The sequence below is a fragment of the Arachis ipaensis genome, chromosome B3 (genome assembly GCF_059453495.1).
Source record: "Arachis ipaensis isolate K30076 ecotype BB chromosome B3, ASM5945349v1, whole genome shotgun sequence".
Taxonomy (NCBI): Eukaryota; Viridiplantae; Streptophyta; class Magnoliopsida; order Fabales; family Fabaceae; genus Arachis; species Arachis ipaensis.
Window position 1 is genome coordinate 61753887 of NC_142438.1, and position 144179 is coordinate 61898065.

The 144179-nt window shown below is 36.9% G+C and overlaps 2 protein-coding genes, 2 non-coding genes and 1 pseudogene across 5 annotated transcripts in view; 1 reads left to right on the forward strand and 4 right to left on the reverse strand.

The window, feature by feature from the left end:
* The window catches only part of CCC1 (cation-chloride co-transporter 1), a 23666-nt gene extending 5549 nt beyond the window's left edge, over positions 1–18117 (reverse strand). The window contains exons 1-10 of one of the 2 annotated variants that reach the window (XM_088506785.1): positions 17689–18117; positions 11608–11779; positions 11010–11162; positions 10673–10751; positions 7473–7564; positions 6364–6478; positions 5700–5800; positions 5495–5556; positions 3324–3548; positions 1654–1768 (exon numbers count right to left, since the gene is read on the reverse strand). In XM_088506785.1, the coding sequence (XP_088362911.1) occupies positions 1654–1768; positions 3324–3548; positions 5495–5556; positions 5700–5800; positions 6364–6478; positions 7473–7564; positions 10673–10751; positions 11010–11162; positions 11608–11771 (1106 nt within the window). In that variant the 5' untranslated portion in view covers positions 11772–11779; positions 17689–18117. Of the gene's footprint in view, positions 1–1653; positions 1769–3323; positions 3549–5494; positions 5557–5699; positions 5801–6363; positions 6479–7472; positions 7565–10672; positions 10752–11009; positions 11163–11607; positions 11780–11991; positions 12254–17688 lie in introns of those variants that run through there. The other variant, XM_016333727.3, reaches the window with a different exon arrangement.
* Positions 18118–35930: 17813 nt separating this feature from the next.
* On the reverse strand, positions 35931–89630 carry LOC148570845 (uncharacterized; annotated as a pseudogene).
* On the forward strand, positions 37608–37715 carry LOC148570846 (small nucleolar RNA R71). The gene has a single exon (XR_015907961.1). It is a non-coding gene; the product is annotated as a small nucleolar RNA R71 (small nucleolar RNA).
* Positions 89631–112023: 22393 nt separating the features above from the next.
* LOC107634469 (large ribosomal subunit protein bL34c) lies at positions 112024–113580 on the reverse strand. The gene is made up of 2 exons (XM_016337955.3): positions 113303–113580; positions 112024–112417 (listed from the first exon to the last, which is right to left on the reverse strand). Exons 1-2 carry the CDS (start codon positions 113496–113498, stop codon positions 112170–112172), a joined length of 444 nt encoding a protein of 147 aa, XP_016193441.1. The 5' UTR covers positions 113499–113580; the 3' UTR covers positions 112024–112169.
* Positions 113581–121903: 8323 nt separating this feature from the next.
* On the reverse strand, positions 121904–122011 carry LOC148570847 (small nucleolar RNA R71). Its single transcript, XR_015907863.1, has one exon. It is a non-coding gene; the product is annotated as a small nucleolar RNA R71 (small nucleolar RNA).
* Between the last annotated feature and the right edge of the window lie 22168 nt (positions 122012–144179).

Below are 144179 nucleotides of genomic sequence, written 5' to 3' on the forward strand. Positions count from 1 at the left end.
CCTTTGTTTAACCCTATTCACCTATCTAAATCTAAATCTTCTGTCAAAGTCATTTTTTTGGGACCGTTGTTCCTAATTGAATAAACATTAATAACATTGTTTGACCCCATTCTGTTTAATGTTCAATTTAGATTCCACATCATTGGGTTGCCTTCATTTGCAGTTCCCTACTGCAAGATCTATATAGATCAAGCTTTCTGGTAGATTCGGTAAATTGTGGAATTGCCCTGTGAACGAGTAGTTTCTTTTCACTAAATTCAGATATTTTGGTCCAAGTAATGCAATATCCTGCTGCAGACGTCAATTTTTGCAGTGCATTTTTTGGAAGGGAAAGAACCCACTAGCTGAAAAGCACTAACAGAGAACTCCTTACTTCCAACCTCATCGAGAATCTTTAGGCCTCAAGCAAATCAAATTAATTAAATGAAATTAAAACCATTCTCCTGTCTAATTTAAAAATCCTGCATCATTAAGTTAATATATCAGCCAACGAAGAACAGCAGACACAGGAGTGTCGATATACCATTTAGTGTAATACTTCAGTTGATTCAGCCGTAAGATATGAAGATTAAGTATAATGAATCCATACTATTGCTACTAAGGACTTGTTAGGCACTGCATGCTTGTCAAGTCAAATTTTTATTTATTCTTTTAAATGGATTTTGGTTGAGTATTTTGTTTTTTAAATTCGAAAGATAACAAATAAAAGAAGATACGAAGATGCAACGATAATGTAAAGTCTGTGGAGGAAAGAAAAATAACTACTAAAAGCAGTTATACATGGTATAAGGGTAAAAGTAGTAAAAAATTTGGAGACCAAAATCAATTACTTTTTGGTATCCTCATTATATATATTGTATAATTGTATATAAAAGATATAGATATAGAGACATTTCCTAAAATGTATTGTAGAGTATTGCCTAATAATAGAGTAAGCTAAAGAGAGGTTTTAGAAGTGTCTAGAAAAGTCTAGAGAAGTCAGAATCAGTTAGATTCAGTTAGTGCAGGAAGATCAGAACCTGCTAGAATATGTTAGAATAAATAACTAACTAAAGTGTAAGCTCTCTGTATCCTCACTGTATATAAGGCCATGAGCTTAGGGCCCATTTGGGAAGCTTCAAAAGTTACTTTTTTGAGCTTTTGACTTATGAAAAGTAGTAGTATTAATATCTAGTGCAATTTTCAAAACCAAATTATAGCTTTCTAAGAAGTTATTTAAGTGCTTATGGAAAAGTTAAAAAAAATTACTTCTCTCATAATAAAAAGCTTTTAATCACATTTCTTTTAAAATAAACACTTTTAGAACTGAAAAACCAAACACAAAATAACTTATTTATAAACTACTTTTAATATAAGCATTTATTGTTGAAGCTATTTTTTCAAAAAGAGCTTAATTAAGCTGTTTACCCAAATTGGGCCTTAGTGTTATTACACATAAAGACATAACACTCATTCTCATTTTCTTTCCCGATCTCTTTTCTCTTCTCCTCTTACACTCTTTTCATTCTCTCAACTTCTTCAAACTTTATCACCTAAAATTAAAGCATTTTGCCCCCACATCATTCATTGACAGATTTAAGATGCATGCATAATCATTGTAAGTTATATTGGTAAAATAGGGCAAATGAATGTAAACGAATGAGAAAGACCTACTTGAAATTCCAGCTTACATGGCCATCAGTTTCTGGGATTCCAGCATCATTAGTTTTTTGATAATCTGAACTCCAATTATCTTTAATTGTCTCCCAACTCAAACCAGTAAATCCCTCTGAATCAAACATGGATAAAGGGGGAAAAAATATGTGAACAAAAAACATTTGTAAATACACATTTATAAGCAAAAAATGTCTTTCCTATTTTTTAAAAAAAATAAATAAAAAAGCCCTCAACACTCATCATCAAGGGATTACAAGCAATGTGGGTTCTATAAGTTGATAAGTAAATTCAGTATTGAATGCAAAAGAAAAATGAAGAAAAAAAAGAACCCTATTGACTCTTATTTCCCTACTTCCCTATTATTTAATTGATTTTTCACTCTCACTCCTTCAAGAAAAGGAGAGAAGCATAGTTGATTAGTTGGTTTCCTTGATTTTCTTTATGTGCTACAAAGCTTTTGACAATGTAGCATGACTTGTCACGTCAGAACCTTTGGGGTACCAGATTCTTCAAATAACCACAAGTGAAGACAGAACACTTTAATCTCTCATTCAGGAATAAGAACCAATTCTGAAAAGAAAGATCCTAATTTTTAAACCAAATATCAAGGTTGAGAATCTATTAGCAATTTCTATATTATAAATGAGGACAATGTCAATGTCTGTCACTTTACTAAACAGTTCACGACCCTTTTGTTATGACATTTTAACATGTTTATTAGGGCCTTGCCACTGATTATGATTCACTTTTTGTCAAAAAAAAAATAAAAGAACAAACAAACATTGTTGTGGTATGTGTTACAGCAGCACAATTCTAGACATGAACCATTTCTATTTTATCCCATGCAACTTTGCCAGTCAATTCAAAAACTACTAAAGTCTAGATTGTCTTCAAAGCCTACTGTTGACATGAACAATTTCTATTCTTTTTCTATGCAACTTTGCCAGTCACTTAAAAGACTACTAATGTCTATATTCAAGACCATCCTAAAATGGAAGCCTCGACTTGATTACAGCTATTCCACAGTAACAATTTATAAATACTCAGAATGGCATTAAAATCAAAATTTCAGTCATGTTTTATAGATAAGATGAAATACAAGTCAAATAATGTTAAAATTTAGTTGCATAATATTATATCAAAAAATTTAGTAACAAATGTAACCTAGAACAAATATTTCCAGATCCAGTCGGAAAAGTTACAAATCTTTATGCATGAGTTGATATTCTGGAATATTTGGTTATGGTCTTGTCAGATAATGGTTCTCCTTAAATTGATAAATCAGAATTCAAATAATTCATTGCATTTTATCCTTTTGATAACAGTTAAAGAGACAGAAGTTTTACCCCATTGATAAACTAAAAGAAGTTTTCATTAGAGTTAGGCTACTTCTACAACACTCTGTTATTGAAAGTACTATATATGATGTTCCAAGATCCTTAATCTCTCACTCCAACCCAAAAAAGAACATGTTCATTAAGAAACAAAAGAAACAGAAAGAGAAAATCCCATAAGTGCAACTTGCTTCTGAAAATCAACCAAGTGTTACTGGTTCAGAAAATGCCTAGGGAAAATGTGTACATGTGTGCATGAGCATTGGATGGAACTAAAACATGGATCCTTTAATAAAAATGACAAACTGGATGACTTAGAAAAAAAGAACAAACCTGAAGGTTTATCCTTCTTAGCCACAAACATTCCCAAGAATATGCAGATGACTGAGAATAAAACAGGAACGAGAAATGCAGGTGCAACCCGATTTATCATCTTTACTCCTCCAAATACAATAAAGCATAAAAGAATGGTCACAACAATCCCATAAATTTGCAGATCATGAGAACTTGGAGCTTCTATTGGTGTCACTGCAGTACCATTAACATGGCTGACAGTCTCTGCACTTGCAACACAAATAAAGTAATCATCGAATAATCAATTGCTTGCTTCAAACATAATTAAGTTTTACTCATAATACCATTGAAGTAGAAAATATATATATATATATATATATAGAGAGAGAGAGAGAGAGAGTGCAACATGATGATAATATAAAGAATAACAACATTAAAGTGTTTCAGTTGATTCAAAACTATCATAGTAACTCTACTTCCCCTCATCACTATGATGCAATCAATTTTAAAGAGTATAATGTAAACCCAAAACAAATTACAATTAACAATAACATAGCTAGGGGTGGCAAACGGGCCAAAACCGCCGGGCCGGCTTGAATAACTCGCCAAAAAAGGCGAGCTGGGCTAGAAATTTGAGACCACTATAATAAAAGAAGCCCGGCTAACCCACACCGCCTAATGCAGGTTTTGAAATGTTTGTTCGTTTTACTAAGTTATAATTTGGACTATGTTTGATTGATTAGAAATTTGGACAATGTTTAATTATATGTTTTGGACAATATTTGCTTTGTTTTGGACAACGTTAGGTTTCATTATTTTGTTTTAAAAAACTTGGTTGATGATTATGTTTATTAAATATTTAGAATTATAAAGACTTTAGTATTTGTGAATTTAGAATTTTTTTTATACCTTTAGAAATTATAAGTTTATTGAAATGTTTGAAAAAATTATGTATTTCTTTATAATATTCAATGATTTGATAATTAAAAAAAAAAAAAAAAGAGAATTGCTGGGCTTAGCTAGCCAATCCGCCGTTAGGTGGGCAGGGTAGAAATTGGGATCGTCTTAATGGGCGGGGCGGGCTAGCCCGCCTACCACTCCTAAACATAGCCTTATCCTACTAGATGGGATTGGCTATAAAGATCAGACGATACCATTGTACCCTATCATGGATCATGTCTATGCTCAAATATCTTTTTAATATGTTCTTCTAGTTCTTTTCTGTGTGTCCTACTACCCCTAACCACTGGGCTATCTCCCATCTATTCACCCTCCAACCTAAATGATCTTCTAGCCTTCTCTAGACATGTACATACCACCTAAGGCAGTTCATCATCCTTTCATGATAGGTACTAATCCAACTTTCTCCCTCAAATCTTCATCATTTTACTATGGCAACTCATCCATCAAAGCATCCTCATTTTTGACACCAAGTTTGCGTTCATTTTTGACACCAAGTTTGCGTTCTTGTTGACTTTTTACCAACCAACATTCCCTCTCATATAACATAGTTGGTTTAATAGCTATGCAATAACATTTATCCAGATTTAAAGGCACTTTTTTTTGTCACATATAAATCATGAAGCATTCCTCCAACCATCTTGAATCTTCTAGATGGCTTTTATGCAATTCTATATTTATTAGAATAGTTGTTCTGTATAATTTTCTTTCTTCAACAACCTACTCTATAATTGTTCTATCTTATTTTGGAAAAAGAAAAATTCTCCAAATATACTGATAGGATCTAGCAGAAATTAGGGATTTTATTGATGAACTAGGGATTGTATATCACAATCCCTTATGGAAGTACACTGTTGGATCTAACCAACTCTGGAGAGAATTTCCCTCTCCTGAACTAACAAACTGACAGAATTTTCTAACTAACTAAAAACTAACTAACCCCTAGTATTTATAGGCAGCAGCTAGGCCTAGCACTACTGCTCCTAAACCTGCTAAACTAGCTTAAAAGAGCCAACAAACAGCCATCCAGCAACAATTAGGAATTAAGCAGTGAAAAATCAGCCCATCAACTCTAAACCTGTTTCTATGATATACTATTAACCATTTAAAATTGTTGAAGTATGTTTTATATCTGTAATATTGTTCCCTTTTTAATAAATTAAAAATGATACAGGAGCAAGGTGAACATAAAAATAAATGATACAAATGACAACAATTAAAAAAAAACGAAAAAAGGAAAAAGGTATTACCTCTAAAAATCCCAGCTTTAGGAACTGCTTTCAAAAATGTTTCCACAGCTCCCAATACGTAGCTAGAACCATAAACAGACAGAACTTCAGAATTCATTACATGATACACGATAAATGAGACTACATTTTGGCAATGTGATCTATCATCAACTAGTCCAATCTCTCTGAAAATTCAGAGAGAGAAAAGTCCATATTATGCACTTACAGTGCTCCAGCAACAGCATTCCCAAGGAAGAAACATATACCAATGCTAACTCCAACTTCTGGACCAAGGGCACGACCTATTAGATAGTATGGCCCCCCTCCCTACAGAAGATCAAACACGAGAGAAAGACTGAAATGAACAACGCAAAATACTTAAAGCTAAGCTAAAGCAGAGAACAATGAAAAAAAAATACTATAAAAATCTCAATGATCATATAAGGATATTTATTGATTACCCTTTACCTTCACAACTTTAAACTCCAGACTTGTACTTACCTTCCCAGAATACACAACCATAGCCCTATTGTAGGTACTAACTGATTGAATGAGATCTTATTCTAATCCCAGCCTAGGCTCAATAGTGTTGTAGAGGATTTGTGCACCAAACTTTATGCGGTGTACCTATGACTATGAGGCCCTCATACATGAAACATGATACTCAACCATTGCTAAAATCAAATATACGCCCCCTTCCCCCTACAACACAGGCACAAAACTTGGGCAACACAGGATCAGCAGTCTCCATTTTTAGAATTGACAACCCAAGCATAAAAGTTGTGGTATAATCATTAAAGACAGCATGCTGTCTTTAAATGCTAACCAAATATTTTCAAAAGAAGGCAATAGTCATACCAAAGAAATAGTAGTTCAACTATTATAATTACCTTCATAGCACCATTAGTCGCAATGGCACTCAATGATATTGATGTAAGAAAAGTACACAAGCCACACAAAGCAACAAGCAGAAATGACTCTCCTATGCCAGCCATTCCAACAATCCTACAATAATAATGATTATGGTTAAAATAATCCAAAGTACCATTAGTTTAACCATGGCAAATCCATCTAATTCAGTCATATGCAAAATAGTTAAAGAAAAACTACAACAAATATTACAAAAGTGAAAATACTGCATTGGCCTATTTGGTATCGGCTCAAAACAGTTTGCAGGAAAGTGAGGAAAATTCAGAGAGAGAGAGAGAGAGAGAGAGAGAGAGAGAGAGAGTTGGCTATTTCACTAAGACAGAGAAGAATAGCACAAGATAGAGGATCAGAGTTTCTCTATATAAGAGCAAAAAACAACCTAAAGAGTTATTTATAATCTCTCCACATCTCTGAGAGGGAAGGTCCTCTATAAAGGTCATAAGCTTTGCACACCGTAGATGCTAGACTTCTAGTCTTATCTCACAAAACCAACAAGAAACCTAGTCAACAGGAACTCATTTATGGTTCTAGGCAACACCCAGCATTTATCTAAGGTTGTAGGCCACAGCCAACGTTTATCTAAGGTTGTAGTAAACAATCTCACTGTAGACATGATACATGATAGGGCACAATGGCGTCATTTGATCCATGTAGCTAACCCCACCTAGTGGGATAAGGGCATAAGGCTTTGTTGTTGTTGTTGTTGTAGGACACACTCAGCTACTTCACTTAATTTAGACATGTTTGACAGAAAATATAAAACCATGAATGCCTTTGAGAAAACTCATGACATTTGGTTGCTATAATCAAATCTCACAAATGATTTGACATTCAACCATAAATTATTCTCAGAAGTGGGCATAGTGATTGATAATTTGCTTGAAACTGGTGAAAATACTAAGTTGTAAGTTGCAACCTAATGAATCAGAGTTACTGTTTATATACAGAAGCCAAGTTTTAATATTTTCATGAGACTCTCATCATACCATGATATTCAAATATTAAATTCGAAAAACAAAAAAAAAAAAATCAATAACTGAGGAAAGATTTAAAGACATATGCAAGTTACCAAGAGAAACGAATGTAGTAGATGATGCCCAAAATGCTTTGTATGCATGGAATGAATACACCCATCATTGTACCCAGCTTGGGAGCAGCAGGCTGCAAATAAATGATCATGGCCAAAAAAATAAAAGGAAATAAGTCCAAAATTAATAAACCCAATGATCACATGAAATGTCAAACTCTCACGGAGTATGAGGAATTGCAACTCCACATTAAATATGGCTTAGATTGCTTTAATTTGAACAACTCATCTCGACCTAGTAACAAACAAATAATCCAACATCGAGTGGACTATAGAAGTACATATTAGAGGAAGTACATATTTGAGGGACTGCATATCACTGTAGAGGGTGATGGAGCAAAGTCTAAGAGAAGACCTCAATATAGAGAAAAGATTTGATTTTGTGCCTGGTAGGTCTCCCATGGAAGCTATCTACTTGTTACGAATACTAATGGAGAGATAGCAAAGCAACTTGACATATTTAAATATGGTCTTCATTGACTTGGAAAACGTATATGATAGTGATGAAGATAAGTGGGGGATGATCTGTACTGCCATGACAAACAGTGACCAGGTCCTCTTCCTTCTTGGCTGCAGCCATGGAGGTCATCTCCTCCTTCGTTTCCATGTGAACAGAAACAATAAAAGTAGAAACATGGCCCTGCAATGGCAAACAGCAACCACATCTTCATAAGAAATCAATGCCACCAAAACTGCCACTGATGACGATGAGCATCAGCTAGTGAAGAAGAACAGAGTCAGACAATCTGCAGCAATGCTGCGACAACGAACCATGACCACATCCTCTTGCTTCATGGTGGCCACTACGGAGGCTGCTCCTCAGTTTCCGCATGAACAGCAGCAACACGAGTGGCAACATCAGCCTGAGACAGCAAACAGCAACCATGTCCTCTTCCTCCATGTCAATGCCCATGGAGGTCATCTCCTTCATTTTTGCGTGAACAGCAACATCATACCTTCATCCTTGTTTGTTTCCTACATCTTTTTTTTTTTTTCCTTCTCTGGATCTGCCTTTTATAATTGCTGTTTTGGGGAAAAAAAAATTGTTCCTTGTATTTGTTTAGGGTAAGGTTGGTGGGGGTGGTGCTTTGGGATGATTGGAAGAGAGAATGGGAAACAATGATGATGGAGTAGTAGTTGTGGCGAAATGGTAAATTTAACTATAGATAGAATTGTGATTTATTGCATTTTATCTTGTACCCTGCAGCCAAACATGATATAAAAATAGCGTATTTGTGTCTTTATCTTATTGTACATAAATCACTGCAAACAAAGCCTATGGGACTGCATTAAAGGTTGACTAAGCCCCTATCTTTATAATCGAGTCTTGAATTTACTTATAGAATATATACAAGACTACAACAGCAGGTGTAGCAGCAGCTTGAATGCATTTTGTCGATGATATAGTCCTAGTTAAAAAACTGACAAAAGAGATAAATGAGAAGCTTGATTTGTGGAGACAAACCTTGGAAGAATATGGTTTCTAAAGATGTCAAAGTACAACAGAGTAGATGGAATGTACCAAGCAACACATAAACACAAGCTTGGAAGTGAAAATTGGAGACATCATCATCCCACAAGTCACAAAAGTGAAGAATCTTGATTCCATTATCTAAAATGATTGGAGGGATAGTGTGAGATATAAATAATAAGATTCAAGCTAGGTTGTCAAAAACTCAAAATAAAGGAATGCTTCAAGCCTTATATGCAATAGGAAGTACCACTAAAGCTTAATGGTAAGTTTTAGCACAACAGAATGTCATATGTGACTAAATGTTGGGCAGTACAAACCAACAGAAACATAAGCTTGATGTTGGGGATGAGGATCTTGATGAATGAGGGGACACACAAGACTAGAAAGGAGCATGGATCAGAAGGAGTGTAGTTTGATAGTCAAAAGTAGTGGGAGGCCTAAAAAAACTTCGGAGGAAATTATTAAAAGAGAACATAACTTTAATTATCATGGCCATGTACACGAAATCATTCTTATGAGATAAGATAAGGAAGGAGCAATTACTCATTAATAGAGTTTTGGGAAAAGAGAGAATTCAGAGAATCGGACACGAAGTTCCACAAATGTGTAATGTTCATTATCAGTGATTTTGGCACTGATCTGTTCTTACTTACAAGGAAGGATAACATGCTGTGAAGCCAGTCCAAAGGGAAGAATAGTCCTTTCAATCTTAAGTTAGTTATGAGTTATGACTGCCGTTACTACCTTATAGCTGCCTTATTCTAGCTGGCTATGCTTATAACTAACTCTTCTCTAGATTTCACTGTCACTTAGCTAACTCACTATTACTCATGAACCATGATCATGAAAAAAAATTCACAATAGTATTGTCACATTATCATCAATATTTATTTTTCTTATCTAATATCTTGAAATGCCTAGAGAAAACGAGTTATTCAGAAATCTAAGTTATTCTTGTTATGACATTTTTTTTTAACTTGGTCAATGTATTATTTCGGTAAATTCAAACCATGAATGCAATGAGCACACATCATATATAAATCAGTGCTAGAATCTGTAATTTAGTGTAGTTAGGATAGTATAGAATCGATTATGATTCATAGTTACTTGTGAATATCTTCTAATTATAAGCATTCATTGCACACACAGTCTGATATAAACAAGACTCCATGTTCTAGTTCAGACACACGTAATTCAGGCATTTTTTCTCTTCTTTCTTCTATCTCAACATGGTATCTAGAGACAAAAGAGAAAGGTATCATCACTAAATCATGTCTTCAGGAAGATCTTGTGTCTTTTTGTGAATTTTTTTGGAAAGCGTGCTGTCCTTTCAATTTCTTCCTCAACCTGTCACCAACTCTCATCATCCTTCTGACAGCCTGAAAACTGCCACCAGCCACCATTTTACTGCAGCTGCAGTTGGCCGCCTTAGCCAGTTCCCATCACCACTTGCACAATTATGTAATTTATGATATTAACAAGTTATGATATGATCGTTAAATTGTAATATCTTGTAGTTATGTACATTCATCACATTCAGTCTATGTAAAGAAGACTTAGTTGTGTAACTTAGATAGACAGAATTCACGCAGTCTTTCTCTTCTCTCTTCTACCTCAACAATCCATAACTACATTTGTCATTGCTGCTAGAAGAGGCAAATATAGAAGGATACAATTCAAAGGAAGTAAACTTGAGAATTAGCAATACCTTTGGCTCCCCTACAGTGATAGAAATATCTTCGCCTTCTCTAGGACTAGATGGTTGCACAGCTTGCTCACTAGTCATGCTGAGAAAAGACAGAAATGGAAAATTTATTTACGTCAGAATGACCAAACAAAGCTTAAACAAACTATCAAATTCTGCAATCAACATTGATCAAAAGAACCTTCCCCTTTAAGAAACAATTTAGAAGCGTTAGACCAAACTGGAGTTTGAGTACAAAACAGAGAATAACAAAACAGTAGCATGTAAATTTAAAAACAGCATTCTACTTCTAAAGAGGAATATTAGTAATTAGTTCACAGTAACCGGTGAATCTCCATACCTTTTAAGACCAAGTATATTGACAAGGGAATCAAAACCAAACAGTTCAAGCTTTGATTCTTGATGGGATCCATTAGGCTGTGGCTGACTAGGAGAGTTGTTCCCTTCTTTAGCATTAGAAGCCTCAGTAGCACCATTACCCACGTTTATTTTTCTGACAAATAAAAAAGCCACTTTCAGGCCAAACAAAACGACTTCAATCAAGAAATAGAACAGGAACCTAACAAGTATAGTATGCATGGCAATCCTCCTAATCAAAATCCCACTCACATGTCATGTAAATTACAAGTTACAACTCAAGCCATTCTGAGTGGAACTTTTAATTAAGAATCTTGAATCAATAATTAGAAGGATATACTAAAGCTCATCAATTGACTACTATAAGCCACCGGACGAACTCATCCAATGTCATTCTTAAGTATCACAGGATCAACCCAACATGCAGCACTAAAAATTTCTCTCACTCATTCAGCACTTCTCCAACGGATACTCTAATCCTAATTTTCAATAACCAAATGAAAAGTTACTACAGTCGCAAGCCATATACAGTATTTTTTTTTAAGACAAAAAAAAAAAAAAGAACATGGATGCGGTGGTACCTGAGATTAGGAGGAGGTTGATCCCGAAACGGTTGAGAAGAAGAAGCAGCGGAAGAGGATCCAGGATCCATTGAAGACATCTCAAGCACCGCACGATCGCTGTCCAACACAGGCCGATACTTGCGACCACTGCCACCGCCACCGTCAAGGTCCACATCCTCCATTTTCCGATCTAACAAAAACCACAGATCCAAAAAATATAGTGAATCGGAGAAATCCGAAATCCAGGGAGAGAGAGAGAGAGAATGCAGCGAGAAAATTGAGATCCAAGATTTATTATTGATTTATTAATTATTATGCGCTATGTATATATAATACATAAATATAACACATATAAGGTGTTATGTGTATGATAATGACGATGACGGTGGTATGCATACGTACTGAGTTAAGAGAGATGAAGAAGCGTCTTTGACTGGGAATGAAGAAGAAGAAGAAGAAGAAGAAGAAGTAGAAGAGAGATGAGAACACAAGAACGCGGGGACTTAAAAACGATGAGGGGGAGCAATGGCAAAATAACAATGCCGGATTTGATAAGAATGCGGCTTCATTTCTCTTTCTCGTTTTCTTTTTTCTTGCGATGGATGTATTATTAATTGTCAAATGCAGTCATTTTTTAACCAGTCGGATTCAATTCAACGTGGGTGTTTTTTCTCGTCTTTGGGTTCGTTTTTCGTTTTATACTATTTCTCCAAGTTATTTTAAATACTTATTAAATATCCAATTCGTCTGTACATTTTAACGAACAACAATAATCACTAACCCTTTAATACTCAATTTAATTTCTGAACTTACCTCAATTTAATTTTTAAAATTTTAATTATTTTTATTTAATTTTCAAACATTACAGACATAATTTATATTAATCTTAAAACAATTTTTAACACACAAACTTTAAATATTAACATAGATAATTAAACATCCAAATACCACAAGTAAAACAATATCATTTTAGTTCGACACTCAAATAATCTAAAACGACGTTATATCACTTGTTTTAGAAAGAAAATTTTCAATAAACACCACTTATAATATTATTTTTAGATTATTTGAATGACAAAATCAAAACAACAGTATTTTTCAAAATTCAACGTGGTATCTAACTGTTCATGTCAACCGTTTCTTTAATATTTGTATTGAAAATTGTACCAAAAACTAAAGTAAATTACAATTATAAAATTTGAGAGGGATTAAATAGAGGCAATTAAAACTTTAAAGATTAAATTAAGACTCGCGTATAAGTTTAGAAACTAAATTGAATATCATCTCATCTCTAACAAAAAAAATAAGGAAAAGTATAAGGAGACAATATCCTTATTGTACAATACATACAATGGGGTTTTAATTGAAATTAAAATTAAATTATGGGTAATTAATTAATTTTGATTTCCTTCTAATTTGAAATTTGAAACAAATTACGATTACTGTCAGTGATCAGAACAACAAACTCCCTCCCTCAAGACGGCGTGACCTCCATTCTCTCGATTAATCTGAGAATCTCGCCGCTTCAGCCCTCCGTCCGACACCACTGCCATCACCACCGGCGACCACCGTCGCTTGCCCCCTCTCTCTTCCCTCTCTTCTCTTTTTCTTCCCTCTTTCTCCATTTCTCCTCAATCCCCTGTACGCTACCCCTGGTCTCTGTGCAAAGCCCAGCAGCGGCTGAGCTCTATGCCGCTGCAACACCGCCTCTGCTACCCCTCTCTTTTCATTCTTCCCCTTTCACCAACGCAGGTTCCATGCTTCCTCCTGCCCGTATTCTTTCGTTTATTTATTTTAACTAATTTTTAATTCTGCTTTTAGTGGTTAGATTAGGCTTAGATTAATGGATTGATACTTTTTGAATTCCAAAATGTTTGATGGCTGATTTTTCTGGATTGATTGCTGCTTAAGTTGAGTTTAAAATCCCTGTTTACATATTGTGCACACCATATGCTCGATGAAATGCCTGAGTGAAATTTTTTGTTTAATTCTTATGTTTGGCCAGCATTTGTCTTAAATTTTGTTATCTTTAGGCATTATAATTCAGAATTGTGTAATGTTATGCTATTTTTAATGATGTTTAGATTGAGTTTTGACATGGCACTTGATTATTAGTTTTGTTTAAACACCAAATTGGTTTAAAATTTTAAATTTGGTCATTTGATTAGTGTAATTTAAGAAGTGCATATCATGTTTAGTTAAGTGAATTGAATGAAACTACCTATTCACGGATGTTTTAAACATTCCACATGGTTGCCATTAGATTATTTTAAATTCCTATCCTTATGCTTCCATGCCATGCATGCACAAACAAATTTGATCACAACTCACTTCACAGATGGAAAAATATGCTCTAAGTGGAGATGCTGTTCATTTTGGATGCTCACTAAATGTATTTTTTGTTTTTGCATTCTTTTTTATTTTTTCACGCTATATAATATTGTTAGAAAATATATGTACATTTATGCATAACATACAATATAGTACTCAAAGGCCCCAAAATTTCAATTAGCAAGTCCACAATATATACAACACTGATTACTACTATAAGAAAAATAAATTAATTAATAAACAAATAAGAAGAAGAAGAAATAAGAGAGGATTGGCAAGGAAAGCATTGAAGAAACGAAAATGGAGAATGGGAGTGTATCATTCACATCCAAGAAGAAATAATGAGCTTTTTGACTTTTCAAAGCATAGAAATGGACTTGGTTTTAGATTGTGAAGGTGCGATTCAGTTGTGGCAGGTCCATGCATGCTCTATATGAATACTTAATATAAGCCTAACTAATTAGATGAGATTTTTTATGAGTACACTTTTCATTGTTATTATTTCTTGTAAGTTATGTATAGTAATAAATTTTTAATGATTTTTTTGGAAAAAGTATTAATAAAATATTTTTAGTTGAAATTTGTTTAATAGTACTGTATCTAATTAGTTTGTGTATGTTTGATTGTAAGTCATAGAATGTACGGATATTATTAGAAGTCATGACACAGATCTTGTTGATGAGGTTTGGTCTCTAGTATATTGCTGTTTTTTCGTGAACCGCATATATATTTGAATCAACCATTAATCCTCATGTTCATCGAATGATGTCTGTTTTGAAATGATATGAAATACCAAGAGTTGGAATGCGGTTTGAGCATTTGAAGCTGGCTAAGGATATTTATGCAACATATGCAAAGAAAGTCGGTTTCGATTCAATAGCGTAGTAGATGGTTATTTCTATTGGTACCCAAATGGTTATTTTGTAATAGCCTTGATGTGGTGTGTATAATTAGTTACAATTATGTTAAACTGGATATTCGATTTAATAGTATAGCGGATGTTTATTTCTATTGTTACCCAGATGATTATTTTGAATTATTTGGGTGTAATGTGTGTGATTCGTTAAAAGTATTATAAACTGGATGTTTGGTTTAATAGAAAAGCGAATGGTTATTTCTTTTGTTACCCAAATGGTTATTTCAAATAATCAGGGTGTAGTGTGTGTGATCAGTTGCAAGTATTTTAATATGGATGTTCGATTCAATAGGATAGCGGATGGTTATTTTTACTGGTACCCAGATGGTTATTCGTAATAGTTTTGGTGTAGAGTATGTGGTTAGTTACAAGTAATAAAGGCTGGATGTTTGATTCTATAGGCTAACAGATGGTTATCTCTATTATCACCCAAATGATTATTTAGAAGTCTTGGTAGTGTGTAAATAGTAACAAACAGTAGAAGGACTAAGGTCTTAAGACTAAGGTCCAATTTGAAAAAGGTAATTTGTGAAAAAGGTATTTGTGGTCTTAAGACTAAGGTCTAATTTGGGTTAACAACTTAAATAAGCTCTTTTGGAAAAAGAGCTTAAAGTAGAAGGACTTTTATTAATAGCAACTTATAAATAAGTTATTTTATGTTTTTTTTAGTTATAAAAATATTTATTTTAAAGTTGTAGTGTTTGGATAAATAACTGAAAAAATACAATTTTTTTACACAATAGAATGGATATTAAAATTCTAATTCACAATAATCTTGATGGCAATGCAAAAGAAATTATTGTATAGTTAGTATTTGTTGTTTTATTGTGCATGTAGGTGAAAATAAAAAATAAATATAAAATGTGTGTCAATGTATATTTTGTTGCTGTTTTTTAATTTTTAGTATTTTGGAGCTATATGGCACGAGAATATAACACTGATGTATTAAGGCAACCAAGAAAATATTGGCCTCAAAGATTCTAGTCTTTTTCTTATATCTGCTATGCTACGGAAGATATATCAAAATCAAACCTCAGAATTTTCCTTTTGTAACTATCTATAATTAAGATAAAAAAAACTAATTCATGAAGACATAGCAGCAAATACGAAATCCACCTGTCTAACCATAAACTTAAGTAATGATCCAAATAAATATGGGCATTGTCTATCAGATACACCAACCATCCAATACTCTACTAAAGCGACCATCCAAATTGCTTACAAATATTACTAACAAACCAATAGGAGGAGCACAGCCGTCAATTACAGCCACACCAATCATTAATGTAAACTACTTTCACACAATCCATCAACTTGGCAGCTCCACAAATCAATTTTTTCTTTCACAAAAGGGCATGCGAATAACATGAAAAAAGAAGCCTGTAACTTGTAGCCAAAAACGTTAATTATATCATAATTTTATAATTTAGTTGATATAACATTAATTGTTGGAACGAGAAGGCATCATAATAAAATACTGGTGTATTGAGGCAGAAAACAAATTATTAGCATTGAAGAAGCTAGCTTTTTCCTATTTTGTGATCTGCTTCGGAAGATTTATCAACATCAAACTTCCCAATATCCCTATTGTAACCATCTATAATCAAGATAAAAATCTAATTCAGGAAAACAGATCATCAACTACGAAGACCAACTGACCAACCACATACTCAAGTAACAATCCAAATAAAGAAGCGTAATTTCCATCAGATACAACAATCAACCAATAACTAACTTACTAAAGCAACCATCCAAAATGCTAACAAAATTTATTAACAAAGCAAGACGGGCAGCAAAGACGTCAATCACAACCACACCAACCATCCGTGTGAACTACTTTCGCAAAATGCAACAGCTTTGCAGACCCATAAATTAGTTTCATCCTCCACAAAAGACCATGCCAAAAATAAATCACAAATTATCTATCCAGTGAAGGTGTAATCCGTTTTGATTATCTAGAACGAAAATATTTACTGAACAAACACAACCGCAGAAAATACTAAAAAAATAAATAAAAACCACACAATATATGTCTTTGTAGGAGCCTTCAAAGTAATAACATGAAAACAACATTCACGGTCATTGAAACAAATTCTCCCAGTTTTCCTTGACTTACATTATCTATCAAAACCAATGACCCAATTAAATACTGATCTAACTATCCAAATAAATGTGACCAATATCTATGATTAAGACAAACCATTGCATCACATAATAAACAAGAGTGTTTACAAAGGATAAAATGCAAAAAAACACATATAAGGTTTCCTTTCACTTCTGATCACTAGATTCAGTGATGCACCATTCCACTTTTCTAATAAATTTGAACAAATATGAAAAAATACATGCTTTAACCTGAATATATTTGTAGTTTGAATTACACACCAATAACAAAAAGGTTCAGGTAATTCTTTGGCTAAAGTAACAACGGCAATATAGCAAAGACCGGAAATTGTTGTGAATCCAAAATTCAAACTAGAGTAACAGCTTGTAAGACTAACCATCCAATAGCCTACAAAAATAAACATCCTATAAATATCAACCAAATTTCAACATTTGTCAACTACTTTACGTCAAATTGTATGCAGAGGTCCGCACGGGAAAAAAATTGAAAATTTAGCTGCTATATATACAACATTACCAAACTTTTTCAACCATTCCCGCGCTAAAGTTAGATCACCATGAATTGCAACGATCTCAACCAACATCATACTACATATGCTGCAAGATACTAAAATTAAACCTAATGATTTCTCAGTGCGTATAATCACTCATATCAGAAGCAAAATCTGTCCATAGTACAACATGCAACAGAAATTACGATTCAATCAATGAACAAGTTACCCACTTACCTCGGATGTTAGTTTACTGCCGGCGATGATGTTCGTGGTGGTCCCGGTGGATGGTCAAGGAGCAGGCAGCTAATCTTCCACGGTCAGATGCTCGGCTGCCACCAGTGCGATGGATTCTGCTGGATACAGCCGCTTTCGCGCGACGAGATGTGCAACGGAGGAGTGCGTGGCTGGGCTGCAAATCGGGTCGCCGGCGTAGCGCGCAGGGGCTAAGCTCCAATGACGTGGAGGTGTGCAATGGCAACAGGGTGAGGGACTTGAGGGGAGCGATCAAGGACGCTTGCGAGGATGGGTCGCTTTCCGAGGTTGCAGCTTCTGACGCACGTGGTTCTCCGTCGATAGGCGTCTCTGCAGCGACTTGGAGGGTTTTGGATAGGGGAGACAGCGTGGGAACCAACAGGATTGGGTAATTGGGGTAAAATTTGAAATAGGATTAATTTGGTGGTGAGGTAAATTAAACAGCAATTAGGAATTAGAGTTATTTGGCGTTTAATTACTCTTTTAATGAAAATTGGACCCAATAAACAGCCCATTGTAGCTATTGTATACATATCCCATTATTTTCCTAGTGGGACTCAAAAAATAAATGATAACCAATTGAAATGTTCTTTCGTAAATATAAAAAAAAAGATTATTTGAGTATTTATTCTATTTTTCTATTTTCTTTACTTTCCCTTTTTTTTGTTGTTTTTTATTAATTTGTGAATATCACACCGAGTTTTTCTTTCTAAGAAAATGATTATTTCATTTTTTTTTGTGTGGATAATAGTTAGAAAAATATCTTGGAAAGAAATCAAATACTTTTAAATAAATTTTATAAAATATTCGTGAACAAATATTTTATTACTTACATAAAAAAAAATAAAAGTGATAAATCAATTTTTCCTCTTTAAATAAAAAAGCTAGACAATCAAACAAAATACACAACTAAATTTAAATTATGTATTTTATATTCATACATTATTTACTTATAGATAAACGAAAACTTATATAACTAATTTTAATGTAATATGTAACACCCTAATTTTTACCATATCATGATCGTACTAAAAGTAAGGTGTTACTAACTCATTTTTCTTATGAACTGTTTAATATTGAGCCTTTAGTTCGATGTCACGTTTCAATTTTTTAAGAAAATGCCTGAAAATTTTGTTTTTATCAATTAAAATCACATATCAAAGATTATCAAGTAATAGTAGTCACATAGTTATTACTAATAATAATGCCATACAAAAGAATTCAATATAAAACTCGAATATAATTCTTATCCCTCTGTATAAAATAAATCTTAAATAACAAAGGTGAGGGAATTCTATAAAAGCAACTCAACTCATAAATAAGTCAAATAATCACCAGCAGCTTCAAACTGAGTCTTTGAACCTGTGTCACTAAAAGGGTGGAACATTTTAGGGTGAGAACAAACCACACGTTCTCGGTAGGGAATAGGAATGCCATAAAAGTAAGAAAATAAAATGCAAATAATTACCCTTACTCAATAAAACTATTTTTATTAAATTCCTGAAAATACTTTTATTTCTACTTTAGATAAATAATTACTTTTCTTTAAATTTCTAAACTCAAAATAAATTTTAATCACAAAATTAGTCATACTAACCATCTCTCAGCCACATAATCATTTCTCAATCACAACTTTCCTTTATTTTTTGTTCTTCTTCTTTTCTTTCTTACCAAACCGAACTCAAAACATAACTTAAAGCAAAATCTCTTCTCAAAAGATTGAGTTTAAAATATTATGCTTTTCTTAATAAATTGAATTGAAAACAAAACTCTTTTCGTAATAAATCGAAATCAAATAATATTCTTAAATCAAATTTGTTTTAAATAACATTTTAAATAAAGTCTTAGTTTTATGAAAATTCGGCAGCATTTCCTCTAAAATTCAGACTATGCTACCCTTCCAAGGTCCCTACCAAATCATTTTCAATTCTCAAAAATCATTGATAAATTCAAAAAACCATATCCATTATCAAAGCATTTATAAATCTAAAAGCTAACTAGTTTCAATATCAAATTATTTTTAACTCTCCATTTATTACCAATAAATCAACCAATACTTTCTCAAACTCTTTCCAACAGTTTTAAATCCAACTCATTCCTCACTTTAGAAATATAAATCAAACCTTTCAATATAAAACCATTTTCTCGATATGTATAAATATGTAAACTTATTCTTTTCTCAACATAGAAACATTTCTCAAAATAAGTTTACAAATCGGATTTTTAAATTAAAATCACTTTTTTGTATATCTTTTTATAAAAACTTGGATAGGACCCCCTTAACATTCAAATTCACCACCCTTACGGGCTCCTTCATTCTCTCAACAATTCCCAAATCATTGCAACAGTACTTACTATTATCAAATGTAACACCCTACCACACAAAGTCTTATGCTTAAGTCATAAAACAGAGGTGGCGAGGTATTATGACCTCTAAAAATAAAATTTAGTACGTATAGTATTGCAAAGATGTTCATAACTAGGAGCCTTTGAAGAAAAAAGGGTAAATCAAAACCGTTTAAAAAAATCGAAAAGTGCAACACTCTGATCGATAACGTAAATGAAACGGATATAGGACAAGCTACATGAGAAGATACACAGAAGAGTGCCAACAATACATATATCAAGGCTAAGGACTCGGTTTGCGAAGATAACCGGTCCGAGCATAGCAGTATACATACATATATAGTAGGAAATCCCAAAACAACCTAAAAGACAAAATACAAAAAATCTGTTTCTCCAAAATAACCTCTAAGAGGAGTTAATACAAAATGCATATACAGTGGAGAATATGAATATCTAAGCAAAATACATCAACCAAAATAAAATCCCAAGATACTAAGGATCTCCACCAAAAGGAAGTCTCCAGCATGTCTCAACGAGGAGCCTCACATCCTACATCTAAAAACCACAAAATCCGCATGGGTGAGAACCGGAGGTTCTCAGCATGATAACAGTACCCAAATATCTAACATGTAATGTCCTGGAAAAGCCGAAGGCAATCCTAGAACTTCCAGAGTATAAATAAAGTGCATAAACATGCTAAACCATAAAAAATGTAAATAGGCAACTAACTTAAGGATCTTCAGGCTAACTAAGTATCCCCTTTCCAAATTCTGCAAACCTCCCAACCGCCAACAGTAATAGAAATGAAAACATAAATATATCAAACAAGAAATGCACAAGTAGAAAACAGATAAGACAATTAGGCATTTAGCAAGTAATGGTGCAAGCAATTAGGCATTCCAAACAATTCACATATAATGCAGATGATGCATGCCTGTCCTAGCGGCTGATGAGTCTCATCTGTCGGTTATCAAGCCAACCCGATGTGTCCGATAGCTAACCCAGACACCGTCTCTCTGTTGCGTGGTAATACCGTTAGAGGGAGTACGTGCCCTGTCACCATTAGAGGGTATTTGTGCCTTGTCACCAATTTACCATTAGAGGGTATCTGCGCCCTGTCACCATTAGAGGGTATCTACGCCCTGTCGCCCTCACAACTAGAGAGAAAACACAAGCCCATTGGCATCTAACACTTTCCATCATGATTTATTCATTAATCCTACAGGCAAATCCCGGCACACTCGCCACATGTTCAAGCTTCCTAATTCAATCATAATCACATGCATATACATACTCATTTGTAAACAACTTTCATCTCAGCCATCCGGCTTACAAGTCACAATTTATTATCAACCATAAACCATCATCACACACAGCCATCCGGCTCATACCACATTCAGCCCTTTCGACTCAGGTCATACCCAGCCCTTTCGGCTCATCTCATACATAGTACCCCACCATCCTCCTCCACCACACATATCATCATTTTTCATCATAACTCATCATAACAGCCCCTTTCTTCATCCATAAGCTACCCTTTCCCCTAGCTTACTCTCATTCACTAGGCATTTTACATCAATTTAAGACTTAGGGGATGAAATTGGGGTTTTATAAGTATAAAACAACACCTCAGAAGGTTACAAGCTTGTTGGAAATGTGAAAGACTTAAAAACAACATTACATACTTTACCAACCAATCCAACCACTCACAATCATTTCTACCATCATTCATACATTTTTAACTCAATCCAAATTATCCAACAAACACATCAACAATTCCAAAGCCTTATCGTAGGGTCACTAGCCTACATTTTCAGAACCACATTACATTTTAAATACAGGAAACCAAAACCATATCTTGGCCGATTCCTGTTCCACCCGGAACACCTCTAATATCAACCTTCCAAGGTTTCCAAACTCTACCAACAGATTTCCAAGATTGGGGTTCCACACCAAAGCTTTCCAAAATCACCAATCAAGCTCCAAAAGACACATATATAACGCCTAAGCCACAATATGACATCAAGACACAATAACTCAATACCCAATACCTCAAATTCAACACTTTCACTAGGGTTTGAGATCTCTTACCTTATACAAGAGTCAAGGGAGCAAGAACAAGCCTTCCCTTTAAGTTAATTTGATCCTATAACACAAAGGAGCTCAAAATCTCAACATTTTTGCCCATGAAACTCGAAACTAAGGGCTGGGAATCGAAGGAGAAAACGTGGTTAGCTCAAGATTGATTATATGGGTTTTGTAGAGCTCGACACTGCGGTCGCGAGGTCACAAACGGTGCGTCAATCGGAGCTTCGAATCAAAAGATATGATCCAAGGAAGTTGGAACAAGGGTTTATGTTTCTCCCCCTTTCCCTTTCTTTGTGTTCTACGTGTGTGTGTTGATTTGGGAAGGAAGAGAGTTGAGCTCTCTTAATGAATGGGGCTTGGCTGGGCCCTTGGGCCCAACTTGGGTCCGGTTGGTCCGGTTTGGCCCGTTCGGCCCAATTTTGGGCCGATTTCTTTAAAATTGGTGTCGAAATTCTCGTTTTAAATTTCTCTACCACATTAAACCATAAAATCTTCATTTCTCACTTTCTAGAATATATTTTAATTTATGGGTTAATCAGCCATTAATTAACCGGATTTTACATTCTATCCACCTAATTGGAAATTTTGCCCACAAAATTCGTTCAACTACCTGAGAATAGGTGAGGGTAGTCTGCTCGCATTTCTGACTCAAGCTCCCAAATGTGCTTCTCAACACCGGCTTGACTCCATGCCACTTTCACTAATGAAACCTCTCTTTTGCACAACTTCTTAATACTCATGTCATCAATCCTGACCGGAGTCATCGGCAGAGTCAAATCTTTTTGACTTGTTCAGTAGTTTCAGTTATCATCTCAGGCCCCAACAGACTTTTATCCCCAGCTTCATACCAGCATAGCGGGGATTGACATTTCTTCCCATACAGAGCCTCATACTGAGCCATTCTGATGCTCGCATGGTAGCTATTATTATACACAAACTCCACTAGCGGCATATACCGATCCTAGCTCACCGGCTGGTCCAAAACACAAGCCCTCAACATATCTCCTAGGGTTTGGACCGTTCTCTCAGATTGACCATCTGTCTTAGGATAGTAAGCTGTACTTAAGCTCGAACGGGTTCCAAAAGCCTTCTAAAATGCACCCCAGAACCTTGAAGTAAAACGGGGATCTCTGTCAGAAATTATAGTCGTAGGCACACCTTGAAGTCCCACAATCTCCTTAATATACAAGCGTGCTCACTCCTCAAGAGTATAGTTCATCCGAATGGGTAGAAAGTGAGCCGACTTTGTCAGCCGGTCCACAATTACCCAGACGGTATCAAAACCAGTTCTAGTCCTCGGCTTTCCCGACACAAAATCCATCGCAGTGCTCTCCCACTTCCATTGCGGAATCTCCAAGGGTTGCAACGTCCCGGAAGGTCTTTAATGTTCAATCTTCACCTTTTGACAAGTTAAGCACTTCGAGACATACTTTACCACATCATTCTTCATACCATGCCACCAGAACATAGCCTTTAAGTCATGGTACATCTTACTACTCCCAGGGTGAATAGAAAATCCGCTTTTGTGTGCTTCCTTCAAGATATCTTGTCGCAACGTCCCAACATCTGGCACAATGATCCTACCCTTAAATCTCCATAGCCCATCTTGATCCTCTGATACTCTCCACTACTTCCCTTGTTCAATAGCTGGCAATACCTTCGGTAACATGTCATCGTTTTGATAAGCCTTCAGGAGTTCGGATTTGAAATCGCTTGAGATCTGTAATTAGCTCAAACATAGAGTCCCAGACACTTCCTGAACACCGATCTCCAAACTCTTGAATGCCCTGAATAACTTCTCTTCTCGGAGCATCATCCAAGAACCATACAGTGATTTCTGACTTAGCGCTTCTGCCACAACGTTCGCTTTTCCCGGGTGGTAATTCAACTCAAAGTCGTAGTCCTTCAGTAACTCCATCCACCTCCTCTGTCGCATATTAAGCTCTTTTTTATCAAAGAGGTATTTCAAGCTCTTGTGATCAGAGAAAACTCAGAACTTAACTCCCTAGAAATAATGCCTCCACACTTTTAGCGCAATCACAATCGCAGCGAGTTCCAGGTCATGTGTTAGGTAATTAAGTTCATGATATCTCAACTACCGTGAGGCATACGCTGCCACATTTCTGGTGCTGCATTAGCACGCACCCCAAGCTTTTAGTGAGGCATCACAATACACTTCAAGTAGTTCATTCGGTTCGGGTAGCACCAACTCAGGCGCGGTGGTCAACTTTTGCTTCAACGCTTGAAAGCTCTCTTCACACTCAAAAGTCCAAACAAACGGCGCGTCCTTGTAGGTTAACCTTGTCAATGGCAAAGCTATTCGCAAAAAGCCTTGATGAATCTCCGATAGTAGCTAGCTAAGCCCAGAAAACTCCTTATCTCGGTCGCTGAGGTCGGTCGCCCCCCCTCTATCACTGCCTCCACCTTAGAAGGATCTATTGCTACCCCGTGTTTACTCACTACATGGCCAAGAAACTTCACTTCGTCTGCGAAAATATCGTTCGCTCCATGAGTCCGCGTGAGTGGTTCCCTCCTCAACCTAGCTAATAGTCACTCGCATTTTACCAATCCTTTTAGTGCCTCACCTTCGGAGTCTCTCGCTTCCGCTGCGTCACTCTGATCACATTTTATTAAGGACCTACCTATTCATTTATGCTAGCCAAACCTTCTATTAAAATAACTTAGGGTCGTCTAAGACAGATCATAATTATTTGACCATGTGTTATGAGTGAATACCAGTCTCCAGTATTGTCTAAACTGGTAAAGAATTAAGTTATCAGTTTTCTTATTACCTCAAATCTGAGGATCGGATCCGGCAGTACCTTGGTCCCTCCTGTATGGGCAATCTCTGACCAAATGTCCTGACTTCTCTCAATTGTAACAAACCCGAACCATAACTACACGGCCTATTTGAGTGATGACGTCCATATCTCTGACAACTCAGAACATCAGAAGTAGCCCCTGTTTGTTTTCCCTTATCGTTTCCTTATAAATCCTCATTTGTCACAAAGTTATTCCGTTTTTGGGGAAAATGTTGTTGGTATCCTCTTCTCTTAAACTCTTGGCCCCTTGTTGTGACTCCTTGGTTGTGCTCCCTACGGTGGGACTCCTAACGGTCATACTCCCCCTTAGCAGCCTTCCACATACATTCTTCAGCGACACGGCTCTTGTTCACAAGTTCAGAGAAGACCCTAATCTCCATTGGTCCAACGGAGCTCAGAATGTTACTCTGAAGTCCTCCCCATACTTGATGCACTTCCACTCCTCGAAGTCTCCCAGAGCTCCTTGGCACATGCGGAAAAATCTAAATAGCTCCTCAAACTTGTCTGTATACTCAGATACAGACATAGTTCCCTGCTTCAACTGCAATAGCTCCAATTCCTTGGCTGTCCTTGCGGAATTCAGAAAGTACTTCTTGTAGAATTCCCCCTGAAAGGCATCCCAGGTGATAGGATCATCACCCTGCTGCAGGAGATGTCAGGTTCCCTACCACTAATGCGACGCTTCTCCGGTGAGCAGATAAATAGCAAACTTGACGCACTGCTCTTTCGACACCAACTGCGCTTGCAGCGCTCGCTCCATGGCCTGAAACCAGGTATCGGTTTCAGTCAGATTGGTGGTTCCCTTGAACTTTGGCAGATTAGCCTTTAGAAAGGTCGCCAATGTCATCTGACCTTGAGTCTCGTTTTCGCCATTTCCCCCATTGTGATTATTGTTCATTTGCTGCTCGAATGCCTCACCCGTGGCCTGCATAGTAGCAGCCATATTTTGCAACGTAGCCATGAAGTTCATGGGGTCATTCGGGTTAGTTTCCGGCCCATGAGTACCGACACGTCCTCTCCCATGGCCTCGATCATGTCCACGAGGCGCCATCTAGTTCCTATACACACCAAGGGTTTATCTTGAGAGAAAAAGATCTAATCCAGTAAAAATGTTCGTATCTTCTTCTTCTATGTGTTGGCGTTACTTTTGTTCAGTGGAAGTTGACGGTGACGTAGCTCCCCTTCCTCTTGAATTCGACCAATTAAAGTTCTAGGAGGCAGACACAATTTCTTACGCTTTCCTCATCAGCAGCTCGGTCAGAAAGTTTCTTCAGAGCTTTCGTTGATTTTGATTTCATGCGGAGATAGGGGGTTTGTTTTAAAAGTTAAATATTTTAATTTAAAAATGCTTAAAAAGATTATTGAATAATTGCAAATAATTTACGAGAGTCTAATATTACTAATTGATGTGAATTTGTTGAATTGTGGTTGTGAATGGTGTTTAATTGGTGTTGTTTGTTAAACTGAGACATGAATTGAGTTTGGATTGAGGTTGTGAATGTTGCTGGAATTTCTAGTCATGTTAATTTCTTAGTTTGATTGATGATTTAACATTTGTTTAATGTAAAATCCGGCTAATTAATGACTAATTAACCCATAAATTAAAATATATTCTAGAAAGTGAGAAATAAAGTTTTTATGGTTTAATGTGGTCTAAAAAATTTAAAATGAGAATTTCGACACCAATTTCAAACCCATAAGTACCGACACATCCTCTCCCATGATGGAGGGTGACGATTTCTCTCAAGGGTTTATCTTAGGGATGTCAATGGGGCAGGGCGGGGGCAGGGGATGCCTCCTTGCTCCCCATCCCCGCCCTCAGATTTGCTCCCCATCCCCGCCCCCATTCCCCGCCGTGGGAGAATATTACTCCCCATCCCCATTCTCCGCGGGGACCCCATTCCCCTTCTACATAATAGTTCTAACTAATTATTAATTTCCATATGAATAGAGCTGCAAGTATCTATCTTATACAAAAACTGCAAGATTTTATACAAAAAGTCTAAATGACACGATGGTGACTTCTTTCGAAATAACACAATGGGGGGACGCAACGATGAGCCAAGGACAAAACAGTGGACGAAGTGGAAGACGCGACAACAGAGAGGAGAATGAACACGACGGCAAAGTTACGAAAAGGAACGCTGCAAATAGAAATTACAACACGGTAAGATGATGGCACGGTGAGTGTGACGATGCGATGAGAAGGGTGACGGGGGGGTGGCTGCAGAGAGGTTGGATAAAGTATGGACAAAGATCTCTGAATTGAAGAAGGGTTATGCAAATAAAGATTAGAAGTTTTGGGTTTCTATATATATGTCTGTGTGAGAAATGACTAAAAAACATATATGAGAAATAAACTATTAAGGATAATTCAGGAAATTCATAAATTTCGGGAAATAGCGGGGACGGGGCGGGGATCCCCGCTCGGGTCCCCGCGCTTGCTTTGGGGGAATTTTGTCCCCCATCCCCATCCCCGCGGAAAAAATTCCCCACAATCGGATCCCCATTCGGGACAGTCCCCGCAGGAATCCCCGCGTCTCGGGAAATTTTGCCATCCCTAGTTTATCTTGGCTCTCTTTTTCTTTTTCTTTCTTAGTTTCATTGAATAATACAAGAAGGAGGAAGATTTTGTGATTAATGATAGTGATCTGGTGGCAAAACTATAGCAAGGGTCATGGACTTATATGTATATACATGTTTATATGCTTACACGTTTCCATTTCTTTCTTTCTTTACTATATATATATATATCTTAGGAAAAGAATAAAAACTATAATAATAATAATAATAAATAATTTAAATTTTGCTTATCAAAATAGTTTTTAATAAATAATTTAAATTAATAAAATAAATCATAATTAAATTATACTTTAAAAATTTAAAAATTTTATTTAATTATTTTTATTAAATTTTTTAAAAATAAAATCTCAATATAATAGAATAACTCATAAATAACTAATTATTTAATTTTTAAAAATTTAGACCTTACATAATAAATGAGCTCTTCTATTTTTTTTCTTGATTTTTCTGCATTTTGTACATTTTCCTCTTTTTCCTGCACATTTTTCCTTTTTCAATCAAAATTTTTAGATTAAAATTTGTTTTTGATCAAAATTTCGGTCATTTCATGCTCATTCTATTTTCAAGAAATCAAGCAGTGAAATTACGATCTATTTTTGAAAATAATGTATGATGTGAGTTCAGATTAACTGAACCAAGACAAATTGGATTATTATTCTAAATCAAATCAAATCAACGAAGTTTGATTCTTTTTTTAATGAACATAGTTCTTTTGTAGTTAATGCTCGTGTGGTTGTTTGTATATGAGTTTAATAAGTTCTTTTTATTACGTTTTTATTTGTGTAAATCAGTGTTCATGATTTTGATGTGAATTTGAATAGAACTGAAGAATTTTGAATTGTTTTCTCAATCAATTAAGTTATGTTTTGCTTATTGAGAGTTTTGATGTTGTTTAAAATAATTTTGAATTGTTTTCTCAATCAATTAAGTTATGTTTTGCTTATTGAGAGTTTTGATGTTGTTTAAAATAATTTTGGTGGTAAAGAGATTTCTCTCATATGTTGCTTATTTTGGTGTGGGTACTTTCATATACGATTCTCTCATTGATATTTTTTGTTCTCTTTGCTATACATGTTGGTGCTAAATAGACGTAGTTCTTATGTTTTTTACTTTTATGTGGTTTCCATTTACATCCAAGTTGACAAAATTCGTTAATTATGAAGTTCAATATTTTAGTGTTACTTTGATTATATTCCAGTGTTGTTTTGTTTAACTTTCTGTTACAGTTTTTGAGTGATGTTGATGAACAGTTCATGCCAAAAATTGGGATGACTTTTAACGTCACTTGAAGAAGTTGAAAAATTCTACAAAAATTATTCTAAACTTATAAGTTCTTCTACCAAAATAAGAAACTCAAATTGGAAGGAAAATAAAAGTAAGAATTAACTCATTACATGTAACAGAGAAAGAAAATAGAAATCCAACATATCACCTACTAAGAAGACAAATCCTTTAGCTGGAGTAAATTGTTCTGCAAGAATTTGTGTACATAAAGTGAATAATACTCGAGTATGGATTATTTCAAAGATTGTTTGGACTCATTCACATCTATATTGTCCTAATCAAGCAAAGTTGTTTAAACAACGCCAAGAGCTTAACATGTATATACACTGTACAATTGAGAAAAATGATAAAACTAATATTAGACCAAATAAGGCATATCAATCATTGTTGCAGTAGCCGATGGTCATCGTGAATTATCCTTTATTGAAAAAGACGTTAGAAATAACATTATGAAGGAGGTTTATAATGTTTTTGAATAAGATGATGAAAAAAAATTGAAAATACTTATTAAAAATGAAAGAAAAAAAATTAAAACTTCTTTTTATGAACTTGAAATTGAGACACACCATTCAATTAAAAATGCATTTTAGACTTATGCAAAAAGCTGTGTTATTTTTGAGTATTTTTGCAACATCGTGTCATTTTGGCCACTTACAATACAATAAGGTAATTTGTTATGCTGATATAAAATTATTTCGGTGCTATGGAATTAGTTGTTGTGTTGTTTAGTTTGATGCGGTCTCTTTTAAATAATTATCCCCTCACAGTCATTTTTGGAGTTGTATGAAATAAATTTGGTGCTAAGTTGAATTACTTGCAGGATGAGATAGGAAATTATTAAAAATAACCCAACAATTTCATGCAATACAGCATAAGAACTTAAGATGAAATAGTGTAAAACCCCAGAATTTAAAAAGTCATTAATAAATTATTTATGATTTATTATAATTACTTGAGATTATATTTTTGAGATTTTGTATATATACCGGACAAATTCTTATTTACAATTTAGGATTTTTATAATTTAAAAATAATGAGTATTCTATATGTCTTAATTTTAATATTTTTAACCATATTTTACAAATAAAAGAAAATTGATTTATTTATCTCTAATTTTTATTAAATTAGCATTTGAATGAAAATAATTTACAAATTGTAATTGAAAGGTATTTTAAAGATGAAAATTTAATAATTAATTATTATTTTATCTTGTTTTAATTATTTTATAGAATTACACTACTAACCCTATTTTTAATAAAAATACCTAAACTAACCCACACCACCCTAAAACCCTAACACACATTGCACTTCCCTCCACCCTTTACACACGACACTCACTCACCAACACACACACGATTCTGTGAAAGAAAGAAAAAAAAAAGAAGAAAGGGAGAAACAAGAAGTGGGAGAGCTGCGGCGGGGGAGAAGAGAAGAGAGGGAGGACGGCGCCAGTGGGCATCACTGTTGTCGTGTCGTCGAGAGACCATAAGAGAAGGAGAGAGAGAGAGCGTGCTGAGTTGAGGAAACAGAGAAGTCGCGCCATTGCTGCACCACGCCTCGCTGCCACCGTCATGTCGTTATCGGACCTTGGGGGAGACCACGCCACGGAGCCGTCGCCGATGAACCATCTACGAGCGAGCAACAGAACCGCGAAGAGAGGGAGACGCACGAGGAAGAGAGATAGGGAAGAGCTTGAAAAGGATGGTGAGGAAGAGGTGATCAGCCAAGAAGTGGAGGCGTTTATACAAGAGTCCAATAGGGTGACTCCAATCCAAGAGCAATGTGAGTGGATGACAATATCCTCCATGAGCTTCATAGGTCCACATCAAATTGCTATCTTAGAAATGGATCATCAACTTAAGATCCTTCTTAGGGTGTTCAACAATGAAGAAATGGGTGTCGGTTGCCAAAGGAGATCATTGTATAAGTGGTGAAAGACTCAATTGGGATGATCACAAGGTTTAATTGGGTGCTTCAAAGGTGATTCAAAAGGTTGTTCGTCCAAGTGCAAGAGCAAGAATCAACGGGAGGATGATAGAGAAACTGAAGTATAGGATCCCGGTATAAGTTTCAATGGTCAATAATTTTGGATCCCAATGTTTTGCTTGAGGTTGCTTGAGAGCTTAGTGTACTTCGTTTGGGATCCTGGAGGATTTTTGAAGAGCAAACATGGGTGGCGACTCAAGGATGAGTGGAAGCATAAGCCACTGGTGTGCGAAATCGTGATCATTCCTTCCTTGGTAACGGCGCTAAAAACTCAATATGCACGTTCATGTTCTTAATTCTGTTTCACAACTTCGTACAACTAACCAGCAAGTGCACTGGGTCGTCCAAGTAATAAATCTTACGTGAGTAAGGGTCGATCCCACGGAGATTGTCGGCTTGAAGCAAGCTATGGTCACCTTGTAAATCTCAGTAAGGCGGATTCAAATGTATTAAGAGATTATAGTGTACTAAAAGATAATTAAAATAGGATAGAGATACTTATGTAAATCATTGGTGAGAATTTCAGATAAGCGTATAGAGATACTTTTGTTCCTCTGAACCTCTGCTATACTGCTGTCTTCATCTAATCAGTCCTACTCCTTTCTATGGCAAGCTGTATGTTAGGCATCACTGTTGTCAATGGCCACCTGTCCTCTCAGTGAAAATGGTCCAATGCGCTGTCACTGCATGGCTAATCATCTGTCGGTTCTCGATCATACTGGAATAGGATTTACTATCCTTTTGCATCTGTCACTACGCCCAGCACTCGCGAGTTTGAAGCTCGTCACAGTCATTCAATCCCTGAATCCTACTCGGAATACCACAGACAAGGTTTAGACTTTCTGGATTCTCAAGAATGGCTGTCCATGGGTTCTAACTTATACCACGAAGATACTAATAACTCGGACTCGGTCCCCTGTATTAGATATCCAAGAGATACTCATTCTAGCTTGTTTGCATGTAGAACGGAAGTGTTTGTCACGCACGCGTTCATAAGTGAGAATGATGATGAGCGTCACATAATCATCACATTCATCATGTTCTTGGGTGCAAATGAACATCTTAGAAGTGGAATAAGTTGAATTGAATAGAAAAATAGTAGTACTTTGTATTAATTTATGAGGAACAGTAAAGCTCTACACCTTAATCTATGGAGTGTAGAAACTCTACCGTGGAAAATACATAAGTGATAAGGTCCAGGCATGGCCGAATGGCCAGACTTTCCAAAAGTCTAAGATAGCATAAAACTAATCAAAGATCTGATCCGAAGATGTAAATACAATAGTAAAAAGTCTTATTTATACTAAACTAGTTACTAGGGTTTACAGAATGACTAATTGATGCAGAAATCCACTTCTGGGGCCCACGTGGTGTGTGCTTGGGCTGAGCATTGAGCTTTACACGTGTAGAGGCTTCTTTTGGAGTTGAACACCAGTTTGTAACCTGTTTCTGGCGTTTAACTCCACTTTGCAACCTGTTTCTAGCGTTTGACTCCATAATGCAGCATGGAACTAGCGTTCAACACCGGTTTACGTCATCTATCCTTAATCAAAGTATGGACTATTATATATTGCTGGAAAGCCCTGGATGTCTACTTTCCAACTCAATTGAGAGCGCGCCATTTGGAGTTTTGTAGATCCAGAAAATCCACTTTGAGTGCAGGGAGGTCAGAATCCAACAGCATCTGCAGTCCTTCTTCAACCTTTGAATCTGATTTTTGCTCAAGTCCCTCAATTTCAGCCAGAAAATACCTGAAATCACAGAAAAATACACAAACTCCTAGTAAAGTCCAGAAATGTGAATTTATCATAAAAACTAATAAAAACATCCCTAAAAGTAACTAGATCCTACTAAAAATATACTAAAAACAATGCCAAAAAGCGTATAAATTATCCGCTCATAACAACACCAAACTTAAATTGTTGCTTGTCTCCAAGCAACTGAAAATCAAATAGGATAAAAAGAAGAGAATATACTATAAATTCCAAACTATCACTGAAACTTAGCTCCAATCAGATGAGCGGGACTTGTAGCTTTTTGCCTCTTGAATAGTTTTGGCATCTCACTTTATCCATTGAAGTTTAAAATCATTGGCATCTATAGGAACTTAGAATTCAGATAGTGTTATTGATTCTCCTAGTTCACTATGTTAATTCTTGAACACAGTTACTTTATAAGTCTTGGTCGTGGCCCTAAGCAGTTTGTTTTCTAGTATTACCACCGGATACATAAATGTCACAGACACATAACTGGGTGAACCTTTTCAGATTGTGACTCAGCTTTGCTAAAGTCCCCAATTAGAGGTGTCCAGGGTTCTTAATCACACTTTTATTTTTGCTTTGGACCTTGACTTTAACCGCTCAGTCTCAAGTTTTCACTTGACACCTTCACGCCACAAGCACATGGTTAGGGACAACTTGGTTTAGCCGCTTAGGCCAGGATTTTATTCCTTTAGGCCCTCCTATCCACTGATGCTCGAAGCCTTGGATCCTTTTTTATTTACCATTGCCTTTTGGTTTTAAGGGCTACTGACTTTTTCTGCCTGCTTTTTCTTTTTTCTTTCTCTCTTTTTTTTTTTGCTATTTTTTTCTGCAAGCTTTGTATTCACTGCTTTTTCTTGCTTCAAGAATCATTTTTATGTTTTTTCAGATTATCAAATAACATGTCTCCTGTTCATCATTCTTTTAAGAGCCAACATATTTAGCATTCATAAACAACAACTTCAAAAGACATATGCACTGTTCAAGCATTCATTCAGAAAACAAAAAGTATTATCACCACATCAATATAATTAAACTAAATTCAAGGATAAATTAGAAACTCATGTACTTCTTGTTCTTTTGAATTAGAAACATTTTTCATTTAAGAGAGGTGGAAGATTCATGGAATTATTCATAGCCTTAAGACATAGTTACTAAATACTAATGATAATGAAGTAGAGACACAAAACATAGATAAACATTTAACATAAAAAAAAAACGAAAAACAGAAGAAATTTAAGAATAAGGAATGAGTCCACCTTAGTGATGGTGGCGTTTTCTTCTTGAAGAACCAATGATGTCCTTGAGCTCTTCTATGTCTCTTCCTTGTCTTTGTTGCTCCTCCCTTATTGCTCTTTGATCTTCTCTAATTTCATGGAGAATGATGGAGTGCTCTTGATGTTCCACCCTTAATTGATTCATGTTGTGACTCAAATCTTCAAGAGAAGTGTTGAGTTGTTCCCAATAGTTGTTGGGAGGAAAGTGCATCCCTTGAGGTATCTCAGGGATTTCTTGATGATGAGCTTCCTCATGCGTCTCTTGAACTCCATGAATGGGTTCTCTTGTTTGCTCCATCCTTTTCTTAGTGATGGGCTTCTCCTCCTCAATGGGGATGTCTCCTTCTATAAAAGCTCCAGCTGAGTAACATAGATGGCAAATAAGATGAGGAAAAGCTAGCCTTGCCAAGGTAGAGGGCTTTTCGGCTATTTTGTAGAATTCAAGGGAGATAACTTCATGAACTTCTACTTTCTCTCCAATCATGATGCTATGAATCATGATGGCCCGGTCTACAGTAACTTCAGACCGGTTGCTAGTGGGAATGATGGAGCGTTGGATGAACTCCAACCATCCTCTAGCTACAGGCTTGAGGTCCAGTCTTCTTAATTGAACCGGTTTGTCTTTGGAGTCTCTTTTCCATTGAGCTCCTTCCACACATATGTCCATAAGGACTTGGTCCAACCTTTGATTGAAGTTGACCCTTCTAGTGTAGGGGCATGCATCTCCTTGCATCATGGGCAAGTTGAACGCCAACCTCACATTCTCCGGACTAAAGTCTAAGTATTTCCCCCGAACCATTGTAAGGTAATTCTTTGGGTTCGGGTTCTTACTTTGATCATGGTTCCTAGTGATCCATGCATTGGCATAGAACTCTTGAACCATTAAGATTCCGACTTGTTGAATGGGGTTGGTTAGAACTTCCCAACCTCTTCTTTGAATTTCATGTCGGATCTTCGGATACTCATTTTTCTTGAGTTTGAAAGGGACCTCGGGGATCACCTTCTTCTTGGCCACAACATCATAGACATGGTCTTGATGGGCTTTGGAGATGAACCTTTCCATCTCCCATGACTCGGAGGTGGAAGCTTTTGTCTTCCCTTTCCCTTTTCTAGAGGTTTCTCCGGTCTTAAGTGCCATCAATGGTAATGGCAAAACAAAAAAGGTATGCTTCTACCACACCAAACTTAGAATATTGCTCGCCCTCGAGTAAGAGAAGAAAGAATAGATGAAGAAGATATGGAAGAAAGGGAGAGAGGGTTGTGTTTCGGCCCAAGGAGGAGAAGAGAGGGTTGTGTTGTGTGAAAAAGAAGAAGAATAGAGGGGTTTATATAGTGAAGGGAGAGGGGGTAGGTTCGGCCATATTGGGAGGGTTTGGGCGGGAAAGAGATTTTGAATTTTGAAGGTAGGTGGGGTTTATGGGGAAGGGTAGATGGATGTGAGTGGTGGAGAGATGATGGGAAAGAGAGATTGAGGTGATTGGTGAAAGGTTTTTGGGGAAGAGTGTTTATGGGATTGTGTGAAGAGATGAGAAGGTGAGTGGAGGTAGGTAGGGATCTTGTGGGGTCCACAGATCCTGAGGTGTCAAGGATTTACATCCCTACACCAATTAGACGTGTAAAACGCCTTTGCATGCAATTCTGGCGCTTAAACGCCGAAGTGATGCTTGTTCTGGGCGTTCAACGCCCATGTGCAGCATGTTTCTGGCGTTCAGCGCCAGCTCTTCCCAGGGTGTATTCCTGCCGTTTGAACGCCTGGATGTTGCTTGTTTCTGGCGTTCAACACCAGATCCATGCTCTGTTCTGGCGTTGAACGCCAGCCAGATGCTCCTTACTGGCGTTTAAACGCCAGTAAGCCCTTCCTCCAGGGTGTGATTTTTCTTCTGCTGTTTTTGATTCTGTTTTTAATTTTAGTATTTTTTTTCGTGACTCCACATGATCTTGAACCTAATAAAACATAAAAGATCAATAAAAGAAAAAATAAAATTAAATAAATAAAAATTGGGTTGCCTCCCAATAAGCGCTTCTTTAATGTCAATAGCTTGACAGTGGGCTCTCAAGGAGCCACACAGGTGATCAGGTCAATTTTGTAGACTCCCAACACCAAACTTAGAGTTTGGATGTGGGGATTTAACACCAAACTTTGAGTTTGGCTGAGGCCTCCCAACACCAAACTTAGAGTTTGATTGTGGGGGCTTTGCTTGACTCTGTACTGAGAGAAGCTTTTCATGCTTCCTCTCCATTATTACAGAAGGATAGCCTTGGGCTTTAAACACAAGGTAGTCCCCATTCAATTGAAGGACTAACTCTCTTCTATTAACATCTATCACAGCTCTTGCTGTGGCTAGGAAGGGTCTTCCAAGGATGATGCATTCATCTTCCTCCTTCCTAGTGTCTAAGATTATGAAATCAGTAGGGATGTAAAGGCCTTCAACCTTTACTAACACGTCCTCTACTAATCCATAAGCTTGTCTTACTGACTTGTCTGCCAATTGTAATGAGAATATGGCAGGCTGTACTTCAATGATCCCCAGCTTCTCCATTATAGAGAGTGGCATAAGATTTATATCTGACCCTAGGTCACACAGAGCTTTCTCAAAGGTCATGGTGCCTATGGTACAGGGTATTAAGAATTTGCCAGGATCTTGTTTCTTTTGAGGTAAAGTTTGCTGAACCTCTGTATTCAGTTCATTAATGAGCAAGGGAGGTTCACCTTCCCAAGTCCCATTACCAAACAGCTTGGCATTCAGCTTCATGATGGCTCCTAGATATTGAGCAACTTGCTCTTCGGTTACATCTTCATCCTCTTCAGAGGAAGAATAGTCTTCAGAGCTCATGAACGGCAGAAGGAGGTTTAGTGGAATCTCTATGGTCTCTATATGAGCCTCAGATTCCTTTGGGTCCTTAATAGGGAACTCCTTCTTGCTTGAGAGACGTCCCATGAGGTCATCCTCATTGGGATTCACGTCCTCTCCTTTCTCTCTAGGTTCGGCCATGTTGATTATGTTAATGGCCTTGCACTCTCTTTTTGGATTCTCTTCAGTATTGCTTGGGAGAGTACTAGGAGGGGTTTCAGTGATTTTCTTACTCAGTTGGCCCACTTGTGCCTCCAAATTTCTTATGGAGGACCTTGTTTCACTCATGAAACTTAGAGTGGCCTTGGACAGATCAGAGACTAAGTTTGCTAAATTAGAGGTATTTTGTTCAGAGTTCTCTGTCTGTTGCTGAGAAGATGATAGAAAAGGCTTGCTATTGCTGAGCCTGTTTCTTCCACCATTATTAAAGCCTTGTTGAGGCTTTTGTTGATCCTTCCATGAGAGATTTGGGTGATTTCTCCATGAGGGATTATAGGTGTTTTCATAGGGTTCACCTATGTAATTCACCTCTACTATTGCAGGATTCTCAGGATCATAAGCTTCTTCCTCAGAAGATGCCTCTTGAGTACTGTTGGATACAGCTTGCATTCTATTCAGACTCTAGGAAATCATGTTGACTTGCTGAGTCAACATTTTGTTCTGAGCCAATATGGCATTCAAAGTATCAATTTCAAGAACTCCCTTCATCTGAGGCATTCCATTATTCACGGAATTTCTCTTAGAATTATACATGAATTGATTATTTGCAACCATGTCAATAAGTTCTTGAGCTTCTGCAGGCGTTTTCTTTAGGTGAATGGATCCACCTGCAGAATGGTCCAGTGACATCTTGGAGAACTTAGACAGACCATAATAGAATATATCCAGAATGGTCCATTCTGAAAGCATGTCAGGAGGACACCTTTTGGTCATCTGCTTGTATCTTTCCCAAGCTTCATAGAGGGATTCACCATCTTTTTGCTTGAAGGTCTGAACATCCACTCTAAGCTTGCTCAGCTTTTGAGGAGGAAAGAACTTAGCCAAGAAGGCCGTGACCAGCTTATCCCAAGAGTTCAGGCTATCTTTAGGTTGTGAGTCCAACCATGTTCTAGCTCTGTCTCTTACAGCAAAAGGGAAAAGCATGAGCCTGTAGACTTCAGGATCTACTCCATTAGTCTTAACAGTCTCACAGATCTGCAGGAACTCAGTTAAAAACTGATAGGGATCTTCTGATGGAAGTCCATGGAATTTGCAGTTCTGTTGCATTAGAGCAACTAATTGAGGTTTCAGCTCAAAATTGTTTGCTCCAATGGTAGGGATTGAGATGCTTCTTCCATCAAACTTGGAAGTAGGTGTAGTATAATCACCAAGCATCCTCCTTGCATTATTGTTGTTAGGTGCGTTTGCCATCTCCTTTTCTTGTTCTAAAATTTCAATAAGGTTGTCTCTGGATTGTTGTAATTTAGCTTCTCTTAGTTTTCTCTTCAGAGTCCTTTCAGGTTCTGGATCAGCTTCAACAAGAATGCCCTTTTCCTTGTTCCTGCTCATATGAAAGAGAAGAGAACAAGAAAAGAAGAGGAATTCTCTATGTTACAGTAAAGAGGTTCCTTATTGTTAGTAGAAGAAGAAAGGGAATTAGAGTGAAGAAGAATGGATAATCCAAACACAAGGGTGAGGATAGGAGCAGAGATATGAGATGAAGAGAAGAGTTACTAAGTAATTAAATAAATAGAAGGAGATGAGAGAAAGAAGTTTTCGAAAATAATTTTTGAAAAGGAGTTGATGATTTTCGAAAATTAAAGGGGAAATAAAATTAAAATTAAAATTTAAAATAATTAATTAATTAAAAAGAATTTTTGAAAAAGAGGGAGGTATTTTCGAAAATTAGAGAGGGAAGAGTAGTTAGGTGGTTTTGAAAAAGATAAGAAGTAAACAAAAAGTCAATTAGTTAGTTGAAAAAGATTTGAAAATCAATTTTGAAAGGATAAGAAGATAAGAAGTTAGAGAAGATGTTTTAAAATCAAATTTTTGAAAACATATGATTTAAAAAGATATGATAGAAAGATATGATTAAAAAGATATAATTAAAAAGATTTAATTTTTTAAGATTAAAATTGATTACTTGACTAACAAGAAACTAAAAGATAAGATTCTAGAATTTAAAGATTGAACTTTTCTTAACAAGAAAGTAACAAACTTCAAATTTTTGAACTAATCACATTACTTGTTTGTTAAGTTTCGAAAATTTTGAAATAAAATTAAGAAAAATATTTTGAAAATAATTTTTTTGAAATTTTCGAAAATCATAAAAAAACTGAAGAAGATTTGATTTTTGAAAAAGTTTTGAAAAAGATAAGATTTTTAAAATTGAAATTTTGATTTGACTCATAAGAAACAACTAGATTTTAAAATTTTTTGAAAAAGTCAATCCAAATTTTCAAAATTTTGAGGTAAAAAAAGAAAAGATATTTTTTTTATTTTTGAATTTTTAATGATGAGAGAGAAAAACACAATTATGACCCAAAACATGAAAATTATGAATCAAAACAAGAAAAATATGCAAGAACATTTTGAATGCAAATATGAACACCAAGAACACTTTGAATGTCATGATGAACACCAAGAACTTGTTTTTGAAAAATTTTCAAGAAAAGAAAACATGCAAGACACCAAACTTAAAAATTTTTATTCTTGAGACATTAACAAATTGAAAATGCATATGAAAAACAAGAAAAGACACAAAACAATAAAACATCAAGATCAAACAAGAAGACTTACCAAGAACAACTTGAAGATCATAAAGAACACTATGAATGCATGAATTTTCGAAAAATGCATAAATTTTTAGAAAAAATGCAATTCACACTAAACTTAAAAATTGACCCAAGATTCAAACAAGAAACACAAAATAATTTTTTTATTTTTATGATTTTATATATTTTTTTTTGGATTTTTGTATATTATTTTACTTTTTTCGAAAACATATAGGAAAAAGGAAGTAATGAATTCAAAGTCCTCAATCAAGATTCCAGGAATCATACCAGGTTAGTCTAAAGCTTGATGGCCAGCCAAGATTCAACATACCATATTGAAACTTTAGAATTCATTCTTAAAAATTTAGAATGATTTTCGAAAACAAAAGGAAAATTTTTTTTGAAAGATTTTTGAAGAATTTTTGAAAATAAATCAAAAAGAAAATTACCTAATCTGAGCAACAAGATGAACCGACAGTTGTCCAAACTCGAACAATCCCCGGCAACGGCGCCAAAAACTTGGTGTGCGAAATCGTGATCATTCCTTCCTTGGTAACGGCGCTAAAAACTCAATACGCACGTTCATGTTCTTAATTCTGTTTCACAACTTCGTACAACTAACCAGCAAGTGCACTGGGTCGTCCAAGTAATAAACCTTACGTGAGTAAGGGTCGATCCCACGGAGATTGTCGGCTTGAAGCAAGCTATGGTCACCTTGTAAATCTCAATCAGGCGGATTCAAATGTATTAAGAGATTATAGTGTACTAAAAGATAATTAAAATAGGATAGAGATACTTATATAAATCATTGGTGAGAATTTCAGATAAGCGTATAGAGATGCTTTCGTTCCTCTGAACCTCTGCTTTCCTGCTGTCTTCATCCAATCAGTCCTACTCCTTTCCATGGCAAGCTGTATGTTAGGCATCACCGTTGTCAATGGCCACCTGTCCTCTCAGTGAAAATGGTCCAATGCGCTGTCACTGCATGGCTAATCATCTGTCGGTTCTCGATCATACTGAAATAGGATTTACTATCCTTTTGCGTCTGTCACTATGCCCAGCACTCGCGAGTTTGAAGCTCGTCACAGTCATTCAATCCCTGAATCCTACTCGGAATACCACAGACAAGGTTTAGACTTTCCGGATTCTCAAGAATGGCCGTCCATGGGTTCTAACTTATACCACGAAGATACTAATAACTCGGACTCGGTCCCCTGTATTAGATATCCAAGAGATACTCATTCTAGCTTGTTTGCATGTAGAACGGAAGTGTTTGTCACGCACGCGTTCATAAGTGAGAATGATGATGAGCGTCACATAATCATCACATTCATCATGTTCTTGGGTGTGAATGAACATCTTAGAAGCGGAATAAGTTGAATTGAATAGGAAAACAGTAGTACTTTGTATTAATTTATGAGGAACAGCAAAGCTCTACACCTTAATCTTTGGAGTGTAGAAACTCTACCGTGGAAAACACATAAGTGATAAGGTCCAGGCATAGCCAAATGGCCAGCCCGCCCAAAAGTCTAAGATAGCATAAAACTAATCAAAGATCTGATCCGAAGATGTAAATACAATAGTAAAAAGTCCTATTTATACTAAACTAGTACTAGGGTTTACAGAATGAGTAATTGATGCAGAAATCCACTTCTGGGGCCCACTTGGTGTGTGCTTGGGCTGAGCATTGAGCTTTACATGTGTAGAGGCTTCTCTTGGAGTTGAACGCCAGTTTGTAACCTGGTTCTGGCGTTTAACTCCACTTTGCAACCTGTTTCTGGCGTTTGACTCCAGAATGCAGCATGGAACTGGCGTTCAATGCCAGTTTATGTCATCTATCCTTAATCAAAGTATGGACTATTATATATTGCTGGAAAGCCCTGGATGTCTACTTTCCAACGCAATTAAGAGCGCACCATTTGGAGTTCTGTAGCTCCAGAAAATTCACTTTGAGTGCAGGGAGGTCAGAATCCAACAGCATCTGCAGTCCTTCTTCAACCTCTGAATCTGATTTTTGCTCAAGTCCCTCAATTTCAGCCAGAAAATACCTGAAATCACAGAAAAACACACAAACTCATAGTAAAGTCCAGAAATGTGAATTTATCATAAAAACTAATAAAAACATCCCTAAAAGTAACTAGATCCTACTAAAAATATACTAAAAACAATGCCAAAAAGCGTATAAATTATCCGCTCATCAGCCACCTTGACACAAGCTTCACTCAACAAGTCCAACTTAAGGACTTTAAACCAAAGTGCTAGGTGAGAGACACCCCACCATGGTAATATCCTTCCAACCTTTCTCATCTTTTACCCTTTGCTTATCGAATTTTGTCTCTTTGGTTAGCTTAGTTTGATTGAATTCTAGGTTTAATTTAGTTGCAGTTTGGTATGTGTTAGGTAATCTTAGTGGAATAATGTGTTTTTGGAGTTTTAAAATGTTTTGGGGCTTGAAAAAACTATTTTGGAAGTCATGTTGGTGCCTTAGAGGCATTAAATTTTTTTGCAGAAACAGGGTAGTGTGCCCACGCACACACCTGTGACCACGCACACTTTCCCCAAATTTTGACATCTGTGCGTACGCACATTCACCAGCACCCCTTCTGTTGGGAGCATTCGCACATGCTGTGCGCGCGGACCCCCAAAATTTTTACTACTGTGCATACGCACACATGATCCTTTGGCCTCTTGTAAAAAAAAAAAAGAAGAGTCTTCTGTGCATATGCACAGCCCTGTGCGTACGCACACGTCTTGACACCCTTCCTGCCAGGAGCGCTCGCACACCCTGTGCGTTTGCATTCCCTTTGTTTTTCCCTTTTGTGCGTGCGCACACTGTCTTGTGCGTACGCACAGGTCGCGTTCTGGGCGTTAATCAAGAAGGATGCCATGTGCGCCAGCAACCCCCCAAGCCAATCTTCTTCTTCTGTGTCTGCCACAACCCACCCCACCCCTTCTTTCGGTGACCCTGCCGCCGTCGGAGCCACCACCACCGCCCAACCCCCTCTCCCCCTATTTCTTCTCCTTCTTTCTTTCTTTCTTTCTTTCTTTCTTTCTTTCTTTCTTTCTTCTTCTTCTTCTTCTTCTTCTTCTTCTTCTTCTTCTTCTTCTTCTTCTTCTTCTTCTTCTTCTTCTTCTCTCTTTACTCTTCTTTATTTTGTTTATTTGCTTGTTTAATTTTCATTTTCTATATTTAATTTTGGTACTTTAGCTTAAGTTTTGCTTAATTTTTTGTTTGTTGAATTGCAATTGTTCAATTTTTTATTTATGGGTTATTGATGCTTGAATTTTTGGCTTGAAATTGGTGAATTTGTGCACCGCATACCATGTGTTTGACATAATGCCTGGATGGACTTTGAGTTTAATGCATGTGTTGTAGCTACCATGTGTGTTAGACTATATCCTTGTTTGGCATTCTAATCAAGAATGGTACACTTTTGCATGATTATAATGTTGTTTTGGATTGGAATTTCAATCATGTACTTGATCATTGTCTTGAGTTGCTAGCACCAAATTGATATAGAAATTGACAATTGTCTCTTATTTGGTGAAATTTTCAACAAGCGCATATTGAATTTAGTAAAGTGAGTTGAATCGCTTGTTCATCATGGTTTTTAAATCAATATAATCACATCACAAGGTCTTGTTTCTTGTCAATGCTTTGCATTTATTTGAGTTGACTTGACTTGATTCTCATCAAGCTTGTCATTTTTTGTAACAAGCACATTCCCATGTGATTATTTCCTTATTTTTGAGGATGAATAAGTGGTTTTCTTTTCATCATTGAATTGGTTATTGTGTGTTGTGCTAACTTTCATATTAATCTTGCGCTTCCACTCGCACAATTTCAATATCCAATATTTCCTAAATTCAATTCACTATTGTTGTAATTGCCTAAGCTTGCTTGAATCTAATTGATGCTTATTCATTGCATGCAACTTAGGCCATTTAATTGAGGAACTCATGCTTACTTTTTGATTGTGTGGTTGCCGTTTTAACCGGCTGTTGTGTGTGTTCTATCCGCGCACATAATTGGAATACACACACGACTTATTTCATTTTCATCATACCACACCACTATATAAACTTCTTCAATTAAATATTTTTTTGTTTTCTGTTGGCTCCAAGTATACTATATATTTGCTCCCTCCTTTACCTTTTTGTGCTACTTGCCCTATGGTTCTTAATTATACTTTATTCACTCTTTTCGAGGATGACTATGATGGCATGGAGCCAGTAGAGGAGGAGGACACCGAGGATGGAGATGCCAAGCCCGCATTGAACTTGGCAACTTTTCCATGCAACCCGAGACCCTGCATCCACCTGGTGAAGGTGGAGGAACTTAGAGTCATTCTCCTCGGATTGTGTTCATGCACGGAGGACCGTGCAACGCTTAAGTGTGGGGGAGGATTCACCACTTTTGGGGCGTAAATTTTCTTTTTCGAACACTTTGCACTTTATTTTTTGTTTTCCTTTATTATGTTTCTTGTAGCTATTTTCTAGTATCTTTTACTATTGCATCTTTACTTTAGTTAATATATATTGCATTTGCATCTTTTGCATGGTATATAGTTGATAGATAGAAGTTGTGATTGGATGTTGTGAATAGTATAGCACCTAGTTCAATTTTTGTCCTAATTATTCATAATGGTTTTTGCATATTGAAAATTAGGGAAAGAACTAGAAATTTTTTTAAAGTGCATCTATCACATCAAACATACATATAGAAAATAATTTTGGTAAACAACAACAAAGATTTCCAAGAATTTTTTTAGGGTGTTCTATTGAATTGATTTGGAAAATTGTTTTTTTTTTAACCTTGCTTGAATGATTTTTGCGGAACATAGAAGAGAGATAGAACAAACAACCTTGTGAGTTATTGAGCAATATTGTGTGGTTGCATATTTTAACCACTATTTTATTCTTGTGTGCTATGCTCCTTCTATGATTGTGATCTTAGATTTGCTTGATTCTTTATTTCCGATGTTTGATGTTTTGAATGCATTTAGCATGATTGAGGCCATTTTTGAGTTAAACTCACTCACCCACATAGCCGCACACATTATATCTACCAATATTAATCATCTTTGAGCTTTTTAATTCCCTTTTGTTCTAATTGTTACCACATCACCAACCTTAAGTGAAAACCCATGAATTACCTTGAATTGCATCTTTGATTAGCTTAGGTTGAGGAGTGTGTTTCATTTAAGTGTGGGAGAATTTTTGGAAGCATTGGTAGAAGAAATGAACAAAAATTGTTATTTTGGGTATTCATTGAAAAATTTGGAAAATGGGTGCACATTCATGTATCAATTTCCTGTAACCATATGCATTTGTCATAGAAAAAGAAAGAGAGATAAAAAAAATAAAATGAAAAAAAATAATAAGATGGGACAAAAGTTATCCCAAAAAAAGAGAAAAAAAATGAAATGAATGAATAAGAAATGCATATGAGAATTGAATGAAAATCAAAGCATGGATGTGTGGGAAAGAAAATGATGGGAGGTTAGGTTGCATTTTTGTGATTTGGTTGATTTAGGTTGAGTGAGATACTTGAGCTAATCAAAGATTCAATTCCTTAGTCCACTTAGCCATATTTACCCCACCTTGACCCTAACCCCATTACAACCCTCTAAAGACCTCATGATATTTTTATTCATTCATCATATGTTTGTTGATTGTTAGATGAAAAGCAAATCGTTGAAAGCATGACCAGAGGAGACTTGAGTGATTAAACCCTAAACACTGAGCGTTGAGAGTGTATACACACCTAGTGAGGGTTCGATCACTCAATTCTATGTCTCCACTTCTCTTATCATGTATTCTTGTAAGTTGCTTCATTTTGATGAGTTAAATCAATTCCTTAGATTTTGATTGCATTGAACTACTTCTTTGCTTAGCCCTATATGTTCATATACTTGCTTGGAATTTGATTGTTTGTTTCCACCAATTCAATAGTAAACTATAGTATAGATAGATATAGATAGTATATAGTATACTTGCATGCATATAGATAGTTGCATCCAATAAGTTGTCACCCTTTGATCATTTTCCTTGTTTGTGTTTAGCATGAGGACATGCTATTGTTTAAGTGTGAGAGAATTGATAAGTCCATATTTGATGATAATTTTTTCCTTGAATTGGACGGATTTCATCATATAAACTCACACTTATTCATCAAAATAGCATACTTTTCTGTTTGATCCCTAAATTGAACCAAAATTTGAAAACATGTATTTTTGTGCTTAAATTGAGGATTTTAATTCCACTTTTATTTCATTTGATGCCGTGATATGTTTGTTGAGTGATTTCAGGTGTAATAGGTAGGAATGGCTTGATAAAGGTGGAAGAGAAGCATGCAATTGGGAGAAAACATGAAGAAAACAAAGGAGAAAAGCATTTCAGAGTGTGCCCACGCACACTTTCTGTGCCAACTGATAAACCACTATTTTATGGTTTATCTTGTGCTCAATTGAGTGGTTTTTATCAAGTCTTTGCACACTTATTCATACTAATTGCATGGTTTTACACTTTCCTTCCTGATTTTGTGTTATGATTGAAAACATGCTTCTTTGGCCTTATATTTGCTAATATTAATCCTCTCTTATTAACATTCGATGCCTTGATATGTGTGTTAAGTGATTTCAGGGTTTATAGGGTAGGGATGGCTTAGAGGATGGAAAGGAAGCATGCAAAAGTGGAAGGAATACAAGAAACTGAAGGAACTGCTAAAGCTGTCCAGCCTGACCTCTTGGTACTAAATCGACCATAACTTGAGCTACAGAAATCCAAATGAGGCGGTTCTAGTTGCGTTAGAAAGCTAACATCCGGGGCTTCACAAGGATATATAATTTGCCATAGCTTCCCTGAAGATAGGCGATGCGCATGCGTGGATCACGCGCACGCATGACCTGGCAAAAATCCAATCCACGCGACGCTCACGCATGACTTTGCCGCGTGCTGGACGTATCAGAAATTGCTGGGGGGCGATTTTTGGCTATTTTTGACCCAGTTTTCGGCCCAGAAAACACATATTAGAGGCTATAAAGTGGGAGAATCAATCTATTCATTCAACAACATTCATAATTCACAATTTTAGGTTTTAGATGTAGTTTTCTAGAGAGAGAAGCTCTCTCCTCTCTCTTATGTTTTAGGGTTTAGGATTTCTCTTAGTTTTAGGATTGCTTATTCTCAATTCCAGGTTCAATGTTATTTTAATTTAGTTTCTCTTATCTACTTTTATTTATTCTAGTACTTTGGTTTATCTATTTCTCTTGGTAATTACTTATTTAGCCAAATTGGCTTATGAACTCTTCATGTTAGATTTTAATTTCTATTTAATGCAATTTGAGGTATTTCAGATTTATGATTTTAATTTAGCTTTTTATATTTTTAGCTTTAATTAATGAAAAGGCATTTTTATTCGAGTAGATTTTCTTCCCTTTTGGCTTTGGTTGAGTAATTGATGACACTTGAGTTGTCAAACTCAGCGGTTGATTGAAAATTGGAAATTGCTGATTGATTTGGATCCCTCTAAAGCTAGTCTTTCCATAGGAGTTGACTAGGACTTGAGGAATCAAGTTGATTAGTCCACTTGACTTTCCTTTATTTAGTAAGGGTTAACTAAGTGGGAGCACTAAACAATTCTCATCACACCTGATAAGGATAACTAGGATAGGATTTTCAGTTCTCATACCTTGCCAAGAGTTTTTCTAATTATTAATTTATTTTTCTTGCCATTTAAATTACTTGTTCCTTATTTCAAAAACCCAAACGATACCTTTCTATAACCAATAATGAATCATACTTCCCTGCAATTCCTTGAGAGACGACCCGAGGTTTAAATACTTCGGTTATAAATTTTTTTGGGTTTTGTTACTTGTGACAACCAAAACTTTTGTACGAAAAGATTCTCTGTTGGTTTAGAAACTATACTTACAACGTGATTATTCTTATAAACTTCTTTACTAGCAGAAACCCATTCGTCAAAATGGCGTCGTTGCCGGGGAATTGCAAACGTATGCCTTATTATTGGTTATTGTAAATATTTTCTTTTTCGTTTCTTTGTTAGTGTTTCTAGTTTTAGGAGTTTATTTTCATTAATTTTTATTAGTTTTTATTTTCTTTAGCTACTATGAATTCTCACCCCTCTGGTTTCAAGTTTGGTTCCAATGTTGTTGTAAAGAATGGAAGCTATAATGAGAACAGGCATCAAGGTTGGAAGAATCAAAGATGGGAGGAGCCACAAGGATTTGATCAACCCTCTTGGCAACAACCCCCTCCAATGCACTATAACCAACAACCATTCTATGATGCATACCAAGACAATAGTTATGGTGGACCTTTTCGTGACAACCAACCTCCACCAAATTACTATGGTCAAGAGCCATTCCGAGGTGCATACTAAGATGATAGATATGGTGGACCACCTTCTAGTTACCAACAAGCCCCATCATATGCCTATGAACCACCTCCTCAACATAGCTTTGAACCACCATACTCACAAGCCACCCACCACTATTCACTTCCATATGACCTTAAACCTTATCCACCCCAATTCCAATCCAATTACCCCCAAGAACCCCCACTTCCATATGCACCATGTCCATATCCATCGACCCAAGAATCACAGGCTCGCCTCAAGGAAACAGTGGATCAATTTCATGTAACCCTTCATCAACTGGAACAAGCGATAAATCAATTAGCTTCCTGACGTTTGGACACTCAAGGAACCCCCATGGCATCATGTGGAGAATCTAATGAAGAACGTAGCATGAAGGAGACACTAGAAACTCCGGTGGACAGTGAGCAGCATAACTTTGTATTGGAACAATTGGAGGAAGCCGTAATCGTTAAAGAGGAAGAAGTGGTCGAAGACTTAGGAGATGCGGAACGTCCATGGGAAAGCCCAGTCATAAAACCCCCTTCTAAGGAGTTTGAATTTGTTGTTGAGGAGGGTGTACAACCTCCAAGGCATATCATGGTTGAAGACTTTGAAAGGGATGATCAAGAGATGGATTCAATCATTGATGAATTCTTATCTACATTTGAATCCTTTCCCATTGGACTTGACATAGAGATTAAAGAAGAAGAAGCACAACCTCCCATGCCCTTGGTGAACAATGAAGAAGAGATCGAATTGGAAGAAAGCTACCAAGAGGAAGAGGTTGAAATTGAAGAAACTTGCAAGGAGGTGAAAGTTGTCAAGGAAGAGCTCAAGGGAATGGAGTTGGAAATCACCTTGCCAAAGTTGTTGGAGACCTTTCCCCCAAAGCCATCACCATCCATTCCTTCATTCAAGTGGGTAAATCTTTCATCTCTAAGCTTAATTAGCCCATTTGAATATGCTTTGCTTGAGACGGATGGGTAACTTAGAGCTCTTTGTGGCTATAAGAGTAAGAAGGAGATGGTTAGTGGTAAGAGTTGTCATGCAAGGTTCAATATGATGGCATGCTCCAAATTGAAGTATAAGGGGTTGGTATAATTCTCAATTGAATAGGTCTAGGAAATTGTTTGGATGTCTTCGTGAGAATTCCGACTGTTCACCACCCAAGTGGAAAAATGATGATTAACAAGAAGACGGGTGCAAAAGCAAGGTTTGGGACCCTGGAATTTATTCTGGCAATCAACACTCTTGGGGCCTTGTCACTTGCTTTAACTTGCTTGAAGGATTTATGCAACTAGTGTGGGATCCCGGAGGCTATTGGAATTACAAACACTGGTGGGGATTCCTGGATGAGTTCAAGCATAAGCCACCATGACAGGGAGCTCACGAAATGTCCAACTTAAGGACTTTAACTAAAAGTGCTAGGTGGGAGACAACCCACCATGGTATAATCGTTCCTTTTTATCCTTAATCTTATTTTATTTTATTTTTACTAGTGTTCATTCATAATTTCTGCATATAGTCTGCATTTGCATTTGCATTCTGCATATAAAAAAAAGTGGCAGGGAGTTGCGTGGGAGCAATGCAAAAAGCGTGCCAATCGCACAAGCATCACGCGTGCGTGTCATTTTGAACATTTGGCACTTCACGCGTACGCGTCAATGATGTGCACGCGTGACCTAGGAAAATCGGCATAAAGAGGTGTCAGGCCAAAAGTTGTGCTGGCCTGGTGCGGGCACTGTGCCCAAAGCACAAACCCAACCACGCGTACGCGTCGATAACGCGTGCGCGTCGATAACGCGTGTGCGTCATTTTCCACTTTTGCACTTCCACGCGTGCGCGTGCCTGACGTGCGTCATATGACATGTTGGCACATATCCCAAAACGAACAGGCGAGCGCCACGATACCCTCGCACGAGTAGCACAAGCTCGGTCACGCATACGCGTGACCGACGCCGACGCGTCGTCTCCCCATGTGCGCGACCCACACGAACGCGTGGAGTACGCGTGCGCGTCATTCACGCAACACCACCAGATCCCTGCGCCGCCGCTTATCTTATCTTTTCTTTTCTAATCCTAATTTCTTCTATCTTTTCTTCTTTCTTCTTTCTTTCTTACTTACTTCTTCTTCATCTCTTTAACTTATCATCCTTCTTCACTTTCATTCTATTTTACTTAATTTATTTGCATACTTTCATTCATTACATTTTAATTTTGTGTAGATTTTTATTTTCTTTTCTAAATTTATTATTTTTTCATTGGTGTTAAATTTTCTTATTTAACTGTTGCATCTTCTCTTGAATTATCCTAGTGCTTCATGACTTATTTTATTCTGATTGGGCACTATTATTTAAATCAATGCTAATCTTTTATGATACTTGTACTCCTCTTGCGTTGATATGAACTTATACTGTCTTTCATTACCCACACTCCTCCCCTTTGTTGCAAATTTTCCACCACTGGTATGCCATGTGCTTCTACTGTTTTCTCACTTGCATGTTGTAGCTACTATGTAATTGAGACCCGCATTATTTGGCATTAACCCACCCATACTTTATTTATTTTCTTCTCTTTATTCCTGGGTTACTTTTCTTATTTTTCCTCTTCTTTCAGGTTTGCCACCTGATGAGCGGATAATTTATACACTTTTTGGCATTGTTTTTACATAGTTTTTAGTATGATTTAATTAGTTTTTAGTATATTTTTATTAGTTTTTAAATAAAAATCATATTTCTGGAATTTACTATGAGTTTGTGTATTTTTCTGTGATTTCAGGTAATTTCTGGCTGAAATTTAGGGACCTGAGCAAAAATCTGATTCAGAGGCTGAAAAAGGACTGCAGATGCTGTTGGATTCTGACCTTCCTTCACTCGAAATGGATTTTCTGGAGCTACAGAAGTCCAAATAGCGCGCTCTCAATTGCGTTGGAAAGAAGACATCCAGGGCTTTCCATCAATATATAATAGTTCATACTTTTCTCAAAGATAAATGACGTAAACTGGCGTTCAACATCAGTTCCATGTTGTATTCTGGCGTTAAACGCCAGAAATAGGTTACAAGTTGGAGTTAAATGCCCAAAACAGGCTACAACCTGGCGTTTAACTCCAGAAACAGCCTAGGTACATGTAAAGCTCAAATCTTAGCCCCAGCACACACCAAGTGGGCCCCGGAAGTGGATTTCTGCACTATCTATCGTAGTTTACTCATTTTCTGTAAACCTAGGTTACTAGTTTAGTATTTAAACAACTTTTAGAGATTTATTATGGACCTCATGACATTTCCATGTTTTATATTGTATCTCTATGGCATGAGTCTCTAAACTCCATGATTGGGGGTGAGGAGCTCTGCTGTGTCTCGATGAATTAATGCAATTACTTCTGCTTTCTATTCAATCACGGTTGTTTCTGTTCTAAGATACCCGCTCATACTTAACCATGATGAATGTGATGATCTATGACACTCATCACCATTCTCAACCTATGAACGTGTGCCTGACAACCACTTTCGTTCTACCTTAGATTGAGAGTGTATCTCTTAGCCTCCTGGTTCATGATCAGAGTCTTCGTGATATAGGCTAGAATTATTGGCGGCCATTCCTGAGATTCGAAAAGTCTAAACCTTGTCTGTGGTATTCCAAGTAGGATCTAGGAAGGGATGATTGTAACGAGCTTCAAACTCACGAGTGCTGGGCGTAGTGACAGACGCAAAAGGATCAATGGATCCTATTCCAACATGAGTGAGAACCGACAGATTATTAGCCGTGCGGTGACAGCGCATTGCATTTGGACCATTTTCACTGAGAGGACGGATGGTAGCCATTGACAACGGTGATCCACCAACATACAGCTTGCCATGGAAGGAAACCTGCGTGCGTGAAGAAGAAGACAGTAGGAAAGCAGAGATTCAGAAGACAGAGCATCTCCAAAACCTTAATCTGTTCTCCGTTACTGCATAACAAGTACTATTTAATTTATGCATTTTACTATTCATAAATATAATCACTCTTATCATTGATTTCCTAACTAAGAATTACAAAATACCCATAGCTTGCTTCAAGTCGACAATCTCCGTGGGATCGACCCTTACTCACGTAAGGTATTACTTGGACGACCCAGTGCACTTGCTGGTTAGTGGTACGAGTTGTGAAAAGTGTGATTTACAATTCGTGCACCAAGTTTTTGGTGCCGTTGCCGGGGATTGTTCGAGTTTGGACAACTGACAGTTTATTTTGTTGCTTAGATTAGGAAAAATTTATCTTTTTAGTTTAGAGTCACTAAAATTGCGTCTTCTATTATTGTTTTTGGTTGAAATTTTTTTTAAATCCTTATTTTCTCTTTTTAAATTTTTCAAAAATTTTTATAAACTAATAATTGAGTTTTTTTGTTTGAGTTTAGTTTCATATTTTAAGTTTGGTGTCAATTGCATATTTTTACTTTCTTTTAAATTTTCAAATTTGTGTTCATTGTTCTTTCTTGATCTTCAAGTTGTTCTTGTTATTTTTCTTATTTGATCTTTAGTTTTTCCTATTCTGTGTGTTTTCTTGTGCGTTTTCAATTTATCAGTATACAAAAATTTTTTTTTACATTAAATACTTTTTTTTAAAACACTTGAAATTTATAGCTCAATTGGCTAGAGCGTTGTGCTTATGTTCTTGGTAATTGGGAATCCTCCTTTTAAAACTTTTTCAAAAATAATTTTTCTTTGCTTAAATCTCATGTCAAACTTTTAAGTTTGGTGTTCTCTTGTTATTTTTCTTATTTATTTTCGAAAACTTATTTTTAGTTTTCTAAAAGTTTTAAGTTTGGTGTTCTTTTTATGTTCTTGTGAGTCTTCAAGGTGTTCTTGAGGCTTCTTTGTGGTTTGATCTTAAAATCTTTAAGCTGATATTCTTTGGTGTTTTCCCTCCAAAACTTTCGAAAAACAAGGAGCATTAGATCTAAAAATTTTAAGTCTTGTGTCATTTTATTGTTTTTCTCTTTCCCCCATTAAATTCAAAAATATCTTTGCTCTTTATTTTAAATTGAATTTTTGAAAATTACTTTTAAAAATTCAGATTTTTATTTTAAAAATCAAATCTTTTCAAAATTCAAAATATTTTTCAAAAATAATATCCAAAGTTTTTCAAATCTTCTTAATTAAGCAATTATTTTCATTTTCAAATTTATTTTTTTTCTCTTTCTTTGTTTTCAAAATTTACATTTTAATTTCTAATTATTTTATTTTATTTTATCTTATTTTTTTATTTATCTTAATAATTTGGTTTGTTCTACTTAAACAAAATAAAAACAAAAATATATTTTCTTTGCAATTCATATCAATTCCATTTTATCCATCATGGACCTAAGTGAAAATGAATAGTCCAAAAAGACTCTGGGGTCATATGCTAATTCCACTACTGCTACATATGGGAGTAGTATCTGTATACCTCCTATCAAAGAAGACAGTTTTGAGCTAAATTCTCAGCTCATTATCATGGTGCAGCAAAACTGCCAGTATTCGGTCTTCTACAGGAAGAACCTACTGAGTTTCTGGCATAATTCTTGCAAATTGCTGACACAGTACGTGACAAGGAGGTAGATCAGGATGTATACAGGCTGTTACTGTTTCCGTTTGCTGTAAAAGATCAAGCTAAAAGGTGGTTAAACAACCACCCCACAGCAAGCATAAGAACATGGAAACAGTTATCAGACAAATTCCTGAATCAATATTTCCCTCCAAAAAGGATGACACAGCTAAGGCTGGACATCCAAGGCTTTAAACAAGAGGATGATGAATCCCTTTATAATGCCTGGGAGAGGTATAGAGGGATGCTAAGGAAATGCCCCTCTGAAATGTTTTCAGAGTGGGTGCAATTAGACATCTTCTGCTATGGGCTTACAGAAGGAGCTCAGATATCTCTAGACCACTCAGCTGGTGGATCCATACACATGAGAAAAACTATTAAAGAGGCTCAAGAGCTTATTCATATAGTAGCTAGAAATCAGCATCTGTACATAAGTAGTGGGTCCTCCGTAAAAGAAGAAGCCAAGGCAGTGTCCACTGAACTTGGTCCTCCAGAACAAGTTGCTGAACTCAATCAACAATTGTGTTTTCTAATAAAACAGCTGGCAAAATTTAAGGAGATGCTACAAGATACTAAAAATGCTAATAAAAATATGGAAGCACAATTGAATCAGACAAAACAGCAGTTATCAAAGCAGATAACAGAAGAGTGCCAGGCAGTTCAATTAAGAAGTGGAAAAACATTAAATACCTCACTTCAGAGCAGCAGAAAGTCAAGAAAAGAACAACAGACAGAAGATGAGCAAAATATTATCCAAAATCCCTCTGAGGACAGTAAGAGCCTAGAGAGGAATAACTCTGGCATTCAAATGCCAGAAAATGATGCAAAGTTGACGTTAAACGCCCAACCCACGTGCAGTTCTAGCGTTTAAACGCGAGAAACATGCAAGGAGCTGGCGTCAAACGCCCAATGAAAGCTCAGTTCTGGCGTTCAAATGCCAGTGAGGGATCAGACACACACAAGTGCTGATAGCAACCCCTCTAAAAAGGCTTTTCCAACCACCTCTGTAGGAAATAAACCTGCAGCAACTAAGGTTGAGGAATACAAAGCCAAGATGCCTTATCCTCAAAAACTCCGCCAAGAGGAGCAGGATAAGAAATTTGCCCACTTTGCAGACTATCTCAGGACTCTTGAAATAAAGATTCCGTTTGCAGAGGCACTTGAGCAAATACCCTCTTATGCCAAGTTCATGAAAGAGATCTTGAGTCATAAGAAGGATTGGAGAGAAACTGAAAGAGTTCTCCTCACTGAAGAATGCAGTGCAGTCATTCTGAAAAGCTTCCCAGAAAAGCTTAAAGATCCCGGGAGCTTTATGATACCATGCATATTAGAGGATAATTGCAAGACAGCTTTATGTGATCTTGGGGCAAGCATCAACCTAATACCTGCATCCACTATCAGAAAGCTTGGTTTAACTGAAGAAGTCAAACCAACCCGGATATGTCTCCAACTTGCTGATGGCTCCATTAAATACCCATCAGGCGTGATTGAAGACATGATTGTCAGGGTTGGGCCATTCGCCTTTCCCACTGACTTTGTAGTGCTGGAAATGGAGGAGCACAAGAGTGCTACTCTCATTCTAGGAAGACCTTTCCTAGCAAATGGACGAACTCTCATTGATGTCCAAAAGGGGGAAGTAACCCTGAGAGTCAATGAGAATGAGTTTAAGTTAAATGCTGTCAAAGCCATGCAGCATCCAGACACACCAAAAGACTGCATGAAAGTCGATCTTATTGACTCTTTGGTAGAAGAGATCAATATGGCTGAGAGTCTCGAATCAGAGCTGGAAGACATCTTTAAAGATGTTCAGCCTGATTTGGAGGATTCAGAGGAATTGAAAGAGCCTCTGAAACTTCCTCAGGAAGAGGAAAAACCTCCTAAACCCGAGCTCAAACCGTTACCACCATCCCTGAAATATGCATTTCTGGGAGAAGGTGACACTTTTCTGGTGATCATAAGCTCTACTTTAAGTCCACTGGAACAGGAAGCACTACTTTAAGTGCTACGGACACACAAGACAGCTCTTGGGTGGTCCATAAGTGATCTTAAGGGCATCAGCCCAGCAAGATGCATGCACAAGATCCTATTGGAGGACAATGCTAAGCCAGTGGTTCAACCACAGAGGCGGCTAAATCCAGCCATGAAGGAAGTGGTGCAGAAAGAGGTCACCAAGTTATTGGAGGCTGGGATTATTTATCCTATTTCTGATAGCCCCTGGGTGAGCCCTGTCCAAGTTGTTCCCAAGAAGGGAGGCATGACAGTGGTTCATAATGAAAAAAATGAACAGGTTCCTACAAGAACAGTTACTGGGTGGCGTATGTGTATTGACTATAGAAGGCTCAATACAGCCACCAGGAAGGATCACTTTCCTTTACCATTCATAGGCCAGATGCTAGAGAGACTAGCAGGTCATGAATATTACTGCTTTTTGGATGGCTATCCAGGCTACAACCAAATTGCAGTAGATCCTCAGGACCAAGAGAAAACAGCATTCACATGTCCTTCTGGAGTGTTTGCCTACAGAAGGATGCCTTTTAGTCTGTGCAATGCACCTGCAACCTTTCAGAGATGCATGCTCTCTATCTTCTCTGATATGGTAGAGAAATTCTTGGAAGTCTTCATGGATGACTTTTCAGTATTTGGAGACTCATTCAGCTCCTGCCTTAACCATTTAGCACTTGTTCTGAAAAGATGCCAAGAGACTAACATAGTTTTAAACTGAGAAAAATGTCACTTTATGGTGACTGAAGGGATTGTCCTTGGGCATAAAATTTCAAACAAGGGAATAGAGGTGGATCAAGCTAAAGTTGAAGTAATTGAAAAATTACCACCACCCGCCAATGTTAAGGCAATCAGAAGCTTTCTGGGGCATGTAGGATTCTACAGGAGGTTTATAAAGGATTTTTCAAAAATTGCAAAACCTTTGAGCAACTTGCTAGCTGCTAACACGCCATTTGTGTTTGACACAGAGTGTCTGCAGGCATTTGAAACTCTGAAAGCTAAGCTGGCCACAGCACCAGTTATTTCTGCACCAGACTGGACATTACCATTCGAACTAATGTGTGATGCCAGTGACCATGCCATTGGTGCAGTATTGGGGCAGAGGCATGACAAGCTTCTGCATGTCATTTATTATGCTAGCCGTGTTTTAAATAATGCCCAGAAAAATTACACAACCACAGAAAAAGAATTGCTTGCAGTGGTTTATGCCATTGACAAGTTTAGATCATACTTAGTAGGATCAAAAGTGATTGTGTACACTGACCATGCTGCTCTTAAATATCTACTTACAAAGCAGGATTCAAAACCCAGGCTCATAAGATGGGTGTTGCTTCTGCAAGAGTTTGATATAGAAATAAGAGACAGAAAAGGAACAAAAAACCAAGTGGCTGATCATCTGTCCCGGATAGAACCAGTAGAAGGGGCGCCCTTTCCCTCTATTGAGATCTCTGAAACCTTTCCAGATGAGCAATTGTTTACCATTCAGGAAACACCATGGTTTGCAGACATTGCAAACTATAAAGCTGCAAGATTCATACCCAAGGAGTACAGCAGGCAACAAAAGAAAAAATTAATTACTGATGCAAAGTACTACTTGTGGGATGAGCCCTATCTCTTTAAGAGATGTGCAGACGGAATAATCCGTAGGTTTGTGCCTAGAGAAGAAGCACAGAAGATCTTATGGCATTGCCATGGGTCACAATATAGAGGCCATTTCGGAGGTGAGCAAACAGCCACCAAGGTCCTCCAATGTGGCTTCTACTGGCCTATCCTCTATAAAGATTCATGAGAATTTGTACGTAACTATGACAGTTTCCAGAGAGCTGGTAATTTGCCTCATGGTTATGCCATGCCTCAACAAGGAATCTTGGAGATTGAGTTGTTTGACGTATGGGGTATTGACTTCATGGGGCCTTTTCCACCATCATACTCAAACACTTATATTCTGGTGGCAGTCGACTATGTATCCAAATGGGTAGAGGCCGTTGCCACACCCACTAATGATACTAAGACAGTGCTGAAGTTCCTCCAGAAACATATCTTCAGTAGGTTTGGTGTCCTTAGAGTACTAATCAGTGATGGGGACACTCACTTCTGCAACAAACAGCTTTACTCAGCTATGGTCTGGTATGGCATTAGCCACAAGGTGGCAACTCCATATCATCCACAGATAAATGGGCAAGCTGAAGTCTCTAATAGAGAACTAAAAAGAATCCTGGAACGGACTGTAAGTACCCGTAGAAAAGATTGGGCGAGAAGCTTGGATGATGCTCTGTGGGCTTATAGAACAGCATTCAAGACTCTTATAGGGACCTCTCTATACCAGCTTGTGTATGGTAAGGCCTGTCATCTGCCCGTGGAACTAGAGCATAAGGCTTACTGGGCAAACAGTTTCCTAAACTTTAATGCCAAATTAGCTGGAGAAAAAAGATTGCTCCAGCTGAATGAGCTAGAGGAATTCAGACTCACTGCTTTCAAAAATGCCAAGCTTTACAAGGAGAAAGCAAAAAGGTGGCATGACAGAAAGCTGTCATCTAGAGTCTTTGAACCAGGACAGAAGGTTCTGTTGTTTAACTCTAGGCTCAGGCTATTCCCCAGAAAACTGAAATCCCGGTGGAGGGGACCATATGTGATTACAAGTGTGTCACCATATGGCTATGTGGAGCTTTAAGACATTGATTCTAACAAGAAGTTCATTGTTAATGGACAGAGAATCAAGCATTATCTTGAAGGCAATATTGAGCAAGAGTGCTCAAGGATGAGGCTAGATTAAAAGCTCATCAAGGTCCAGCTAAAGATAATAAAGAAGCACTTGCTGGGAGGCAACCCAGCCATTAGCAAAACTTATTTTATTTAAATAATAATTATACGAGTTTAATATAAATAATCTTCAAGGTAAAGCATCATTTGCATAAGTTCACAGGGTTATAGAAGGATTCAGAGTACAAAACAGGAAAAAGAGCTCACTAGCAAGAAAACGCCAGTAAGAAGTACAATTGGGTGTTAAACGCCCAAAAGAAGCATCTACTGGGCGTTTAACGCCAGTAATTATACCTTTCTGGGGGTTAAATGCCAGAATGGGTACCATTCTGGGCATTTAACGCCATACTTACAGCATCCTGGGCGTTCAGAAAAATGCCCAGTGATGAAAGATTTCTGGCGTTTAACGCCAGCCAGAGGCAACAGCTGGGCATTAAACGCCCAAAAGAGGCTACAGTTGGGCGTTTAACGCCAGGATTGTGGAGGGAAGGAAGTTTTTGTTCCCAACTTGATTTTTTCCAAATTTTCATATTTTCATCCATATTTTCTTACATAAACATGTTCCCATACTTTCATTCTTCAAACTCTTTTCCAAAAATATTATAAATATCTTAATCCTAAAATTAAATCTTTCTCAATTCTTTTTCAACCTCTTCTCAAATCTTTTTCAAAACAATTCTATCTTTTTCAAATTTTTTTTCAAACTCATCAATATCTTTTTCAAATCTTCACAATATTTTTAAAAAACAAATCTATCTTTTTCAAATATCTTTCATATCTTTTCAATTTTAAATTACATCTTTTCCTATCATACTTATCTTTTCCAAATCACATTTTTTATTATATATTTTTCAAAAATTTTCGAAAACCCACCCCCTTCCCTTTAAATCCTCGTTCGGCCTCCCTCCTCTCCTCCACAATTCGAACTTGGCTCTCCCTATCTCTCTCTCCTTTCCTTTCTTTTGCTTGAGGACAAGCACACCTCTAAGTTTGGTGTGTTTATCCGTGATCACTAAGCCAATACCCACCAAGATCATGGCTCCTAAGGGAAAATAAACCACCTCAAGAGGCAAGAAAGAGAATATTCCAAAACCACTTTGGAATCAAGGGAAGTTCTTAACCAAAGAACATTCAAACCATTACTACAAAATAATGGGTCTAAGGTCAGTGATCCCGGAAGTTAAATTCGATCTGAAAGAAGACGAATATCCGGAGATCCAAGAGCAAATTCAAAACAGGAGCTGGAAAATCCTAGCTAATCCTAAGACAAAGGTGGGAAGAAACATGGTTCAGGAATTCTACTCTAATCTGTGGCAGACAGACAGGCAGAGAATAGCTGGAACCGCATTCTATGACTATCGGACTCTGGTCAGAGGGAAGATTGTTCACACCCACCCTGTCAAAATAAGAGAGATCTTCAAGCTACCTCAACTGCAAGATGACACAGACTCCTTTAATAGGAGAATGATGAGACCAAATAAGGGCTTGGACAAAATTCTAGAGGACATATGCCTCCCTGGAGCCAAATGGACAACCAACACAAAGGGTGTCCCAAACCAACTCAAGAGAGGAGATCTCAAACCAGTCGCCAGAGGCTGGCTGGACTTCATTGGGCGTTCTATACTGCCCACTAGCAACTGTTCTGAAGTCACCATCAAAAGAGCAGTGATGATTCATTGCATTATGTTGGAAAAAGAAGTGGAAGTTCATCAGCTGATTTCTTGTGAGCTTTACACAATTACAAACAAGAACTCCAAAGATGCCAAATTGGCTTATCCAAGACTAATCTCTCTGCTATGTAAAGATGCTGGAGTAAAAATAGGAGTAGATGAGTATATTTCAGTTGAGCAACCGATCACCAAAAAGTCAATGGAAGGACAAGTGCAGGACGACCCCATCAAGAGGAGAGCACAGGAGTTCCTCCCAGAAATTCCTCAATTTGAATACTGGGGGCGCCTAGAAGCATCTATCACCAAGTTGCAAGAAGCTATGGATCAACTGAAGGAAGAACAGCAAAATCAAAACAGCATGCTCTGCAAACTGCTTAGGGAACAAGAAGAGCAAGGGCGTGAACTGAAGGAACTGAAGCGCCATAAGCTATCACTTGAAGGGCCAAGCACCCCACAGACTAAAGAGGCATCTACCTCCCAAAATAAAGGTTGTTGAGTCCTAACTTTGTGATAACCTTTTATCCATTTTAAGAGTACATGAGTATTAGAATTAGAGTCATTTATCTTTATGTCTTTAATTTCCTTTCTTTTATTACTAAGTGTCTGCTCTTATGCCTATTTTATATTATTTCTATTATATAATAAATAAAGATTAGAGTCTATGCCTTAAAGTTATGAATGTCCTATGAATCCATCACCTTTCTTAAATGAAAAATGTTTTAATTACAAAAGAACAAGAAGTACATGGTTTCGAATTCATCCTTGAAATTAGTTTAATTATTTTGATGTGGTGACAATACTTTTTGTTTTCTGAATGAATGCTTGAACAGTGCATATATCTTTTGAATTTGTTGTTTATGAATGTTAAATATGTTGGCTCTTGAAAGAATGATGAAAAAGAGAAATGTTATTGACAATCTGAAAAATCATAAAATTGATTCTTGAAGCAAAAAAAAGCAGTGAATACAAAAGCTTGCACAAAAGAAAAGAAAAGAAAAATGGCGAAAAAAAGAGAGAGAAAGAAAAAGAAAAAGCAAGCAGAAAAAGAAAGCAGAAAAAGCCAATAGCCCTTAAAACCAGAAGGCAAGGGTAAAAAGGATCCAAGGCTTTGAGCATCAGTGGATAGGAGGGTCTAAAGGAATAAAATCCTGGCCTAAGCAGCTAAACCAAGTTGTCCCTAACCATGTGCTTGTGGCGTGAAGGTGTCAAGTGAAAACTTGAGACTGAGCGGTTAAAGTCGAGGTCCAAAGCAAAAACAGAGTGTGCTTAAGAACCCTAGACACCTCTAATTGGGGACTCTAGCAAAGCTGAGTCACAATCTGAAAAGGTTCACCCAATTATGTGTCTGTGGCATTTATGTATCCGGTGGTAATACTGGGAAACAAAGTGCTTAGGGCCACGGCCAAGACTCATAAAGTAGCTGTGTTCAAGAATCAACATACTGAACTAGGAGAATCAATAACAGTATCTGAATTCTGAGTTCCTATAGATGCCAATCATTCTGAACTTCAAGGGATAAAGTGAGATGCCAAAACTGTTCAGAGGCAAAAAGCTACTAGTCCCGCTCATCTGATTGGAGCTAAGTTTCATTGATATTTTGGAATTTATAGTATATTTTCTTCTTTTTATCCTATTTAATTTTCAGTTGCTTGGGGACAAGCAACAATTTAAGTTTGGTGTTGTGATGAGCGGATAATTTATACGCTTTTTGGCATTGTTTTTACATAGTTTTTAGTATGATTTAATTAGTTTTTAGTATATTTTTATTAGTTTTTAAATAAAAATCACATTTCTGGACTTTACTATGAGTTTGTGTGTTTTTCTGTGATTTCAGGTAATTTCTGGCTGAAATTTAGGGACCTGAGCAAAAATCTGATTCAGAGGCTGAAAAGGGACTGTAGATGCTGTTGGATTCTGACCTCCCTTCACTCGAAATGGATTTTCTGGAGCTACAGAAGTCCAAATGGTGCGCTCTGAATTGCGTTGAAAAGTAGACATTCAGGGCTTTCCAGCAATATATAATAGTCCATACTTTTCTCAAAGATAAACGATGTAAACTGGCATTCAACGCCAGTTCAATGTTGCATTCTGGCGTTAAACGCCAGAAACAGGTTACAAGTTGGAGTTAAACGCCCAAAACAGGCTACAACCTGGCGTTTAACTCTAGAAACAGCCTAGGCACGTGTAAAGCTCAAGTCTTAGTCCCAGCACACACCAAGTGGGCTCCGAAAGTGGATTTCTGCACTATCTATCGTAGTTTACTCATTTTCTGTAAACCTAGGTTACTAGTTTAGTATTTAAACAACTTTTAGAGATTTATTATGGACCTCATGACATTTTCACGTTTTACATTGTATCTCTATGGCATGAGTCTCTAAACTCCATGATTGGGGGTGAGGAGCTCTGCTGTGTCTCGATGAATTAATGCAATTACTTCTGTTTTCTATTCAATCACGCTTGTTTCTGTTCTAAGATACCCGCTCGTACTTAACCGTGATGAATGTGATGATCCATGACACTCATCACTATTCTCAACCTATGAACGCATGCCTGACAACCACTTCCGTTCTACCTTAGATTGAGAGTGTATCTCTTAGCCTCCTGGTTCATGATCAGAGTCTTCGTGATATAGGCTAGAATTATTGGCGGCCATTCCTGAGATCCGGAAAGTCTAAACCTTGTCTGTGGTATTCTGAGTAGGATCTGGGAAGGGATGACTGTGATGAGCTTCAAACTTACGAGTGCTAGGCGTAGTGACAGACGCAAAAGGATCAATGGATCCTATTCCAACATGAGTGAGAACCGACAGATGATTAGCCGTGCGGTGACAGCGCATTTGAACCATTTTCACTGAGAGGATGGATGGTAGCCATTGACAACGGTGATTCACCAACATACAGCTTGCCATGGAAGGAAACCTGCGTGCGTGAAGAAGAAGACAGTAGGAAAGCAGAGATTCAGAAGACAGAGCATCTCCAAAACCTCAATCTGTTCTCTGTTACTGCATAACAAGTACTATTTAATTTATGCTTTTTACTCTTCATAAATATAATCACTCTTATCATTGATTTCTTGACTAAGAATTACAAAATACCCATAGCTTGCTTCAAGCCAACAATCTCCGTGGGATCGACCCTTACTCACGTAAGGTATTACTTGGACGACCCAGTACACTTGCTGGTTAGTGGTACGAGTTGTGAAAAGTGTGATTTACAATTCGTGCACCACCACCCAAGAAGGGAGAGAAAAAGCTTCTTAATGGGGAGACAGACAAGTCTGCCACACAATTTTTGGAGAAAGAGTATCAATTGGAGCCACCGGTCCACTTGTACATCTCTGCATGCACCGAGGACGGTGCAATCTTTAAGTGTGAGGAGGTCAATATCGATCTCCGTGGGTTAGTACCTTCCTGGCTCAACACCAATGTTTAAATTTTCTTTGTAGTTAGTTATTGCATTTGCATGTTTGATTGCATGTTTGTTACATTTTGTGCATATTTTACCAACTACTTGGTTGAAGTGATATTTACTTTTTCAAGAAACTTTTTAGAGTATTTCACTAATTTGAATAAAATTTGTTGTTAAACTTGTTTGAAGAAATTTTATTTTGGAACATGGTTTAGAGTTCGAACACGCAAAATCAGTGAGATTTTGAGCCTATTTGATTGGTTGCATCTTATCAACTAATATTTTATTTTTGGTGTGTGTTGTTTTCTCTAAAATTGTGATCTTTATCTTGCTTAATTCTATATTTCCACGGTTTGATGTGTGCATGCACTTATATGATTGAGGCCTTTGTTTCACTGAGCTTACATACCCATATGGCCTTACCTTTCATTATCCCTTGCAAACCAATTTTGAGCCTATTTTACCCATTTATTCTTTACTTTAGCTCATCACTAACTCTAAGAGAAAAACAATAATGTCCTTAATTTGAATCCTTGGTTAGCTTAGACTAGTGAGAGTGTTCATGATTTAAGTATGGGGAAAAGTGGGTTTGGAAACGTTTGGTTTAAGAATTGGGTGTTGTATATTTTTATGAAAATGTGAAAGAAATGTTTAGGACATATTCATGCATTCAATAATTTAATCATATGCATTGAGAAAAATAAAAGAAAAAAATAGGCATATATATATATAAACAAAAAAAAATTTAAAGAAGAAAAAAATAAAGGAGAAAAAGAAAAGAAAAAGAGCAAATAATAAAAGGGGACAAAATGCCCCAAAGTAAATGGTGAAAGCAATGCATATGTATTGTACTCGAAATTAGGATGCATGAATATGTGGAAAACAAAGTTAATGGACAGTTAGGTTTTGTATTTTGATTACATGGATTGTCTTAAGTTAGGTGAAAAGTTTAAGTTAATTAAGGATTCAGATTTTAGTCCACTTGACCAAATACAATCCTACCTTGACCCTAACCCCATTACAACCCTTAAAAGACCTCTTGATATGTGTATTTGTGCATCAAATTTGTGTTGATTGGTAGAAGAAGAGCAAGCCTTAGAAAGCAAGATTAGTAGAGAAATTGAGAGATCAAATCTTAAACACCTGAGCGATTAAAGTGCATACACTTCCAGTGAGGGTTCGATGCTCGATTCTTTGTTCCCGACTTTCACGAGCTATTTTCTTTTGCAAGTTTACTTGTACCTTATTTTATGATTTGAATTAGTGAGATCCAGTTCATATTTCTTCTTGAAGAGCTTATTTACTTTTAACCAAGTAGGTAGAAACATTTTGCACGTAGTTGCATTCATATAGATAGGTTGCATTTCATACTTTCTACCATTCCTCTTCACTCTTATAGTTTCTCTTGAGCTTAGCATGAGGACATGCTAATGTTTAAGTGTGGGGAGGTTGATAAACCACTATTTTGTAGTTTATCTTGTGCTCAATTGAGTGGTTTTTATCAAGTCTTTGCACACTTATTCATACTAATTGCATGGTTTTACATTTTCCTTCCTGATTTTGTGCTATGATTGAAAACATGCTTCTTTGGCCTTATATTTGCTAATATTAATCATCTCTTATTACCATTTGATGCCTTGATATGTGTGTTAAGTGATTTCAGGGTTTATAGGGTAGAGATGGCTTAGAGGATGGAAAGGAAGCATGCAAAAGTGGAAGGAATACAAGAAACTGAAGGAACTGCTAAAGCTGTCCAACCTGACCTCTTGGTACTAAATCGACCATAACTTGAGCTACAGAGGTCCAAATGAGGTGGTTCCAGTTGCGTTGGAAAGCTAAAATCTGAGGCTTCACAATGATATATAACTCTCCATAGCTTCCCCGAAGATAGGTGACTCACACGCGTGGATCACGCGCACGAGTGACCTGGCAAAAATCCAATCCACGCTCACGCGTGGACGACGCTCACGCGTGACTTTGCCACATGCTGGACGTATCAGAAATCGTTAGGGGCAATTTATGGGCTGTTTTTCACCCAGTTTTCGGCCCAGAAAACACATATTAGAGGCTATAATGTGGGAGAATCAATCCATTCATTCAACAACATTCATAATTCACAATTTTAGGTTTTAGATGTAGTTTTCTAGAGAGAAAGGCTCTCTCCTCTCTCTTAGGTTTTAGGATTTAGGATTTCTCTTAGTTTTAGGATTGCTTCTTCTCAATTCCAGGTTCAATGTTCTTTTAATTTAGTTTCTCTTGTCTACTTTTATTTATTCTAGTACTTTGGTTTATCTATTTCTCTTGGTAATTACTTATTTAGCCAAATTGGCTTATGAACTCTTCATGTTAGATTTTAATTTCTATTTAATAAAATTTAAGGTATTTCAGATTTATGATTTTAATTTAGCTTTTTATATTCTTAGCTTTAATTGATGAAAAGGCATTTTTATTCGAGTAGATTTTCTTCCCTTTTGGCTTTGGTTGAGTAATTGGTGACACTTGAGTTGTCAAACTCAGCGGTTGATTGAAAATTGGAAATTGCTGATTGATTTGGATCCTTCTAAAGCTAGTCTTTCCATAGGAGTTGACTAGGACTTGAGGAATCAAATTGATTAGTCCACTTGACTTTCCTTTATTTAGTAAGGGTTAACTAAGTAGGAGCACTAAACAATTCTCATCACACCTGATAAGGATAACTAGGATGGGATTTCCAGTTCTCATACCTTGCCAAGAGTTTTTCTAATTATTAATTTATTTTTCTTACCATTTAAATTACTTGTTACTTATTTCAAAAACCCAAACGATACTTTTCCATTACCAATAATAAATCATACTTCCCTGCAATTTTTTGAGAGACGACCCGAGGTTTAAATACTTCGGTTAAAAATTTTATTGGGTTTTGTTACTTGTGACAACCAAAACTTTTGTACGAAAGGATTCTCTGTTAGTTTAGAAACTATACTTACAATGTGATTATTCTTATAAACTTCTTTACTAGCAGAAACCCGTTCGTCACCTACGCACAAGGGTCAAAATCAGCACCTGTGCCCACGCACAACGCTGTGCGTACGCACAGGTGAAAAATCAACAAGTCCCTGCGTGTGACTTCATTAAAAAGTCACGTGGTTCACGAATTTGGGGCTTTTTTGGCCTAATTTTTGGAGTTGCTGAAGCCAAATTGAGTGCTATATGAAGGAGTGAACATCACATATCAAGGGAGCTCACTTGTAGGGTAGAAAACACATTAGGAGTAGGAGTAGTATAGATTAGGAAATTCTCTCCTAGGGTTTTATTTAGGGTTTTACAAATTTTTATTATAGAATTTTATAGCAAGCTTTGATTTTGGATTTTGCTCATCTTTTGTAAGTACTCTTTAATTTCTCTTTAATTACAATACTCTTGCCTTATTTTCTTCTAGTTCAAGTTACTTGTTCATACATGCAATTTTGATTTCTCAAGCTTTTTGATTGATGCATTTAATGTTTTATGCTTTATATATGCTTGTTTGAGTTTCTATTGTTGGTTTTGTTCATAGTTTGGTTATAATTTTCCCTATCTTTTGCAATTTTACATGTTTTGTTATTATGCCCACAAGGTGTTTGTGAAAATGCCAATTATGGATCTTGAGTAGATTTTCACACCTTGGCTAGGGAAATGAGTTCCTAGGATACTAGAGTCATGATGTCCAACATTTAGTAGTGATTCGTGGGTAGTTAGTTGACTCTTGTTTCCATTGACGCTAGCTTTTTACCAATTAATTTGGTAAGAGCTAGGACTTATGGATTAAGGTCAATTATGCTTTCTTGACTTACTCCTCGATGTTAGGAGATGACGAAGCGAGATTGACTCATCATAATTATCATAGTTGTGGTTATGATGATGATAGGATTCCTTAATTCTCATTCCCAAGTCAAGGCTCTTTTATGCATTTATAGCATTTTCACTAGTTTTGACCTTACTCCCTTTTTTATTGCATTGATTTCAATTTTGATCATTTCTTAGTTTCTTTATTTTTTAGTTCTTTTAATCTTTCATTCTTTGATTTCAAAACCCCTTTTTCCCACAACCGAAAGTGTGACATTTCAATTGCATTCCGAGGGAGAATGACCCGAGGTTGAATTACTCTTGGTTATTATCATTTTGAAATTAAACTTTGATTGATGGTCAATTATCGGATTGGGACTATACTTGCAACGCCAATCTTATTTTGAGAAAATTCCTAGCCCACTTTAGGCCATCCATCGCTCATCAAATTTATTAAAGCAAGAAAGGTCTCTAGTGTTAGTTAGTTTTTGAATTACATTTACTTGTAATTTGAATTTCATTTAGCATTTAGAATAGGCTATAAATAGAGGATGAGAAAGCCTCATCAAGGGACTCCCATCTAGACTTCTCTTCTAAAACTCTACTTCCATTTCCATTTTCTAGTTTCTATTTATTTTTTACTTCTTCCACATTTTGTAAGCCATGAGTGGCTAATTCCCTTTTCATTAGGAAAAAAGCTCTATTGTAATTTGATGGATCAATTGTGACTTTATCTTCATCTTCTCTTCATCTTTCATTTGCTTCTTTAGAAAGAATCTTCGTTATTCACTTCAAGGATTTAAATGTCTTGGAAAAGAATTTGAATCTAACTTGAATTCTATGAAAACTTGGAAAATGGATCATAGGAATTGAGCTTGAAGATCTTTTTCTCAATTCTTGTGAATTTGGATTCGGGCTTGATAACGTGACATCTAATCAACCTACATCTAGATTCATGAAATTGTGTGTTTCTGAATCAGAGAACAAGTTTCATTTATTCTCATGAGTAATTGAATCAAGAAATTTGTAATTGATCAAGTCAAGAGAGATTGAATTATCAAGGAATTGAAATTCAATCACTTATGATTTACCAAGAGATCAATAATTACATGATTGAAGTTGAGATAAAAACCATTTGGTCTAGAAAAATTTAATATCTCTGAACCCCAATGATCCTTCCCTGTTACTCTCTTATTCCCTTGCTTTAATTGCTTTCAATTAATGTTCATTTACGTTGCTTCCTTTATATTCTTGCAATTTACAATTCTTGCAATTTATATTCCAATTATTTACATTATAGTAATTTAAATTTCCAGCAATTTACATTTATATTCTTTACCTTCAAGTCATTTATTGCTTCCATTTACTTATTGTTCAAGTCATTTACATATCATGTTTCTATTATCAATTGCTCATCATCAAATTGTGAATTGTCTAACTAGAATACTCAATTAACCATTGCTTGCTTAATTCCTCAATCCTCGTGGGAACGATAACCCACTCACTGTTGTATAACTTGATGTGATCCGGTGCACTTGCTGATAGTTATGTAGAGATTGTAAAATCCCGTATCAAGTTTTTGGTGACGTTGCGGGGGATTAACGGTAATTAACAAACTACCAGTTGATTGATTATCTAGATTAGACACTTTTCTTTTTTGTTATAGTAATTTACTTGCTTTAATTATTTCTTTTCTTTTTGCCACTTAACTGTTTGTGTTGTTGCCTCATTAAGAATTCCTTACTTGTGACATGACGAATTCCAGCTTCTTTGTATCCTGGATTGTGTTTGTTATAGAGTAATCAAGGAAAAATGGAGTTTCCATCACCCTTTGGGCAAGCAAATTACATGGGATACTTTTCACCACTACAAAATGATTCATGCTACTACTATGATTGTGGTTGGAAATGTCAAGAACAAGGAATGATGGTGTATGAGCAAGTAAACAATATGGGATACTTCCCAAGGTCACAACATGATTCACATTTTCATGAATGGAGCAATTATTCAAATTGTGGCTAGAAAAACAAGATCAAAGAGATTTTAATGTTCTATATTCTATCCATCAAGAGCCATTATCACTTGATCGTGCAATAGACAAACTACAACAAACACTGAATACATTCATACAAAATTGTCCAACCTCACCTCCTGATTATTCATATCAGAATCCTTCACCATTTAAGCTTGCCATACCACAAAACTCCTTTCAAAACCCACAAAATTTATTTCACTACCCACAAAACTCCTTCCATACCCCTCAAAACAACTTCACCACAACACATTCATATTCAGAAAATCATTCCAACCATTCATCTTTTGAGCTAACCTTAGAACAAATTTGTCAAGCTATCATTTCATTTACTCAAGAAGTCAAGAGTTTCATTCAAAAGTCCAGAGCAAATAGAAAAGAACAAGAAGCCTCAATAAGGAACTTAGAAGTGCAAGAGCACGACAAAGAGGTCCCTGTACCAAGCAAAATTCTAATGAAAAAGGAGTTTGTGGAGGCATACAAGCCTAAGATTTCATATCCTCAGAGGCTACAAGAGGTGGTAGAGGAATATGCAAAGTCCTTTCCAAGAGAAGCCATGCAAAATCCTATAAAATAAAGGAAGGAAATCAACCAAGGGAGTCCACAGTCCAATGAATCAGAGAATTGCATGGTGGTTGATTTAATTGAACCATCAATCTAAAAAATTCTTGATGAAGGAGACACTCCAACCATTACATAATACCAAAATCCTGAAACAGAGGAGGTGAAGGCAATCAAAGAAAGTACTCAAAGAAGGATTGTGACCAATAAACAAAAGACAATATCCATGAAAAAGAGAAAGTCAACAAAAAGCAATCCAACCCCTACCCCAACAAGTAAGTTGAATCAATCTAATAACAATAAAAGAAAGCTTGTTAGGAGAAAATCAAATCTAGAGGCATCGATTTTCTCCTCTTCTCCCTTGAAGTCATTTCTCTTAACCAACTGGAAGAAGAGGAAGAAAATTTAAGAACCAACATGTCAAGCTAATGACATTTAAAGAGTGCTTATTGGGAGGCAACCTAATGTTGGGTAACAAATTTCTTACTTCACTTAGTTTTAACTTTCAAATAATTAGTATGTGATTGCATAGGAAAAGTTTGGTGTTGCCATGCAACAAATTGAGCTTGAACTTTTACTGGGGTACTAAGCATCATTCTAAGATGAAAGTGTCAAACCAAGTTTGAAGTTGGCACACAATTTCCATGCAATGTACCATGCATGACCACTTATTCATGCAATCACATTCTATGTTTGTTTTAGTTCCTTTATTTAGTCTTTAATTTATCTTGCTTTAGTTGAATAAAAACATGCATTATTCCCATTACTTTTTGAAGACATTCATAATTGATCACAAATTCCATCACCACTGTTTTAGTTGTTGTTTGGAGACAAATAAAAATTTCCAAGTTTGGTGTTAGAGAGGAAGATAATGACAAAATTGGTAACAACAATGATGATAGAGTGATCCTCAAGGTGGTTAAGTTCCTTTTTCTCTAATTTGCTTCATATACTTTCAATTGCATGCATGATTGTCTTTCATTTCTATTGTATACATATGTGATCTTCTTTCTTAGATAAGCATAGTAGGAGTCTAGTTGTGAATTACAACATGTTACTTTTACATCATAATTACCATATTAAAATTTGTTAGTCAAAGCAAGTAAGTATAATGATCATAAACAAACAAGGTTAATTAAAGAAGAAGCTAGTATGAGCATATGAGTATTGGAAGGCTAGCATAACTATCTAGCTCAACACAATTGAATTTAATTGTTTGAGGTTTTCATCTAGAACACTTTATGAAATCTTTGAAATTTTGAGAACCTTGAAGAAGTAAAAGTAATCAATTAATGATAAAGTAAGAAAAAGGGAAAGAATGAGAAAGCTGAAGGCTCTGAGTACCAATGTCAAGTACTTGTGGTGTTTATCTATCAAGTAAAAATCTTGAAAATAAAACACTTAGAGTCAAGGCTAGGATTAAGTGCAAAGCATTTCTTCAAATCTCAAGGCTCTGACCATCAATGATTAGAGAAAAAGGAAAGAAAAGAAACAAGAACAAAACACAAAGAATCCTCTAGTCATATGCTTGTGGTGCTTATATATCAAGTGGTAATACTTGAAATTAAAACACTTAGAGTCAAAGCTAAATTCATGGTGGGAAGCATCTAATAAGAGAAGCTAAGAAAGGAAGAGATAATGATGAGCGGATAATTTATACGCTTTTTGGCATTATTTTTAGTATGTTTTTAGTATATTTTAGTTAGTTTTTATTATGTTTTTATTAGTTTTTAAATAAAAATTACTTTTCTGGACTTTACTATGAGTTTGTGTACTTTTCTGTGATTCCAGATATTTTCTGGCTGAAATTGAGGGACCTGAGCAAAAATTTGATTCAGAGGCTGAAAAAGGACTGCAGATGCTGTTGGATTCTGACCTCCCTGCACTCGAAGTAGATTTTTTGGAGCTATAGAAGCCCAATTGGCACGCTCTCAATTGAGTTGGAAAGTAGACATCCTGGGCTTTCCAGAAATATATAATAGTCCATACTTTGCCCGAGATTTGATGGCCCAAACAGGCGTTCCAAGTCAGCTCAAGAATTCTGGCGTTTAACTCCAGAACTGGCACAAAAGCTGGAGTTAAACGCCCAAACTGGCACAAAAGCTGGCGTTTAACTCCAAGAAAAGTCTCTACATATGAAAGCTTCAAAGCTCAGCCTAAGCACACACCAAGTGGGCCCCGAAAGTGGATTTTTACACTAAACACCCTAGCTTACTCATTTTGTGTAACCCTAGGTCACCAATTTACTATAAAAACTATTTTTAGCAATTCATCTTGTACCTCATGACACTTTACACATTTCATATTGTATTCTCTACCGCATGAGTCTCTAAACCCCATTGTTGGGGGTGAGGAGCTCTGCTGTTCTTCATGAATTAATGCAATTACTACTGTTTTCCATTCTATCATGCTTGCTTCTATTCTAAGATATTCATTTGCACTTCAACCTGATAAATGTGATGATCCGTGACACTCATCATCATTCTCACCTATGAACGCGTGCCTGACAACCACCTCTATTCTACCTTAGATTGAATGCATATCTCTTAGCCTCATGATTCAGATCAGAGTCTGCGTGGTATAAGCTAGAATTATTGGCGGCCATTCCTGAGATCCGGAATGTCTAAACCTTGTCTGTGGTATTCTGAGTAGGATCTGGGAAGGGATGACTGTGACGAGCTTCAAACTCGCGAGTGTTGGACATAATGAGAGACGCAAAAGGATCAATGGATCCTATTCCGACATGATTGAGAACCGACAGATGATTAGCCGTGCGGTGACAGCGCATTTGGAACGTTTTCACTGAGAGGACGGGAGGTAGCCTTTGACAACGGTGATGCTCAACATAACGCTTTCCATGGAAGGAGCCTTACGTGCATGAAGAAGAAGATAGTAGGAAAGCAGAGATTCAGAAGACAAAGCATCTCCAAAGCCTCAACCTGTTCTTCATTACTGCATAACAAGTATTTATTTCATGTTCTTTTACTTTTTACAATTAAATATGAGAATTATTGATATCCTGACTAAGAGTTACAAGATAAACGTAGCTTGCTTCAAGCCGACAATCTCCGTGGGATCGACCCTTACTCACGTAAGGTATTACTTGGACGACCCAGTGCACTTGCTGGTTAGTTGTGCGGAGTTGTGTGATTGTAATTTCGTGTATCAAGTTTTTGGCGCCGTTACCGGGGATTGTTCGAGTTTGGACAACTGACGATTTATCTTGTTGCTTAGATTAGGAATAATTTATTTTTGTTAGTTTAGAGTCTTTTATTTGAGTTTAGTTTCATATTTTAAGTTTGGTGTCAATTGCATGCTTTTATTTCCTTTTAATTTTTCGAATTTGCTTGTTCCTAGTCCTTTCTTGATCTTTAAAAATTCTAAGTTTGGTATCTTCTTTGTGTTTTCCTTTAAATTCTCGAAAATTTGTGTTTTATTTTCTAAAAATTTTAAGTTTGGTGTCCCTTGTGCTTTTATTTATTTAAAAATTTTTCAAAAATTTGTTCTTGGTGTTCATCTTGATCTTCAAAGTGTTCTTGGTGTTCATCTTGACATTCAAAGTTTTCTTGTTTGTTCTCTGTGTTTTGATCTAAAATTTCTAAGTTTAGTGTCGTTTTGTTGTTTTCTCTTTCCGCATTAAAATTCAAAAATCAAAAAATATCTTCTCCTTATTTTATTCATAAATTTTGAAATTTTGCATTAAATTAGTCAAAGATTTTCAAAATCATATCTTTTTTTTAGTCAAGTCAAAATTTTAATTTCAAAAATTGATCTTTTCAAATCTTTTCAAAAATCAAATCTTTTTAATTTCTTCAATCATATCTTTTCAATCATATCTTTTTTTAAATTGCAATCATATCTTCTCAATCATAGCTTTTTTTTTAAATAATTTTCAATCATATCTTTTTGATTGCTAATTTCCAAAATCTTTTTAATCAATTAATTAATTTAGTTTTCAAATTGCTTTTATTTTCTTCTAATTTTCGAAAGTTCTATTTTATCTTCCATTTATTTTGTTTTATTTTTTTGGTTATTTAAAAAAAACAAAAATATATTTTATTTACAATCCACATCATCTCCCTTTCTCCATCATGGACCTAAGTGGAAATGAGCAGTCCAGAAGGACTCTGGAGTCATATGCTAACCCCATTACAGCTACATATGGGAGTAGCATCTGTATACCTCCCATCAAAGAAAACAGTTTTGAGCTAAATCCTCAGCTCATTTTCATGGTGCAGCAAAATTGTCAATATTCCGGTCTTCCACAGGAAGAACCTACTGAGTTTCTGGCACAGTTCTTACAAATTGCTGACACAGCACGTGATAAAGAAGTGGATCAGGATGTCTACAGATTATTACTGTTTCCATTTGCTGTAAAAGATCAAGCTAAGAGGTGGTTAAATAACCAACCCACAGCAAGCATAAAAACATGGAGACAGTTATCAGACAAATTCCTGAATCAATTTTACCCTCCAAAAAGGATGACACAGCTAAGGCTGGACATCCAAGGCTTTAAACAAGAGGATCATGAATCCCTTTATAATGCCTGGGAGAGGTATAGAGGGATGCTAAGAAAATGCCCCTCTGAAATGTTTTCAGAGTGGGTACAGTTAGACATCTTTTACTATGGGCTTACAGAAAGAGCTCAAATGTCTATAGACCACTCAGCTGGTGGATCTATACACATGAGAAAAACAATTGAAGAGGCTCAAGAACTCATAGATACAGTTGCTAGAAATCAACATCTGTACTCAAACAGTGAGTCCTCCATAAAAGAAGAGGCTATGGCAGTAACTACTGATCCAAATCCTCAAGAACAAATTGTTGAACTTAATCAGCAATTACTCCTTATGACAAGACAATTAGCTGAATTCAAAGAGATGCTCCAAGACACTAAAAATGCTAACAAGAATATAGAAGCACAATTGAATCAGACAAGACAGCAGCTATCTAAACAGCTAACAGAAGAATGCTAAGTTGTCCAACTAAGGAGCGGGAAGACATTGAATAACTCAGCTCAAAGTAGCAAAAAGTCAAGAAAGGAACAAATGACAGAGGATGACCAAACTACTGCCCAAAATCCCTCTGAGGACATCAAGAGCCCAGAGAGGAATAACTCTGGCATTCAAACGCCAGAAAAGGGGGAAAAGTTGGCGTTAAACGCCCATTCCTTGTTCAGTTCTGGCATTCAAACGCCAGAAAAGGGTGGGAAGCGGGTGTTAAACACCCATCCAGCACCCAATCCTGGCGTTCAAACGCCAATGAGGAATCAGACACCTGCAAGTGCTGATAGTAACCCCTCTAAGTAGGCTTCTCCAACCACTTCTGTAGGGAATAAACCTGCAGCAACTAAGGTTGAAGAATATAAAGCCAAGATGCCTTATCCTCAGAAGCTCCACCAAGCGGAACAAGATAAACAATTTGCCCGCTTTGCAGACTATCTCAGGACCCTTGAAATAAAGATCCCGTTTGCAGAGGCACTTGAGCAAATACCCTCTTATGCTAAGTTCATGAAAGAGATCTTAAGTCATAAGAAGGATTGGAGAGAAACTGAAAGAGTGTTTCTCACTGAAGAATGCAGTGCAGTCATTCTAAAAAGCTTACCAGAAAAGCTTCAAGATCCAGGAAGCTTTATGATACCATGCACATTAGAGGGTGCTTGTACCAAGACAACTCTATGTGACCTTGGAGCAAGTATCAACCTAATACCTGCATTCACTATCAGAAAGCTTGGGTTGACTGAAGAAGTCAAACCAACCCGGATATGTCTTCAACTTGCTGATGGATCCATTAAATATCCATCAGGCATCATTGAGGACATGATTGTCAAGGTTGGGCCATTTGCCTTTCCCACTGACTTTGTAGTGCTGGAAATGGAGGAGCACAAGAGTGCAACTCTTATTCTAGGAAGAACTTTCCTAGCAACTGGACGAACTCTTATTGATGTACAAAAAGGGGAAGTGACCCTGAGAGTCAATGAGGATGAGTTCAAGTTAAATGCTGTCAAAGTTATGCAACATCCAGACACATCAAATGACTACATGAGCACTGATATTATTGACTCTTTGGTGGAAGAGATCAATATGATTGAGAGTCTTGAATCAGAGCTAGAGGACATCTTTAAAGATGTTCAGCCTGATTTGGAGGAACCAGACGAAATAAAAGAACCTCTAAAAATCCCTCAGGAAGAGGAGAAACCTCCTAAACCAGAGCTCAAACCACTACCACCATCCCTGAAATATGCATTTCTGGGAGAGGGTGACACTTTTCCAATGATCATAAGCTCTGCTTTAAATCCACAGGAAAAGAAAGCACTAATTCAAGTGCTAAGGACACACAAGACAGCTCTTGGGTGGTCCATAAGTGATCTTAAGGGCATTAGCCAAGCAAGATGCATGCACAAGATCCTATTGGAGGATGATGCTAAGCCAGTGGTTCAACCATAGAGGTGGCTAAATCCAGCCATGAAGGAAGTGGTGCAGAAAGAGGTCACTAAGTTACTAGAGGCTGGGATTATTTATCCTATTTCTGATAGCCCCTGGGTGAGCCCTGTCCAGGTTGTCCCCAAGAAGGGAGGCATGACAGTGGTTCATAATGAAAGGAATGAACTGGTTCCCACAAGAACAGTTACAGGATGGCGTATGTGTATTGACTACAGAAGGCTCAATACAGCCACCAGAAAGGATCATTTTCCTTTACCATTCATAGACCAGATGCTAGAGAGACTAGTAGGCCATGAATATTACTACGTTTTGGATGGCTATTCAGGCTACAACCAAATTACAGTGGATCCTCAAGACCAAGAGAAAATAGCATTCACATGTCCATCTGGAGTATTTGCTTATAGAAGAATGCTTTTTGGTCTGTGCAATACACCTGCAACCTTTCAGAGGTGCATGCTCTCTATCTTCTTTGATATGGTAGAGAAGTTCCTAGAAGTCTTCATGGATAACTTCTCAGTATTTGGAGACTCATTCAGCTCCTGTCTTGATCATCTAGCACTTGTCCTGAAAAGGTGCCAAGAGACTAACCTGGTCTTAAACTGGAAAAAATGTCACTTTATGGTGACTGAAGGAATTGTCCTTGGGCACAAAATTTCAAGCAAGAGGATAGAGGTAGATCAAGCCAAGGTAGAAGTAATTGAGAAATTACCACCACCTGCCAATGTTATGGCAATCAGAAGCTTTCTGGGGCATGCAAGATTCTATAGGAGGTTTATAAAGGATTTTTCAAAAATTGCAAAACCTCTAAGCAACCTGCTAGCTGCTGACATGCCATTTGTGTTTGACACAGAGTGTCTACAGGTGTTTGAGACCCTGAAAGCCAAGCTGGTCACAGCACCTGTCATCTCTGTACCTGACTGGACATTACCATTCGAATTAATGTGTGATGCCAGTGATCATGCCATTGGTGCAGTGTTGGGACAAAGGCATAACAAGCTTCTACACGTCATTTACTATGCCAGTCGTGTTCTGAATGACGCACAGAAGAATTACACAACCACAGAAAAGGAGTTACTTGCAGTGATTTATGCCATTGACAAGTTTAGATCCTATTTAGTAGGTTCAAAAGTGATTGTGTATACTGACCATGCTGCTCTTAAATATCTACTCACAAAGCAGGATTCAAAACCCAGGCTCATAAGATGGGTGTTGCTTTTGCAAGAGTTTGATATAGAAATAAGAGACAGAAAAGGGATAGAGAACCAGGTAGCTGATCATCTGTCCCGGATAGAACCAGTAGCAGGGACGTCCCTCCCTCCTACTAAGATCTCTGAGACCTTTTCGGATGAGCAACTTTTTGCCATTCAGGAAGCACCATGGTTTGCAGACATTGCAAATTATAAAGCTGTGAGGTTCATATCCCAGGAGTACAGCATGTTGCAAAAGAAAAAACTAATTTCTGATGCAAAGTACTACTTATGGGATGAACCATATCTCTTTAAGAGATGCGCAGACGGAATGATCCGCAGATGCGTCCCTAGAGAGGAGGCACAGAAGATCCTGTGGCATTGCCATGGATCACAGTATGGAGGACATTTCAGAAGTGAGCGAACAGCCACTAAAGTCCTCCAATGTGGCTTCTATTGGCCTACTCTCTATAGAGATGCCCGAGAGTTTGTGCGTAACTGTGACAGTTGCCAAAGAGCTGGTAACTTGCCTCATAGTTATGCCATGCCTCAACAAGGGATCTTAGAGATTGAGTTGTTTGATGTATGGGGTATTGACTTCATGGGTCCTTTCCCACCATCATACTCAAACACTTACATTCTGGTGGCAGTAGACTACGTATCCAAATGGGTGGAGGCAATTGCCACACCCACTAATGATACCAAGACTGTGCTGAAGTTCCTCCTGAAACATATTTTCAGTAGATTTGGTGTTCCTAGAGTACTAATCAGTGATGGGGGCACCCATTTCTACAATAAACAGCTGTACTTTGCTATGGTTCGATATGGAATTAGCCACAAAGTAGCAACTCCGTATCATCTACAGACAAATGGGTAGGCTAAAGTCTCTAATAGAGAACTAAAGAGAATCTGGAATGGACTGTAATTGCCCGTAGAAAGGATTGGGCAAAGAGCTTGGATGATGCTCTGTGGGCATACAGAACAGCATTCAAGACTCCAATAGGAACCTCTCCATACCAGCTTGTGTATGGCAAGGCCTGTCATCTGCCCGTGGAAATGGAACATAAAGCCTACTGGGTAACCAGATTCCTAAACCTGGATGCTAAGTTAGCTGGTGAGAAAAGATTGCTCCAGCTAAATGAGCTAGAGGAGTTCAGACTCAACGCTTTTGAAAATGTAAAAATTTATAAGGAAAAAGCAAAAAAGTGGCATGACAAGAAATTGTCATCCAGAGTCTTTGAGCCAGGACAAAAAGTTCTGCTGTTCAACTCTAGGCTCAGATTATTCCCCGAGAAATTAAAATCCCGGTGGAGGGGACCATATGTGATTACAAGAGTGTCACCATATGGATATGTTGAGCTTCAAGATATTGATTCTAACAAAAAGTTCATTGTTAATAGACAGAGAATCAAACACTATCTTAAAAGCAATTTTGAGCAAGAATGCTCAAAACTGAGACTAGAATAAAACTCAGTCAAGGTCCAGCTAAAGACAATAAAGAAGTGCTTTTTGGGAGGCAACCCAGTTTTATTTTCTATTGTTATTTTATGTTTTCTGTAGGTTGATGATCATGTGAAGTCACAAAAACAATTGAAAATCTAAAACAAACTGAAAAATAGAATGAAAAATAGAATACCCTGGAGGAGAAGCCTACTGGCGTTTAAACGCCAGTAAGGGCAGCAGAATGGGCGTTAAACGCCCAGTCTGGCACCATTCTGGGCATTTAACGCCAGAAATGGGCACCAGATTGGCGTTTAATGCCAGAAAAAGGCAAGAAGCTGGCGTTAAACGCCAGAAATGGGCAGCAACCTGGCGTTTAACGCCAGGATTGGCAGCAAAGGGCGTTTTGCAAGCCTAATTGGTGCAGGGGTGAGAAATCCTAGACACCTCAGGATCTGTGGACCCCACAGGATCCCCACCAACCTCAACTCACTCTCTCACTTCTTCACACATTTTCATAATACTCTTCCCCAAATAACCTCTACCAATCACCTCTATTACTCCTCCAAAACCATCATACAACCCACCTACACCCACCCACTCAAATTCAAACCTTCACTCCTTCCTTTTCCACATCATAACCACCTAAAACCCCCCTTGGCCGAATAATTCACACACCTCTATCTCCTCCATCTCTTCTTCTTCTCCTTCTTTCTTTATTCTTTTGCTCGAGGATGAGCAAACTTTTTAAGTTTGGTGTGGAAAAGCTCAGCTTTTTTTTTTGTTTTTTCATAACCATTTAGGGCACCTAAGGCCGGAGAAACCTCTAGAAAGAGGAATGGAAAGACAATTACTTCCACCTTCGAGTCATGAGAGATGGAGAGATTCATCTCAAAGGTCCATTAAGACCACTTCTATGAAGTTGTGGCCAAGACTCCTCATTGAAGAGAACAAGCCCATCACTAAGAAAATGATGGAGCAAACAAGAGAGCCCACTCATGGACCTCAACAAGAGCATGAGGAAATTCTTCATCATGAAATTCCTGGGATGCCTCAAGGGATGTATTTTCCTCCACAAAATTATTGGGAGCGAATCAACACCTCCCTAGGAGAATTAAGTTCCAATATGGGACAACTAAGGGTGGAGCACCAAGAGCATTCCATCCTCCTCCATGAAATTAGAGAAGACCAAAGAGTTATGAGAGAGGAGCAACAAAGGCAAGGAAGAGACATTGAGGAGCTCAAGCATTCCATAAGATCTTCAAAAGGAAGAACTAGCCGCCATCACTAAGGTGGACCCGTTCTTTAATTTCCTTGTTCTTTATTTTCTGTTTTTCAAATTTTTATGCTTTATGTTTATTTATGTTTGTGTCTTATTACAAGATTATTAGTGTCTAAGTGTCTATGCCTTAAAGCTATGAGAATGAATCCATCACCTTTCTTAAATGAAAAATGTTTTTAATTGAAAAAAAAGAAAAAGAAGTGCATGAATTTTGAATTTTAAAACAGATTAATTATTTTGATGTGGTGGCAATACTTTTGTTTTTCTGAATGAATGCTTGAACAGTGCATATTTTTGAATTTGTTGATTCATGAATGTTAAAATTGTTGGCTCTTGAAAGAATGATGAAAAAGGAGAAATGTTATTTGATAATCTGAAAAATCATAAAAATGATTCTTGAAGCAAGAAAAAGCAGTGAAAAGCTTGCAGAAAAAAATATATATGCGAAAAAAAAGAGAGAAAAAAAAGGGGAAAAGAAAAAGCAAACAGAAAAAGCCAATAGCCCTTTAAACCAAAAGGCAAGGGTAAAATAAAAAAGATCCAAGGCTTTGAGCATCAGTGGATAGGAGGGCCCACAGGAATAAAATCCTGGCCTAAGCGGCTAAACCAAGCTGTCCCTAACCATGTGCTTGTGGCGTGAAGGTGTCAAGTGAAAACTTGAGACTGAGCAGTTAAAGTCGTGGTCCAAAGCAAAAAAAGTGTGCTTAAGAGCTCTGGACACCTCTAATTGGGGACTCTAGCAAAGCTGAGTCATAATCTGGAAAGGTTCACCCAGTTATGTGTCTGTGGCATTTATATATCCGGTGGTAATACTGGAAAACAAAATGCTTAGGGTCACGGCCAAGATTCATAAAGTAGCTGTGTTCAAGAATTAACATACTTAACTAGGAGAATCAATAACACTATCTGGATTCTGAGTTCCTATAGAAGCCAATCATTCTGAACCTCAAAGGATAAAGTGAGATGCCAAAACTATTCAGAGGCAAAAAGCTAAAAGCCCCGCTCATCTAATTAATACTGATCTTCATAGATGCTTTTGGAATTCATTGTATATTCTCTTCTTTTTATCCTATTTGATTTTTAGTTGCTTGGGGACAAGCAATAATTTAAGTTTGGTGTTGTGATGAGCGGATAATTTATACGCCTTTTGGCATTGTTTTTAGTATGTTTTTAGTATATTTTAGTTAGTTTTTATTATGTTTTTATTAGTTTTTAAATAAAAATCACTTTTCTGGACTTTACTATGAGTTTGTGTATTTTTTTGTGATTTCAGGTATTTTTTGGCTGAAATTGAGGGACCTGAGCAAAAATCTGATTCAGAGGCTGAAAAAGGACTGCAGATGCTGTTGGATTCTGACCTCCCTGTACTCGAAGTGGATTTTCTGGAGCTACAGAAGCCCAATTGGCGCGTTCTCAATTGCGTTGAAAAGTAGACATCCTGGGTTTTCCAGAAATATATAATAGTTCATACTTTGTCCGAGATTTGATGGCCCAAACAGGTGTTCCAAGTCAGCTCAAGAATTCTGGCGTTTAACTCTAGAACTGGCACAAAAGCTGGAGTTAAACGCCCAAACTGGCACAAAAGCTGGCGTTTAACTCCAAGAAAAGTCTCTACACATGAAAGCTTCAATGCTCAGCCCAAGCACACACCAAGTGGGCCCCGGAAGTGGATTTTTACACTAAACACCCTAGCTTACTCATTTTCTGTAACCCTAGGTTACCAGTTTACTATAAAAACTACTTTTAGTGATTCATCTTGTACCTCATGACAGTTTACACGTTTCATATTGTATCCTCTATGGCATGAGTCTCTAAACCCCATTGTTGGGGGTGAAGAGCTCTGCTGTTCTTCATGAATTAATGCAATTACTACTGTTTTCTATTCTATCACGCTTGCTTCTATTCTAAGATATTCATTCGCACTTCAACCTGATGAATGTGATGATCCATGACACTCATCATCATTCTCACCTATGAACGCGTGCCTGACAACCACCTCCGTTCTACCTTAGATTGAATGCATATCTCTTAGCCCTATGATTCAGATCAGAGTCTTCGTGGTATAAGCTAGAATTATTGGCGGCCATTCCTGAGATCCGGAACGTCTAAACCTTGTCTGTGGTATTCTGAGTAGGATCTGGGAAGGAATGACTGTGACGAGCTTCAAACTCGCGAGTGTTGGGCGTAGTGACAGACACAAAAGGATCAATGGATCCTATTCCGACATGATCGAGAACCGACAGATGATTAGCCGTACGGTGACAGCGCATTTGGAACGTTTTCACTGAGAGGACGGGAAGTAGCCATTGACAACGGTGATGCCCAACATAAAGCTTGCCATGGAAGGAGCCTTGCGTGCATGAAGAAGAAGATAGTAGGAAAGCAGAGATTCAGAAGACAAAGCATCTTCAAAGCCTCAACCTGTTCTTCATTACTGTATAACAAGTATTTATTTCATGTTCTTTTACTTTTTACAATTAAATCTGAGAATTATTGATATCCTGACTAAGAGTTACAAGATAACCATAGCTTGCTTCAAGCCGAAAATCTCCGTGGGATCGACCCTTACTCACGTAAGGTATTACTTGGACGACCCAGTGCACTTGCTGGTTAGTTGTGCGGAGTTGCAAAAGTGTGATTGTAATTTCGTGCATCAGATAACAAGCTTACTTTAAGGAAGGAATACTAGAAATGATTTCATAAAATGCTCAAGATAGAAACATCAATTATTTAGAATTCTTGTGTTATTGTTGCATGTATAGTAAACTAGTCAACCAATAACATTAAGAATTGCTATTCTTCTCGCCTTAGATTGTCAAATTGTATTGCATGATTCTTTATTTACTTAAGGACAGGCAAAGTTCAAGTTTGGTGTTGTGATGCATATTGCATCATGAGTTGTTTTGGTTGTTCATTTTATAAAGAAAGTCAATAAACCATGCTCAATCATCAAGTGTTTTTGTGGATAATTCTCAAATTATGAATAATAATTAAATATTTGTGAGAAATTGCAACCTAACCTCTTCATACTCCAACAAGGATAACTTGAGGTATAAAGCTCCAAATGAGATAATTCTAGCGTGATTGAAAAGTAAACTTCTAGAGCTTTACAAACCATATATGACACTGGATCTGAGGATGCAATTCTTCCCAAAAATTCAAGTTGAGCATAGCACCAGTGTGTCACACGCCAAAGTGACCACTTCATCTTCAAAGGGGCATAACTTGAGTTAGAGAGGTAAAAAAGGCATGATTCTTGTGGCATTGGAAATTACATATCCATATCTTTCTAATGATATATAATAGTATATGGTGACATTAAGTTTGGACCACGAACAATGAGCATAAAAGTGACGCCCAATTTAAGAAACGCCTCCAACGCCATTCTATAAAGCGCCCGCGACGCCATTTGAAAGTGGCACCTCCCTGGACCCAATTTGAGCATCTCCAATGCCTCAATTTGCCAAGTCTCCCATGCCTTTGCCTTCATGCAATTTCCAGCGCCCTCAATGCCAAAGCAATGCCTTCCAAGGAGCTCAAATTTAGCGTCTCAAATGCCCAAAAGAAAAGCGTCCTCAACGCCAAATGAATGCCACTTCTTGGAGCAATTTTTGGTGCCAAAGTCAATGCCACAAATGCCACTCTTGGAGCCAAATTATGAAGTGTATGCCTCCACAGATGCCTTCGTGGATCTTGGCTAAGGAAGCGTGGTTTTGTGCATCAAAAGCCATGCAAAGCGTCACCTATTGCAGCCTTATGCAACACTTCCTTAAATCCACATTTCAAGCTTCATTTTGGTTCATAATTCAAGCATATTGCAAGCTATGTTTAGTTCTTAATTGTATAATTCAATAACACATTCTCAAGCCCACTTAATGAAGCTTACATCCATCACAACAATTGACAAAGCTCATCAAATTAATTGAAGCAAGGAAAGTCTTTAGTGTTAGTTAGTTTTTGAATTTACATTTACTTGTAATTTGAATTTCATTTTGCATTTAGAATAAGCTATAAATAGAGGATGAGAAAGCCTCATCGAGGGACTCCCCTCTGGACTTCTCTTCCAAAACTCTTCTTCCACTTTAATTTTCTACTTTCTATTTCATTTTTCACTTCTTTCACATTTTGTAAGCCATGAGTGGCTAATTCCCTTTTCATTGGGGAAAAGAGATCTATTGCAATTTGATGGATCAATTGTGACTTTATCTTCATTTTCTCTTCATATTTCATTTGCTTCTTTAGAAATAATCTTCGTTCTTCACTTCAAGGATTCAAATGTATTGGAAAAGAATTTGAATCTAACTTGAATTCTAAGAAAATATGGAAAAGGGATGATGCGTGAGCATCTTATACCCTTTTTTCTATCATTTTCTAGTTTTTTTTTGTTAGATTTTATTTAGTTTTACTTTATTTTAGTGCAAAAATCCTCTTTGGAAGTTAAAAGGAAGAAATGCTGGCAGCACCCTCCCTGGGCGCTAAATGCCCAATTGGCATTTAGCACCAGCAGGGGACTCAGAGCCAGGAACGTATGCTCCCCTTGGGGCGTTTAACGTCCAATCTGGTGTTAAACGCCAGCAGCTGTCCGAATTCACACACATGTGGGCCTCTCAAATGAATTTAGCATTTATTAGTTTTATTTTATTTTCTTTTTGTAATTTTTATTTACAAACAATATCTTTTAGGTTTAGGATTTATTATTTTATTTTATTTCTGTTTTAAATTAGGTTAGTATTTAAAGGAAAAGATCACTTGTAATTCGGATCTTCTTCTTTCTGCACTTTTTCAAAACCTTATTTTTTCTGTAAGTCATGAGCAACTAAACCTCCTAGTTAAGGTTTAGAGCTTTGTTTATTTCTATGGATTGAGATTATTATCCTTCTATTTTAATTAATGTTTTTATTTAATTCTAAGGATTTTTTTCGTTCTTAGTCTTATGAACTGGGTAGAATGAGAGTATGACCCTTTTCTACATGAGTTCTTGTGATTCTCGAGAGAGTTATATTTCTTGAACTACAGCTTAGAAACAAACTCCTCCTAAATTGCTAATTACACGAACTGATTGGGATATTTGACATAAAATCCTATTAGTTTTTAGGTAATTAGGATTTTTGCGGTGTTAAACTAGTTTTCTTAACTTAATCCTCTAATTGGAATTAAGTGACCACAATAGTGGCGGTTAATGAAGGTTAGAGGAGGCTAAATCACTAAGAGATTTGGGGTTTAGACATTTACAGTTTGCCATAGAATGAATCATGCATTGTTAAGATAGTTGGTAAGAAATTTTAATCCAGAAAGATAAACATCTCCGAAACCTTAACTGTTTTCTCATACTGTTTTCACACCAAACCTTTATTTGCTTTTCTTTATTTGCTTATTTTCTCTTTTATGCAAACTAATTCACCAAACTCTTTTTTTATTCACCTGACTAAGTCCAACCAAACAACCGTTGCTTGCCTAGTCTAACAATCCTCGTGGGATCGACCCTCACTTACCTGAGGTATTACTTGGATGACCTAGTGCACTTGTCGGTTAAGTTGTGCGAGTTCTCAATTCGTGCACCAATTTTTTGGCGCCGTTACTGGGGATTGTTTGTGATTGACAACTACTAGTTGTCTTGTTGCTTAGATTAGGTATTTTTATTAGTTTGTGTTTATTTATTTTCTCTTTTTAATTTTCAATTTTTTTATTTTATTTATTTTCCTCTAATTTTTTATTTTTGCCTTGTTTATTTTCCTTTAATTTCTGATTTTAAGTTTGGTGTCCCGTTAGTGTCTTACTCTTTTTATCTTTCGAAATTTCAAGTGTTTTTATCCTTTTAGTTTTCGAAATTTTTAGTTGCTTTTGCATTCTTATTTTCGAATTATTTGTTTAATTGCTTACATTATTTTATTTTAATTCTTTTTACATATGATATTTGATGAGCGGATATTTTATACGCTTTTTGGCATTATTTTTACATAGTTTTCATTATGTTTTGTTTAAGTTTTATTATGTTTTCATAGGTTTTAGTGAGAAATTCACATTTTTGGATTCTATTTTGAGTATGTGTGTTTTATGATGATTTCAAGTATTTTCTGGCTGAGATTGAGGAGCTTGAGCAAAAGTCTGATTCAGAGACAGAGAAAGCACTGCAGATGTTGTCAGGATCTGACCTCTGTGCACTCGAAGGAGCTTTTCTGGAGCTATGGAAGTCCAAATGACGCGCTCTAAATGGCAATGGAAAGCTGACATCTAGGGCTATCCAAAAATATATAATAGTCCATACTTTGCTTCGGAAATGAAGGCACAAAACTGGCATTCAACGCCAGCTACCAGCCCAATTCCTGGCGTCCAGCGCCCACAGAGGAGCAGCTGGCGTCCAACGCCCAAAAGGGTGTCCCTAGCCAGCGTTCAACACCCCCCAAGGAGTCTTAGCACGTGGAGACACCCTTTGCTCAGCCCAAACACTCACTAAGTGGGCCTGGGAAGTGGATTTTTGCACTACAAGACTAGTTTATATTATTTCTGTAATTCTTAGTTAGCAGATTAGTATATATACAACAAAGATCACCCTTGTTAGAGATCTTTGCCCATTCGAACCTTTCATTGTACTTTTCGTATAGTATGAGTCACTAACCTCCTAAGGTTAAGGTTAGGAGCTTTGCTAAGTTTCATGGAATAATAATATTACTGTTCTATCTCAATATGTCTGATTCTATTCTCTTATGCAATCTCGTTCTTCATCTTATGAATTGTGGGTGACCCATGACAATCACCCTTATTCTACTTGGGTTTCGTGCGAGTCCTGAACCGGATAACATTGAACTAAGGCTAGAGATTGAATTACGGATTCCAATAGAGCATCTGAGCAACTTTGGATACGTGACATGAAATCCCATTGACTATCGGTGCGTGAGGTTTCTATGGCGTTTAAGGCTAGAGTCTGAAAAGCAGCGTTCCCTGATCCAGAAGATCTGCCTTGTCTGTGGCACCTTGAGTAGGATCGTGAAGGGAAGTGGATTGCTTAGAGCTTCATCTTCTACTACAGTGAGAAACCTAGAGGTGGCTTGATGAGAGAACATGAGTCATCTCAATGTGGTTGATTGCTGTAGTAGAGGAGGTTAACTTGATGAGAGGACATGAGTTAATCACTTGCGGCCACCATTGAAGGAATCAGAAGGTTATTGAAGAAGACAGTAAGAAAAGTTAATCCGGAAAGACAAAGCATCTCCGAAGCCTCAGCCATTCTATCACTATTGAATTCTCATCTATCTAGTAACATTTTATTTCCTTATTCTGTTTTATGCGTTTCCCGTGACAAATCATATTTTTCTATCCGGCTAACTAAGATCTGCAAGATAACCACTGCTTGCTCAAACCAACAATCTCTGTGGGATCGACCCTCACTCACCTGAGGTATTACTTAGACGACCCGGTATACTTGCCGGTCTATTTGTGTGAAACATGCGGAGCAAGTTTCGTGCTCCAAGTTTTGGCGCCGTTGCCAGGGATTATTCGGCTTTGACAAACAATCGGATTATCTTGTTACTTAGATTAGGTACTTTTTACTATTTTGTTTGAGTCTTTTATTTCCCTTTTTCGAAAAAATAAAAAATTTTTCAAAAATCTTTGCTTTTCTTTATAAATCTTTATCTTTTGTTTGAGTCTTTTGTTCTTGTTCTTGTTAAAGTTTCGAACTTTCTTGCTTTCTTTTTAAAAAATTTTCAAAAATAGTGTCTTTTGTTTGAGTCTAGTGTCAATTCTTATGTTTTGTGACCTTTGTGTGTTCTTTGTTTCCTTTGAATTTTCGAATTGTTCTTTGTGTTCTTTCTTAGTATTCAAGTTGTTGTTGTTTCTTTTCTTGTTTTGATCTTAAAATTTTTAAGTTTGGTGTCTTTTGGTGATTTTCTTTAAAAATTTCAAAAAATTAGTACTCGTTGATCTAAAAATTTTAAGCTTGGTGTGTTTTGGTTATTTTTCTCTTTCTTCATTAATTCAAAAAAAAATATCTTTTTTATCTTTATTTCAAAAGTATTTTCGAAAATATCCACAAAAATTTCAAATTTTAATTTCAAATCATTATCTTATCTTGTCTTAATTTCAAATTCTAAATTTCAAATCTTATCTTTTTAAATCTTTTCTTTTAAATTTGATTCTTTTCTATCTTATCTTTCTTTCAAATTTCAAAAATAAAATCTTTTTCAAATCTTTATCTTATCTTATTTCAAAGTCAAATTTTAAATTTCAAAAATCTTATCTTATCCTAATTCAAATTCAATTTTTAAAATTCAAAATTAAAAAATTTAAAATTTAAAATTCAAATTTCAAATTTCAAAATCAAATCTTTACAAATCTTATCTTAATTTCAAATCTTTCCTAATTAGTTACTTGTTTTCTCTTCCTTCTTTTTCAAAATTTCCTAACTCTCTTCTATTTTCGAAAACTCCTCACTTCTTTCTCTCTCTTCTTTTTCGAAAACCATCTATTTAATTTTTAAATCTTTTTAATTAATTATCTCTTAATCTCCTTCTTATTTTTTATTTTAATTAATAAATAAAATAAAAACAAGAATATTTTAATTCTAGTTTCCCTTTTTATTTCTTAATATCCAATCTCTCCTACCTTTCTTCACCATGGACCCAAATGGGAATGAACAATTCAGAAGAACTTTGGGGTCCTACATGGCCCCCACTTTGGACTTCTGTGGGAGAAGTATCAGTATACCCCCTATTGGAGTAAGTAATTTTGAGCTAAATCCTCAACTCATTACTCTAGTGCAGTAAAACTGCAAGTACTCTGGACTTCTACAAGAAGAACCTACTGAGTTTTTGGCAAACTTTTTACAAATTACTGACACAGTACGCACTGAGGGAGTAGATCAGGATGTCTACAGACTGCTACTCTTCCCCTTTGCTATAAGAGATCAAGCAAAGAGGTGGTTAGATAACCAACCCAAATCTAGCTTGAAAATATGGAAGCAGCTAGTAGACAAGTTTCTAAATCAATACTTTCTCCCAAGGAAGTTGACCCAGTTAAGGCTGGACATCCAAGACTTTAAGCAAGAGACTAATAAATCTCTTCATGATGCCTGGGGGAGGTATAGAAGAATGCTACAGAAATACCCCACTGAAATATTTTCAGAATGGGTGCAATTAGACATCTTCTATTATGGCCTCATTGACATGGCTAGGATGTCTCTAGACCACTCTGCTGGTGGTTCTATTCATATGAGGAAGACAATTGAAGATGCTCAAAAACTTATTGAGACAGTTGTCATGAACTAGAATCTGCACACGGTTGATGAGACTTCCATAAAAAGAAAGGTTAAGGCAATATATACTAAGTCTAACCCTCCAGAACAAGATGGCCCATTGACTCAGCAGCTACACGCCCTTGCACAGCAGTTGCTGGAGCTGCAAGAGGCTTTGCGAGAAATTTAGGCTTCCAACAGGAATGTAGAAGCCCAGCTGAGTCAAACAAGGCAGCAATTATCTAAGCAGATAAAAAATGAATGTCAGGCAATCCAAATGAGGAGTGGAAAAACATTGAACACCCAACCTCAGAGCAACAGGAGACCAGAAGAAGAAAAGCTAACAGAAGACATCCAGACTGCTATCCAAGACACCTCTGAGGACGTTGCACGTCCAAAAAAGAATGTCATTGGCATTCAATGCCAAGAAGGGGTGCTTACTCCTGGCGTTGAATGCCCAAAGGGGGGCAACACTCTTGGCGTTCAACGCCCAGAAGGGATACCCACCCTTGGCGTTGAATGCCCAAAAGGGGGGTAGTTCTCCTGGCATTGAACGCTAGGAAGGGAAGCAAGGGTGTTGAACACCCAACTAGGAATGGTCAGACACATGCAACTGCTGATAAGACCCTTCCTAAGGAAGCTACTGACCCCCCTTCCAATTCTGTAGGCATTCAACCTACATTAACCAAGGTTGATGAGTACACGGCTAAGATGCCATATCCACAGAAGCTCCGCCAAGCGAAAAAGGATAAATAGTTTGTCCGCTTTGTGGATTATCTCAAGACACTTGAGATCAAGATCCCTTTTGCAGAGACCCTTGAGTAGATACCTTCTTATGCTAAGTTCATGAAAGACATCTTAAGTCATAAGAAGGATTAGAGAGAGGAAAAAATAGTCCTCCTCACTGAAGAAAGCAGTACAGTGATCCAAAAGAGCTTACCAGAGAAAATCAAAGATCCTGGAAGCTTTATGATGCCCTGCACCTTAGGGATGCCTGTACAAAGTCAGCCCTATGTGATCTCGGAGCAAGTATTAACTTAATACCTGCATCACTAATAAAGAGACTCTGTTTAACTAGCCTATGCTCTACTAGCCTAAGTGTCCAGAAATATTACATATTACATAAAAGAGACCGAAACCATACTTTGGTCGATTACCAATATGTGCAAGACACCAAAACTTGGATCCCACAAGCTTGCAAAAAGCCAAGGCAACTCCAACAAGCACCAAAGCTCAAACTAACATCATATAACATACAAAAACATCACTAGGGCTAACTCAAAACATCAAACCACAAGGGTTTTAAGAGACTTATCATACCCAATGATATTAGGGATAAAACCCAACAAAATTTCAATGCTAGATCACCCCTAAACAAACAAAACAAAAAAATCTACTCAAGAACTAGAACCAAAAATGCATAAAAGATGGATCTTGAAGAGAGTTTTGATTTCTTACCAACAATGCCTAGCTAGAAACGAAGATCTCGACAAGAGCTTCATGTGGCCGCAAACGGCTCATTAATCGGAGCTCCGTAGCTCAAGTTATGGCTCACGGAAGGTGATGATGAATAGTGACAATGGGTTTCACCCCTCACCATCACCTATCCGAACTTTCTCTCTCTCTCTCTTCCCATCAAAATGAGCTTAAAGCTCATTAATAGACTAGTATATATATGTTGGGCCTTAGACCCGGTTTGGACCTAGTCCAACCCGTTAGTGTTTTTGGTCCTTTTGTCCCTCTTTGGGCCAAAACCTTTAAGATTAATGCCCTGTTTTCAATTCTAAATTATTTTTGTCCTTTCAAAACAATAAAAAATTAATCTTCAAAATCTTATTTTTCTCAATACATGGTACCAGACAGACTAGAGCCGGTACTTCCTGCTTAAGCACTGGTACGCATTTTTACAAAAATCTTTCAAAAAAGATACATTTGCCAACTCAGAAAAATTCATTGAAATCAAATTTTACCATTAAATTTATAAATTAAAACTTCTAAATTTTGAACCTACATCTGGGCCCTTAAAAATTATTATTTTATTATGACGGTTATGTCGGTTCATATAATACAGACAACTCCATCATCCTAGGAAGGTCATTTCTAGCCACAGGAAGAGCACAGACCGACGTTGAGAGAGGAAAATTATGCCTGAGGATGCATGAGGACTATTTGCTATTAAAGATTTTTAAACCTCAACCTCTCTCTGACAAAGGAGGTACTAGCTTGAAGAGTTCAGTGCTTAAGCCTTCTCACTTAGTGGAAAGCCATATAGTACACCCTGATATCAAACCTAAGTTTAGTGTTGGGCATTCACCACCCACCAAAGATGGAGAAGGCCCCAAAAAGAAAGTACCCAAGGGCTGGACAAATAAAAAGATTCCTTCTGAGGACTTCTCACCTAGCATGAGAGTAGTCATCACAAGAAGTCCAGCCATACCACATACTGTGAACAAAATCCTATCTCTAGAGCATGTAGAGCTAATTCATGAGAGCACAGGAAAGAAGTTCACAATGAGGGGGTGAAGATCTGAACCCCTGATAAACCACTATTTTATAGTTTATCTTGTGCTCAATTGAGTGGTTTTTATCTACTCTTTACCCACTTATTCATACTATTTGCATGGTTTTATAACTCCTTCCTGATTTTGTGCTATGATTAAAAACATGCTTCTTTGATCTTATATTTGCTTATTATTAATCCTCTCTTATTACCATTAGATACCTTGATATGTGTGTTAAGTGTTTTCAGAGATTACAGGACAGGAATGGCTCAGAGGATGGAAAGGAAGCATGCAAAAGTGGAAGGAATACAAGAAGTTGGAAAAACTGCTAAGCTATCCAGCCTGACCTCTTCTCACTCAAACGGCTATAACTTTAGCTACAGAGGTCCAAACGATGCGGTTCCAGTTGCGTTGGAAAGCTAACGTCCGGGGCTTCGATTTGATATATAATATGCCATAGTTTCCCTGAAGCTAGGCGACGCGACCGCGTGCTCTATGCGGCCGCGTCGCAGTGACAAAAATCAGCGTGTTTGAATTCTTCTCCAGCGATTTCTGGGCTGTTTTCGACCCAGTTTGCGGCCCGGAAAACACAGATTAGAGGCTATAAAGTGGGAGAATCCATTCATTCATAGGGAGGCTTTCACATTCACAATTTTAGGAGTAGATGTAATTTTTAGAGAGAGAGGTTCTCTCCTCTCTCTTAGGATTAGGATTTAGGACTTCTCTTAGTTTTAGGAGTGACTCTCAATCCCAGGTTCAATGTTCTTTTTATTTCTTTTCTCACTTTTGTTTATGACTCTTTATGATTGATTTTCTATTTTAATATATTTTGAGGTATTTCAGACTTATGATTGCTCTCTTTAATTTATGTTACTGTTGCTTCCCATATGAAGGCATTTTTATTCCGGTAAATTTACTTTTTCCCTTTTGGTCTTGGTTAAGAAAGCAGTAACTCAGGAGTTACCTTATCTCAACATAATTGATAACTGTTATCTTTGCTAAGGGAACTGAACTTCAAATAATCCCAACCTTTTCTTAGGAAATAAATAGGATTCGAAGATCAAACTAATTAGTCCCTTGACTTTCCTTTGCTTTAGTAAAGGTCAACTAAGTGGAATTAAGATTCAACTTTCATTATTATTGATAAGGATAACTAAGTCTGGACTTCTAATTTCTTATACCTTGCCAAGAGATTTTATTATTATTACTTTATTTTACTTGTCATTTAAATATACCTGTGCCCATTGCCCAAACTCAACATTCCCTAGAAAACCCATAACCAATAATAAATACACCTCCCTGCAATTCCTTGAGAAGACGACCCAAGGTTTAAATACTCGGTTATCAATTTTAAAAGGGTTTGTTACTCGTGACAACCAAAACGTTTGTATGAAAGGACTTTTGAAGGTTTAGAAACTATACTTGCAACGAGGATTTATCCGCAAATTTCTAGACCACGCAAAAGTTCTTTCATCAGCCCCTATGATTCTCCTCCTTAGAGAAACTACCCGTAAAACTAATGACGGTAAAGAAGTACTTGTTTGGAGGCAATCCAACCATTAGTATTGATGAGCGGATATTTTATACGTTTTTTGATGCTATTTTCCTAGTGTTTTTAGTATATTTTGTTAAGTTTTATTATGTTTTAGTAGTTTTTAATACAAAATTCACTTTTTGGATACTACTCTTAGACTTTGTGTTTTTCTTATTATTTTAGGTAATTTTTGGGTGAATTCAGCAAGTTTTGGCAAAGTCTGATTCAGAGGCAAGGAAAGCATAGCAGATGTTGTCAGAATCTGACCTCCGTACATTCAACTGAGCATTTCTGGAGCTATAGAGGTCCAAATGACACGTTCTCAATGACGTTGGAAAGCTAACTTCCAGATCTTTCCGGCCATATATAATAGTTTATACTTTTCTTCAGATTGGATAGCACAAAATGGGCGTTGAACGCCCAAACTACCCCTAGTGGACGTTCAACGCCCCAAAAGGACCAAGTCCAGCGTTGAACGCCAAAACCTGGCGTTCAACGCCACCAAGGGAGCACAAAGCAATGTGGACAACCCCCTAATGGGCGTTCAACGCCCATTCCTCAAGTTAGACGCCAAGCTCCGCCCAATAAGATTAAATAGAAAAAAAAACTATTCCATATTTTCAAAATAAATTTCTTATTATTAAAATATTCTTTTATTCTATCTATTTCATTTCGATATCTGTTCTATAACTATTCTATAACTATATATCTATATAATCGGACTAGAACCAACAGAATTCTATAAAATCTGGATAGATAATATGGTAGAAAGAAATCAATTTGATATTATGCATGGATCAGATATATCATGGCGAATTCTTCAGATTCCATTGTGGAAGACACTCACCTAAGTGGGTCTAGAAGTGGATTTTCACACCTTTCTGCTTAGTTTAGTTCACTTTTATAATTTTTAATTATTAGTATTAGTATATATAAGGGAAGATCACCATTGTTTAGGATTTTCTCCACCATATTCGAATTACACAAGTTATTTTCTATAAAGTATGAGCAAAAACCTCCTAGGTTAAGGTTAGGAGCTCTGTTGATTCCTATAGATTAATTCAATTACTTTTCTACTTCAATCTATGTTTGATTCTATTCTATAATGCATTTTCGTTCTTCATCCTTATGAATCTCAAATCTACATGAGTTCCTTACAAGTCCTGACCCGGATAGTATTGAGCTACAACTTGAGAATGCATCACGGGTTCCAACAAGTTATCTGGGCTAATTGGGGTATGTGACATAAAACCTCGTTAGTCAGGGGTAATTGAGGTTCATGTGGCTCTAAGGGATAGAATCATAGAGCATCAATCTCTGATCCAGAAGATCTGACCTTGTCTGTGGCATTTTGAGTACGATCATCAAGAGATTGAATTACGTGTGCTTCACCCTCTCCCAGATTGATCTAGTCCGTTTTGATTTTTTGTTTGGACCTGAGGAGATTAATGACCACGACCAATGGCTTAATCACTTACAGCCTTACTATTGAAGGAATCACTCATCATTGGAGTAGTTAGTATGACATGTTGATCCAGAAGAATCAATATCTCTGAAGCCTTAACTAATCTATTATTACTATCTTTGCATAAACTCTTTATCGCTTTTGTTATTGCTTGTTTATGCACCTACAACAAACAACAACTAACTTTCTATTTTCCTGACTAAGATCTGCAGGATAGCCACAGCTTGCTTAATCCAGAAATCCTCGTGGGATTCGACCCTCACTCACGTGAGGTATTACTTTGACGACCCGGCGCACTTGCCAGTTCACAAATTCGCGCACCAAGTTTTTGGCGCCGTTGCCGGGGATTTTTGTGATTGACAAACTAACGGTTGCCTTGCTCCTTAGATCAGGTACTTTTTACTGTTTTTCTTTTGTTTGTTTCTTATATTCGTTTTAAAATCGTTTTCAAAAAAAAATATTTTTGTTTTTAGTTATCATTGTTTTTCTTTTGTTTGAGTCTTGTGTCAATTTTTAAGTTTGGTGTTACTTTGGTTTTCATTGCTTTTCTTGAGTCTTTAAAAAATTGTTCTTGTTTTCTTTTCTTAGTGTTCAAACTATTCTTGCTATTTTTCTTGTTTGATTTCAAAATTTTCATGTTTGGTGTTCTTTGGTGTTTTTTCTTTCAAGGTTTTCGAAAATTAGTGTCTTTGATTTTTGAAATCCTTAAGTTTGGTGTCTTTTTGTGTTTTTCCTTTTAAATTTTCGAAACTTGTGTCATTCAATTTCAAAATTTTAAAAGTTAGTATTCTATTTGTTTTTCTTCCTTTTAATTTTAAATTTTAAAATCTTTAAATTTTTAAAATCCTTCTTTGACTTTCTTTTAATTTAAAAAATTTTTAAAACCAAATCTTTTGTCTTAAATTTTAAAATCTTATCTTATATTATTTTTCTCTTTTAACTTTCTCTTTTTAATTTTTAAAATTTCAAAGATTCTTTTCCAACTTCTTACTTTTTAAAATTTCAAATATTTTTAAAAATTAAATCTCTTTCAAATATTTTATTTTATCTTATTTTCAAAATCTTTCTTAGTTAGTTACTTGTTTCTTTCGTTTTAATTTTAAAAGTTTGATTCTTTCTAATTATTATCTCTCTCTTCTATTTTCAAAAATCTCTAACCCTCCTCTCTCTCTGCTTTTTCAAAAACTTTCTTCTTCCTTCTCTCCCCATTTTCGAAAAATCCTTTTTAAATTTAAAAGACATCTTTCTTTTCTTATCTCTTCTTCTAACTCTCTCACAAAGACCTCTATACTCTGACATAGAGAATTCTTTCTTCTTCTCTTTTTAGTTTCTTTATTCTTGTTTATAAACAGGAGTAGGGATAAAGAACCTCTCTTTGATCCAGATCCTAAACCTGAAAGAACTCTGAGAAGGCATCTGCAACAAGCCCAAGCTTACAGAGCCGTAAGAAATCTCACAGGAGCTCTAAAACAAGAAGCTGATGGGTGCAACATCTCTATTCCTGCCATTGGGGCAAACAACTTTGAGTTGAACCCTCAACTGGTCACGCTAGTACAACAAAACTGCCAGTTTCATGGACTTCCACAAGAAGATAAAAAAAATTCATATCGGACTTTCTGCAGATATGTGACACTGTCAAGAGTAATGGAGTAAATTCTAAAGTCTACAAGCTCATGCTCTTCCCCTTTGCAGTAAGAGACAGAGCAAGGCTGTGGCTAGATTCCCAGCCTAAAAAAGCCTATACACCTGGGAGAAGGTGGCCAATGGATTCTTGACCAAGTTCTTCCCATCTCAAAAGCTGAGCAAGCTTAGGGTGGAAGTACAAACCTTCAGACAGAAAGAGGGTGAATCCCTTTATGAAGCTTGGAAAAGAATCAAGCACCTGATCAGGAGATGTCCTCCTGACATGATCTCAGATTGGACCATGTTAGATATTATTGGACCATGTTAGATATTTTCTATGATAGCCTATCTGAGATGTCCAAGATGGCATTAGACTACCCTGCAGGTGGATTCCTCCACTTGAAGAAGACGCCTGAAGAGGCACAATAGCTCATTGACATGGTTGCCAACAACCAGTATATCTACGCTTCTGAAAGGAACCCTGTGAATAATGGGGCTACACAGAAGAGAGGCATCCTAGAAGTAGGCACCTTAGACACCATCTTAGATCAAAATAAGCTCATGTCCCAGCAGATCAACATGATCACTCAGCACTTGAGTGGGACACAGAGCTCTGAGGCTTACTGTCCAGAGACAGCCTATTAGTTAGATGTAGGTGATAACACCTGGACTACCATGGAGGAGGTGAACTACTTGGGAAACTCCTCTAGAACCTCCAACAACAATCCCTATTCGAATACTTTCAATCAGGGATAGAGGAACCACCCTAATTTTGGGTAGAAAGATCAGTAGAAGCCTCAACAAGGCTTCAGTAATAATCAGGGTGGAATGAACCAGAATAGGTTCAGTAGTAGACCCTATAAAACATCTTAGCAACAATTGGAGACACGCAGGCAGAGTCTCTCTGACTTGGCTGCTATAGTCTCCAACCTCTCCAGGACCATGGATAGTTTCATGGCTAAAACTAGGTCCTCCATTCGAAACATGGAGATACATATTAGTCAGTTGAGCAAGAGAATCCCAGAGATCCCTTCCAATACTCTTCCAAGTAACACAGAAGTGAATCCAAAGGAAGAGTGCAAGGCCCTCATAGTGGAGGTTGTGACCAAACCCAAAGAGGAGCCTGCTGTTGAGGAGCTCAAGGAAATCAAAGCTCATGAGGAGACTGATAATATCACCTTGCATACCCGTTTGCTGAAAGAGGAACCTGAGGAATACACTTCTTCAAAAGAGGATGAAGAGTCTAAGGAAGAGCGAATTGCTCGATACCTAGCACTTCTCAGGAAGCTGAAGGAAAACTCTTCTCATGCAGAGGCATTAGAAGAGGAAGATGAGCATGTGATACTGGCCAAAGAGTGCAGTGCCTTCGTCCAGAAGAAGCTTCCTCAAAAGCTATCGGATCCCGGAAGCTTCCTGATTTCCTATACTATAGGGACCATTACCTTTGAGAAGGCACTATGCGACCTTGGCTTAAGCATCAATCTAATGTCTCTGTCTGTAATGAAGAGGCTAAGAATTCTAGAGGTGCAGCGCGCCAAGATCTCATTAGAGATGGCAGACAAGACCCTAAAAAAGGTGTATGATATGGTGGAGGATGTCCTAGTAAAGGTTGAGGATCTTTACATCCCTGTAGATTTTATGATTTTAGACACTGGGAAGGACATAAATGAATCCATCATCCTTGGAAGGCCTTTCCTAGCTACTGCTAAGGCCATAATTGATGTGGAAAGAGGAGAGCTAATCCTGAGACTACATGAGGATTGCATCTTATTCAAGATCCCCCAACCTCAGTCTCACTCTGACAGAGAGGGTACTATAGTGTAACACATTGTATTTGAGCCTTCCCTCTCAGTGTAGAGCTTTCCAGAGCCTCCAAACACCAACTTTAAGTTTGGTGTTGAGCAACCATCATCAAGCACTAGGAAGGAAGGTACTAAAAAGAAGGTACCTAAAGGCTGGAGGGACAAGAAGATCTCCAGTGAAGGCCTCTCACCTGGAATGAGAGTTGTCTTCACCAAGAATCAAGTCATTCCACACACAGTGAGTAGAATCCTGTCTTTAGAGCATGTGGAGCTCACCCATGAGAGCACAGGAAGAAAGTTCACTGTTAATGGTGAAGATTTGAGCCCCTCTCTACCTCTGTAATGGAGCTATCCGTCAAGCTAATGACGGTAAAGAAGCGCTTGTTGGGAGGCAACCCAACCATGATTAGAGTACTATTGTTTCCTTTATTCTCATTTGATTTTGTTTCAGTTTATTCTCTTTAGTTTTTTTTGTTTGCTTTTTGACATTTGTGATCATGTGCAGCACTTAGAACAGTGACAGAGACACTCAGAAATAGAAACAGACTACCTTGGAGGGATCCCCTTGCTGGCGTTGAATGCCAGATAAGGAAGAAGATGAGCATTCAACGCCCCTCAGGGAGTGAAGACCTGGCGTTGAATGCCAGAAAGAGACCATGCTGGGCGTTCAACGCGACAAAGGGGGCAGCCAGGACCAACTATTTGGTCCCCTATGGGCGTTTAACGCCTATTCCTGGTATTGAACGCCAGGTAGGGGGCAAGAAATTCGAAATTCCTAGCCTCTCAGGATAGTGGGTCCCACAGAATTTCCACCTATCCCGCCTTCTTCTCTGTGCTACTTTTTAAACCTTGAAAACCACACCCTACTCTCCCTCTTCCCCATACACCCTCAACAAATCACATCCACATCACCTTTTCTTCTTCCCAAAATCCCATCATAAGTTCCATCATTCAATTCCCACTAACCCACCCACTTCAAATTCAAACTATTCCCACCCATTCTTCACTACCATCTAACCGAATCCTAACCCTCACACGCCTATAAATACCCCCTCATACCTTTCTTCATAATCACACCTTCCACACACTCTCTCCCTCTTACCCTATACACTTTTCACACTTTTCTTCTTCCTCATCCCCCACTTGGTCGAGGCCTTATTCCTCCTCACCTTCCTCCTTTCTTCTTCTTCTCCTATTTTTCTTTTCTTTCTGTTAATATTTGCTCGAGGACAAGCAAAGTTCTTAAGTTTGGTGTTACAAAAGCTTTACTTTTTGACTTCTCCATTCCTAAGTATGGCACCAAAGACCAATGAAGTCTTAAGGAAGAGAAAGGGAAAGGCTCCCGCTTCCTCTTCCGAACCATGAAAATCATGGAGATTCCTCACTAGAGCCCACTAAGATCACTTCTATGCTGTGGTGAGGCACCAAAGGGTGACTCCTGAGGTCCCCTTTAGGCTCAAGGAGGATGAGTATCTAAAAATCCTTAAAGAAATATGGAGAAGGGACTGAGAAATTCTAGCCCATCCTATCTTAGCTGTTGGCACACTAATAGTGCAAGAATTATATGCCAATGCTTGGGTCACAAAGGGGCATGACACAAGTGTGAACCCACAACCCAAGAACTTCCGCACCATGGTTCGAGAGCAACTCATGGACTTCAGCCCAGAAAGTGTGAGGTTGGCATTGCAATTACCTCAATTGCTAGGTGACCCATACTCCTACACAAAAAGGATCAACTCTGGTCAGAGGTTGGAGCAAGTGCTCGCAGACATCTGTGTGGAGGGAGCCCAATAGAGGCTAGATGCACTTGGCAAGCCCTACCAACTGAGTAGGCTTGACCTCAAGCCAGTGGCTAGAGGATGGTTGGAGCTTGTGCAACGCTCCATCATCCCTACTAGTAACTGGTCTGAAGTTACTATTGATTGAGCAATAGTGGTGCATTACATCATGCTCAGAAATGAGGTAGAGGTGCACGAGGTAATCCTTCAAGAAATATACAAGGTATCCATAAAAGCCTCTACCAAGGCAAGGCTAGCCTTCCCACACCTCATCCATTGCATGTGCAATTCAGTTGGAATTAACATCCTAGGTGATGCCCTCATTGAGAAGGATAAGCCCATCACGAAGATAAAGATGGAGAATGTTAGAGGGCCGGCGCAAGGACCCCAACAAGAGCCTGTGCAGCTGCCTCCATCAGAAATTCCTGAGATGCCTCAAGGGATGTATTTTCCTTCCCGTGACTATTAGGATTAACTAAATACCTCAATAGGGGATCTGAGCTCAAATGTGGAGCAGCTGAAGGTGGAGCACACTAAGCACGCCACCATTCTCCATAAGATGAGAGAAGATCAGAGAAGGCTGATCGAGGAACAGTTGAGACAAGGGCGTGACATAGAAGAGATCAAACACTCCATTGGATTCTCCAGGGGAAGCAGCACCTGCCGCCACTAAGGTTGTTGAGTCCCATTATATCGCTCAGTTTTATTTCCATTTTCATTGTACTTTTATTTATTTTCTATTTTCTTTTCTAAGTTCATGATCACGTTTAATAGTTTGTTCTTTTTTAGTTTATTTTCTTATTTTATTTTTGTTATAAGATATCCTCTATATCCTCACCATGCTTAGAAAGAAAAATTATTTGAAAAAGAAATAGTAAGAAGCATAAGCTTTAAGTATATCATGAGTTATTCCAATTAATTTGATGTGGTGGCCTTGCATCTTTTTTTCTGAATGTATGAATTAACTGTGCATGATTGATGTTGAAGTTGAGAATGTTGGCTCTTGAAGAATGATGAATTTAGAGAAGTTTTATTGCCTCTCTGAAAAATAAAAAAAAAATTTTGATTCTTAAAGCAAGAAAAAGCAACAGAAAAAGAAAAAGAAAAAAAAGAAAAAAAAGAAAAAAAAAGAATTATATGCTCATAAAAGAAAAATCAAAAGAGCAAGGATCCAAGGCTTTGAGCATCAATGGTTAGGAGGGTTAAAAATCAGCCTAAAAAGCTCAATTAAGTTGCTATCCCTAACTAAATGCTTGTGGTGTAAAGGTGTCAAGTGAAAAGCTTGAGACTGAGCAGTTAAAGTCGTGATCCAAAGCAAAAGAGTGCTTAAGAACTCTGGGTACCACTGAATAGGAATTTAAGAAAAGCTAAATTCGAATACAAAGGGTTCCCCCAGTTAAGTGCCGGTGACATATCCGGTGGTAATACGGGAAAACAAAATGCTTAGAGTCACGGCTAGGCTAAGAAAGGTGCAAAGCACCAAAAGAAGCTGTGTTCAAGAATCAAGAAGAGCTAAACTAAGAGAATCAATAACATCCTCCGGATTCTAGTTCCAAGAGGTGTCAATATTTCTGAATTTCAAAGGAAAATGAGATGCCAACACTGTTCAGAAGTAAAGAGCTATTAGCCCCACTCATCAATTGGAACTGAGCTTCATTGGAAAACTTCAAAACTTATTGTGTCTTTCTCTTCTTTTTAGTCCTATTTGTTTTTGGTTGCTTGAGGACAAGCAATAGTTTAAGTTTGGTGTTCTGATGAGCGGATATTTTATACGCTTTTTGATGCTATTTTTCTAGTGTTTTTAGTATATTTTATTAAGTTTTATTATGTTTTAGTAGGTTTTAATGCAAAATTTACTTTTTGGATACTACTTTGAGATTTTATATTTTTCTTATGATTTTAGGTAATTTTTGGGTGAATTCGGCAAGTTTTGGCAAAGTCTGATTCAGAGGCAAGGAAGGCATAGCAGATGTTGTTAGAATCTAAACTCTGTGCATTCAAATGAGCATTTCTGGAGCTACAGATTTCCATATGATGCGTTCTTAATGGCATGAGAAAGCTAACTTTCAGAACTTTCCAGAAATATATAATAGTCTATACTTGTTTTTGGATTGGATAGCCCAAAACGGGCGTTGAACGCCCAAACTACCCCATAGTGGGCGTTCAACGCCCCAAGAGGACCAAGGCCAGTGTTCAATGCCACCAAGGGAGCTCAGGGCAGCGTGGACAACCCTCTAACGGGCGTTCAACGCCCATTCCTCAAGTTAGATGCCAAGCTCAGCCCAAGACACTTACCTACGTGGGCCCAGAAGTGGATTTTCGCACCTTTCTGCTTAGTTTAGTTCACTTTTGTAATTTTTAATTATTAGTATTAGTATATATAAGGAAAGATCACCATTGTTTAGGATCTTCTCCATCACATTCGAATTGCACATGTTACTTTCTGTACATTATGAGCAACTAAACCTCCTAGGTTAAGGTTAGGAGCTCTGCTAATTCCTATGGATTAATGCAATTACTTTTCTACTTCAATCTATGTTTGATTCTATTCTATGATGCATTGTCGTTCTTCATCCTTATGAATCTCGATTCTACATCAGTTTCTTATGAGTCCTGACCTGGATAGTATTGAGCTACAACTTGAGAATTCATCACGGGTTCTAACAAGTTATCTGGGCTAATTGGGGTATGTGACATAAAACCTCGTTAGTCAGCGGTAATTGAGGTTCCTGTGGCTCTAAGGGCTAGAATCATAGAGCGTCAGTCTCTGATTCGGAAGGTCCGACCTGTTCTGTGGGGTTTTGAGTAGGATCATCAAGAGATTGAATTACGTGCGCTTCACCCTCTCCTAGATTAATCTAGTCCGTTTGGATGTTTTGTTTGGACCTGATGAGATTAATGACCACGATCAATGGCTTAATCACTTATAGCCTTGCTATTGAAGGAATTACTCAATATTGGAGTATTTAGTATGATGTGTTGATCCAGAAGAATCAGTATCTCTGAAGCCTTAACTAATCTATCATTACTGTCTTTACATCAACTCTTTATCGCTTTTGTTATTGCTTGTTTATGCACCTACAACAAACAACAACTATCTTTCTATTCACCTGACTAAGATCTGCAAGATAGCCACAACTTGCTCAATCCGGCAATCCTCGTGGGATTCGACCCTCACTCACCTGAGGTATTACTTGGACGACCTGGTGCACTTGCTAGTTCAGTTGTGCGAGTCCCAAATTCGCGCACTAAGTATCCTTTCGTTTGCTTTTGTGTTATTTCAATCTTATGTTCGTTTGATTTCATATCATTATTTTCCATTGATTTTCATAGTTTTCCTAGTTTTTCTGACGTTTTTAATCATGTATAGCACTTAGAACAGGAACAGTAAAACTTAAGCGAAAAAATAGCATGCCCTGGAGAGGACACGCTGTGAGAGCTAAACGCTAGGGAGGGCGTTTAGCGCCAAGGGAGGAGGATTTGGCTTGGAAATTTAACGTCCAAAAGGGAGCACCCAAAGCAAAATTTTTGCTCCTCCTAGGATGTTTAATGCCCATTGCTGACGTTAAACGCCGAAAAAAAAGTATACCCCTTGCTGGCGTTAAACGTCAGATCCGGCGTTTAACGCCCGCCGGGGGGGGGGGGAGTCTCGAGAATGGAAGCATGGTTTTGGCTATTGGTTTCCCCAACCTCCCAACCACTTTTACCCATTCAAACTTTTTCCATTCTCTTTCATCTTTCACCCACTTTTCCATCCACATTCATCCATCCTATCACCCATCACTTCCCTTGATTTTCTCAACCCACGTTTTACTCCACCCAATCCACTCTCATCAATCCCATCTATCTCTCCTCCCAACAACCCAAATTCAAATTCAAATCCCCCCACCCTTCCCCATAACCGAACCACTTTCCCTACCCACCTATAAATACCTCTTCATCCACTTTCACCACACCTCACACTACTCTCTCCTTCTTACTTACCACCATACACACTTCCTTTTCCCCTTTTTCCTTCCTCTTTCCAACCAAAGCCAAAGCCCTTCTCCCTTCTCTTGCATCTCTTTCTTTTATCTTCTTTTTCTTTTCTTATTTTCTATCTTTATTTTGCTCGGGGATGAGCAAAGCTTTTAAGTTTGCTGTTGGGCACTCCGCTTTTTCTCTCATTTTTTTTACTACCTCTATGGCACCCAAGAAGGGAGAATCCTCCTCAAGAAAGAGGAAGGAAAAGGCGCCTACTCCCGACCCATGGGACTTCACTCAGCTATCCTCTAAGACACATGAGGAGCATTTTTAAGAGGTAGTGCACCAGAAGAAGGTGATTTCTAAGGTCCGCTTAGATCAGAAGTCGGAGGAGTACCCAGAAATCCTATATCAAATTCTGAGACGGGGTTGAGAAGTTCTAGCCAACCCCATGACTAAGGTTAGAGTAGTAATGGTGCAGGAGTTCTACGCTAATGCTTGGGTGACATACAAGCATGTGAAAGGCGTGAACCCAGAGCCGAAGAATTGGCGCACCATGGTCAGAGGGCACATCATGGATTTAAGCCCGGAGAGTGTGAAGGTGGCGCTACAGTTACCACCATCCGGAGAGGACCCTCACTCATACACTCGGAGGTCAGCACTGACCAGCGGTTGGATCAGGTCCTTGAGGACATTTGCCTCCCCGGAGCTCAATGGAAGAGGGATTCTAAAGGCAAGCCGTACCAGCTGGATAGGCATGATCTCAAGCTAGTAGCTAGAGGATGGTTGGAGTTCATCCAATGCTCCATCACCCCTACTAGTAACCGTTCTAAGGTTACAATCGAGCGAGTAGTGATGATTCACTGTATTATGCTTAGCAATAAGGTGGAGGTGCACGAGGTGATCCCTCAGGAGTTTTACAGAATAGTTGACAAGTCCTGCACCACTGCAGGATTGGCTTTCTCTCATCTCATCTACCGCCTATATGTATTAGTTGTAGCCCACATTGATGGAGATACCCTAATCGGAGTTGAGAGATCGATCACAAAAAAGGGTATGGAGCAGGTTAGAGAGCTTGAGCATACACCGCGGCAGGAGCTAATTCCGTTGCCTCTATAAGATCTTCCAGGGTTGCCTCAGAGAGTTTACTTCCCTCTTCGTGACTATTGGGATTAGTTGACCACATTTATAGAGGAGCATACATCATCTGTGGATCAGCTGAGGATAGAGCATCAGGATCACGTTGCACTCCTCCACTAGATGATAGAGGAGCAGAGGAGGCAGAGGCGTGATATAGAGGAGCTTAAGTGCTCTAGAGGATTCCCCGGAGGGAGCAGCAGTCACCATCACTGAGGTGGTTGAGTTTCATTCTCCCTTCTTTTAGCTTATGTCTATTTTTTAGTATTTCATTTTATTTTCTGTTTTCTTTTCTAAGTTTGCATGATCATTATTAGGATTTTCCTACTTTCTAGTTTAGTATTTATTTTAGGGTTCTGTGTTTATTTTAAAAAGATGTCTTATGTATCACTTACTGATCTTAAACAAAAAATCAAAAGAAAAAGAAGTAGTAAAATACATGAGATTTTGAGTTATATATTGCGTGTTCTAGTACTTTAATGTGGTGGTACTATCTCTATTTCTGAATGTATGAATTAACTATGCATATTTGATATTGGAGTTGAGTATATTGGTTCTTGAGGAATAGAAACTTAGAGAAGTATTATGGATTCTTAAACTAAGAAAAACATTAATTCTTGAAGCAAAATAAACAGCAAAAAGAATTGAATATATATATATATATATATATATATATATATATATATATATATATATATATATATATATATATATATATCAAACGAAAAGGTCAAAGGCTTTGAGCATCAATGGTTAGGAGGGTCAAAACTGATCTAAAACTCAAAAGAGTGGTTTTTCCTAACCATATGTTTGTGGTGTGAAGGTGTCAAGTAACCCTTAAGACTAAACACTTAAATTCGTGACTCGTTGTTGTTACAGAGTATGCCTAAGGCTCTGAGCACCACTATCTGGGAGAAAAAGGAAGAGAAATTCGAACTCAAGGAGTTCCCCAGTTAAGTGCTTGTGGTGTTCTTGTTTCAAGAGTAACTTGAAGACAAAACACTTAGAGTCATGGCTAGGCTCAAGGTGCAAAGCACCAAAGAAAGAAGAGCTGTGTTCAAGAATGAATTAGAACCTAAAGAAGAGAATCTATAATATCATCCGAGTTCTAGTTCTGAAGGATACTTATATTTCTAAGCTACAAAGGGTAGTCAGATGCCGAAGCTATTCAGAATTGGAGTGTCAGAAGCCCCATTCAATAAATAGACTTGAGCTTAAGTGACAACTCAAAGTACTAAGCATTTTCTCTTCTTGCTCCTATATTGTTTTGGTTGCTTGAGGACAAGCAATAGTTTAAGTTTGATGTTATGATGCGTGAGCATCTTATACCCTTTTTCCTATCATTTTCTAGTTGTTTTTAGTTAGATTTTATTTAGTTTTACTTTATTTGAGTACAAAGATCCTTTTTGGATACTACTTTGAGTTGTTTCAGTATTTTCATGATTTCAGGTGAAATTCGGAGCAATTTGGCAGAGTCTGGAGTTAAAAGGAAGAAATGCTGGCAGCACTCTCCTTGGGCGCTAAATGCCCAACTGGTGTTTAGCACCAGTAGGGGACTCAGAGCTAGGAGTGCATGCTCCCCTTGGGGCGTTTAATGTTTAATCTGGCGTTAAATGCCAGCAGCTGTGCGAATTCACACTCATGTGGGCCTCTCAAGTGGATTTAACACTTATTAGTTTTATTTTATTTTCTTTTTATAATTTTTATTTACAAATAATATCTTTTAGGTTTAGGATTTATTATTTTATTTTATTTCTGTTTCAAATTAGGTTAGTATTTAAAGGAAAAGATCACTTGTAATTCAGATCTTCTTCCTTCTGCACTTTTTTCATAATCCTGTTTTTTCTGTAAGTCATGAGCAACAAAACCTCCTAGTTAAGGTTTGGAGCTCTATTTATTTCTATGGATTGACATTATTATTCTTCTATTTGAATTAATATTTTTATTCAATTCTAAGGATTGTTTTCGTTTTTAATCTTATGAACTGGAAGGAACGAAAGTATGACCCTTTTCTACATGAGTTCTTGTGATTCTCGAGAGAGTTACTCACTTGAACTACAGCTTGAAAACAAACTCCTCCTAAATTGCTAATTACACGAACTAATTGGGATATGTGACATAAAATCCTGTTAGTTTTGGGTAATTAGGGTTTTTGTAGTGTTAAACTAGTTTTCTGAACTTAACCCTCTAATCGGAATTAAGTGATCACGAGAGTAGCGGTTAATGAAGGTTAGAGGAGGCTAAATCACTAAGAGATTAGGGTTTAGACATTTACAGTTTGCCATAAAATGAATCATGCATTGTTAAAATGGTTGGTAATAAATTTTAATCCAGAAAGATAAACATCTCTGAAGCCTTAATTGTTTTCTCATATTGTTTTCACACCAAACCTTTTATTTGCTTTTCTTTATTTTCTTATTTACTCTTTTATGTGAACTGATTCACCAAACTCCTTTTTGATTCGCCTGACTAAGTCCAACCAGACAACTATTGTTTGCTCAGTCTGACAATTCTCGTGGGATCGACTCTCACTCACGGAGGTATTACTTGGATGACTCGATGCACTTGTCAGTTAAGCTGTGCGAGTTCTCAATTCGTGCACCAAGGGATGATAGAAATTGAGCTTGAAGATCTTTTTTCCAATTCTTGTGAATTGGGATTCGGGATTGATAACGTGACATTTAATCAACCTACATCTAGATTCATGAAATTGCGTGACTCTAAATTAGAGAACAAGCTTCATCTCTTCTCATGAGCAATTAGATCAAGAAATTGGTAATTGATCAAGTCAAGAGAGATTGAATTATCAAGAAATTGAAATTCAATCACTTATGATTTGCTAAGAGATCAATGATTGCATGATTGAAGTTGAGATGAAAACTATTTGATCTAGAAAATTCAATATCTCTGAACTCCAATGATCATCCTCCATTACTCTCTTATTCCCTTGCTTTAATTGCTTTCAATTAATATTCATTTACGTTGCTTCTTTTATATTCTTGCAATTTACAATTCTTGCAATTTATGTTCCAGTATTTACATTCTAGCAATTTATATTTATCTTCTTTACTTTTAAATCATTTATTACTTCCATTTACTTATTGCTCAAGTAATTTATATTTCATGTTTCTATTATCAATTGCTCATCATCAAATTATGAATTGTCTAACTAGAATACTCAATCAATCATTACTTGCTTAATTTCTCAATCCTCATGGAAATGATAACCCACTCTCTATGGTATTACTTGATGCAATCTGGTGCACTTGTCGGTAGTTAAGCAGAAATTGTAAAATTATTGTATATAATATTTTTTAGTAGGCAACTTGTATTTATTAGTGTATGACACTGTATAACCTTGTTAATTGCAGACAAAAGCAACTTTGGTGGATGACACTAGTGCAACAAAGGTGGTTTTGTTATGAACTTTTGTGAATTATTGGTTTTTCCCCCTTCAGCTGAATCTATATATATGTTATATTTGTATTTTCATTTCCAAGCAAAGGCAAAAGAGAATAAGAAAAAGATGTCGAAAGTGAGATCCTTGTCCAATTTAAAGCATGTTAAAGAGATTAATTTATTTCAATCTACACCCGAGAATTATGGACCTATAAATATAGGATTGGTATTAGTGACCCTAATGTTGCTCATTTTTTATGCTAAAATAGTTATTTATCTTGTGCAGGCTACTCAGCAAAAATTTTCCCACCTCCTGTTGGGTTTAGAATGAAACAACTCATTTTGAGACCTCTAATACCACCAACTCAGAACCCTTTAGAGCCACTTGGAACAGTCAGCTTAGGGACATCTGCAAGCTTGTTTATCTTCATGCCAGTACCTGATTTTAGGCCTCCAACTAACATTTGAGGAGATTCATTAATGGGTAAAAGCACCAAGTGAAGAGTCATATGTATTTTGTTGATCTATAAGTGAAGAGTCGTATGTATTTTATGAACTTAATTATCTTTTGGTTCATTAATAGTTGTAAACTTATGAGCTGGTATATAAGTTACAAAACCACCATATTAGAGTCATATGTATTTTGCTGCTACACAAACAATCTCATACTTCTTTGATTAATGGAAAATTCTTTGATTAATGGAAAATATATTTAGGATCTAACTTACAATAATTTCGTTACCAAATTTTTATATATTCATCCATCAAAAGATGTGATTACACATTTGTAATATAAATCTAATTTCTTTTAATACAATACGATTTCAGACTTAGGTAATATCAAATTCATTAGCATAAAATATGACCTTACATAGGTTTAGTTATATCTCAAAAGCATTATATAGCAACATAATTACCACAACAAATAAAAAATAAGGTCATATGATCTACTTAGGACATGTCCTAAAGGCTAATGCAATTAGGATACTAATTATAGCCAAAATTATAAGTTTAAAATATTTGTTATCATATCTACCACCTGGAGGTCTAATTTCATTCTGAATTTTCAAATTTAATTCCAAATCTAACTCTTTCACTCTATGATCTAGCTCCTTCAATCTTTATTCCATTAAAATAACATTCTTAGAAGTAATTTCTCATCAGTACTTTCTTTAACTAATATATCTAGCCACTTGAAATACTTGCAATGTGGGACTGGTGCCTGAAAATTGAAAATTTCAATTGTAAAAATATAAAAAATATATAAATTTTTTAGAAAGAAAAGATATACAAAAAAATCAACTTCATGCAAAAATTATAAATCATTACTTACATTATAATTAGGACTTTTCAGGAAGAACCTATCTGGGTTTAGTTTTGTGCAAGATTGAAAGATAATCGCATAGATGCTACAATGACTTCTTGAAGACATGAATTTCTTCTTTCTTGATTTTCCAACACCCCCAGAAGAAAAATGTAGCTCCTATTGTCTCTGTCAACACTATAATCACGCAGAGTCGAATCCTAATCCAAAATGTTTACCTTTAGTTCTCAAGAAAAACTTAAGAGTTACACTAATAGAATAAGTGTACAAATAGACATTCTTTGGATCAAACATTCTCAGGCTAAACCTTTGACTCAGAGTGACCTGCAGCCAAATCTCAAAACTTTATATATCATATCTTCAAGTCTTCTCAAGCTTAGTCTTAACTCAGATTGGATCGTAATCCAACCTAACAACCTTAGATATTCTTCTAACATTTTCAAGAAAGACTCAAGTTGGATACTCCACCAATCTAAAAATATAACCTTCTCAAGTTTATGAAGACTCAGATTGGCTCCTCACCAACCTTAGAATTTCAGATATTCTTACTGTAAGCTTTTTTAAAACTAGGCAGTAATTTAGATTGGATGCCCCGGCAATCTGAAAAACTTTAGATATTCGACTAACCATTTGAAACAAGACTCAGATTAGATACCCCACTAATATTCATTAGATATTCTTTCATCAAATCTTTTTAAATCAAGCTTTGACTCAGATTGAACAGCAACCCAACTTAAGAACTTAGATATTTCTTTGACCTTCTCTAGCAAAACTCAGATTGGCAAACCACTAACCTTAAAACGTTAGATATTTCTTTGACCTAGTTAAGACTTATATTGGCAACCCATAAACGTAGGGACCTTAAATATTCTTTCTTTAAGCCTTTTCAGGATTAGAGTTATTATCGAATCAATTTACAAAAAATATTCGTGAAGTACAAAGCGTCACAGTTTAACCAAGGGGTTTGAGAAATTCGAAAACTCAACAACTTAGTTCCCTAATATCTAATTCATGAATATTATCTAATAAACACCAAACATTTTCAGATATTTAAAATTATATATAATGTGTGTACTATATTGCAAATTGTTTTTCTTTTCTACGATGAGTAGGACTCACGGGGTGAAGAGAATGATAAAAAAATTTATAGTGAATACATCTTTTTTTAGTTCTTTTCTTCAACTCTTCATCACCTTATCAAGGTTTCAAAAGCTTGAATATATGGTTCTTATAGCATTGAAGAGCCTTGAAAACCCTCCCAATCACGATCACATTTTTTTAAGAAGGGTATAAAGAATGAGTATTTTATTTTTGTGTTAGTGCATTATCCTCTTGTGATAATTTTGTACTATGCTTCCAGTAGATGAGAGAAAAGTCATTTTCAAAATGGTTTAACTTGTTGAATATTGCTCATTTTTAAACGCTAAAGTCAAAACACATGTTTTGTTTCCTTGGACGTCTTTTTAAATAAATACTTTTCATTACTTTAAGTTTTTCGGTAGATGTTTCCTAGATATGTTATCACAACTTTTATTTGGTGTTTAATTATCATTATACAATTATTAAACTATATTTGGCTTTGTTAATCATATATTTATTGATATTAGCAAAATTACAAGAAGCGAAGGACAATAGACTAATTACAAAAGTAAAATTTAAAAAGAAATACTAGAGAGCTATGGAAATTTATTGTTTTTGATCATTATTTTTAACTATCAATCCAATTTTAGTCTAATAATCCAAAAATATATTTTTGCCCATAATTTTTAACATTGATGACTAATTAATGACCGAAAACAATACTAATATTCCTGAAACTTAAATACAGCAAACATTTAAAATTCTAAATAATTGATTTAGTTTAAAGTTCTAAATAATATATAGCCTTAGATTTCATAAGATAAAAATGAATTGACCCTCTAGTATTTTACAAACATTCAAGCAAGCATGAACACACCCATTAACCATTCCTCTTCAAGCTTTCAAGTAACACAATCTCATTGTCCAATCTTAGAAGGTTGTCTACACTCCACAGCACTCGTTAATGTATGGATGCATTGTTATTATTCAGAATAAATAATGCCATAATTAAGGAGAAAAAATATGGTAAGAAAAATGCATAAATACCAGTTCCACCCACATATACTTAAACAGTAATTTTAAGGCTAACATAGCATAAAAAGTTGTATAAACAGAAATAATTATAAGAAATGTTGCAGCAAGCAAATTTGTGACAACAGTGCAACTTAACAAGAATTATGCATGACAAAAACAAATGTTGAGACATAAAATGCAATCTTCAAATATTATAAAGGGTACAGAACCACTGTTATGGAAGAAAAGCTTGAAATCTAGACATGCTTACAGGAATCAACAATTACCAATAGAAAGAAAATAACTATAAGCCTTCATGCCTTCATGCCTCTATTTGCCACTATTTGGGTGGGACTTGGTGCAAAGAACTTTCCGTCCCTTAGCGCGTCGACGCTTCAAAATTGCTCTCCCACTTGTTCTCATTCGTCTGCAGAAACCATGGGTCCGAGCCAATGATTTCCGCGATCTGTTTCTCTTAGTCTGGCAAAGAGCAGCCTTGCCTGCCCTCACAACCAGGCCACGGCCCTTTTCTCTTCTAGCCCGAACATCAGATGTCAACTCCAATCTCAGCGACAAACCTGGAAATGTTAAGAAGTTAGTTGAGATCAAGACAAACTAGAATCTACACAAATTTAGTCATGAGGCTGGTTTGCAGCTCATTTTAAGAACAGAAGCGACAATGTGAACAAGCCTTAATTTAGTACAGGAGTTAAATACCGTTAAAAGCACCTTATTGGCTTTGGCCAAATTGTTCGTACTTTTTGTTGTTATAAGACTAAAAGATCTGCCACCATGACCATGTCTTGAATTTGACTAAACCAATTTCATGTTGTTAAATAATTTGCATTATCACTTATATCTAAAGTTGGCAAATTAGATAAACTAATAAGAGTAAAATCGTGAATTTAGCTATTAAATATCAAATCAAAACAATTCCAACTAAATTCTAGATGTATGAAATTTAAATCAAAACACATTGTAAAATCAAAGTTAATTCCTCTGGTAATTGAACTTTCTACTATTCCCTAGTAATAACATAACATGCTGTTCTAGGAAAATCCACACAAGAAGAATAGCGCAAACTTTGGTTCTTAAAGTTTTGACAGGTGAAAATAATCCACGAAAGTAACAAACTTGACTCACATTTGTTATCAACAGGGGCTATTTTGACTATTCAAAATTTCGGGATAAAAATGGGCATTAATCCTCCCCAAGAAGAGTAACTCCCTACTGTACTTACGCTTTGAGAAATTTATGCATCTCCAATCTCATTGTTTTCATAAGTAACACAAACGCGGCTTCGCTTTTGGTTTTCACAAATGGAAGACAATTCCAGTTAGGCAGTTACAATCTCAAAACAACTATGAAGCTCAACGGCAAACTTGAATTAAAGAAACTGACAGAAGAAGAAAAAGAAGCAAACTTTAATTAAAGAAACTCACAGAAGAAGAAAAAGAAGTTACCTGAGAGGAGAGAGGAAGGGAAGGAAAGGGAGGTAGAAGAGGAGGAGAGGAAGGAGCAGTGGAGGAGGGGAGGGCGAGGGGAGGAGCGAGCGAGAGAGAGTGATGCTGGCCATGAAGCAGCGTGGAAGACGAGAGATGCCGAAGGGGAAGCGACTGGGACTCTGCTTATCCAAGGACTCAGTGGTAACGATGCCATTATTTCTTCAAGCCTCCTGGGCTCTTTTGTAAGCCTTAACAAGTCAAAATAAGGAAGTTTACTTAAGTTAGCTGAATAATTATGAGTTGATACTCAAATGGATGATTGAAGTTAAATTTGCATCTCAATCTCATCTTCAAATATTTATTTTACTCAATTCGATCATTAAATTTGATATACTATTAAGGAAAGAATTATGTTAGGAAGTGAATGAAAAATCTTGACAATGTGTATAATGGGTTTGTTATTTAGTCCAATAGAAATAAATAATAAATTCAAAATCTCTCAGTTATTTCACATTTTTAAAAAATTCAATAAGTTATTTTAAAAAAATAATCATCTAAAATCCTAATTTATTAAAACATTTTACTCCAATACTTTTTTTATTTTCAATCGGCAGCCACCCCACCTTCATCAATAATCATCTCATTTCACCGTCGTTTCTTAGCTTGTCACACACCACTCACCCTTAGTAAAAATAACCATCCACTTAAGGATAAAAATAATCATCCACATACCTAATAAATTGAACATCTAATATATTTTAATTATATATAACTAAACCCAATTCAATCAAAATAATCATCTACATAAAAATTAAAATAATCATTCGCATACCTATTAAAATGACCATCCTAAATTAACCATTAAAATAGAAAAAAAGATGAATAAACAGAAGAAATAACTATGATCATCCAACAATTTAATTTTTATTAAAAACAAAAGAAAAAATGTATAATTTAACACATGACTCTTATGATTTGATGTAACCATAAAATTGGAGAAATAAAAAATAGAAAAAAAGCTTGAACAGATGAGGAGACATGAGTGAGAATCAAAAGTAAGCAATTGAGCGTTTGATTTGATATTGTCTTCAAGCACGCGTACATTACATCTACCATACTCACACGGTTAATTCAAACAGTGGCATCGTTGAGCTTTTGGCGGCGTATGCGGGAACCCGTGGCGGCATCGACCGGAGTCTGTGGCAGCGTCCGCGACACGGTTACGTGAGGGGAAGAAAATGGTTATATTCGCGGTGAGGCTCCGACGGCGGAGGGGGCGGTGCGGCGCTGCTCCAGGAGGGCGGGACGTCGCTGACGCAAAAGGGGATGACGCTGCTTCGCGAGGGGGACGGCGGTGATTTGGGTTACTTGGTCACCGGATGGTTGCCGCCGACTCTGAGGAGAGAAGGGGCCTATGAGGCGCGGAGTGGATGTAGGAAACATCTGCATTTTGCTCATTCTATTTTCAGCCTAATGTTGAGTCATGTAGAACAAGGGTTGCAAAGAACGATGAGAGGGGAGAATCCTCATCAAGTAAAACAGCATACCCAATCTTTTTTCTAGAAGGAGCTACAATGGGTGCGGGTAGTGACTACTAGTTAGAGCAGAAGAAAATCGATGCTGCATATTTGCATGTGTTGCTTAACTATGACCAAATTTTATCTTACTTCATATGAGTTTTTCAAGTCTTTGTAAATATTGCAATTAATAAGATACTAACTTCTTAATTTAATCAAAACTTCTTTATCCTATTCTATCATATAGGTTATTCCAAGACGCAAATTCTGATACCTAATTGAACAATTTTCTACATTGGTTTAGAGAATACGTTAGTGTGCATCTAACTGACACAACAGATTCGGAACTGGTTGTCCTTAGTTGGGGCCCAATGAATAAGGGCACTACCTACCTGATATACAATGTTAAAAGATATCAGTTCCATATCTTACAGTGGTCGATTGGAAAGAAAATTCATAACACCGGAGTTTGGGTTTGTGGGATTCAGGCAGTGTCATTCTGATTGGTTCGGTGTGTTGCATGATATAATTGAATTAAAGTATTTCTATCGCACTACATACAAGGTGTACATGTTTAAATGTGAATTATATGATCCAAGTTCGTGACAAGGAGCTTGAAAGCACAAGAACTACGATATCACTGAAGTTAATGTAACCAGGGATATAGGCATTACAATCTTTTTATTTTGCCTCAAAATGCACGACAAGTATACTATTTGCCTTGTCCAATTCATGCAAGTGTAATTTGGTGGTTATGGTTAAGACTAAGCCAAGAGGCCACATCGAGTCTGATGATGGGACAGAGGGTCAGGAACCTTACAAGATTGACGACCTAACTCCTTTGAAAATGGTGGTTGGTACCGGTAAGCTAATCACCCTTAGGTCGACTATTATGGATGATGACATCATTGACCTTGGAATAGATCCCGACGCACTTTCACCAGAGGACGAAGATCTTCAAGAAGAAGACTGGGTCGATGGTGACGAAGAAGAGGAAGACGAGTTCGATGATCAGGAAACTATCTTGGAATAGGAGCATGGTGAACCAGAGGAAGAAGATGATAAATTTGAATAGGGTTAATGTAAACATAGTTCTGTGATATGTATTTCTTTACCAAACTTTATGAAGAATGTAATATAGTTAGCATTGTTTCAGATATTTCAATTATCATCATTCTGTATTTTTAATTTATATTTTTGATATCTCACATTAGGTTTAAAGTTTTCAATTATTAATTATTTGGGGATGTTATAGATGGACGACAAAAGATTTTAAAAGAAGAAAAAAAGATTACCGTCAGAATTACTGTTAGAATATTTTGACAGTATCAATTTTAAAAAATACAAAAATATTTCTGTCGGTATTACCGTCGGATTAATCCGCCGGTAAGATGGCGCGTAAATATTTTCTCTCCTTAAGTTTTCTCCAAGTTTTTTGTTTGATTTTGAATTTTTAACTCTGAAATATTATAATATATTATTATTATCATTTAAATAATTATCTTAATAACAAAAGAATGAGGTTAAAATGATTAGTGAAAATAGAGTATTGATAAATAAAAGCATGACAGAGGATAGGTTATTGATGACTGAAAAAAAAATTGTACAAGTTAAGAATTGCGAATTGAATGACTGAACTAAGTACTGAATGATTGACTGAGAACTGAGAAATGATTTAAGAAAACTGTATATGAGAACTGATTGTTTGATTGGGCCTTGGGCCGAACACAGGAACGGAGACACTCGTAAATTGTGTGCTGCTTTTCCGTTAGCCCTAGAAGTCCTATAGGCCAAAGTTCACTTGTAGTAGATATCATTTGTGTACCTCAGAGTGTTGCTCCTGTAGGCCGAGGTTCACCTACAGAGAGTTGCTATTCCTGTAAGCCTAAGTTCACTTGCAGAGGGTTGCTATGTTGTCTTTAGTTTTGAAAAAGCTATATTCGGCTAAGAATTCTGGATTACATCGGGAGCGGATATAAACCAACATGTGAGCTCATGACCTGTACTAGGACTAGACATGCATCATATTTGTTTGTGCACATTTCTCTGTGATGTATTTTTTATGTATATGTGTGGATGCTTTGTATGTACTTTATGATTGTTTGACTTCTGTGTTCTTTATGTGTTAAGTTGAATGTATTTTGTTGCTTGTTACTATTGGCTAATAATAGCAAAATGAACTTAACTTCTAACCCGGACCCTACTAAGGACTACCCAGCTCTTTCCCACTCTTTCCAACCCTTTTAGTTATAGGTGCGAAGGCTTATCACGAAGCTGCAGAAGCATAGAAGAATTTCTTTGCGAGTTGGGTTATTAGAATTTATTTACCCCTTGCCTTGTTAGTTGAAGCTTTTATTTTAGAGGGTAGGCTTGTATTTGTTGTTCATTGATAAGTATAATGTATTACTTGTAATTATGTGATTATTATTATTGATTAGAAGTCTTTGACGAACGATTTTTAATGAATGAAAACAAAATTTACTAGCTTTTTCCTAAAACTAGGAACGTCTTAATGTCATAAAGGCTTAATATTAAATAGATAATAAAGGCATTAGGTTAGTAATGCCGTATGTTTGGTATAATGTAATGTCCCAACTTTCAGCACATCATGATCGTACCAAAAGTAAGGCATTACTAACCTAATTCGTTTATTATCTATTTAATACTGAGTCTTTACGTGTTAATCTGTCCATAATTTTACTAAAAAGTTAAAACTTTTTCAACAAGAACAAATGACACATACTTATACTTAATATTAATAATACATTATAGTATAACATAAAAAATCAATTGCAAAAGCTACACCTTTGAGTAAAATTTCAACTAACAAGGCGAGAGGAAAGAAATAAATTCTAACTATAACTCAACTTGCAAATAAATTCTTCCATGCTTCCACAGCTTCACAATAAGCTTTCACACCTGTAGCTGAAAGGGTTGGAAAGGGGGGGCTTAAGAATTGGAAAGTCCTTAGTAGAGTTGGGGTGGATAGTTTTGTTCATTTTTATATTATTAGCTGATGAGCGGATAATTTATACGCTTTTTGGCATTGTTTTTAGTATGTTTTTAGTAGGATCTAGTTACTTTTAGGGATGTTTTCATTAGTTTTTATGTTAAATTCACATTTCTGGACTTTACTATGAGTTTGTGTGTTTTTCTGTAATTTCAGGTATTTTCTGGCTGAAATTGAGGGACTTGAGCAAAAATCAGATTCAGAGGTTGAAGAAGGACTGCTGATGCTGTTGGATTCTGACCCCCCTGCACTCAAAGTGAATGTTCAGGAGCTACAGAACTCGAAATGGCGCGCTTCCAATTGCGTTGGAAAGTAGACATCCAGGGCTTTCCAGAAATATATAATAGTTTATACTTTGGCCAAGAATTGACGACGTAAACTGGCGTTCAACGCCAGCCTTCTGCCCAAATCTGGCGTCCAGCGCCAGAAAAGGATCCAAAACCAGAGTTGAACGCCCAAACTGGCACAGAAACTGGCGTTCAACTTCACAAATGGCCTCTGCACGTGCAACACTCAGGCTCAGCCCAAACACACACCAAGTGGGCCCAGGAAGTGGATTTATGCATCAATTACTTACTCATGTAAACCCTAGTAGCTAGTTTATTATAAATAGGACCTCTTACTATTGTATTAGGTATCTTTGGTCTCAGTTTTAATTCATTGTTCATCTTAGGAGACTATTGATCATGCTTTAGGAGGCTGGCCATCTCGGCCATGCCTGGACCTTTCACTTATGTACTTTTAACGGTAGAGTTTCTACACTCCATAGATTAAGGTGTGGAGCTCTACTGTTCCTCAAGGATTAATGCAAGTACTACTGTTTTCTATTCAATTCATCTTATTTCGCTTCTAAGATATCCATTCGTACCCAAGAATGTGATGAAGGTGATGATTATGTGTGACGCTTATCATCCTTCTCCCTTATGAACGCGTGCCTGACAAACACTTCTGTTCTACATGAATTAAGCTAGAATGAGTATCTCTTAGATCTCCTAACCAGAATCTTCGTGGCGTAAGCTAGAATGATGGCGGCATTCAAGAGAATCCGGAAAGTCTAAACCTTGTCTGTGGTATTCCGAGTAGGATTCAATGATTGAATGACTGTGACGAGCTTCAAACTCGCGAGTGCTGGGCGTTAGTGACAGACGCAAAAGGAGGGTGAATCCTATTCCAGCATGATCGAGAACCGACAGATGAATGGCCGTGCTGTGACAGAGCATGTGAGCATATCTTTCACTGAGAGGAGGGGATGTAGCCACTGACAACGGTGATGCCCTTGCATAAAGCCAGCCATGGAAAGGAGTAAGACTGATTGGATGAAGATTGCAGGAAAGCAGAGGTCCAGAGGAATGAAAGCACCTCCATTCGCTTATCTGAAATTCCTACCAATGAATTACATAAGTATCTCTATCCCTCTTTTATTATATCATATTCGAAAACACCATTATCACTTTATATCCGCCTGACTGAGATCTACAAGGTGACCATAGCTTGCTTCATACCAACAATCTCCGTGGGATTCGACCCTTACTCACGTAAGGTATTACTTGGACGACCCAGTGCACTTGCTGGTTAGTTGTATCGAAGTTGTGACAATTATGTATTGAGATCAGAGCACCAAGTTGCTCACGTTGCCGGGGATTGTTTGAGCCTGGACATCACAATTTCGTGCACCAAGTTTTTGGCGCCGTTGCCGGGGATTGTTTGAGTTTGGACAACTGACGGTTCATCTTGTTGCTCAGATTAGGTAATTTTCTTTTTGTTTTCTTTTCAAAAAAATTTTTCAAAAATATTTTCAAAAATCTCTCATCTGTTTTCGAAAAAAAAATAATAATAATAAAAATGTTTTCAAAAATTGGATTCAAAATTTTTAAGAATGAATTCTAGTGTTTCATGAAGCATGTGAAGCCTGGCTGGCTGTAAAGCCATGTCTATTCCTTTGGGAATGAGTATGTCAGGCATGTCATATCTAAATTACATGCTGAAGCTTGGCTGGCCATTGGCCATGTCTAGTGTTTTGGACCGGAGCTTTCATTGAAAGCTTGGCTGGCTAGTGAGCCATGTCTAATTCCTGGACTGAAGCTTTAGACTAAGAATGCAAGATTCCTGGAATTCATATTAAAAATTTTGGAATCCTTATTTTCCTTTTTCAATTAATTTTCGAAAATTCAAAAAAAAAATTAGAAAATCATAAAAATCAAAAATATTTTTGTGTTTCTTGTTTGAGTCTTGAGTCACATTATAAGTTTGGTGTCAATTGCATATGCATCTAGCATTTTTTCGAAAATTCATGCATTCATAGTGTTCTTCATGATCTTCAAGTTGTTCTTGGTAAGTCTTCTTGTTTGATCTTGATAATTTTTTGTTTTGTGTTGTATAGTGTTTTTCATATGCATTCTTGAATTCTTGGTGTCTAGGCATTAAAGAATTCTAAGTTTGGTGTCTTGCATGTTTTCTTTGCATAAAAAATTTTTTCAAAAATATATTTTTGATGTTCATCATGACATTCATAGTGTTCTTGGTGTTCATCTTGACATTCATAGCATTCTTGCATGCATTCATTGTTTTGATCTAAAAATTTCATGCATTGCATCTTTTTAGTGTTTTTCTCTTGCATCATAAAAATTCAAAAATAAAAAAAATATCTTTCCCTTTTTCTCTCATCAAATTCGAAAATTTGGATTGACTTTTTCAAAAATTTTAAAATCAAGTTGTTTCTTATGAGTCAAATCAAATTTTCAATTTGAAAATCTTATCTTTTTTAAAATCTTTTTCAAAAATCAAATCTTTTTCAAAATTCTTATTTATTTTCGAAAATTCCAAAAATATTTTTCAAAAATCTTTTTCTTATTTTTATACCAAATTTTCGAAAATAACATAATCAATTAGTGTTTTGATTCAAAAATTTGAAGTTTGTTACTTGCTTGTTAAGAAAGATTCAAACTTTAAGTTCTAGAATCATATCTTGTGATTTCTTATGAATCAAGTCATTAATTGAGATTTTAAAAATCAAATCTTTTTCAAAATTAGTTTCTAAAATATCTTCTTATCCTATCTTTTTCAAAAATATCTTTTCAAAATATCTTTTCTAACTTCCTAACTTCTTATCTTTTCAAATTTGTTTCAACTAACTAACTAACTTTTTGGTTGTTTCTTAACTTTTTCAAAACTACCTAACTAACTCTCTCTCTCTCTAATTTTCGAAAATATCTTCCCTCTTTTTCAAAAATTTCTTTTTTATTAACTAATTATTTTTATTTTTAAATTTTAAAAATTTTTCGAAAATTTCTAACATTTTTCAAAAACCATTTTTCAAAAATCACTAACTCTTTTTCAAAATAATTTTCGAAAATTATCCCTCCCCCATCCTATTCTATTTATTCATTCATATCCTAACATCTCATCTCACATCTCTTCCATCCGTACAGTTGTGTTTCTTCCTTTACATCACATTCTTTGTCTCCCCCTCTTTTCTTCCACTCACAAAGGGATCCCTATACTGTGGTATAAAGGATCTCTATTATTATTATTATTTTTCTGTGCCTTCTTCTTTATCATATGAGCAGGAGCAAGGATAAGAACATTCTTGTAGAAGCAGATCCAGAACCTGAAAGGACTCTGAAGAGAAAATTAAGAGAAGCTAAAATACAACAATCCAGAGATAACCTTTCAGAAATTTTCGAACAGGAAGAGGAGATGGCAGCCGAAAATAATAATAATGTAAGGAAGATGCTTGGTGACTTTACTGCACCTAATTCCAATCTACATGGAAGAAGCATCTCCATTCCTGCCATTGGAGCAAACAACTTTGAGCTGAAACCTCAATTAGTTTCTCTGATGCAGTAGAACTGCAAGTTTCATGGACTTCCATCTGAAGATCCTTTTCAGTTCTTAACTGAATTCTTGCAGATATGTAATACTGTTAAGACTAATGGAGTAGATCCTGAAGTCTACAGGCTCATGCTTTTCCCTTTTGCTGTAAGAGACAGAGCTAGATTATGGTTGGATTCTCAACCCAAAGACAGCCTGAACTCTTGGGATAAGCTGGTCACGGCTTTCTTAGCCAAGTACTTTCCTCCTCAAAAGCTGAGCAAGCTTAGAGCTGATGTTTAAACCTTCAGACAGAAAGAAGGTGAATCCCTCTATGAAGCTTGGGAAAGATACAACCAGTTGACCAAAAAGTGTCCTTCTGACATGCTTTCAGAATGGACCATCCTGGATATATTCTATGATGGTTTATCTGAGCTATCAAAGATGTCACTGGACACTTCTACAGGTGGATCCATTCACCTAAAGAAAACGCCTGCAGAAGCTCAAGAACTCATTGACATGGTTGCTAATAACCAGTTCATGTACACTTCTGAAAGGAATCCTGTGAGTAATGGGACGCCTATGAAGAAGGGAGTTCTTGAAGTTGATACTCTGAATGCCATATTGGCTCAGAACAAAATATTGACTCAGCAAGTCAATATGATCTCTCAGAGTCTGCATGGAATGCAAGCTGCATCCAACAGTACTCAAGAGGCATCTTCTGAAGAAGAAGCCTATGATCCTGAGAACCCTGCAATAGCAGAGGTGAATTACTTAGGTGAACCTTATGGAAACACCTATAACTCAACATGGAGAAATCATCCAAATTTCTCATGGAAGGATCAAAAGCCCCAACAAGGCTTTAATAATGGCGGAAGAAACAGGTTTAGCAATAGCAAGCCTTTTCCATCATCAACTCAGCAACAGACAGAGAACTCTGAACAAAATGCTTCTAATTTAGCAAATCTAGTCTCTAATCTATCTAAGACCACTGTAAGTTTCATGAATGAAACAAGATCTTCCATTAGAAATCTGGAAGCACAAGTGGGCCAGCTGAGTAAAAGGATCACTGAAATCCCTCCTAGTACTCTCCCAAGCAATACAGAAGAGAATCCAAAAGGAGAGTGCAAGGCCATTGACATAAGCGCCATGGCCGAACCTGTGAGGAGAGGAGAGGACGTGAATCCCAAGGAGGAAGACCTCCTGAGACGTCCAGTGATCAATAAGGAGCTTCCCTCTGAGGAACCAAAGGAATCTGAGACTCATCTAGAGACTATAGAGATTCCATTGAACCTCCTTATGCCCTTCATGAGCTCTGATGAGTATTCCTCTTCTGAAGAGAATGAGGATGTAACTGAAGAGCAAACTGCCAAGTTTCTTGGTGCAATCATGAAGCTGAATGCCAAATTATTTGGCATTGATACTTGGGAAGTTGAACCTCCCTTGTTCGTCAATGAACTAAGTGATCTAGATCAACTGACATTGCCTCAGAAGAGACAGGATCCTGGAAAGTTCATAATACCCTGTACCATAGGCACCATGATCTTTAAGGCTCTGTGTGACCTTGGTTCAGGAATAAACCTCATGCCCCTCTCTGTAATAGAGAAACTGGGAATCTATGGGGTGCAAGCTGCTAAAATCTCACTAGAGATGGCAGACAGCGCAAGAAAACAGGCATATGGACAAGTAGAGGACGTGTTAGTAAAGGTTGAAGGCCTTTACATACCTACTAATTTCATAGTCCTGGATACTGGAAAGGAAGAGGATGAATCCATCATCCTAGGAAGACCTTTCCTGGCCACAGCAAGAGCTGTGATTGATGTTGACAGAGGTGAAATAGTCCTCCAATGGAATGAGAACTCCCTTGTATTCAAAACTCAAGGATCTCCCTCTGCAACCATGGAGAGGAAGCTTGAAAAGCCTCTCTCAAAGCAGAGTCAACCAGAGCCCCCACAGTCAAACTCTAAGTTTGGTGTTGGAAGGCCACAACCAAACTCTAAGTTTGGTGTTGAACTCCCATATCCAAACTCTAAGTTTGGTGTTGGAGAGTCTCAACAAAGCTCTGCACATCTGTGAGGCTCCATGAGAGCCCACTGTCAAGCTATTGACATTAAAGAAGCGCTTGTTGGGAGGCAACCCAATGTTTATCTAATTCTTATTTTTTATTGTTTTTCATGTTTTCTTAGGGTCATGATCATGTGGAGTCACAAAATAAATATAAAAATTGAAAACGGAATCAAAAATAGCAGAAGAAAAATCACACCCTGGAGGAGCATCTGTCTGGCGTTCAGCGCCAGAACAGAGCATGGTTCTGGCGCTGAACGCCCAAAATGGGCAGCTTCTGGGCGCTGAACGCCAGAACAGGCATGGTTCTGGCGTTCAATGCCAGAAATGGCACACAGATGGGCGTTGAACGCCCAAAATGGGCACCAACCTGGCGCTGAACGCCCAGAGTTGTGTGCAAGGGCATTTTGCATGCCTAAATTGGTGCAGGGATGTAAATGCCTTGACACCTCAAGATCTGGGACCTCACAGGATCACCTCAGGATCTGTGGACCCCACAGGATCCCCACCTACCTCCACTCACCTCTCCTCACCACTCTCTTTCACACAACCCCATAAACACTCTTCCCTAAAAACCCCTCACCAATCACCTTAATCTCTCTTCCCCATAAACCTACCTCATAAACTCCACCTACCTTCAAAATTCAAAACCAATTTCCCACCCAAACCCACCCATATGGCCGAACCTTAACCCCACCTCCCTACCCTATATAAAGCCATCCATTCTTCTTCAAATTCACACAACACACCCCTCTACACTCTCCTTGGCCGAATACGCACCTCCATCCATCTCCTCCATATCCTCTTCTTCTTCTTCTATTCTTTCTTCTTTTGCTCGAGGGCGAGCAACATTCTAAGTTTGGTGTGGTAAAAGCATATCTTTTTTGTTTTTTCCATAACCATTGATGGCACCTAAGGCCAGAGAAACCTCTAGAAAGAGGAAAGGGAAGACAAAAGCTTCCATCAAGGGTCTATAGCTCAGTGGTAGAACATTTGACTGCAAATCAAGAGATCCCTGAGATACCTCAGGGGATACATTTTCTTCCACACAATTATTGGAAGCAACTAAGGGTGGAACATCAAGAGCACTCCATCATCCTTCATGAAATCAGAGAAGATCTAAAAGCAATGAAGGAGGAGCAGCCAAGGCAAGGAAGAGACATAGAAGAGCTCAAGGACATCACTAAGGTGGACTCATTCCTTGTTCTTACTTTCTCTGTTTTTCGTTTTCTATGTTATGTGCTTATCTATGTTTGTGTCTTCATTACATGATCATTAGTAGTTAGTAACTTTGTCTTAAAGTTATAAATGTCCTATGAATCCATCACCTCTCTTAAATGAAAAATGTTTTAATTCAAAAGAACAAGAAGTACATGAGTTTCGAATTTATCCTTGAACTTAGTTTAATTATATTGATGTGGTGACAATGCTTCTTGTTTTCTGAATGTATGCTTGAATAGTGCATATGTCTTTTGAAGTTGTTGTTTAAGAATGTTAAATATGTTGGCTCTTGAAAGAATGATGACTAGGAGACAGGTTATTTGATAATCTGAAAAATCATAAAAATGATTCTTGAAGCAAGAAAAAGCAGCAAAGAACAAAGCTTGCAGAAGAAAAAAAAAATAGGCGAAAAAAAATAGAAAGAAAAAGAAAAAGCAAGCAGAAAAATCTAATAACCCTTAAAACCAAAAGGCAAGGGCAATTAAAAAGGATCCCAAGGCTTTGAGCATCAGTGGATAGGAGGGCCTAAAGGAATAAAATCCTGGTCTAAGCGGCTAAACCAAGCTGTCCCTAACCATGTGCTTGTGGCGTGTAGGTGTCAAGTGAAAACTTGAGACTGAGCGGTTAAAGTCAAGGTCCAAAGCAGAAAAAAAAGTGTGCTTAAGAACCCTGGACACCTCTAATTGGGGACTTTAGCAAAGCTGAGTCACAATCTGAAAAGGTTCACCCAATTATGTGTCTGTGGCATTTATGTATCCGGTGGTAATACTGGAAAACAAAGTGCTTAGGGCCACGGCCAAGACTCATAAAGAAGCTGTGTTCAAGAATCATCATACTGAACTAGGAGAGTCAATAACACTATTCGAAATCTGAAGTTCCTATAGATGCCAATCATTCTAAACTTCAATGGATAAAGTGAGATGCCAAAACTATTCAAGAGGCAAAAAGCTATAAGTCCCGCTCATATGATTGAAACTATGTTTCATTGATAGTTTGGAATTTATAGTATATTCTCTTCTTTTTATCCTATTTGATTTTCAGTTGCTTGGGGACAAGCAACAATTTAAGTTTGGTGTTGTGATGAGCGGATAATTTATACGCTTTTTGGCATTGTTTTTAGTATGTTTTTAGTAGGATCTAGTTACTTTTAGGGATGTTTTCATTAGTTTTTATGTTAAATTCACATTTCTGGACTTTACTATGAGTTTGTGTGTTTTTCTGTAATTTCAGGTATTTTCTGGCTGAAATTGAGGGACTTGAGCAAAAATCAGATTCAGAGGTTGAAGAAGGACTGCTGATGCTGTTGGATTCTGACCCCCCTGCACTCAAAGTGGATTTTCTGGAGCTACAGAACTCGAAATGGCGCGCTTCCAATTGCGTTGGAAAGTAGACATCCAGGGCTTTCCAGAAATATATAATAGTTTATGCTTTGGCCAAGAATTGACGACGTAAACTGGCGTTCAACACCAGCCTTCTGCCCAAATCTGGCGTCCAGCGCCAGAAAAGGATCCAAAACCAGAGTTGAACGCCCAAACTGGCACAGAAACTGGCGTTCAACTCCACAAATGGCCTCTGCACGTGCAACACTCAAGCTCAGCCCAAACACACACCAAGTGGGCCCAGGAAATGGATTTATGCATCAATTACTTACTCATGTAAACCCTAGTAGCTAGTTTATTATAAATAGGACCTCTTACTATTGTATTAGGTATCTTTGGTCTCAGTTTTAATTCATTGTTCATCTTAGGAGACTATTGATCACGCTTTAGGAGGCTGGCCATCTCGGCCATGCCTGGACCTTTCACTTATGTACTTTTAACGGTAGAGTTTCTACACTCCATAGATTAAGGTGTGGAGCTCTGCTGTTCCTCAAGGATTAATGCATGTACTACTATTTTCTATTCAATTCATCTTATTTCGCTTCTAAGATATCCATTCGTACCCAAGAACGTGATGAAGGTGATGATTATGTGTGACGCTCATCATCCTTCTCCCTTATGAACGCATGCCTGACAAACACTTCTGTTCTACATGAATTAAGCTAGAATGAGTATCTCTTAGATCTCCTAACCAGAATTTTCGTGGCGTAAGCTAGAATGATGGCGGCATTCAAGAGAATCCGGAAAGTCTAAACCTTGTCTGTGGTATTCCGAGTAGGATTCAATGATTGAATGACTGTGACGAGCTTCAAACTCGCGAGTGCTGGGCGTTAGTGACAGACGCAAAAGGAGGGTGAATCCTATTCCAGCATGATCGAGAACCGACAGATGAATGGCCGTGCTGTGACAGAGCATGTGAGCATATCTTTCACTGAGAGGAGGGGATGTAGCCACTGACAACGGTGATGCCCTTGCATAAAGCCAGCCATGGAAAGGAGTAGGACTGATTGGATGAAGATTGCAGGAAAGCAGAGGTCCAGAGGAACGAAAGCACCTCCATTCGCTTATCTGAAATTCCTACCAATGAATTACATAAGTATCTCTATCCCTCTTTTATTATATCATATTCGAAAACACCATTAACACTTTTCTTGCTACATTTATTTTTTTTCCTTTACTGTTTTCTTTTTTTATTTTTTTTTTCCTATTTTTATTTTTTTCTTGAAACAAAATTAAAGAATTAAGAAAGTAAGAAGATGAAAAAAATAAAACATAAATAATGCAAAATTTTAAGTACTTTTATGTATAAATTTCTATATTTTTTTTCAAAAAATTTAGTGTTTTCTTAAACATTTATTATAAGAAAATGTTATCATTAGAATTTAAAAATAAAAATACATAAATTTTAATAACAAAAAATACAAAAAAAAAGATTAATAATAGATAAATAAATTATTGAAACCGAGCACAGAAATAATTAGGGCAATTTACTATAACAAACCAAGTCCAATCCAATATTACGTAAATCTCCCAAACTCTAAAAGGCTACCTGAATGTCTCAAGTTACATTTCTATAGAAATCGAATTGATTAAATTCAATTTACCTCAATACCTACTAAATAATGGATTCGAATTGCATGCAAATGGAATTTACGTGTAAATCGAAGCTAATGACGTCAAATTAGCCAACCATACTAAATTGAAACAAAGAGATTCGATTTATATATACACCTAAATCGAATCCATTCAATTCAATTTATAAAGATACGTAGCCTTTCAGGTAAAACGAAGCCATTAGTGTCGATTTAGTATGTATGGCACTATATGATTCAATCCTTATGGGGCAATGCAAACGACGAAGCAATGTATAGACTAGTTTGATAAAGTTTTTGTTTTGAAAAGAATTTATTAAATTAATTTTTAAAAGATAATTTTTAAATAAACTTTTAGCATTTAATTTTGATAAATTAAACTTTTTAAATAAGCTTTTAAGTCATTTTTTAAAATTGTTTTGCATGGAATAAAATATTTTCTTGTGGTAAAATATAAATAAATTTATTAAAAAATATATTTACTCAAATTTCAAATACAATACTCTTCTACATAATTAGTAATTTAAAAATTATTTTATTTCATATGAGCAATTAAAAAAGATTAAATTTAAATGTAAATATTTATGCATGTACTCAAATTTTAAATAAAGGGTTAAGTACTTTTTTCGTCCTTAAGTTTTGAGGTGAAAATCAAAATCGTCCCCGATGTAACACCCTAATATATAGATCATTATGCTCGAGTCATAAGTTAATGATATTAAGGTGGTACGACTCTCAAGGTGGATCATAATACCTAATTATATATATGTTAAGGGAAAATATTATAGAGAAGCCTAAAAAGGAGTAAAATAAAATCGCGAAGTCGTAACACTGACGTATAGAAGCATAAGAAACTTAACGTATTCAGCTAACAGATGAAATAACTAAAGCATATAAGGAAGAAATGGAATGGAACAGAATAGACATAAATATAACTATACTAGCCACTAGTCGCGACTCGCGAAGTTTAGGTCGACTAGGGTTATAGAGTTAAAATCAGTTGACAACCGAAAATCCTATCTCTCCCAAAATACATCATAGTTAGTTTTACAAAATAAGGGGAGAGATCTAAAAGCACAAAACAAAATCAGATAAACTCCTCCGTCATTCAGACGAGTCCAGTTCACTACTGAGTGCTAGGACCTGCATTTGAAAAATAGAAAATATATACGGAATAAGAACTCCCGACCCATGGGTTCCCAGTACGGTAAAAGTGCCAAATAAATACAATGCACTATAATATAAATTCACTAAGCATCTTAAACTTCTTACGTCATCATATCCATTCTATATTCTCACTAATCGATAACTTGGCAACTATCATAAGGGATTCTAATTCTAACTCAATATCCTTCATATATCCACTACCTTCCAACCGAATAATTCAAAAACCGAACCATCCCTCAATTAATTCATCTTTCATACAAACACAAATAATATAAACAAGTAATGCACAAGTAACACAATTAATAAATAATCATGAAACATGTACAATTAGGCAAACCAAAGTAATTAGCAAACCCAAACAAAGCAAACAAATACAACATGAAGCATGCCTATCCTACTGGCCGTGAGCTCACGTGCCAGTTACTTTGCCAGAACCCGACACACCCGGTAGCTAACCCGGATATTGTCCTCTCGAAAACCAGTGGGTGGTACACCACCACGAATCCACCTGGCGGGCGGTACACCACCATGAACCTTGCAAGATCTTCAATTGGAAAACAACACACACACGCAGGCGATAAACCACCATGAACCCCACGAAGCATTATCATTTAAAAACATGCGGGCGGTACACCACCACGAACCCCACACACAACATTCTCTTTTAAAAATATGTGGGTGGTAAACCACCACGAACCTGACAAAACATTCTCTTTTAAAAATATGTGGGCGGTAAACCACCATGAACCCCACATAACATTTTCGACACTGGGCAAGCGGTAAACCACCACGAACCTTGCCAGGTCAAAGCTCAAAACAATTTTCGTTATCAACTTCATTATAAATCATTCATTCATATAGATATCACACTTTTACCCTTCTCATTCATAATTCACCACTTCTCAAACTTTCTTCGTCTCCAAGTTACTACTCTCCCTACCTTCTTCTCACCACTCAACATAAAACTAAGGTTTAGGGGCTAAAAGGATGAAAATAAAGGTTCAGAGGTTCAAAATTACATTTTAAAACACAAAACTCATTTTGCTGATTTCAGGGGTCATGCATACGCATGGGCCATGCGTACACGAGATGCCCAACCTGAAAGGGTTGGTCGCGTCCCGTGCAGATGGTCGCGTACGCGAGTTCTGCAAAGTGGGTAAAAATTTTCTCGAACTTCCGACGTCCATAACTTTCTCGTTTTAAAAAATTTTTTATCCGTTCTTCAAACGATGTAAACTTCATGGACCCAATTTTTATATGAAAAAAGTTTGAAACAATCTGGGGGTCCGGAAGCCGAGTTATGGCTCGCCAAAATTTGGCTAAAAAAAATAGATTTTCACCAAAGTCCTCAAACCTCTATTTTCATCAAATCACAACTCAAAGCTAACTTTCTACACTTATAAACAGCACCAAAACATACCATATCACATCAACGCAGCCCCACGTCCTACCACAACCAATCCTACCTCAATTTCTAAACAATCTCATACAAATCCATCAAGCTTAACTTCAATAATCAACAAAACCTCATGTTCAAACATTTATATATATATATCTTCAAATCACCAATCTTCAACCATCACTTACCGTTCTTACCTCTTTTTGGCCTCCGGCCCAAATTCACGGCCTCTGCCCCAATATTTCATCAAATAAACTCATAACCACATAATTCACTATCCAATACCAATTTCAATTCACACATTAACTATTCACAATTCCACAATCCTTATCCAATATCAACATCATCCATTACACATATAATACCAATCAATCATACCATTTAAGCTTAATCTTAGGGGCACCTAACCTAGAAATTCACATCATATCACACGGTACTTAAATAAAACTTAAACCGTACCTCTTGAGTCCAAAACAATCGAGCCTCTTCTTTGGAAATTTCCACCAAACCATAGTTCCAAGCCTCACCAAAGCTCCACAAGCAATATCAACCTCTCAATTGTGCACCAAAATCACCCAATACTCTAACATAACCAATTTTTACACTTATAATCAACCTAGGTTCATGAAATTGATAAATCACTAGAGTTTGGAAATTTGTTACCTTTACCCATGGAATTAGTTGATAAAACTCATCAATAGTTCATTCTAGAGCACCCCTAAACAACCAAAACTGCAAGATTTTCTCAAAACCTAAACCAAATTCAAAATGAAAGGGGAAAAAAAAATTGGGCAGTGAGCTTAGAAATAATTACCACCTTAACTAGATAGAACTAAAGACCTCATCAAGAGTGATGCGTGGCCATAAACGGCTCATCAATTGGAGCACCGGAGAGAAAGTTTTGGTCAAAAGAGTGTGGTGGTGAATAGTGACTCTTCTTCCTCTCCTCTCTTCTTCTCCATCCGAGCTCTTTCTCTCTCTTTTTGGGAAGAGAAAGAGCTAAATGCTCTTAATTAGGGCATGTGTGTATTGGGCTTGGGCCTACTTGGGCCCGATTCACTCGGTTTAGCCCATTGGCCAAATTTTGGGGCAAAATCTTTAAAATTTGAGTTTTAAATCGTATTTTTAAATATTTCTATCTTCCCAAATTATAAATTCTAATTTCTTAACCTTATTCACTTATAATTAATTTTCTCAACCGCAGTACTAAATAGATCTCAACCGTTACTTCCGGCAAAAATGCCACTTCACATTTTTTACGCTGAAACCTATATTTTCTGACTCAGAAAAACCCATTGAGTCCAAATATCATATTTAAATTATCAAATTTCGATTACTGAATTTTCTAACCATATTCACAATATTTAATTTATTATTTATTAAATTTTCGTTTATTCGGGGTTTTACATCCTACCCACCTTATTTAAAATTTTGTCCTCAAAATTTGGTCGACGAAAAGAAAACAAAATTCTTAGTTAAACCTCCACTAACGGTTCTTTCAATTTTATTTAGCCTTACACCTTTCATTTTATTATCCTTCAATATCAATTCAATTTCCTTCTTACTATACACTTCATCAATACATAATTCAACTACTCTCATTGTAACGATCCAATTTTCAGTATATCTAGATCACACTGGAAACTGAGCGCTACCAACTTGTCTTCCTAATTATTATATATTATTTATTATATGAGCCTGCTTCGTTGTTAAAAGCATAGTTATTTAGCAAGGTACTCTTTTTTTTTGAAAAGCGTTTGGATTAATAAACGGAATCACATAATCCATTCGCAAATAATAACAGATAAAACAGTTATGAACAATCACACTTAAATACATCTCAAGCAGTTAAAAATACTTAGTTATCCAGCCTTTATTAGAGTATAGATCCTAGTTAGAACACTCCTAGATATACCTACATAATAACTATATACATATATATACATACAACATCCCAAGCCCTGACCTATTCAAGAAGTCCCTAAACTGGTACCCAAACTAGCCTAGACTCTATACTCACCTAATCTCTCTAAACTACAAAAGTGAGGGAAAGTACGTTCTAGGTCTTCAAAACTCAAGTCAGGTGGAAAGTCATCAAAGGCAGAAGATCATCTACTACTCCTCTGCACGATCATACATCGTCAAAGAGCATCTCACTAGTACTTTATTGAGTGTCCACCCAAATAGCAACATCATACGAAGGACTTAGGTTAAAGTTCGTAGATAAACGGGGTATAGATGTCAGCTGGTCTCACGGCATATACATATAAACAGATAACAGAGTTCACTCTAGCCTTAGAAAACTACCTAGAGAAGAATCCTCTTTGCGGAACGATCGTCAATGGACTATGGAAGGGTACTAATGGGAAGTTCTTAGTAGGGTCGGGGTTGTAAGTTACCTTCATTAATTCGGTGTTGTTTAGCAGACAAATAGCAGAATACAGAGAAGTAGTAAATAGAAGATACAGATAAATAGAGAAAATAGAGAAAACCGAAAGCAAAACACAAACAGAAGAATACAAGAAAATAAAACACAGACACAGAATAGAATACAAACAAAGAAAGCATACATTCATACAACAATCATAACAGAGGAAATGCACGCCCAAGTAAGATGCATGTCTAGCCCTAATGCAGATAATGAGCTCATCTGTCGGTTACTAACCCGCTCCCGACGTTACCCAGCAACTTTTGTCTGGATAAGGCTTTCCTGTTGGTAATACCCATAGCATGCACCCTTTGTCTTGTAGGGCGGCATTTGTTAGCCTATATATGCCCAACAGACTCACTGTAAGCAACCTTTATCTTACAAGAGTACAACACACTCAATGTAAGCACCCTTTGTCTTACATGAGTACAAAACACTCACTGTAAGCACCCTTTGTCTTATAGGAACACACTGATCTCGATACCTCTGTAAGCAATCTCTGTCTTACAGTATAACATTATAGCTAGGTATCCCAGGAAAGCATTCATAGTGGTCACACCACCATCTGTCTGACTGCCTCAATGTAGCAGATGAACACACAAATATCTCTGGAGTTGCCTTAATGCAACAAATGACCTCTCAACAGGCCCTCTGCTTATTTTCTAATCTCTTTGCTCTACTCTGATTACTTTTTTCTCTTTGTCTCTTTACTCTGCTTTGGTTTCTCTGTTTAACGTATGTATTTATAGCTTATGTAAATTTCGGTATGAATAGTTAGCCTATCCCAAGTATAGGTTCATTAAGTCTATAATGAAACAGTTTAACTTTTCATATTATACCTAACCCTAGGCGCAACTTAAGAACTAACTATGTTGCTCCTAGTTCGTTAACTAATCTCTGTTTGTTTCTGCCATTAAAATTTTACCGACTTTTTCTTCGATTTTTTTATCTTTTCTTTAACCATTTATCTTTCCTTTATCTTTGCCTCACTAATATGTTATTATCACTCCCTAAGTGTTTTATGAAGGTAATTATGAATACTGAGCTTAAAGTTTTCTTTCTAAAACTTTTACGAAAAACTGCCTTTTTCACATTATTTTATTATTTTTAATAAAATATTATTTTTAATTAAATATTATTATTATTTAATATTTTATTATTATTTATTATTTTATTATTAAATTTCGAAAATTACCTTACCTTTTACTTTTAACTTTATAAATTCACTTTTTACCACCCATTAACTTTTAATATTTTTACTTTAACCACCCTAACATTTAATATTTATAAAATAACCTCCCAAACACCAAAATAATTACTTCCTTGCCCTTTTTAAGATCTAAAGCCTGTTCTTCATTGTTCTTCACCACACTCTTTGTGTTCTTCGTAAATTCTTCAGATTCTTTCTCTGTTTTTATTTGTTTTTCAATCTTTTCGGTAACCAATTTTTACCATAATTCATAATAAATTAGCAGCCACTAAATTTCCATCTTTTTCATTTGATTTCAACACAAATTCAACCCTAATTTAAAGGTTAGGGTTTGAAATTCCAACAGCCACAAGAACATGCATTGATAGCTTGAATATCATAAAATTTCATCAAATTTTCACCAAAATTTCAACAAGAATCACTCATATAAACAATCAATTTCAAGCATAACCGAACCACATCATAATCACACAACTCAAACACAATTAATCAAGATTAATTTCACCAAAACCTACCTTGATTTGCTGCTCCAAATTCGGTTACTCCTTGAAGTGTTCTTAAAGCACTTTTTCCTCCTAAATCACATCAAGAACAACTTTAAACACAAAAATCCCCAACTGAACAAACCTTCATATGAGTGTTAGGATGAGATTCCTGACCTTAATCTTGTTGGAAATTGAGGTTTCTTAGCCCTCAAGTCAAGTTAAGCATGATTCCTAAGGAAGAACATCAAGCAAACACATGTTTAAGCATGTTTCCTTGAAACCGAAGTAAAAGGGAGAAGGTGCAGCCAACTCACCTTGATTCCAGTCTTGATAAATCATATGGTTATGTAGAGAAAGAAGAGAGGATCATGTTGGACGGATTGAAATTTTGATTTGAGTTTTAGTTCAGAAGAAATCAAGCTTTGAAGATTTAAGTGTCATGAAAGTTTCTCTCTTTTCTCTCTTGTCATTTTCGGCCAAATGAAGCAAATGACCAGCCTTGGAAGGTCTTGGAGGCTGAGGAAAGTCATGCTTGATGATGATTGGCTAGTTAGGGAAGTGGTTAAAAAATATCTTAGGTGTATAATTACTAAAACTAGATGTATTAGAACATACACTTAATAACTCATCTAGAGATTAATATCTGAGCTACTAGTATAGATGACACTGGTAACATGATTAACATGATAATAGAAGGTATATGATGTGGCATTAGCATTGCTAAAGTCATCAGAGAGTGCTGGTGTTAATCTGCACCAATAGACTGTGAACCCGGTTAAACCGATCTCCTGTTTTTAACTAAAATAGATCAAATAATATTATAATATTATTCAAGCATCTCTAATATTAATATAATAATAATATTATTATATTAATATTTATATTCTCTCATGAATCGAGTTCGGTTCGTCAAACTGAATCTAACTATGAAAACCAGAATAAAAAAACTCCTAACCGATACGGCTCAAAAACTAGGTTCTTCGCGACTGCGTTGTCGAGCTTGCCTTAAAAGAGATTCTGGCTTATTGATGACATAATAATGATATAGATTGAGGTGCTTGATGATATATTAGAGATGTTCTCTTCATTGATCTTCCGGAAAACTCCGTATCTTCAGAAAAGATCTCGTGTACACGAAAACTAGGTTGTTATAGTCGTACCACTCATTCTACCTTCCTTCATCATTAATTCAATCACTGATTTACATTCCTCATTCTTACTTACCTCGTCTTAACTTAAACTGAACTCAACCTACGCTACCCTCATTCATTTCACTCTTATCTTTTTCTAGGTCTTCCCCTATAGCTAATCAAGCATCACTTTAATCCTCCCAAAAATCTCCCAAACTCTTCAAATCCGACCCCCAACACCACATCAATGTTTCAATTTAACATTTTCCAAATCTATCTTCCAAAACTAGTATTAGATACATTACAATCTAAACAGGAATCAAATTGTGCCTATAATCCTCTCTACAACTTACTCAAAACCATTCTAATCTTGCAACCACAATCAAACCCAATTATCTGGAACTAATTATTTGCATTAATCTACTAATCTTTCAGGTATTGAAAACTTAAAGAATTCCTAATCACCCTTACTACTTCTCATCGCAATTGCTCTGTGTCGACATTACCAGAAGCTTTTGCTGCGTCACTCTGATTATCAATCGCCAAGAATCCATTCATGCATCCACGTCATATTCCCCTATCGGTTCACCAAACCTAGGCCCACTTCTAAGCTTTCTCAACTTGACCGAAATAATGCTTACGCTCATCCTAAGACTCAATCACGATCTCATTAAAATCCTAGATCTCAATACTTACATTACCTAGTTATTCAAAACCTATAACATCAATTTCCTAGAAATTAGTCATTTTTTCTATTTTCTACATAAATGCTCAATTTTACAAACTTCCATTCCAATTCAAATCCAAACTATACCAATGCTAATTACAAGCCTCTCTACTCTAAATCATCAGGTTCCAATCATTTCAAGCCTAATTAAACATATTTCAATCAACTGTCCTCCTTTAAGGATATCACTCAACAATCAAAACCAACACACTAATCTCACAAATATCGCTATCTAGATTCCTATCCCGGCGTCCTTGCACCAGTTTGTTCGTGGGAGTTCCTCCCCGAGTACCTCGCTCATGTACATGAGATACCATTCGGGTCCTGTCCACACCATACAAGCGATATCAAGCTTATCAGCCCCAATATCTCAAGTTAAATACTTCAAATTACCAAAGTTAAACTCATGAACTTCATGCTAGACGTATCAACTAAATACCCTAACTAGCACAAGCACAGACTCAGAGTATGCATTGAAGCATAAGCAGTTCCATCCCTCAGACTCACGAAGACGAACTGCTCTAATACCATAATGTAACACCTTAATATACAGATCCTTATGCTCGGGTCAAAAGTCAATGATAGTAAGGTGGTACAAATCTCAAGGTGGATTATAATACATAATTATATATATGTTGAAGGGAAATATTATACGAGAAGCATAAAAAGGAGAAAAACAAAATTGCAAAGTCGTAACACTCATGTATCGAAGCATAAGAAAACTTAACGCGTTCAGCTAACGAATGAAATAACTAAAGCATATAAGGAACAAATGGAATGAAACAGAATATACATAAATATAAGTATACTAGCCACTAGTTGTGACCTGCGAAGTTTAGATCGACTAGGGTTACAGAGTTAAAATCAGTTGATAACAGAAAATCCTATCCCTCCCAAAATACATCAAAGCCTCTATAGGTAAGTTTTAAAAGAATACATACATACATCATAGTTGGTTTTACAAAATAAGGGGAGAGATCTAAAAGCACAAAATAGAATCAGTAAACTCTGCCGTTATTCAGACGAATCCAGTTCACTGCTAAGCGCCAGGACCTGCATATGAAAAACAGAAAATATATATGGAATGAGAACCCTCGGCCCATGGGTTCCCAGTATGGTAAAAGTGCCAAATAAATACAATGCACTATAATATAAATTTACTGAGCATCCTAAACTTCTTACCTCGTCATATCCATCCTATGTTCTCACTAATTCATATCTTGGCAACTATCATAAGGGATTCTAATTCTAACTCAATATCCTTCATACATCCACTACCTTCTAAATGAATAATCCAAGAACCGAACAATCCCTCAATTAATTCATCTTTCATACAAACACAAACAATACAGACAAGTAATGCACAAATAAGGCAAGTAAGACAATTAGCAAATAGTCATGAAACATGTACAATTTAGCAAACCAAAGTAATTAGCAAACCTAAACAAAGCAAACAAATGCAACATGATGCATGCCTGTCCTATTGGCCGTGAGCTCACATGTCGGTTACTTTGTCAGAACCCGACACACCCGGTAGCTAACCCGGATATTGTCCTGTCGAAAACCGGTGGGCGATACACCACCACGAACCCCACCTGGCGGGCGATACACTACCACGAACCCACCATTGCGAGTGGTACACCGCCACGAACCTCGCAAGATATTCAATTGGAAAACAACACACACACGTGGGCGGTAAACCACCACGAACCCCACGAAGCATTCTCATTTAAAAACATGCGGGCGGTTGGTGCACAAATTATAAATCACACTTTTCACAACTCGTACCACTAACCAGCAAGTGCACTGGGTCGTCCAAGTAATACCTTACGTGAGTAAGGGTCGAATCCCACGGAGATTGTTGGCTTGAAGCAATCTATGGTTATCTTGTAATTCTTAGTCAGGATATCAATTATAATTATCAGTTTGGATTGTGAAAAATAAAAGAGCATGAATTAAATACTTGTTATGCAGTAATGGAGAATATGTTGGAGTTTTGGAGATGCTTTGTCTTCTGAATCTCTGCTTTCCCCCTATCTTCTTCTTCACGCACGCAAGGTTCCTCCTATGGCAAGTTGTATGTTGGTGGATCACCGTTGTCAATGGCTACCATCCATCCTCTTAGTGAAAATGGTCCAGGTGCGCTGTCACCGCACGGCTAATCATCTGTCGGTTCTCACTCATGTTGGAATAGGATCCATTGATCCTTTTGCGTCTATCACTATGCCCAACCCTTGTGAGTTTGAAGCTCGTCATAGTCATTCAATCCCTGAATACTACTCGGAATACCACAGACAAGGTTTAGACTTTCCAGATTCTCAAGAATGCTGCCAATGGGTTCTAGCTTATACCACGAAGATTCTGATTAAAGAATCCAAGAGATACTCATTCAATCGAAGGTAGAACAGAGATGGTTGTCAGCACGCGTTCATAGGTTGAGAATGGTGATGATTGTCACGGATCATCACATCCATCATATTGAAGTGTGAATGAACATCTTAGATAGAAACAAGCGTGTTTGAATAGAAAACAGAAATAATTGCATTAATTCATCGAGACACAGCAGAGCTCCTCACCCCCAACAATGGAGTTTAGAGACTCATGCCGTCAAAGAGTACAAAGTTCAGATCTAAAAATGTCATGAGGTACAAAATAAATCTCTAAAAGTTGTTTAAATACTAAACTAGTAACCTAGGTTTACAGAAAATGAGTAAACTAAGATAAATAGTGCAGAAATCCACTTCTGGGACCCACTTGGTGTGTGCTGGGGCTGAGACTTGAGCTTTACACGTGCCTAGGCTGTTTCTAGAGTTAAACGCCAGGTTGTAACCTGTTTCTGGCGTTTAACTCCAACTTGCAACCTGTTTCTGGTATTTAACGCTAGAATGCAGCATGGAACTGGCATTGAACGCCAGTTTACATCGTCAATCCTTGAACAAAGTATGAACTATTATATATTGCAGGAAAGCCCTGGATGTCTACTTTCTAACGCAATTGAGAGCGCACCAATTGGGCTTATGTAGCTCCAAAAAATCCATTCCTAGTGCAGGGAGGTCAGAATCCAACAACATCAGCAGTCCTTTTTCAGCCTGAATCAGATTTTTGCTTAGCTCCCTCAATTTCAGCCAGAAAATACCTGAAATTACAGAAAAACACACAAACTCATAGTAAAGTCTAGAAATATGAATTTTTCCTAGAAACTAATAAAAATATACCAAAAACTAACTAAAACATACTAAAAACAACATGAAATGGACCCCAAAAAGCGTATAAAATATCCGCTCATCACAACACCAAACTTAAACTGTTGCTTGTCCCCGAGCAACTAAAAACAAAGTAGGATAAAAAGAAGAGAATATACAAAAAATTCCAAAAACATCTATGAAGATCAGTCTTAATTAGATGAGCGGGGCTATTAGCTTTATGCTTCTGAACAGTTTTGGCATCTCACTTTGTCCTTTGAAGTTCAGAATGATTGGCATCTATAGGAACTCAGAATTCAGATAGTGTTATTGATTCTCCTAGTTCAGTATGTTGATTCTTGAACACAGCTACTTTATGAGTCTTGGCCGTGGCCCTAAGCACTCTGTTTTCCAGTATTACCACCGGATACATACATGCCACAGACACATAACTGGGTGAACCTTTTCAGATTGTGACTCAGCTTTGCTAAAGTCCCCAATTAGAGGTGTCCAGGGTTCTTAAGCACAATCTGTTTTTGCTTTGGACCTCGACTTTAACCACTTAGTCTCAAGTTTTCACTTGACACCTTCACGCCACAAGCACATGGTTACGGACAGCTTGGTTTAGCCGCTTAGGCCAGGATTTTATTCCTTTAGGCCCTCCTATCCACTGATGCTCAAAGCCTTGGATCCTTTTTATTACCCTTGCCTTTTAGTTTTAAGGGCTATTGGCTTTTTGCTCTTTCCTTTTGGTTTAAAGAGCTTTTGGCTTTTTCTGCTTGCTTTTTCTTTTTCTTGCTCTCTTTTTTTTTCGCATTTTTTTCTGCAAGCTTTGTTCTTCACTGCTTTTTCTTGCTTCAAGAATCATTTTTATGATTTTTCAAATTATCAAATAAAATTTCTCCTTTTTCATCATTCTTTCAAGAGCCAACAATTTTAACATTCATAAATAACAAATTCAAAAGACATATGCACTGTTCAAGCATTCATTCAGAAAACAAAAAGTATTGCCACCACATCAAAATAATTAAACTATTTTAAAATTCGAAATTTATGTACTTCTTTTTCTTTTTCAGAAAACATTTTTCATTTAAGAAAGGTGATGGATTCATAGGACATTCATATCTTTAAGACATAGACACTTAGATACTAGTGATCATATAATAGGACCCAAACATAAATAAACATAAAGCATAGTAAACGAAAAACAGAGAAATAAGAACAAGGAGATTAACGAACGGGTCCACCTTAGTGAGGGTGGCGTCTTCCTCTTCTTGAAGAACCAATGGTGCTCTTGAGCTCCTCTATGTCTCTTCCTTGTCTTTGTTGCTCCTCCCTCATAGCTCTTTGATCTGCAGTCAAATGCTCTACCACTGAACTATGGACCCTTGAGATGAACCTCTCCATCTCTCATGACTCGGGGGTAGAAGCAACTGCCTTCCTTTTCCTCTTTCTAGAGGTTTTTCCGGCCTTAGGTGACATAAATGGTTATGGAAAAACAAAAAGCAACGCTTTTTCCATAGCAAACTTAAAAGGTTTGCTCGTCCTCGAGCAAAAGAAGATAGAAGGGAGTAGAAGAAGAAGTGTGAATGGGTGGGTATGGGAGGGGAATGGTTTGAATTGCAATGGTGAGGTAGGTGGGGATCCTGTGGGGTCCACAGATCCTGAAGGGTCAAGGACTTAGCATCCCTGCTCCATTGAGGCATGCAAGACGCCCTTAGTGTGCAATCCTGGCGTTTAACGCTAGACTGCTGCTTGTTTCTGGCGCTAAACGCCAGCTTTTCCCCTTTCTTGGCATTGAACGCCAACTTGGTGCTTGTTTCTGGCGTTTAACGCCAGCTTGATGCTTCTTTCTGGTGTTAAATGCCAGTTTGATGCTTCTTACTGGCGTTTAAACGCCAGTAAGCTTTTCCTTCAGGGTGAGCTGTTTTAATGCTGTTTTTGACTTTGCTTTGATTTTTGTGACTCCACATGATCATCATTCTAAAGAAAACATAAAATAAAAATGGAAAACAGAAAAAATATCATAGATAAGTAAAAATTGGGTTGCCTCCCAATAAGCGCTTCTTTATTATCAATAGCTTGACAGTGAGCTCTCATGGAGCCTCACAGATAATCAGAGCAGGGTTGGGGCCTCTCAACACCAAACTTAGAGTTTGGTTGTGGCCTCCCAACACCAAACTTAGAGTTTGAATATGGGGGTTTTGTTTGACTCTGTATTGAGAGAAGCTTTTCATGCTTCCTCTCCGTGGTTATAAAAGGAGAACCTTGTGTCTTATAGTTTGCAATGTCTGCAAACCACAGAGCTTCCTGAATAGCAAACAATTGCTCATCTGGAAAGGTTTCAGAGATCTCAGTAGGAGGGAGGGATGCTCCTGCTACTGGTTCTATCCGGGACAGGTGATCAGCTACTTGATTTTCTGTCCCTTTTCTGTCTCTTATTTCTATATCAAACTCTTGCAGAAGCAACACCCATCTTATGAGCCTGGGTTTTGAATCCTGCTTTGTGAGTAGATATTTAAGAGCAGCATGGTCAGTATACACAATCACTTTTGATCATACTAAGTATGATCTAAACTTGTCAATGGCATAAACCACTGCAAGCAATTCTTTTTTTGTGGTTGTGTAATTTTTCTGGGCATCTTTTAAAATGCGGCTAGCATAATAAATGACATACAGAAGCTTGTTATGCCTCTGTCTCAGTACTGCACCAATGGCATGATCACTGGCATCACACATTAGTTCAAATGGTAATGTCCAGTCTGGTGCAAAAATAACTGGTGCTGTGACCAGCTTAGCTTTTAGAGTTTCAAACGCCTGCATACACTCTGTGTCAAACACAAATGGTGTGTCAGCAGCTAGCAGATTGCTCAGAGGTTTTGCAATTTTTGAAAAATCCTTTATAAACCTCCTATAGAATCCTGCATGCCCCAGAAAGCTTCTGATTGCCTTAACATTGGCAGGTGGTGGTAATTTTTCAATTACCTCTACCTTAGCTTGATCCACCTCTATTCCCTTGTTCAAAATCTTGTGCCCAAGGACAATCCCTTCAGTCACCATAAAGTGACATTTTTCCCAGTTTAAAACCAGGTTAGTCTCTTGGCATCTTTTCAGAACCAGTGTCAGGTGATCAAGACAGGAGCTGAATGAGTCTCCATATACTGAGAAGTCATCCATGAAGACTTTCAAAAATTTTTCCATCATATCAGAGAAAATAGAGAGCATGCATCTCTGAAAGGTTGCAGGTGCATTACACAGCCCAAATGGCATCCTTCTGTAGGCAAATACTCTAGATGGACATGTGAATGCTATTTTCTCTTGATCCTGAGGATCTACTGTAATTTGGTTGTAGCCTGAATAGCCATCCAAAAAGCAGTAATAATCATGACCTGCTAGTCTTTCTAGCATCTGGTCTATGAATGGTAAAGGAAAATGATCCTTTCTGGTGGCTATAATGAGCCTTCTATAGTCAATACACATACGCCACCCTGTAACTGTTCTTGTAGGAACCAGTTCATTTTTGTCATTATGAACCACTGTCATGCCTCTCTTTTTGGGGACAACTTGGACAGGGCTCACCCAGGGGCTATCAGAAATAGGATAAATAATCCCAGCCTCCAGTAACTTGGTGACCTCTTTCTGCACCACTTCCTTCATGGCTGGATTTAGCCACCTCTGTGGTTGAACCACTGGCTTAGCATCATCCTCCAATAGGATCTTGTGCATGCATCTTGCTGGGCTGATGCCCTTAAGGTCACTTATGGACCACCCAGGAGCTATCTTGTGTGTCCTTAGCACTTGAAGTAGTGCTTCCTCTTCCAAGGGATTTAAAGCAGAGCTTATGATCACCGGAAAAGTGTCACCTTCTCCCAGAAATGCATATTTCAGGGATGGTGGTAATGGTTTGAGCTCGGGTTTAGGAGGCTTTTCCTCTTCCTGAGGAAGTTTCAGAGGCTCTTTCAATTCCTCTGAATCCTCCAGATCAGGCTGAACATCTTTAAAAATATCCTCTAGCTCTGATTCGAGACTTTTAGTCATGTTGACCTCTTCCACCAGGGAGTCAATAATATCAATGCTTAGGCAGTCGTCTGATGTGTTTGGATGTTGCATAGCTTTGACAACATTCAACTTAAACTCATCCTCATTGACTCTTAGGGTTATCTCCTCTTTTTGGACGTCAATGAGGGTTCGTCCAGTTGCTATGAATGGTCTTCCTAGAATGAGAGTTGCACTCTTGTGCTCCTCCATTTCCAGCACTACAAAGTCAGTAGGGAAGGCAAATGGTCCAACCTTGACAATCATGTCCTCAATTATGTCTGATGGGTATTTAATAGAGCCATCAGCAAGTTGAAGACAGATCCGGATTGGTTTGACCTCTTCAGTCAAGCCAAGCTTTCTGATAGTGGATGCAGGAATTTGGTTGATGCTTGCCCCAAGATCACATAAAGCTGTCTTGGTGCAATTACCCTCTAATATGCATGGTATCATAAAGCTCCCGGGATCTTTAATCTTTTCTGGGAAGCTTTTCAGAATGACTGCACTGCATTCTTCAGTGAGGAGAACTCTTTCAGTTT

Excerpts from the sequence above, each read along its gene's own strand:
- LOC107634469 (XM_016337955.3), bottom strand. The coding sequence starts at position 113,498 with ATGGCATCGTTACCACTGAGTCCTTGGATAAGCAGAGTCCCAGTCGCT. Across the intron at positions 112,418-113,302 it reads CCCTTCCTCTCTCCTCTCAG|GTTTGTCGCTGAGATTGGAG; the intron begins GTAACTTCTTTT and ends TAACATTTCCAG.